Source organism: Stegodyphus dumicola, chromosome X1, assembly GCF_044657685.1.
Source record: "Stegodyphus dumicola isolate Sdum_Otavi_A_Nest chromosome X1, ASM4465768v1".
In the NCBI taxonomy this organism is placed as follows: Eukaryota; Metazoa; Arthropoda; class Arachnida; order Araneae; family Eresidae; genus Stegodyphus; species Stegodyphus dumicola.
The window spans coordinates 116,811,038-116,932,933 of record NC_140780.1 but is presented as its reverse complement, the minus strand read 5'-3'; the positions used below and the strand labels follow the sequence as shown (position 1 = coordinate 116,932,933).

At 33.4% G+C, this 121,896-nt stretch overlaps 1 protein-coding gene across 4 annotated transcripts; it reads right to left on the bottom strand.

Moving 5' to 3' along the window:
* Positions 1-378: 378 nt before the first annotated feature.
* LOC118184575 (transient receptor potential cation channel subfamily A member 1-like) lies at positions 379-63,550 on the bottom strand. 4 transcript variants are annotated; one of them, XM_035354277.2, is made up of 5 exons: positions 63,370-63,547; positions 37,799-37,898; positions 28,312-28,500; positions 17,936-18,183; positions 379-3,707 (listed from the first exon to the last, which is right to left on the bottom strand). In XM_035354277.2, the coding sequence occupies exons 2-5, from the start codon at positions 37,887-37,889 to the stop codon at positions 3,174-3,176; spliced, it is 1,062 nt and encodes a 353-aa protein (XP_035210168.2). In that variant the 5' UTR covers positions 37,890-37,898; positions 63,370-63,547; the 3' UTR covers positions 379-3,173. The 4 variants fall into 4 exon arrangements, with proteins under 4 accessions (XP_035210168.2, XP_035210167.2, XP_035210171.2 ...); XM_035354276.2 differs by lacking the exon at positions 63,370-63,547 and adding an exon at positions 62,834-63,324; XM_035354280.2 differs by lacking the exon at positions 28,312-28,500 and having other exon boundaries at positions 63,370-63,550.
* Positions 63,551-121,896: the final 58,346 nt, after the last annotated feature.

Here is a 121,896-nt window from a genome sequence, read left to right as displayed (position 1 = left end):
ATTTTAGAGCAAAATTGTAAATTCAAAAGTATCCTAAAGTCTTTTTCCCTTACGTAAAACTGTCAATCTATCTCATATTTTAATCGTTTCTTTCTTGCGCTCTCTTTAGGTATCTCTAATGAAAGACACGGTTGCCTAATAGCTTGGGAGAATCATAGTATATAAGCAAATACTTAACTGTCTCTATTATTCTGTATTATTATTCTACAATAGAAAAGGTTTTGTAAAGAAAACAAAATATATCAGTGTACAGTAATAAAATGAATGAAAAATATGACAGAATATAGATTTTTGATATCATATGCTGCAAATAATTTTCCAAAGGCTTGTATAGAGTGAAAAGTGGTTTTAAGCTAAGTATATGAAATACGCACTATATCAAGGACTATATATTTATTTGAATATTAAATACAAAAGCACTACAGAATTTTATAACGTACAGGCATTACAGAATTTTATATGGACTCTCTAAATTAAAATACAATTGACAAGCTTATACATATAAGGAAAATATATCTGTGAAAAGTTTAATATTCCTTTACTAAAAAATGTAAATTTTGAACAAAATATATTTTCTGCACTCATAGCATAATGTACCTTTACACTTTAGTTTCATTCATCTATGGAATTGTTATCTAATTAATTTTAAACAAAATGTCCCTGAAATATATAATCAGTATTACAAAGTATCATAGCTTTACAATGAATTATAGCATTTTTTTAAAAACAAAGCTCTAGAACAGCATTTTTAATTATCTCTTCATGTTACAGTTTTATAACCTAAAATATTTTATCAGATACTGATACGGATAATAGTTTTGTGTCCATATAAAGAATTATATACGCACTACAAAGGTGTACATAAGACATGTCTTATGAAAAAACTATGCATTTCCAGGAAAATGTGTTTCTTTCAAATATACTTATACATTATCTTCGTAAATATTTCTTGAGAATATTTTTAACATAAATGTAAACTGTTTAATAAATTTAGTAAATAACACATTTAGTAAATAACAAGAGTTCTATTTATTTATCATCTGAATTATAAGTATTGCTTTAAATAGTTTTTATGTAACAAAGTTATCTATTTTTCATATTTTGAAATGTGATGCAGAAAAAAAAAACTGGAAATAGAGTTCCAATTAGACATCCAAATGCTCTCAAAAAAGTGTCTAGGAAAAGGACAGCTAAAATTTTCCATATTTTTAAGAGTTTTCTCGTTCTTCCAGGCACATAGAGAAAGGGAATGATTATTTTCAAGAACTTAACTCTTTACACTCCAAAATTTCAAAATGTAATTCATGTTTCAGCCCCTTTGTTTAGTCAGATGAAATGTATTTCATTACTGCATTTTACAGTATGCTACATCTTTTATTGTGCTCTTTTTTTGTTTTAAAAAATGCTTTATTCTTTTGAAAGGAATGGAGAAAGTAGTAGGTCTGCCATAATCAAATATTTCATCACTAATCAAATAGTTTATTAATTGATTTATTGATTGTTAAACCTGTGCCTGTTAGCTCCGGAAATCGATAGAGTTTTACTTAATATCTACAACTAAACTGAGGTTGCCATTGTACTTGTACCTAAATTTAAATTTTACATTGACGTGTTTTTCTTCCAATTTAACTCCTGAAAGCTTCGAGAAAGTCTTAAGCTTCGAAAACTGCTTTTACAAGAACTTCCCAAATATCATCATAAAATCCCTAGATGAAGCCAGATTGACGAGAAAATCGTCACCAGACGCGAAAGGAGAATTTTTTTCCGATATATGTCCTTACAAACATACTAAGTAACCACATGCTCGGTTAAACAAAAACACAAGCAAAAATACACTCAATTAATAAACAAATATTTTAAAATACAAAAATACAAAAAAGCAAAAGCAGAATAAAATAAACACAAAGATTTGAATACATTTACAGCATTACATGAAAATATATAACATAGCATTAATTCATTTGCATATTTCGTTGAATTTTAGCTGTTATTATAAACAGACTAAGTAACTGCATACTTGATTTAAAAGCACAAGCAAAATGCACTCAATTTATAAAAAAATAAAAACAAATATTTAAAAATACAAAATTGCATAAAAGCAAAAGCAGAATACAAATAAAAATAAACACAAATATTTGAACACAATTTACAACATTACATGAAAATATATGCATTAATGGATGCGAGAAGGCAATTTTGATAAATGCAAAAGATTAAATTTTGAAGATGTATTTATCGACAGACTTTTGAAATACACAAACGAAGGAGAAAGTTTAATAAATTAGATTGCCAAGAATCAATCGAAAAAGTTATAAGGTATTTTACGTTAATTAACTAATTATTGTGATTTGTGATGCCAAAAAGAATGACGTGAAATGCTTTGCAAAACTAAACAAGTCTTCTAATGAAAAACGAATTGATATTAGCTGACAGTGTTAAAAATTATACAGTAGAGCGCCTTTGCAGTTGAAGAAAAATATAAAAGAATATTCCCAGAAGGAAACCTAAGTATAACTTGATTAAAAAAAAAAGTCTGCTAGAATGCTACGATAAATCAGAAGGCTTGCCAATGATGGAAAGGGAAAAATTCGATACATTCTTTTTTTTGGTGCAAATAATATTACGAGTTGGCTACGTGCCTATACTGAAGTTAGCTTGTGCTTTGTAGAACGCGAATTCTATAAGATTATGTAAATAAGATTTTTTTTTTTGAAAAAAAATTATTTATCAGTATTTTTCACAATAATCTACATAGAAATACTCGTCTTGTAATATCTTAACATTATACCTTTTCCTGAATAATATTTTTGTTATGCAAAAATGCAAAAATTTTATCTTTTAACTTGTGTAATGCCCCTGAATATGATTCCCGATTACTGGATTCGGCCAATTTTTGTCGTACAGGAGTGAAACTTTTTGTGCTTTATGTTTTATAATGAGTATACAATTTTCCTAAACATAAGTTTAGGGGCATGGATGCATTTTGTAATTTTTAAAAGGTTTACTTCTTTAAATTTAAAAATGCCATAACATGAATATATGCGTTACTTAAAAGCCTTTTGACAGCGGAAGTGTATGTCTGAGACCAACGGTTGCGAAAATGAAGGATGGGTAAAGACTTTTGTAGGCACACACAAGAAATTGCATTACCTTTAATCTTGCATTATATTTAATCAGTCTTTAAGATTTAAAAGTTTTATTATTGGTGGAGGTAAGGGGAGGCGCTCCACGTTCATAAAATTCTTCCTAATGGCAATTTCGGACATATTCTGTAAAGTTAAACACTGCATGGATTTATGAATTATAAAGCTTATCAAAGCATTTCTTTCGTCATTGTTGTCACTAGTGTAGTTCTTCCAAATGTGTGCTCGCGGATTAGCTCCGCAATTTATCAATAATTCTACAAGGATTTTATTTCCATTCATAAAAGCCTTAAATAAAGGTGTAAATTTTCTGTAATCTAGACAGTTGACCTCGCTTTTGCTAGCAATTAATTTTTTAACTAGACGTTCATCTTGTGTATTGACTGCTGCATGCAGAGCAGTTTCATTCATGTGATTAGCCGCATTGACATTAATTCCACGATTTATTAAAGTGGAACATAAATTCAAAAATTCTGCTTCTTCTTTTTCTGTTCTTACTGCCTGACCACGTTTTTCAATAGCAGTCAGAAGTGCTGTGTTTCCTTTGGAATTTTTGTGATTAATCTGTGAAAGAAAACGGACTTTATTACTTCATATACATTAAAGTACTTTGATATAATAATAAGAATACTAAAAGCAACCCACATATTTGATAAACCATCCACTCATATAAATAGTTTGGGAATAATTTCTATCCTTCATCTTCAGAAAAGCTTAAATAAGAGAAGTCTTTACAAATGCAAATATTTCAAAATTCTCCAAAAATGCTATTTATTCAATTAAATAAAATATTAACAGAAATTAAAATACACATGATCCTCTATAAGAAATTCATTTTCTTGGTTATTTAAAATAAAGTGCGTTTATTTAATGAAACGTTTTTGAAAAATTGATGAAAATATATCGTTACTGGAGTTTTCCTGTTTTCATCGAAACCCAGTCTGGACAATTCTGTTATTTCGTAAGCCTCAGCATATAAAATTTTATTTAGGATGTGCTTCCTGAATTTTCCAGTGGAACTGGTTTTCGGAAATTACGTGATAATTGTTTCGAAAATTGCAGAGGAAAACTCCTGGATATTCAAAAGTTATGAAATAATATGAAGTAAACTGTGTAGCGAAGATGGTTAGATAAGTCAAGATAGACTAAATTAAAAAAAATACTAGCAATGGTGTGTAAATAGAAATCTCTCCTGTTTGAAATTTAAAATTAAACAAAATTCGACTTTAGATTTACTTATATTATATATTTAGATATTATATGAAAAAGTATTCGATGCCTTTAGAGAAATAATAAATTGAAGTTGTCTTCTTCAAAATTTTATTCGTCTGCAAACATGGACAAACAGTATTTTGGGGAAGAAAGATATGATCTTTTTACCAATAGCAAAAACATTATAAAATGAATCTTATGTATTTCAAAATAAATAATTCAGAATATTTTGCTCCTTGGAGAAGGGGAATTTTAATATCAGCGTCCTACACCGTGAACAGAGATTTTAAATAAAACAAAAGGCAGAATTTTGTTTAATTTTAAGTATCTGTAAGATACTAATTGATACTGTTTATTGACTTTCATTCTTTCTGCGATTTTTCGGCTAATAATTCTTCTCTGATTTTATTTCCTTTACCTGCTTTAGTTTAATCTCCTGCTGTGCATTTTTTCCCGATTCACTGAACATCCCAAAGGAATTTTTTTGTTTTGAAAGCACCTAATCGTTTTCAACTCGCGGATTTCGTGTCTAGAAAAATACAAAGTTCTGCTTCATAAAGTTAATATTTGTTGCAATCACCGATATGCAAGCAATCCAATGAAACAAAAGCACAGCTATGCCTTGAGTATATAACTCTTTTTTTATTAAATAAATGCACAATTTTCTACGTGGCGTTAATTTACGATGGAAAAATATCATAACAGTTTTTCCCATACCAGTTTAAACAGTTTAAACAGCTCATTTTGAATATGAGATTTTAAGTTCTATATTTTTTAGCTTCAGGAGAACTAATTCTTAAATTAAAAGGTCTAGTGTAATGCAGGTATTTCGCCGACATCTGTACACCAGAATCAAGACCAGAATCAATCCTGTACACCAGATCAAGCAAATTCTTTTTAAATCTCATGATTTTTATAAAATATGATTTTAATTTTTATAACTTTATAGTGACTTTTTAACTTCAAAGGCTTAATATATAGTTCAAATTGAGAAAGATAAAGATTGAAATTTCGTTTAACATTTTGGAAGACTGATTACTCCATAAACTTGTAAATAAAAGATTGATTACTCCATATAGTGTAGCTTTTTATCTATAATAGTCCTCCTAGTTAAATATTTAGAAAAGTAGCATAGCATTATCAATTTTTAGAAATATTTATTTTAGGGAAATTTTTCAATAGTTTCATGATTATGCTTTTAAATTTAGTTTCGGCAATTTTAATGTACAGGGTGTCACAAAAATCTGTAAATATTTTAAAAATTCATAAAATTGAAGTAATTGGTAGAATTGAATGCTTTGCAAAAAAGGTGAAGAAAAAAAATAGTTAAACCTTTCGTCGATAGAGGGCGTTGTGGGAGAGAACATCACACATTTCAAGGAAAACTATAGTTTATTTTGCATGCAGGCAAATGTTTACAAGCATATCACTGTGTCTGCCATCACCATAAACTACAATTTGCAAGCGAGGTACAACACTGTTAACTACAGTATGTAGCATATCCGAATGGATGCAAGAGATTTTGTGACGAAAGACGTCATTTAACTGCACCAAAATAAATGGCATATTTACGGTACACTCTGGACTTGACATAACCCCCAAATCCAAAAATAAAGTGGTGTTAAGTCTGGCTAGCGAGGGGGGCCACTAGTGACGACTAATTTATTCTCTTCGGTGAAAGTTTTTTGGAACGTCTTCACTTCTATTGTGATATGAGAAGTTGCCTCGTCTTGCATGAATGTCACTGTGTCAAAGACATTACTAATAGTGCAGTAAGTGCAGTATCACTTTATCCTGCAGCAGTTGCAAGTAGCGTTTTCCAGTAATTGAGTAGGTTTTCCAGCAAACTTTTGCACAGAGCTCTTCAAAGAAAAAAGAGGCCCACAATAATAGACGCGGTGAAACCACTCCAACAGTTCAACGCTGTGAATGTAGAGGACTCCTCAGTGTAGGCATGTGGGTTCTCATTCGCCCAGATTCTATAGTTACAGGTGTTGAACTGTTTGATGCAATGAAAAATGAACCTGAAGCTTTCTCCCATCCCTTCTGGTGTCCGAAACTTTCGTAAAGCTTCAGTCGGCTATTCATGGCTGAGGTATAAAATAACTTCACTAATAGTGTCGCGAACGACGCACGCTCCGCTCTTGGGGAACGGATTGAGCCTCCAGACCGACGATAATCGAAAAAGAAAGTTTGTTTTTTGAGAACTGGCAACGATAAGTGTATGCTTTTAGAAGTGTGACGCAGTAGACTAATGACGCTGTTAGATATGTTGAACAATGATGCTAAGTAGTTAGAAGTGTTTTTTGATAGTGTAATGATTTAGATATTGTTCCTCTTTGTGTCAAATGTCAAATAAAGTGATTCATACAAAATAGTGCCAATTTTAGATGAGTTTGAAACCAAATCGGAGTCTACAAAAGCGGCGGACCAGAATCGAAGAACGCGGATCATAAAGGTAAGCAACCTTTTTTCATTTGCTTATCTAGAATTTTGAATGATCTGTTTTTTACTGAATTGAAACGATATAAATTTTTTGGCGCCCGAACAGGGACCGCCGATGTAGACTATATTGAAGTGAAAGATTTAGGAATGTTTAAAAAATATCTCCTTTTGATTTGAGAAGTTTATTTATGATTTGAGAGTACTGATTTTTAATTTGAAATATTTTCTATCTGAAATATTTAAACATGTCTACTAAAATAGAAGAATTAAAGAAAAGACGAACTGTAGTTAGGAGTATGAAAACAAAGTTGATAAATAATTGTAAAGAATACCTCCAAGAAACAGAACACGATTTGTGTATTCTTAATGAAAATATTGATTTATTAGATTCAAAACATAACAGCCTAAAAGAATTAGATAAACAAATACAAGAATTAATTGAGGCTACTGAATATGAATCGGAATTTGAAACTTGTGAAGTTTATTCCGAGAAAATAATTTCCATGAAATCAAAACTAACATTTATGTTAAAAGAGAATATGAAACCTGAAATTCCTTTTTCGAATACAATTGGTAATATTGTGAATAATGATATTTCAAATATTTCTGTATCTCATTCAAAAATTAAATTGCCTAAATTATCGATCAATAAATTTAATGGCGATCCTGTTAATTGGTTATCATTTTGGAACCAGTTTGACAATGCGATACATCAGAATAGTGATTTAACAGATACAGACAAATTTAATTATTTGATATCATTTTTATCAGGTGCTGCTTGTAATGCTGTTAGTGGTTTTGCATTATCAAGTGAAAATTATTTTGCCGCAATCGAGTTACTTAAAACACGCTTTGGTCGAACAGATTTAATTATAAATGCACATATGGGAAAACTGTTAAATTTAGAACCTGTTAGGAATGCTAACAACATATTTGCATTACGTAAGTTGTATGATGATATCGAAATACAGATAAGAAGTTTAAAATCACTTAATGTAACTTCTGGCACATATGGCACGTTATTGACACCAGTTTTATTAAAATTAATTCCGAATGAACTGAATCTTGATTTCCAAAGAAAAAGGAAATCGAAAGATAATTTCGATGTAAACGAATTATTAGAGTTCTTGAAAACGGAAATTGAGTGCCGCGAATCCATGCTACAAATTCAAGATAAAATAAACAACCATAATTCGAGCCACTTTCCTAAAGAAAAAAGAATAAATAAAATTTCTATTCCAACGGCTGCTGTGTTAAAGGTTTCAATTAACAGCTGCATATTTTGCGAGGATTCAGAAAAAGAAAAACATACTTCCGATCAGGGATAAATAGAAGGGCTAGCTCATTTCTTTGTTCGACTCCTCGCCGACGCGAGCCTAATGGGGGGACGTAACAGGCAATAATCTGACGTCACTGTGATGCCACCTGTCCTAATTTCCCGCGTTTAAAACAGCAGTTTCATTGAGCTGCGAGACGATTTTCTAGAGGTTACATATCCCAAATTAATTTTAATAACATATATATCTGTTTTCTAATAATGTATATATTTAAAATAGTTTATATATATGTAATTTTAGTCAGTTTTTATTTTAAATTCTATATTGTAAAGTATCGTTTACGTAATATGGCTTTTTGCGCTGCAGTAACGTGCCGTAGCACTTACAGAAGTATGAAAGGATGAGATATTTTATTTCATGGGACCAAAGGATCCAAATGAGAGTTTGCTTTTGACGAAAGAATACACAAATGTCAAAGAGAAGATTCTATTAATGTGAAGAGCGGAAAAATCTGCAGCGAACATTTTCTATGCAGTGTTTATGAAGATGATATGAAAAATCGCTTGTTTGGATAGCCACAAAAAGAAACTGTTGAAATGGAATGCTGTGCCGAAAGTAAATTATGATGACAATAATAAATCGAAATTGATGATGACAATAATAAATCAAATTTTAATGATTTTGAAATAAAACTGACAAATGAAAACGTAGATCATCCTGAATGTTTAAGGATAAACAAGAATGCATTGATAAGTTGAAGAACAAAATAATATCCTTAGAAAATTGTATTAAATTGTATTAAAGTATTGAAAAATAGAGAAAAGAAAAATTTTAGAATGTTTGTTCAGCGACAAAGAAGGTGGACGACATCTAGACAGAAATTGATATCAGAAATTAAAATCTCAAATAGCGAAATTTGGGGGGGGGAGCACAAATCGGAGAATTTGGAAAAATGTCTAAAGCCTATTTTTATAAAGACGCAGAGTAATGCATTACTGAAAAAGAAGAAAAAAATTAGGTGGACTAGTGAAAATATTTCACGTTGCATCATCATAAGAGCTCTGTCATCTTAAAGCTATGATTTTTGGAAAGAAAAAAAATTAAGAAAAAAATTGGAATATCTTTACCTAGTATTATCAAATTAAAGAAATGGTGTTTATTTTATTTTTTAGTGTTTTCTAAATTTTAGTGTAGTCCAAGAATTCAAAGTAATGTTCTTACTCTAAAGAAGGAAAGAGGCGAATATTTGTATTCTGTAGAAAAAATATGCGTTCTCAGTTTCGACGAAATGCATATAGATTGAAAACTCTGCTATGACTAAACTGGACTAAGTTGGTTCTTTTCAAAATGTGCAGTTTGTTTTAATCAAAGGTCTCATTTCGCGCTCTGCCTCAAATTACTGAGAAACCGCGCTTTAGATAGAGGATTTGTTTTAGAAGATGTAACTGTTTTAAATTTTTATATTATTAAAGAGGTTTTTAAATAGAGATTGAGAAGAAATCAAATTGTGTCACAAACTAAAACCAAATTATTTAATGGTCAAGGGAAACGAGAGACAAAAAGTCGCTCCAGAGAAAACATTATTTTCAAAAAGTACCGCAAAAGGTATATATACTCTACCCCACAGGAAATCAGAAAGCATCTGACTTCTATGTGTTAATCGATAATATCTTCGGTATTATGAATAGTACCAAAATAGTACCAACAAGAATAACAAGTATTTAACAAACTAATTTTGTTAAGTACTTGTTAAAGTTATTCTTATTGTATCCTTTTGTAACTAATTATTGATTAGATTTTGTGCTAGATTAGCATTCTAGATAAAATATAATAGTATAAAACATCAAAGTGATTGGCATAAAAAGACCTGCTTCCTTTACTCACACTTTTGAAAAATTAAATAATGTTTTAGGTACTCTGAATAAAGCTATTTTGTCAAAATTAAGGTAACAATCTTATATACATTTATTTAATTGTAATATAGATATAAGTATAAATTACAAAATTATTTAAAAAATATCTATTATATTGAATCGGAAAAGAATTATAACAATGTAAAATTTACAATTAGGCAAAAAATCGAACGTAGGTTAGCAGAAATGTTGCCATATATGTCATATATGTTTAAACCTATGTCTATGTAAAGTTGTTTTTTGAGTAAATTTAAATAGCTGCTATTATTAGTTATCTTAGAAGCAGTATAAAAATTCTCTCAGTTAGCATGCAAATAAATGATTAGAAATAAACGTGCATTAAATAAAAAAAAAAACCTGCAAATAAAAATAAAAAAAAAAAAACCACGGAACTTTATGTTAAAAGAGTAGCACATTTTATCTATTATTTTAAAACTGAGTAAGCATTATAAAATTTTTTAATGGTTCAGTCTAAAATGCATAAAGCAGTAACATTGCCTCTTCCAAATTATAGCTATCTTTTACACACAGCTCATTTTAAACGCTGGTTCAAAATCGCTAATTTCCAAGCTGTGAATTATATTGGCGCGCTCAGTGTCATCATGGCTACGTCATCACTTTTCACGTTCTGCTTCAGGGGGAAAAGCTCTATGAGCTAGCCCTTCTCTTCTAAGTCCTGCTTCCGATACTTGCCCGAAGTCTGTAACAGACAGAAAGGCGTCACTTCGGAAACTCGGAATGTGTTATTTATGCCTTAAAAGGGGTAACCATTTGGCAAAAAATTGCTTTTCGAAGATAAAGTGTGATTCATGTGGGTGGAAACACACCAGTTTAATCTGTGACAGAAATAGTTTAGATGAGAAAAAATCAAATAAGAAGGATCTCAATTTGACGAACAAATCATGTTTAGAGAAAGTTTTATTACAAACTTTAGTTGTAAGAGTGCGTGACAATGGTCCAGAAAAATACTGCCGCTGTTTAATTGATTCTGGGAGTCAACGAAGCTATGTATCTAAATTCTTAGCTAATGTTATGCAGTACGAATGTATTAACGAAAGCAGTGTGATTCATAGTCTGTTCGGAGGAACTGAAGTGGTTGAAACTCATAAAGGGTTCGTTGTACGTTTAAGTAGTATCAAAAACGATTATCAGTGTAACTTCAAAGCTTTTGATCAAGCGAATATTTGTTCTGATATTCCACAATTGAACATCAAGCCTTATTTAAATGAGTTAAAAACCCATAACATATTTTTGAATGATGTTGAAGGTAGGCATAAAAAATTGTTGTTCGAGCATTCTCCTTCTGAAATTCATATCCTCATAGGCGCAGACATAGCGGGAAAATTGCTTACAGGGAAAATAAAGAAGTTAGAATGTGGATTAGTTTGCATTGAAACTTATTTAGGCTGGAGTATCATGGGGAAAATTCCCGTAGAAATGGAAAATAAATATGATTGTTCTTATGCATTTTCTATGTTAGTATCAGATAGTAAAATTTCTGATTTATGGAAACTTGATACTCTTGGGATATTAGACCCTTCAGAAAGTCAAACTAAAAGGGAATTAGAAAAACAAACAATGACACATTTTCTTTCCAATGTGAAAAGAGATGAAGAAGGAAGGTTTCAAGTTTGTTTACCTTGGATTGAAAATCGTTCCCTACTTCCAAACTATCGAGAAATAGCAGAAAAGAGATTAAAGAGCACAGTGAAGAATTTAAGGGATGGGGGATTTTTAGAAGATTATAACACAATTTTTAAATCTTGGGAAGATGATAAAATAATAGAGATTGTTCCTGAGGAAGAAGTTAATAACCACTCTCATTATTTACCCCATCGTGCTGTTATTCGAATGAATTCCACCACGACAAAAATAAGACCGGTTTTCGGTGGATCCATAAGAACTAATGGATCACCTTCCGTAAATGACTGTTTGGAAAAGGGTCCAAATTTGATTGATACTGTTCCAGCTATAATAAATAGATTTCGACTGGGAAAAATTGGCGTTAGCGCTGATATTAAGAAGGCTTTTCTGCAGATAGCACTTAATCCTAAAGACAGAGATTATTTAAGATTTTTATGGTGGGAACAGGGAAATTCTGAGCGTTTGAAAATATACAGGCATAGAAGAGTGGTCTTTGGAATAACCAGCAGTCCATTTCTCTTAAATGCAACACTAACGAAATTAATGAATGAAGTACCAGAAAATTATCGTGCGAGTGCTAATAAATTAGTAGAATCCTGGTACGTTGATAATTTAGTTACAAGTGTGAATGATGAATCAGAATTAAAGAAGTTAAAAAATGATGCCACTGAAATTTTGGCAAGTGCTAAATTTGAATTACAAGAGTGGGCATATAACTATCCTCAAAATAAAAGGGATGCATTTGTTGTTGAACCCATTTTAGAACAGTCGAAGCTTGATAAATTAAATGAGAATGAGTTTTTCGATGATCCTTGTGAAGCTAAAACGGTCAACATTTTGGGACTTCTTTGGAATTTGCATGATGACACATTAAGTTGTGATATTAAGGGATTAAATGAATCAAAAAACAAACCTGTTACTAAAAGAACAATTTTGTCTGAAATTCATAAAATTTATGACCCTATTGGATTCACCTGCCCTATAATTTTAATTCCTAAAATTCTGTTACAAAACTGCTGGGAATTAAAAGTAACTTGGGATGAAGCACTTCCTGAAGAAATTCAAAGGAAATACATGAAATGGGAAAATGATGCAAATCGTTTAACAGAAATAAAAATTCCTCGACAGATGATGCTTAATATTGATTCTGAATTGAAATTATCCTTTCATATATTTTGTGATGCATCCCGAATGGCATATGCAACCTGCGTTTATTTAAGAAATGAAAATGAAGTTTCTTGTCATTTAGTTCAAGCACGATCTAGAGTTGCTCCTCTAAAACCCACATCAATTTGTAGACTAGAATTATTAGCTTGTGTTGTTGGTGCAAGATTAATGAAATCTATAAAACAAGATTTGAAGGAAGAAAATATACCTACGTTTTATTGGACAGATTCAAGGAACACATTGTACTGGGTTAAGAATGAAGAAAATTGGGGTGTATTTGTTATGAATAGAGTGAAAGAAATACGAGCTCTTACTAATCCTGATGCATGGAATTATGTTCCTGGCAACTTGAATCCTGCGGATATTCCGTCAAGAGGATGTTCTGTCGAAACTATTAAAGCCAAAAGATGGCATGAAGGTCCAGCATGGTTGAAGTTGAATCCAGACTGTTGGTCTACTTGTGATATTTCTCCTGACAAAGATATGATTGATCGAGAAAGAAGAAAAACAGTTGTATCCTCGTTAACAAATGTAGATGAAGAATTTTCGCATTTCTCACGAATTTCTTCTTTTGAGAAAATAATTAGAGTTACAGCCTGGATAAAAAGGTATATTGATAACTGAAGAGATAAAAACAGAACAACGTCAAAGAACTTAGAAATCGAAGAATTGAATGCAGCTGAAGTCCTTGTTTGGAAAATTGTGCAAAGGGTCTCCTTTGAAACAGAAAAGGATAAACACTTACGAAATTTAAAACCATTTGTTGATTCATCTGGTCTTTTAAGAGTAAAGTCAAGAATATTAATGAGACAAGACTTCGAAAATTTTAGAACACCTGTAATCCTACCTCCTGAACATCCAGTTGTCTCTAAACTGATTATGGAAAAACATGAACAACAAATGCATTGCGGAACTCAAACTTTAATGGCAATGCTACGAGAAAATTTCTGGATTTTGAAAAGTCGTAAAACTATTCGTAAAGTGTTGAAAAACTGCACTAAATGTAGAAGATTTGATTCGAGGCCCTCCACGGTACAATCCGCACCTTTGCCAAAGGACCGTGTTAAAGATTCTTCTATTTTTGAAGTGACAGGTATCGACTTAGCTGGCCCTTTGTTTTTAAAAAATGGATCGAAAACGTGGATCGTTTTATTTACATGTGCTGTATACAGGGCAATTCATCTTGAACTTTTAACGTCTTTGTCAACAGATAACTTTTTATTGGCTTTCCGACGTTTTATAGCACGCAGAGGAAGACCTGAAATTGTCTACACTGATAACGGTAGTAATTTTATTGGTACAAATTCGCTCTTAAAAATGATTGACTGGGATAAACTTATTAAAAATCATGTTGTCAACCGCATTAAGTGGAAATTTATCCCACCAGCTTCTCCCTGGTGGGGTGGATTTTGGGAAAGAATGATTGGCCTGATGAAAAACATTCTCAGAAAAGTTTTAGGTAATGCCTCACTGAAATATGAAGAACTCTATACGATCCTCTGTGATTGCGAAAATATCTTAAATTGCAGACCATTAACTTATATTTCCGAGGACTTGGAACTGGAACCCTTGACACCTGCAATGTTTTTTCGTGATCTAAAAGAAAGTGGCGTTCCAGATCTAGATATTATTGATGCCAAATACTTACAAAAAAGGTATGCATATCAGATGAAGGTTAGAGAAGATCTAAGAAAACGGTTCAGAACTGAATACTTAGGACAACTGAAAAACCATATTTTAAAAACAGAGAAATATGTTAAACTATCGGTTGGAGACATTGTGTTAATAGAAACACCTGAGAAAAGAATTAAGTGGCCTCTAGGAAAAATTATAACACTCATCCCAGGAAATGATGGTGTAGTTCGTTTAGTAAAATTACGCACCAAAAGTGGCGAAATCTTTCGACCCATACAACGAATTTATCCGTTGGAAGTCCATTTACAAACGGATAATATAGGAGACTGTTTGAGAAAGAAGCATTCTGATCAAAAATGTGTGATAAGCCTACAACTTCTATTGGATCTACAGAGTTTCGTGCCACTGACAAAGATCAGTCAAATGAACTCAATCAGAATCCCCTCAAAACAACTAGATCTGGACGAGTGATTCGAACTCCTGAACGATTAAACCTCATGAACTTTCAACCAGACTGTGGCTGAGTTTCAACTTGGTGAAACTCATCGGGGGGAGTGTGTCGCGAACGACGCACGCTCCGCTCTTGGGGAACGGATTGAGCCTCCAGACCGACGAGAATCGAAAAAGAAAGTTTGTTTTTTGAGAACTGGCAACGATAAGTGTATGGTTTTAGAAGTGTGACGCAGTAGACTAATGACGCTGTTAGATATGTAGAACAATGATGCTAAGTAGTTAGAAGTGTTTTTTGATAGTGTAATGATTTAGATATTGTTCCTCTTTGTGTCAAATGTCAAATAAAGTGATTCATACAAAATAGTGTCAATTTTAGATGAGTTTGAAACCAAATCGGAGTCTACAAAAGCGGCGGACCAGAATCGAAGAACGCGGATCATAAAGCTAAGCAACCTTTCTTCATTTGCTTATCTAGAATTTTGAATGATCTGTTTTTTACTGAATTGAAACGATAAATAGCGCTTTATTCACTAATGTCAGCAACACAATTAAAACTTTATGTACGAGCAAGTAGAAGGAAAAATAAGAAATGAGCTTTCAATCTTAAAATATACAATTTATAGGATTTTGAATTGCATATTTCTTGTTACTGTGTGTGTGAGGCGCCTTCCATCGACGAAAATTTTAACTATTTTTCCTTTACAAAAAAATCCCCCTTCACGAGAATACCTTTTTCGCAAACAGCGTTCAGTTCTACCAATTCTTTCGATTTTTATGAATTTTTAAAATATTTACAGACTTACGAGACACCCTGTATATACTGCTTGCAGAAAATAAATGAGTGGCTTCGCCGATAAGCGCTAAGAAGGAAATAACTCTGGCTTGATAAATCTCAAATACATGCATTCAAAATATATTAACAATTTAAATGCTAAAACAAAATTTAAGCACCTGAAGCTTGCAACATGGAAATATTTGTAACAGATGCTACTTTTTTTAAAATTTATAATGATTAAATTTTGGCATCCTCTTCATAGTTTCTCCCAAGTATTTGTTAGCATAGTGCTACAAGGTATCAAGAGCGTGATATGCATCTACTCCTTAAAATACAGATTTTTATTCCATTACAAATTAAAAGTAATATCGTTTTCAAGATTTAATTTTTGCAGAACTGCGAGTATCTCACTGACTAATCTGCTCTTAAAACGTACCAGATGACCAGTTGTTAACCCCAATTTAAGATTATTAATACTGTCTTAGGGTTTAAATATGATCACAAAATCATAACCACATAAATATACTCACAATCAATGAAACTAGCATAAAAAGAAAGGAGGTGTGACACGCAAATGAAAGTTAATAGACAAAGATGTAGCTCTGAAAAAAACATGATCTTAAAAGCAGAGCTATCAGAGAAAAATTTAGACATTCGACCATATTCCAGTTCTCTTCAACAAAGCGTTGCATCACCTTATACTGAGTCATAACATGGTCCGACATTAAGTCCAACAGGTATCTAGTATCTTCCTGTGATAGATAGTTCCACGCTCATTGTACGGTGAGTTCTAAATTTTGAGCATTGTTTACCCCAGACATGATCAATACAGAACAGCTTGGGTAAACGCTGAGGTCATAGAAGTGTCTGCGTCCGAACCGTACTGGCAATCGGGCATTATCGTTCTAGAATAATGCACCTGAATCTCGGCAAGGAATGGGAATACATTCAGCCATATATCTTGTCCACATATTACTAGGCAGTTTTCGTGCTGCGAAGCACTACCAGAATGGTCTGTCTAGCAAAGGATATGATTGGGGCCACAATGCTTCCCGTACAGAATTGTTCCTTACGACAACAAGCTTGGGATTTTACTTTAGTGAAAGAACTTCCACACTCAGACACATCATAATCTGATTCCATATGAAGTGCGACACATCTCTGAAAATCAGGAGTACCATTCCATGTCACTCCACATTGTTCTGATGTGTCACTAAAGGAAACGGACCCGCCGATGATACAGTATTAAAGGCAAAGCACATAAAGGGCGCGGGAATCTCAAATTTGCTTCTTGGACGCGTCTTACAATCATTAGTTTTCAAGCACACTTGAGTCGCTGCAGTTGTCCATATAACAGATGGAGTCACCAATAGATCTGAACATGCCTGGCGAACGATTCTTCGATGCTTTGCGCCGGTGATCTGCTTGGTTTTACCTAAGCCAGTCCATGTGTGTAATTCCATTCAAGTTCCCACTGTTATCAAACTGTCAGAACGATCCGTGTGAATGACTATAAGGTCACGCTGCTCTTCCCCTGCGATTTTCATTCCGATAGTAAGGACTCTCCAGAAGTCTACAAATGCACAAATCGTTGTCTCTTGCGTATAAAGAACATCATCCTTTTTTCGTATAGGCGACTGAATTAGCCAGTCTTTACGTGGTCATATGTTATTGAAGAAACGCAACTATTTAAAATCTACCAATTTGCTATTTCAGTACCACCGCAGGTAATGTGACCATGTAATGTAGCACCAAATATAAATCATTTGCATATCAACATGCACCGTGATTTTGCTATCGATGAAACCATCCGCAACAGCAAGCACACTATTTGCCTGGTTTTGCTATCGTGCATGGTTTCTTTGATGTGTGCTCATTTCCTTGCTCGTAAGTGTTTTCTCAGTGTTGCTCACAGAGGTATAAGCTTTAAATTCAAGTCTCATCCGAACAGTTTCGTTAAAGTAAAAACTAACAGCTTTATTTGTGTTTTATGAAACTGGTTTACATTGGTTCCTAGAATTTCCTCCAAAAGCAAAAATTCTGTGAAGTAGTGACATGTTTACCACAGTAGAATTATATATTTCTATGGGAAAAATATATTGTATGAATTACTAAGAAAATTGGGCTACACCTGCTCATAATGCCATATCACTTAAACATCAAGATGCGAATTCTGAACCCGGTACTAATACCCCCAAAAGACACTTATTGTATCAAAATTAACTCTAAATAGTTATCGTTTAATATACTTAACTGGATTTCATTACTTACGTTTGCACCAGCATCTAAAAGCATAGACACGATGGCTGTAGCGTATTCCATACTCATGTTCAGAATGGCGCTTATTAAAGCGCCATTTTTTCCATTTGGGGCAGTTACGCTGTAGCCTTTTGACAAAAGAAACTGCACCACTTGAGGTGTGCTATACCTACATGCCTTATCAAGTGGAGTTTCTCCATTTATATCAATCGTCTGCAGAAGGAAGCTCGGCGTTACGTCATGTATCATTTCTATCATTTCTGAAAAAGAATGCATACATCAACTTTACTTTTAAGAACAGTCCAAAGCAAGAAAATGTTTTCAGTATAAGACCTAAACAGGAATCAGAAGCACATTTTTGGAGTGGTAGAAACAAAACTCAGAAGTATTACCTAAGTAAGTAATATAATTAAAAGTATACGCTCAGAAAATTCAAAAACAGGAACTATTCTTTTGGTGTTTAGACAGAAACTATTTATGCCACATTTCTAGCAGAAAACCGTATGCATTAATCCTCAGCGCATGGTGTGAAGAAGGCATTTAAATATTTGTATATCATTCTTATTAAATGTTATCAGATGAAAAACACCGCAAATAATATGAGTACTTCACTTCGCTATCAGTGCTACAATGCTGACCTTCAAAGAAGGCTTTCAGGATTCCTTGACAATCGATAGAAACCTATCATCAAATTGTGCAAGAGTTGAAGGAATATTTCTGTGGGAGCACTGAGCACAATCCCACATTGCACAAAAACATCTTTGTCATGTCTTGAAGATACTTTTCTATCCAATAATGGGCTCTAGCCGTTTATAGACGTTGGTCACAACTAAGGCCGGAAACGGTGGTCTCATTATTATGAAGGCACATGATACGTGGGCCGTCATTGCCTCCTATGAAGGGACGAACAAATTATATGCATGCGTTCGCCGGGATTCGAACAAATTACATCCATCCGGGCCTTTCAGTACGTCAGTCAGAGTCAGTAACCACTCTCCCGTTTAGGCAGCTATCTTGAAGATACTGCTCATTGGATAAGCGCATATCCTATAATATCCCCTTAACCTCCTAAACGCATCCGAGCGCTTAATGTCACATCCCACCCTGGACATTCTCGCTGGGTTCCATGGACAAAGTACGAAATGTTATTAGGATCTGATGTCCAACTTATTACTTACTCTGGACATCCTGGACTATCCTCCCATAAGCTCCTAAACACATACTCTAAATTGCTTAATGTCACATCCCAGTACATTCTTGCTGGATCCCATGAACAGTGTACTGGATATTATCAGGATTTGAAGTCCTACCTTACACATCTGCAGCACATCCCTGAATATGCTCTTAATCTTCTTAAAAAAACTTTCCGAGCGTTTAATGTCCCATCCCAGGACCCCTTGGCTAAGTACTATCGACAGAGTACTAATGTTACTACGATCTGATGTCTTACCTGCCACATCCTTAGAATATAACGTTCTAAATATTGAACAATATTTAGAAATAACTCTTTAGCAAATGTGAATGAAATAGCAAAATATTGGAAAATTAAAGAATGCTTTAAAATCTGGAAATGTGCAGAACCAAAACTGCTGGAAGCACTGAGAATACATATTCTCATCAGAATACTCTACAACGGATACCCTAGTGAAAATGCACTACGAATATCCTCAGTATGTAAAATGACGAAGTCTTCAATACGACTGAGAATCAGTATCTTCAGGCCATCTCATATGCCGGGACATACCGACTTAAGCAAAACATCCTCAGGATGTTGAATTGCGATGTCCTTAGCAGATCTGAAAATCAGTGTACTCAGGATATCCTAAGTATATTCCGGGGCAATGCGATTTAAAGAGGACATGCTGAGGGACCAGAACATTAGCATTTTCAGAAAGTTAACGGTCACTGTTTAATAAAATAGCTTTCCACTTTTGACCGGCACAGAAAATCTGAAATCTGCACTAAGGTACAATTTATCCCTAAGAGAGTTTCTTGGACTCCTCAAAGAGGTCTAAGAGGTCAACATTTTAGTACCGAAGACTAAGTGAAGCAGGCTGTCCTATGATAGTCTAGATGCATAGAAATATCTTTCTATGATAAAACTTTCCAGGGATTAGTTAAACTGTAAAGTTGCGCGCCTCCAACCTGCACGCAACAAAGTGGTGACTGCTGAAACTGGAAATTAGACAGAGTCTTGAGAAGGGTTTAAGTCCCTTTTTATTCAACTTTAGAAGTTACAAATGCGCGCTCTTGACGCTCACAAACTACGCCGACCCGGCGGTAAAATAAAAATAAGAAACTAAAAAGAGATACTAACAAGTAACTAACTCCGAGGCTCTCTAAACGTAACTAACCTCACCGCGTTCTAAAATTACGCTGATAATTCAGCAAACTCTGAATATCACGTTGAAAGATTAACAATTTGCCGAGGCAAGGAGACAGGCCGAAACGCGTGGTTCTTCAATTTCTAACTAACTACCTCCGCGCTCGTGAAGTACGAAAAGCACACTTCGAACTCGTTTCCTTTCTATTTAACTCAGAATACTTCCGCTGATAATTTGAATCCTTGCGCGTTCTACTAAAATTTACATACTCTGGCATTGGCAGTTCCAGGGGAAAGTAAGGCTTGACAGGAAAGATAGTTTAAACTTAAAATAAATGTTAGTTAAAATAAATATAAACCCTACAAAACATTGAGGTAAATATGTAAATCGAGCACGGGAATATGTCTCCACCCATTGAAATTTTTTTTTATTTTGAAAATTATAAAGTCCCTGGTTGATTCGAAAATTTTCATAAATTGTTTTGCTTTGTTGTTATCTAATTATTTAACAAGTCCATGGGATTTTGACGTACAAAAGATTTGGTTTCAGGGACTCTAAGTTAAAAAAACGCATAACACCACGTTAAGAGTAAATTAATTATTTAAATGTATATTTAATGCACAGCGAGTCAAAAATATACAACAATTGCATACATTCCATTTGACTTGATCAACCGACGAAATTCAACTCGCTTTTTCCCATGTCTCAGAAGTGCAACTTAGAATATATATTAAATATACAAATTGCGTTGTTTTAACATATGTATTTTGACACAAAATCGGTCTTTTTCTGAAATGTTTGCATGAGTATTTTGTATAAATACAAAGTTCCATAAAAGTTCGCACGAGCACATTGTTTTAAATTAGCACTTAAAAGTTTAACTTTGTAATATTAGCTGAATTTAGTTTATACACTCACGTTTGTGAAAATTGCAACACCAAGAAGGAATCGTCATAATTGAATGCAATTTAATACACAGTTGAGTGGTAGTGGTACAAATAAATGATTAAATGTTCAAAGCAAACAAACAAGAACAAGAGATCAGAATCAGTATTTTGTGTGGCCACCACGCGCCGCAATAAGTGCTGCTACACGACGTGGCATGGAGTCAAACAAAGTTTGAATGTCTGACTGAGGAAGAGCATTCCATATCGTTTGTACGCGTACCCAAAGTTCGTCTGCAGACGCAACAGGACGAGGATCACGAGCAAGACGCCGACCAATGACATCCCACACATGTTCAATTGGCGACATATCCGGGGAACACGCAGGCCAAGGAAGAAGCTGTACCTGCTGCGCTGCAAAGAAGGATTTAACAATCCGAGCAGTACGAGGGCGGGCATTGTCCTGTTGAAATACAGCGCCTGGCAAGCTTTGAAGGAAGGGAACAGCTTCGGGCTGTAGAACTTCACGGATATACCGGTTGCTGTTCAGATTGCCCACAATTCGTAGCAATTGAGATCGTCTATGATATGCTATGGCGCCCCAGACCATAACTCCGGGTGTTCGTCCACTGTGGCGTTCGATAATGCACTCCGGAAGGTGGCGTTCACCGGCATAGCGTCTGACACGAATGCGGCCATCATGGTACCACAAATTAAAGCGGGATTCGTCAGAAAACACGACATGCTGCCAATCAGCACGCCAGTCTCTATGCTGATTGGCCCATTGTAGCCGCAGGCGGCGATGGTCGTGCGTTAGGGGGATCCTGTATAAAGGAGTCCGTGCGCGCAGTCCACACTGCAGCAGACGTCTACAAATTGATGAAGCACACAATGAGCTATTGACCTGTAGCTATTGACCACAGTGCTGCCAATTGTCTAGAGGAAGCTGTACGGTCCGTCCGCGCCATGCGGACCAGGTGTCTATCATCGCGAGCTGACGTCACATTTCGGGGTCCACTCCCGGATTTCCGAGTTGTCCGACACTCGTCCGTCCACTGCTTCCAAACGCGCATCACTGTGCTGCTGTTACGCTGCACACGAGAGGCTACTGCACGATACGACAATCCAGCTTCACGAAGGCCGATGATTCTCCCTCGTTCAAACTCTGTAAGTTGTTCAAATCTCGCTCTCTTTCGTCGACGAGGCATAAGTACAGATTGAGTTAACGTTTACCACTAGCAGATAACCACCGATAACCATACACGCCTCGCTCAGCCGTCTATTTATTCGGATCCATCAGCCGTTCAGAGGGCGCTGCTCAGCATACGCATGCGCTACGGATTTGCAATTCTAATCATTTGCATATCATGCGCTACTTTGCATTTCCTGAAAATTTCAGCTCACTCGCGTAAGTCCTTCATGGTGTTGCAATTTTCACAAACGTGAGTGTATTTGTAATACCGCTTTTCTAATCAAACTTCCTACTTTGTCCTACTTGAGACTTCTCTTATAATCGGAAACTTAATTCCAAATAAAACTCAGATATTTTCCTTATTTATTTTTTTTAAATAATTTTTTCTAATTTGTTCGAAAACATATTAAAACAACCTATTAAAATATGCAATCATCTTAAAGTAAATAATCTTAGGAAATATTTTATTTTCAAAAAAATGGAATTTTATTTTCAAAAATTTTGGTTGTATATATAAATTTAAGTATTAAAAGCATTTGGCGATGATCCCAAAATTAGCGGAGGTTTAAAACCGGTAATGATACTTAAATCTGAACCTCATTTACTTCTGCACTGTTTAAGTTCTTTTGACCTACATTTAATTTTCGTTCGTTCCGCTTTATTTTTAGGCCCGCTAGCTGGCGAGTGGTAAAGCCGTTGAGCATTAATACACTGGCGAAATAAATAAACAGAATTTGCATATTTGATCTACGATCTCCAGAACTACTGGACAGATTTTAATACAATTTGGTGTGAACATAGGTTGATATAATACAAACAAAATAAACATTCAATAGTTATAATAGACACACATGTTCGTGTGTAACACTCATGGGGAGTCTGAAGGTCTGAAACAGCGGTTGCAGAAGACACAAAAGAAATGGGTTAATAGGGGGTACGATTCCCTCTTACAGCCATACAAGCCTCGCAGCGTGATGTCATACTGGAAATAAGGTGGATCAGTGCCTGTGGCAATTGGTCCCACTCATTCAGCAACGTTGTTTTCAGTTCCTGGATGGTTCTCGGAGGGATGTTGAGAGTTGCAATTGCCCTCCCTAAAGCGTCCCAGCCATGCTCTATAGCATTGAGGTTTGGAGATCTGGCTGGCCAATCGATCCGGCAAATATCCTCACTCTCGAAAAATTCGTCGACCAGAAGAGCTCTATGTGGCCTCGCGTTATCGTCCTGTAAGATGAACTTGAGGCCAATTGCAGCCTGGAAAAGGCGAACATAGGGCTCCAAGACCTCATCCCTATACCTCACACCAGTCACAGAGCCTCTATCAAAGACGTGGAGAGGTGTGCGGCCATCCAACATGATGCCTGTCCAGACCATTGCACCGCCACTGCCATAATTGTTGGTTTCGCGGACATTGGAGAGTAGGTAGCGGGTCCCTGGCTCTCGAACGGCGAGAATCGGTGTTTAGGCTAAAACGGGACTCGTCGTTGAACAGAACGGTCGCCCAATGCTCCGTACTCCAATCACTATGCTGCCTGCACCATATTAATCTGTCCGTAGACGTTAGCGGAACGTAAACAGCCGGTCTTCTGGCAAAGAACCCTCTCTCCTTCAGTGTTTTGGTCACCCTTGTTACACGGGTTCCTGTGGCTGCATAAAGGTCCTGAGAGAGCTGAGAAGCTGTAGCCCCTCTGTTACGCCTCGCTAAAATGGACAAATAGCAATCTTATCTGGCCGTCGTGGCTCTTAGGTGACCTTACGCAAGCTTTCTCTCGACGGATCCAGTATCCTGGAATTGCTTTCATAGGTCACACACGACGCTGGGCGTTAAATTAAACTTCCAGATATACCATTAATATGGTATATCTGGACTTGCGATTGGCCTGCCTCTAGCCTCCCCACAATTCGCCACCTCATTCCATCATCGTTGATGGTTACTCATTTTTACTGTTCTGATGTGAATTTCACCTAATGTTGCGAGATAACACCAAGAAATTCTCCGAGATGTGCTAACGAACGCAATTCGTCTTACCCTCCACGCGCTTATAAAGCCTGTTTTTTCTGCTGGCTCCGCCTACAGACACGTGTACGCTTACGTATTTGAGGTACAAGATTTGAATTTTTATCTAGAAGCAGTGGTTTTTCCTTCAGTTCAGTTCTTTTCATGCAGTTCGATAAATTATGCAAATTCTCTTAATTTATTTCACCAGTGTAGTTTAACAAGCGCTCGAATCCCGGCGGAAGGGCTCATTAATTGGGCATTTTCGTGGTTTTATGCACATATACGATCTAGTTTCCCTTAGAAAGTCCCCGATAAATATGTCCTTGCCCTTAAGCGCATAGGAATCGTGTTTTGCTAAAATATTATATCATTTTACTTTTAACGAAACTTAATAAACGGATTTTAATCAGCGTATAGAGTCTCGTATTCTTTGGTAACATAAACTAAAAAGCTCTAGAAAGACTGCAGAGAGATTATTCTCTGGTCTTATGATACAGACAGTCAAAAGAAAGATGTAAATGACCGTTTATTTGATCGCAAAGAGTTTACGAACGACCCCACGTGAGTTTACATAAACCAGCACTTCTGGCTTAACTTAAATAAGTAATGTTGAACTGAAAAGAAAATGTAATTAAACTAGCTTAACGGCTCACAGGATAATTTAAACGCGCAGGTAGGCTTTGGCTCGTAGAAGCCGGCGGAACAAGCCTAATGACTAGAAGCGAAGATTTGCTTTAAATAAATTAACTATTGGTCAAAATAAATAAATAAATCCTCACACGTGTAATACTTTAAATTAAAGAAACGTCAGGTTAACCATTTTTTTGCAGAATTTTAAATTCATTGAATTTTTTAAGAATGTTATTTAATGAAAGATAATAATTGATTAAATTTCAGAACAGGAACAATATTTTGTTACATTAACATATCCTATGCATTTCACCTTCTGAGTAAGTATTTTATGTCACCGTGTTTTCACCTAAATGCATCTAATTTTTTATTTTGAATAATTGAATATTTTACACTACAAGGAAAAAAACTGGTCTAAAATTTAAAAAGAGAACTGTTGAATTTGTGTAAAATCCATAATGATTTTTACAGAAATAAACTTCAACTTTTTAAATATGTAAGAAATACTTTACTTATTACACTTTTTTCCCTCAGTTTTGCCAAATCCTCAGTTATTATTTCACTCTGCAATCTTCCAATGCAGAAGTAAATAAGGCTTAAACGTTTCATTGAAACCTTTTTTTTACTGCTATGGTGTAAATTCAAGCGCAGACAGTGTGACTTTGTCCTACGAATTCGTAAATAAAATTATGATTTTTAAAATATTTTTTCAAATATACAATCACATAAATGAAAAAAACATTCATAATTTTATGTTAAGATAAAATGTACTTAATATTTTTTTGAAAAGTAGTGAAAACATCAAGACACGTATGAACCCCCTCCCCCAGGTATATCAAACAATCTTATATAAAACCTGGTTTTCGAGTTCCCGGGATATAAACTATTCCAGGTAAAAGCTAAATATTGACTAAATTTTGCATTACCATGAAAGAATTATGAAAAGAAACTGTACTAAATTTCAAGGAATTATAAGAATTATTTTTTTTAACTTTGATTTTTATACAATATTTTCAACTACTGATTTTCAAACGGTTTTGATCTCAGAACTAGTTTTATAACATAATTATGAATGATTTAACGCTTCAATACATCAAAACTCTTTAATTTCTCCATTTAACTATAAAAATCCTATCGGTTACAAATAAAGACCGGAAACATGACACCACAATGTTTGCAATCGATGCAGCGAAATTCATGTAGAAAGAGCATTACAGCAAAACCTCTGCAGTTCCGCCGCCCAACCGGGATAGTGGTTAGCGATGCTGACTGTCGTGCCGAAGGGCTCGGATTCGAATCCCTTAGAAGGCATGGATGTTTGTAAATGTTTAATGTCTGTGCAGCATGGGGCACTCTAAATATGCGACGAACGAAAAGTTTTCTCGAGAGGTTGCTGGTAGGGAAAGAGGGGTGCTAGACCCTCGGACCCGTCTCGAGAAACCGAGAGAAAGAATGCTTAGTTTACATATGAAGGTTTGCTTAAAATTGATTCACTTACTGTTAATCTTATTTTGATTGGATAATTTAAGTATCACTTTGTGAATATGGACACCATTATTGGATGAGGCTTTGTATAAGAATCTGCATCATTAGCATTATGCAAAATCGTGTGAAGAGGATTAATTTTGATGTGACGCATTTTGAAAAGATTTATTATAAACAGTTACTATATTTAGGACAGAAAGAGAAAATAACAAAAATTAAAAGGGAAAGTTAAGGGTCTATTGAAAATTAAAGTTAGTATTTTATTTTGACAATTTTTTATCGTGTACGTATGCAAATTTAAATACAATATACGTATGCAAATTGTGTTTACGAAACTGCTTACTTGGTCTTTATTTTTTAAACCACTGGCCGTAGACATATTCTGCTGTTACGAAAATGCTTTAAATGATGCATATATTTACATTTTGGCATTTTTCATATTTAAACGAGAATAAATAAATAAATAAATAAATTTTGTAAAAATTGAGAAATCTAGCTTTTCTTATGGTATCTATACTTATATTTAAGAAAATATTATATTCATTACAAAAAATACAGTAGAAAAATGTGCGACTCCCGTACGACAAAAACTGATCGAGGCATTTAATTTAGTCATCATATACAGAGTCCTTACACAAATTTAAGAGCGCAACATTTCCTTACAAACAATTTAACTAACAATAAAATATCAGTCTAAGTAACGATTCCTGATGTTAACATTACATCAAGATGATGTTAATATTACACTAAGATAAGTGACGAGCGTTTCTATGCACATTGTCATAAAACATACTGATCAATATAATTTATTCAAAAAAGAGATCTATCGCCCAACCGGGATAAGGTTAGGGGTAACCGCCGTACCGAAGATCTCGGGTTCGAATCCCGGAGAAGGCATGGATGTAATTTGTCCGTTCCTGGTGGCCCGTCTATTAGTTGCCCTCATAATAAACAGACTGATGACTCTGACTGCTGGACCGAAGGGCTTGGGTTCGAATCCCGAAGAAAGATGGATGAGTGTAAAAGTACAGTGTCTCTGCGCCACGGGGAAACTTGAAATAGGCGGAGATCCAGAAGCCTTTTTGAGAGGTTGATGATAGGGGAAGAAGGTTGGAAGATCCTCGGACCACTCCCTAGGGATGATTTCTCTCAGAACTAGGAGCAAATGAGTTAAAGTCGTACTCTCAGTTATATGGTGCTCAAGACTCTTGCAAAGGACAGATTTTTGCCACGATAAACTTTGTAGGCTTGTGCTGACTACGTCAGACAAGTGAGATTAGCAACAACAACAAAAACGAGATCTTACCTAATTCTTGTCCCTCCCCCCCCCAAAAAAAAAAACGCTGGTAAGCCTTATTGCCAACTAGAAGCATTATTTACATAAAATAAAAAATATATTTCTAGTTTAATTAACTTTTTGCAAGATTTTTAGATTAAGATTCTAAAGTAATAAAACATCATGAGAATATTAGCAACATATTTCTTACGTTTCAAAACTTAGAAATTATTTATGTGAAAATTCTTTCGGCATACGGAATGTAACAAAATTATATAGATTGAAGAATACTGCGCTTAGTAAACTACAAAAAATATTACTGAATGTCCCATAAGGCGAAAAAAATCTGCCTTGAATTTTTCTAATTCATTTATTAACCGAACCCTCAAGGCAAGGTATAAAATGACGTTAAAAATTGCAAAATTTGGAATTAAATACCTTGTTCAGTTTTTTGCCGTACGGGAGTCAAACGTTTTATATATTGAGTACTAATTGCAATTCTAATTCAATATACTAATTGCAGTTCGAACGTACAAATTATTTAATTACATAATGGGGGAAAATGATGAAAATATTTTCAAAATATTTTTAGAGTTACCTATGCATTTTCCGCTGCAAGCAATGTGCAGCGGTAATTGCAAAAATTCATCAAGTTTGTCTACAGTAGCTCCTCTTTCAAGCAAATATTTCGTCACTTGAAGGTTGCCACACCTTACAGCAGTGTTGAACAAACTATCATCATAGGGATTACAGTAGTTCATGTACAGAACGTCAACTGATCGGTTTCCTAAAATTAAAAGTTGGTTAAATTGAAAACGTCTAGAAATTATGCAATATGAAGTCATATACGATTTATTAAAAATATTTTTAAAGTTCTCAAAGAACAGCATACAGTTATTCTAATCTCTGTATAGCTTTTTATTTTTATTTATTTATTTTGTTATTCATTAGATAAGATAAAAGTTACGAGAATATAAAATTATTAACAGACATAAAATATTAAACTTGTGTTATAAAAGTATCTATCTGAATATTTTTGCGTGCGTACGGGTTCGTAATGGATTGACTGCACAAGTCGATAAAACGTTAAAAAAATTTATTCTTATCCAAAGAAATACAACAAAATGCTGAAATTTCCTCAGAAATATTCGTACAATATCACAGCATCTCACAGTAGTTATATTTTATACTACTAAAACGTTGCACAGAACACAATACAAAGCAGAGAAAGTTAATCCGATCTCGTCGCGAATCCGCTAGAGTCAACAATAAGAACTAAGTAAACAACTGAATTGAGATGTTTTCCTCCCGCTTTTATAAGCTTTTTAATCATGCAAGTGAACATTCTGGTATTTTCTCGATTTTTCTGGATAGCAAAAGAGTACAATTACGAGATATCTATTTATTAAAATGTTAAATGCGCGTGCTCCTGTATTTTAATTTTTTCGGCGTAGCTTTCTCTTCAAATAAGTCTCGTGCTGCATTGCAAGGGAATGTAAAACAATTTTAATTACAAATTCTACTAAAAATAGCGAAATAAATACAAAAATCGTAACAATGTATAAAACACTGCAGTATGACTTATTTGCTCAAGCAAAAACTTAATCATGAACAAAGTTTTTTGAATGAAATTAGCTGAGAACAATTAATGGGAAGTTCAGTTGTTTGCATATTTAACTCCCATTTCAGCTTAAAAGTGTAGCAAAAAAAAAAAAAAAAAAAAAAAAAAAAAGTGCAAATAACAATTGTTTTATACATAAATAGAAAATATAAACAACTTGATAGGTAGATTTATTAATATTTTATGAAACATTTTGATTTTATTAAAATCAAATAATGGAATATTTGTATAACTACCGGGAAATTAATTTCCTGTTAATTATGTATCTTTTATTGTAAGTAATATTAAAATGTGTTTCATCACAAAATGGAATCAAAATTATGCGTTAATTATTAATAAGAAGTATGCAAGCATGTTACACATACAACAATTATTCGCAAAATGCATCTTATATTAGATTAGTTTTAATACAGTTAAACTTCTTTTGTCCAGTTCCTGGGTAAAAAGCCAATAAACTTATATTATTTCTTTAAAGCCTCAAAATTTATCAGCAGCTAATCCATATAATTTATTTCGTTTAAGCCGTCAGTATTTGAAAGCCAAACTCCATTTACTACGCCATTTTCAGCATGTGCTTTTCGTTTCTAAAATTAATTTTCCAAACCGTATTCACCTGAAAAGTTTAAATATATACATGACAGTGCCAAAATCTATTTCTTTTTCTTTCTTTCAGCCTCTTCCCAAAGTATCCAATAAATTCCCTAGAAAAATAATAAAATCTTTTCAATTTCTAGAAAGTCATCCTGCTCCTCCAATTCGTTGATGTTGGATGCTGTTCAGAAATTTTCAGATTTTTGCTACTTTGAATGAAATGTTAGAAATGGGACCGGAAATGGATTTGACGATGAGTGTTAGAAAAATGGACTTGGAGATGCAAATTAGCAAAGTGTAAAACGGTTTTGATGATTTTATTCCTTCTTGCTTAAACTGAGAGTATTATTAAGAACATTTACTCACTTTTTTCCCAGTATTTAATACTTTTTCTAATTCTATATAGATATTTTTATACCTATGAATGATAAAAAATCAAAGTCTAAGAAAAAGATAGGTTCATGGACAGCAGTGATGTTGATACTTCTGAAATCAGTTCCAATTTTAGTATATGTACTGCAAAAGCAAGAACACTTCTAAAATGTGTATCATCCTTAAGAAAGCCGATTTGTTGTTGCTTCCGAAAGATATATCATTGTTAAGAAAGCTCATTTTGACAAGGCAGGAAGCACACCAAGATTCAGTGTACTTCGTTTGAAGGTGTCACCATAGCAACAAATAAAGTGGTTTACTTTTTCGCTTTATCGCAACTTTTTGCAGCTTCATGATAAATATGTCATAATGAATTTTAAGCAGCCCTCAAAAACATTAGATTAAAAGTGAATTAAAATGAATTAAAGAAATTGAAAATATTTCTTTCCATCTATGATGGTTACTTGTTAAACCGGTAAATGACTGAATGATATTCCATGTGCACCCATTGATTCAAACCTGTGTTTCAAATGGCCAGATTTTTACAAAAGAAGAGGCATCATTAAGGAATATACAGTTTGAGGTCGGCAACAATCTGCTCTTTGCAGTCTCATTCCAAAAATTATGCAATCGAGCAAATCTTTAGTTAAGAAAAATCTTTCAAAAATAAAATAAACTTATCTTTCAAAAATAAAAATCTAATTTTAGAAAAGCTCATAATGATCCAAGTTTTACCGTAGTGCAGGATGAGAAAGATCGTTTGATAACCTACTGTTGCTGAGGTAAAGGTCGTCTCGGAGGTAAAATTCAGGTTAATACTTAAACCTTACTGCAGGGATTCATAACCCTATGCCCGCGGGCACGATGGCGCCCGCCGATCGTTTATCGTGTGCCCGCCGCTGTGCGATCACAATAAAAATGTTTTAGTTTTCAATAAAATTCTATGTGAAAGTTTTCTCATTTTTAATGAAATAGAAATTGCATCCAACACAGATACCAGCACAAAGCAAAATGTGACCGATCTCTTTTATGTGCATGTAATATCAACTCTATCCAACGATCAGTTCACCTTGAAAACGTAAATGGTGCTCGCCATCCAGCAGATATTCTAGAATGTGCCCTTAGGGATAAAAAAGTTGGGAACCCCTGCCTTTCTGTATCAAGTGCTCTTAAAAAAAATTAATTCATAGACGTGCGGCATTGCTGTAGCTTGATTCAATTCATACTTCACTGGTATGGGGCAGTACTGTAAATTAAATATTTTTTAATTAAATTAAAGCGAAGGTTAGGTTAAATTATTTGAATATGGCAAACCACATGTGATCTCCCTCTCTCTCTTAGAGAAGGGATTCCTTCTTAGGGGACTTTCTAAGGAAAACTGGCTCAAATTTTAAATTCATACGTATATACATACATGCATAAGGTAAAGAAAGCAGAAATTTTTAGTTCTGTAGTTTCTGCGCTTGAGCTGCAGAGGATTGAATTTTAAAGCAATTATTATAAACAAAATTTAAATGTTTTATTAAAAATATTTAGGGCATTTATATTGTCTCATGTTAATTGGTAGTGAAAGATTAAAGTTTGAAACATCCCAGAGTCACTGCACATGAATATAAATTCACATAAAAGTAAAAGGAAAACATATGTAAACTCTTTTGAAAAAAAAAATCGAAGCACCAAGAAGGACTTTTGTGATCGTGACGAAATTTAGTATACAAAAAACATCTTGATCGAACATGCAAATGATCAAAGTTTCAAAGCAAATGAACAGGAATTGCGATCATAGTGCACAATTCACAAAGTATAAAACCAGTAACAGAGGCGAAAAATTTATCTTTTTTTGTTGCTGCCATTGTAATTCCGTAAAGAAGCAACAAAAGATGCCATTACGACGATATCAAAAACCTTGTATTATAGGCTTACATGAAGCTGGGTGGTCATACCGAGCAATAGGCCAACACTTGTAGCGTACAGACATTGCTGTGCAAAGATGCGGGCAGCAATGGTTGCTACAAGGAAATTGCCGACGAAATGAAGGCTCTGGAAGGCCAAGGAGCACAAACGCGAAGCAAGATAGGATGATTGTTCGCCAGGCCTGAACCACCCCAACGGTCGACTATTCAACGCACTACAGCGACGTCTATACCTCCCGTGGTACTTTCCACCATCTCATGGCGCTTTTCTGAGGAGGGTTATTTCGGAAAATTTTTCTGCCTGGTTTGCTATTGAAAGAAAGACGTGCGATTTTTTCCTTTCTTTCCAAAAAAATTTAAAGTATTCGTTTTCAACCAATCAGTTGCTTGTTTGTAATGGGGAACCAGCTTCGAATGCTATCAGCTTGTTTGTAATGGGAAACCAGTTTGCCCTGTGTTAACCAAAAACCGATCGATGGTGATTGGCTGTTGTGACAAAGCAGAAAAATTGTTCCAAACAGTTGTTCTTCCGAAACAAATCGACGTGTGATAGCAGCCTCCGACGTTTGCCTTTGACCCCACAACATCGGCGGAGTTCTCTAGAGTGGTGTCGCAGCCGATCGTCATGGCTGCCATCAGACTGGCATCGTATAGTGTTCAGCGATGAATTCCGCTTTATTCTTGAAGCAGATGACCACCTTGTTCGTGTTTGGAGAGGACGGGGGCCAGCGGACACAATCAGCCTTTGTTTCACAAAGGCATACAGCCATAACCCCTGGTGTGATGTTGTGGGGCGCTATTTCTTATGACAACAGGGCATCTTTGGAAATCCTCCGTACATCTTTAACAGTTCAACGATATGTTGATACCATCCTGCGGCTGGTTGCATTACCTTTAATGGCACGTTATCCTGGGACCATTTTCCAACAAAATAATCCCAGGCGCTCACATTTCTCTGGACTGTCTCCGTGAAGTTGATACTCTTCCTTGGCAAGCAAGGTCACCAGACCTTCGAGCATGTCTGGGACATAGTAGGCCGCCAGATTCGAGCACCACAAAATATCGCAGATCTGGAGCGACAACTAATGAATGCCTGGCGGAATGTGTCGCAGGATGACATTAGGAACCTCTACCACACTTTGCCTCGAGGAATTCAAGTATGCATTGCCGCGAGGGGCGGTTCGACCAACTACTAATTTGAACACTTAATGGGTTATTGTGAGCCGTGAACAGGTTCTGTGACCTTAATTTTTTAATCATTTTATTATATGTGTATGAGCTATATACATATTCAATTTCATCAAAAACAACCACTTCCTTCTTGGTGTTTCGAATTTTTTCCCCAAAGAGTGTATACACACATTCATATATATATATACTATATACATACACTTTGCTTTAAATTTATATTATGTTATAACTTTCAAAATAAATTCTTGCGGGGAAAATTTAGATAAATAAAACATTAGATTTAATGCATATGATAATATGAATAAATTATAAAACACAAATATCTGTCAGATTGGAGCACAGAGCTAAGAAAGTTGCAGACAGGGTGGAAAAAATGCGTGGTATTCGAACTCACGAACCCCAAAAGACACGTCGCGCTGTCGTCACCTTTATCTCCCCCACTGTCGTCACACCGATACCATTTATAGTTTTGGCTTACATACAGATACACCGTCAAGTAAATTAATTAATAAAAACTACATTTTCTGGCCCTATTTCAGTGTGCTATCGCTTAAAATTTTCACTAGAGCTTGTTTCTGAACTTCTAGTGCTTTCTTACAAAAACATAATTTTAAAGTGGCGTTTCGATAGAAAATTAGACCTCTAAAAAATATATTCCAAATGAAAGATATGTTTACAAATATGTGTTAATCAAAAACGTATATAAATGAAGAAATACAAATTTAACATACTTTTTAATGCAGTAGAATATTTAAAAGACTAACAAGTTTAATTTCTAAATCACGTTATTAACTTTTTACCTGTTTCAAAAGAAAAAGAAAGTCTTCTATTGTTTTATCTGATTTGCTATAGCAGTTTGAAATACTCGGACGTTCACTTTTATTAAAAGTAAATGTGTATACAGTACTAGGACTAGGAAATACAATAACTGTCAGGGCATATTTTGTTATTTCATAGACTTGAATTATACATTTTATACCTGATTTTCTCGGCATTTTCCACTGCTCAATGCAAACTAGTACTGTAATTGCAGTTACCTTTTTTTTATTAACTTATTTCAGTAGATTGCTGTCTTTTCCGGTATACAGATTTATCTCTATAATGTTAATTCAGAAACAAGTATTGTTTAGCAAAACATTCCTTCCTTGATCCAGCGTTCATCGCTGCTTCTGTCGCCATTGTGTTTTGTTGATAGCGACTGAGTGCTTCTTTTTACAACGTGACCTCAACGCTTCCGCAGACCCATAAGGATGGATGTTGAACATACATGAACATGTTCCGTAGACATACGGATGGTTCAACACTATGCGATCGGTCTTCCGTCAAAGTATCACAGATGTCAAAGTCAGTTCGTACGCTGGAGAAACGCAGTTTGTGTTATATTATGTAACTTTTCCTAATTTTATGTTAGTATTATCCTCTTATGTTAAATGTAACAACTTCGAGAAAAAGGGCATACAGTCAATTCCAGTTCCTTCGATTCTGTAGTGAAGTCTGGTGCCCCATCCACTTTTACCTGTTTACCTGCCTTTATTTATTATAAATAATTTTGCTCCTTTTTGAAATAAACAATTCTGACCCTATTTATTCTTACATTAATTTATTTTTACTTTATTTTATTAAATCTTTTTGCAACGCAAAAAAATCGTCAAGGAGATATTTTAATATGTACTAACGTTGGTAATAATAATAAAACTGTAATTTTTTAGAACATAGACCTTCAAATCTCAAATACAGTTTTCATCAAATGCGAACATCAAAATAATTTGTCATTTTGATTAGTTTCTCTTAAATAATCCTCGAAGCATCCGGTTAAAGCTCATAAGTGTTATAAATTGTTGCATATTTCGAGCCTTAGCCACCTCTCCAAATCGCGGCCTTCCTTCGGTTTCCAGTTGCAACGTATACAGGGTGTATCAGTACAGCGGTGACAAACTTTCAGGAGAGATGGAGTAAACCTAGATGATAGGAAATCACATAGAAATGCATGATCGGAAACGCTTTCCTGGAGCGGTAGTGACGACACAAAACTCAACAAAGAAAGGACACGAACGGGGTGAGACAACATGCTTATTATTCGGAGTACAACAAAACAAAAACAAAAAGAAAGAAAGAAAGAAAAAACAACATAAAAAGACAACGATCATCATCAAAGAAGGTATTCGAAAATGCGACCCGGACCGTGATGCAGGAATCGTGCGTGATGCATCTTCCATGCGATCTTCCATTCGTGATGCAGATCTTCCATGCGCCAGAAAAGTGAGGCCTGCATCACAGTCCGGGGTCGTAGTTTCGAAGACCTTCTTTAATGACGATCGTTGTTTATTTTGTTCTTATTTGTAGGTTTCTGCTGTACTAAACATAATAAAACATGTTTTGTCTCACTGTTTGTGTCAATCCTTTTTTTACGCTTTGTGTCGTCACTACCGCGCCAGAAAAGCGTTTCCGACCATGCGTTCCCATGTGATTTCCCATCGTCTAGGTGTACTCTATCTCTCATGTAAGTTTGTCACCGCTGTACTAATACACCCTGTATAACTCGCATTATTTTAAATAACACTGAAGATTAAAAGCTGTATTGAAATCATTAACTGAATAAAGTTACAAAAATAAAATTTAAAGAAAATGTTTCATGAATTTTCATCTTTACTCTCTGCAAATATGCTTTTATCAGATATCATATTCAAATTTTTCAATATGTGATCTAGCAGGCAATTCTGTGTATCAAATTTTATTCACAAATAAATTAAAACCTATAAAAAAGTTTTTTTTTTTTTTTTTTTTTTTTTTTAATTCTCTTTGGCATCTTACTGTTTCAGAAATTGTAAATTAAAAAATAAATAGCATTTCTTAAATAACAAAAATATTACGATTAAACTGTGATTTTTTTAAAGTTTGGAATTTAGGCGTAATTTGAGGCATAAGATTGGAAAATTTCGGCAAGTCGTTTCAGAAAAAGTCCGACTTTGTACAAAAATATGTATGTTATTGTAATGCTGTATATACACTTTGTATGTATCCAAAGTCGCTTTGTCGAGGAATAAAAGTATACCCACCAGCGGCGCAGCCGTAAAACTGCTTAATACTGGTAGTTCGACCTGGGTTAGATTCCAGGCGAATGGGCGTTTTCATCAAAGAATGTGTGTAAAGAAGGAAAGGCTCCATAGACGTAATGTAAACCAGTTTGTCTTCTACGCTGCTAGAAAGAAGAGGGAAAATTCGCCAAGGGATTTGGCGACGGAACCTATTGGCGAGAATTTTCCCCTCTGTGATGTACTGCACCTGGCCGAGATTTTCCTCCTCCGTCACGTGTAGAGGAAATTGAAGAACACGGATTAAGGTGAATAAGAAAATTAGGTGTGAAGTTTCACTTTTACTGGCTGTTGAACTTGCATTATCCATATCGCAGTTTGATGTCTGATTTTATATCCGTCAACATGGAGAGAAGAAATGGAGTCACACAGCTTTTGAACTCTTGATAAACGTGACCGTCGAACCTGTTCGAACTTCGACATCAGCTTCGAGCTTTGGCGTTTTTTGGCAACAGATATTTTACGCATGCACAGCTGTTTCCCTTTTCGTTCGAAGGGAGCCATTCCTGCTGCTGCGAAGCTTTCCTTCTTAACAATACATATTCTTTGGTTTTCGTAGGTTTACCCTCGTGTAACGTGGATACAAGCCAGTTTGCCTAAGAAAGTTTTACACGAAGGCATCCATCCTCTTAAGCTGATAGCCCTAGCACGCTTTGCCATAATCTAATAAATTAAACCTAACTCAAGAAAACTAGGAGCAGAATTTTTCGTCGAATTGCAGTTAGAACAAGAGCTATGAAATTTCTCTTTGTCACTTTTTTTTCTTTCTTTTTTTAACCTTTCTTTCCCCCTCCCCCCCTTTTTTTATTATTAACATTCTGATTAAGAAGTGAGATTGTTATATAGTTTGCTGATAATTTTATTTTCACAAGCATTGATAAATGGAAAATTTCTGATTGGTAGATTATGCATCAATATTTGAAAGCATTTATAATTAATTTGTTATTGATATACCAATAATTAAAATAATTAAATTAATATGGAGCTGTTATTTGTTTACAACACTGGAAATAATGCCGAAAATGAAAGACACCAAATATTACAGGAAATGTACCATTTTTTTTCCATAAATTTAAACGAATGTTTTTTGAACAATTTTCGAAATACTGAAATAAAGTAAAAAAAAGGGGGGAGATTCGAGTCCTCAGATCCCGAAACTTTTCGAAGATTCGTGAAATTCGAGTATTCGAATGTCTCATTCCTATTATAAAATTTAATATAATAACAAATATAATTTAAATTTTAACGATTTAATCATAATTATTAACCATTCTAAAATTACATATTTAAAGGATTTAAAATTACTTGGATCAGAAGCTTCCAGACTTGAATTGTCCACATGAATTAAAAATTGAATAAGTGGATCTTCTGAAATTCTTGCTTGAAACGCTAGCATTTCATCTTCCTGCAAATTTTGAAATATAAATTTTGGTTAGTAAAAAGAAACAAAAAAATTATATAGGAATACAATAATAAAAAAATTAAATATTTATATAAATACCTACAACTCATAAAAAAACGTAATACAAAGTATACATAAAATACAATTAAGATGTAAAAAATAAAAAAAAATGAATATCAGTTACAAAAGAAAACTCTTATTTGTTTTAACCAAAAATGAATTTTCATCAAACCTTTGTTCAAATTTAAAATAGGAGGCTAAGAAACGTCTATTTGTACTTACATAATTCTAAAAGAATAGCTTCCAAATAAATAATTCTAAACGTCAATCAAATCTTGAACTTTATTGGCATGTATATAAAACTCGAAGAATGACAAGAAAATACGGAATTACCTAAATGCGAAATCTATCCAGAAAAAGCAAGTAATGTCACACATAATAATTAAATTCCGAAAATTAACTTCTAAAACGGAACACTTAGGAATTTACATAAAAATTTATAGAATTTCTAAGAAGAACTGGCCAGCAAATAAATATGAGCTTAACAGAAGAAAATAAGCAGTAAATTCAGATTCTATTCTGAAATTATGTAGAATTATGCTTTACAACTAAATTGTGAAAATCAGCGTCTAAAATGAAATGCTAAGAAACTTATATTTAAACTTACAGACTTCCGAAAGAAAAGCTGGCCGTCCGTGTGAAAATAAGTACGTCAGATGTATTAAAACATATGTAACTCTTCTGTAACTCTAAGCGTATTGTGAATAGAATTGTAATTATGTTACAAATATAACTGCAACTGTATCTACGTAGCTGTTGCTAATTATATGGCATACGCTGTATGGCTGAATGCCAATGTGTCATTGTTGTGTAATTAAATGACTATTATTATTTAGAAATTAAGCACTGAGTCTGTGAAGCACGAACATCAATACGAATGATATGCTGTCAGTAATTTTTTGTTTCATGCGTCGTAAATGAAGATGTAATTGTATTGATATGTACTTTCATGTGTTATTCAACAAGTGAGATTTTAAGATAAAACTGTGATTTTCCTTATCTTGAAATGAGTGTTCTATTTGGCTTTGAATATAGAATAAATTCTGCCACCAAGTGAAATCAAATTTACATGCAACAGCTTAGCTGAAACATGGAATTAATTATTACAAATTTAAAAACTACTTGATTGCAGCAGAAAAAGAAACCAAGCCGGATACAATAAAGATAGCCATTTGGTTAATCGGCTAGGTGATGAAGGCGTGAAAATATTCAACACACATCTAAAGATAAAAATAAAGAATCATTTCATGATACTATGAAAATATTTATGAACTATTTCATTCCGTGGTTTAAAAGAGGTTAAAGGGGGTTTAAAAGAGTCAAATCTTTTTTCCTAATCCCAATGAGATGGCCCCCAACTGGACAGTTCTTTACACAGTTTAAAGCATTACCCTCTACATGCAACATTCGTTAATAAGAAGGAAGGCTGATCAGAGATCGATTAGTTCTGGGCACCAGAAGAAATTCTCTATTATGAAATCAAGAAAAACAGTGGAAAATATTCAAAAAAGACAGCAAATTTTAAAAAGAACAGTGTTAAGTGATAATGTGTTTTATAAGGCTTATCCTAAGTTTTTAACAGTTATTTTAAGTTGAAATCATTTCCTGTCTCTCCTAATTTCAGCTTACAATTCTCTACCAGAATGTGTTTCTAGAATTGCGTTTAATGCAAATGAGTAAAAGTAATATTTACGTTGACTTCGAGAGAGAGCCTCAGAGTTTCTGACTAGCACGCGTTTGCCTTTTGGCCACGTCTCTCTAAGCTGTTACTACGCATGACCGTATTCCAGGCCCTTGATAGCTTCGCTAGCTTTTTCGAAATTCAGGGGCCAACTAGTTAGATTTGTGGTAGCTTCGGCTACATCTCTTTAGTTATCCATTAGTTAAGTTCTTATTTCTTATTTTTGAATTTTAAGCCCAGTGCAGGCTTTGCTGTACGCCCTGAGAAAGGGACCAAATGTTCATTCTTATTTTAAGAAATAAAGGCTAATTTACCCTTCGTGAGTTTTACGTTTCTGTTACTGAACTTAAGCGATTATTCGCTTAGCTTTTCATGAGGTTCCTCCACACTTAGTGGCTTGATAAAAGGTGGAACCCCACAGTTTCACTGAAATAAAAAATAATTTTGCAGCTATGTACAGAGCTGTGAAACGCCACCAGTTACCGTAAAGTGAACGATATTAAGAGTAATAAGCAAAATGTGGGTTTATATATTGATAGCATATCGAAACAAACAGTGAAATTTGATAATGTGCTAAGTATTAATTTATTAGATAATGCACAAATAAAATGAGTTAATGCTGAAAATAATGTAATTGAAACAGAAGCTGAAACTAATGTGTATATATAAGAACATTGAGCTCTGACCAGATAATCCGCTAACTAAAACTGGTGTAACGTTAGTGTTATATGGTAATTTTAAGTTAAAAACCAGATCATAAAATGTTATTGAACTATAGTGTTAATGATGCTTGCAATATTCCAGGAAATTTTATTATTGTAAATATTTCTTCCAAACATATCTATGGTTTAAAATCTTATTAAATATTAAGTCACATGCTGAAGATGATATCAAAAATATATATAGTGGAATTTTTAGGGATTTAGTTTAGTTTCCTTATGATCCATTGTCACTTAAAAATAATCTTAAATTTGCGTTAGATAATTTAAAATCCCGAGGAATGTTTTGAGAAGTTAATAAGCCAAAAGATTGGGTTAACAATGTCATAGTAGCCTCGTGTTGTACATATGTGGTGCACGGGGAGTCTGTATGTTCTCAAAGGAAAAAAAATGTCATAGTAGGATAAGAATGTTTAAACCAAATCAAGTTCAAAGGTTTGTTTGGATCCCAGAAATTTGAATAAAGCCGTTTTAATGTCTCATACTTCCTCCCCTATCATGTTCAAGCTGGAAATGTTAGTACCCCCCCTCAGCGGTTGATTACCGCAGGTAATGATTCACTTAGGCACTCCTTCTTGAGGCTTGGACAGTAGAGAAGTAACTGCACAATAGCCGCTGGCGTACACTTAAGAATATATGCCAAAGCTGCACTGTACAGAAGTGCACCTTGTTCCTTTAAAGACAGGCATATTAATATTAATTGTAATTAAGTTTGTAAATAATATTTCCCTCAATATATACACATCTCTTTTGTGAAAATAAATTTAATATTTGAGGAAAAGTTTTAAACTGCTTCCTTCGTTTGTGGACCAAAAGGTATACTCAAACGAACCAGCAGTTTCATTGGTATCAGAAGTGGGATTATTAGTGTAAATAGAAGAAAGTTGAAGATTTTGAAGTTTCTACAAATTAATGGTAGCAGATAAATTAATGAAGACATTAGATAAAGAAACATCAGCCCGTATAAAAATACGTCAGGAAGAAAGCTGGTTCAGTCCAATCGACTTAGCTAAAGAAAGTGATCCGCATTTTACATGGAAAGGAAAATTTCTTTCACATTCCAGAAAATAGAGCAACTAAGTTTCCCGGTCAAGAGTTTCGAATTACCATGGAGGTAAGTAAGGAAGGAGGGGCCAACTCCGCACTTCAAGTGAAGCACTGCTCGGAGGCTTCGTTCTCCAGATGGGGTGCTTTTAGTTTACAGCGCTCTGATAATATTTCGACACACGACAGCTCCATACAAATCGAAAAACGGGACACTTCCACATAAAAGAAACATTCACTGTGTGGTGGATAATAGTAATTTGTATAGTTTCATGAGAATTACGCAAAAATCACTTCTTGGTTATCTTTCGATAACTAACAACACCGATTTTGATTATGAATTTGTTTTATAAAATTCTAAGCTGTTGAACTACAAAAATATAAATGTTATGCTTAAAGAATGAAAAGTGCTTTACGGTACCTTTAAAATTATGCACGTCTTTCAATACCCTTGATACTTGATGATTCGCTACATTTATTTTATGTTTCAAACGCCAAAATGTTTTAAATAATTTTTTTTTTTTTTTTTTTTTTTTTTTTTTTTTTTTTGTCATCCGGATGTTACTGTAACATGTACCTTTTAAAAAATTTTAGAGGAGAAGCTTTATAGTTAGTTGCTCATTTCAAAGTCATCATTTTATTTTTATATAATTGAAAAATAATCACTTTGAGTTTACACTTTTTACTTATTTGGGTTAATTAAAAAATAAAACTACCATTAAATGCTGCAATTCTTTTCAAAATTAATAAATATACACAGAGATATGCCAATAAGTTAACTTTTCCTTGATTTGTAACCGCACATTTGTGTAAAATTATCTACAGTTTTACACAAATGTGTGGAACGGAAGACGGATACATTTGCGAACTCGGCGAATGAAGCAATATTATACAGAGTAAGGCAATCAAGATTGCGATCTGATGACAATGCGGTTAATGTTCAAATGCGAAATAGATAGTTATTATTTATTATATTATCAGAGAATTATAAAACTGGGTCAAATCGCTAAAAGAGGTATTGAGTGCTCTGCCAAAATTTATTTACTGGAAGTTTTGAGTTTGATAATGAATATATCCTAAAACGTGTTTTATATCAAAAGTCTGAAATTTGATGGCTAAATGTAAATATAAAAGTATGCATGTTGAAATATTTGTTATTAGGCACATAGGTCAGGTTAAGTTTTTATTAAATAGAGTAACGCATGCAAGGGCTATCTGCCTAAAAAGAGAGATGCCATCGTGGAGGAATTTTGAAAAAAAACTGACCTTTGAGTGGATATTAAAAATAATACTTATAATTTTCATTCAAATTATATTCATATATATTTTTTATGTAAAACTTTCAGGTGTATGCTAAATTAGTGTAAATTACTTTACACGAAAAATATAGTGAATGCACAGAAATTAAAGATTTGCACATGCCGGAAATGAAAAATATGAAATATGTATGGGTATTTATGCATATGCTTGCAAAAAGCATGTATCTGCCTTTAACAAAATACATAAATATTTATTAAATTTCTTATAAGTGTATTTGAAATGAAGGATTTATTCATTCATAAACTTCTGTGAAGAAATACAATTATTAAATGCATCTAAATTTAAAATGATTATAAATATTATCTAAATATATAATAACCTTAACATTGAATTGTAAACATAAATTGAAATCTTGTTGACAAATAATTTTATAAAACTATTTAAACAAGAATTGTTTATACTGGAAAGCAATCTGTTAAAAGGAACTGTAAAGCAAATTCTGTGAGATGGAATTTTGTGAGATGAGAATTTTGTGAGATGGAAGTAATAAAGAAGAGTTTTAGACTATGTATTGTTAAAATTAGAGGTTAAAAAAATCTGATAAGTATAATTAAAAGAATTATTCCCTTACATTTTATAATAACTCAGTCACAAGTTTTAAATAATATTAAAAAAGATCCTCTTTTCCTTCCCTTTCAGGAATGTTCAGAGAAAGTTAAGTATATGGAAATGAGCACCAATATTTAATGTAATCCACTATTAAAATAAAAGGGGATCTAATTTGAAATGGGCCGAAAAGAGCATTAATTATAAATTGACTTAGATTTTTCGATTTAAAAGATGCCTCAGAAGCTAAAAAAATCATGTCATATTTGAGAAAGGTATTTTAGGAAGAAGCTCTATAAAAAGAAAGGAAACAATGCATAATTTTAATATTAATAACACAATAAACTTTGATCTTAATTTTTGTAATCCTTAACCGAATAAAATCGAATTACCTTATTTTTTTTTTTCTAATGTAATTAACGAAAACTTGCGAAAATATTTCATTCAAATTAAACTGTTCTGTGAAAAGTACCACTTAAGCCGTTCAGAATGAAATGTTGTTTAAAATGTATGCTTTTCAGATATATACACAGGACTCTGAAATATAGTAGAAAAAGAAAATGTATACGTTTAAATGTATATTTACGACGTAATTACAAAATATTTACATCCGATCGATCCGTGTCGAAACCCATTGATCTTCATGGTAAAACACGCAATATTTTAGTCACCACAAAGGGATCGCCAGTGCTTCAAAGCAGCGTATGGGGAAAACCGGTCAGGGCCTCTCCTTACTTCCTATCTCAGAGGAGAGCACATCCCACAAGGGCCGTTATATAGCCAGGAACATAGCCACATCCGAAACGGAAGGCATCGTTAGCTGCAAAGGAAAGTGTGAAGTCTGTGAGATTTGTGGGAGCCATTTAGAGCGAAATTGTGAAGAGAAGATTAACAAAACAAAAAAGAATTCGCCACAAAGCAATAAAGATGATGTTACAGGAAAAGTGCAGTCTTGCAACTTTGGAAGATATTATAAGCAAGTAGAAACTTCGGAGATTGTTCAGATGTTAAGATTTACTAATAATACAAGTGGGTAAGAGGACAAATGTACTGAAGGCAAGAGGAGCTCAGAATGGCCAAAAAGACTAGAAGATGTCCCTAATGTAAAGGACGATTATGAAATCGTTACTTTTGAGTTCAACTTTCGGGGAAGAAATAAAAACGATGTTAATTAAGATTTTATGTCAATAAATAAGGAGAAGTAGTATATTAAGAACGCCCATAAAAGTGGTCGCAGCCGTAACAGTTAAAACTAAAAGGTCCAGGGTTAATACTGATGAATATAATAGAAATAATGGAGAAAAAACACTAACAACTCTTTAGTCCGATAATATCTGAAAACACTGAAAACGGACAACAAACTAGGAAAAGAAAAACGCGTAGACTCAGACATGGCCGTTTATTTAAGTCAGTAAAAATTTAGATTTAGAGGAAATTCCTTCAACAGAAAATCAAAACGACGGACTTATTATTAGCTAATATTAAAGCAAACGGTGATGAAATTAACGAATCAGCGTCACGGGCAGAGAAATCAGAAAAGGAAAAATTAAAACAGACGGAATGTGACGATTTGGTGGTGTTGTATTTAATTATGGCAAAGCACACTAGGGCTATCTACCTAAGTGGAGGGATGCCTTCGTGGAGGACATTCTAAGGGAAATTGGCTCGTATACACGTTACACATGGGGGAAACCACGAAAACACCCATGCAGCCAGCCCGTTAGCGGGATTCGAACCTCGCGACCGAACTATCAGTGTTCAGCGACTTTACCGCTCGGCCGCTGGTGGGCTGTGACGATTTGAAAAAGAAAAGAAATCTTCTTTTAACTGATTATTTAATATATTACAACAACAAAGTTTTAGGACAAAAGATATCTCAAAGATAAGTATTCGAATAAACGTGAGCTTTTAAATGATATGATAAAAAAGCTTTTGAATCAGCCGAATACTAGTGAAACATCTAGTTCTATTTTAAATTCAATTGATGTAACGTACGAATGTATTCGAACTTTGATTATTTTAAACTACAAAGTAGAAAACTTATCGGAAATAATGATAGTATATTTAACAGTGGATAAGTTTGATAAATCAATTCGATACTTGGTGGGAGAAAGAATTAAAAAAACTCGGAAGAAATTAGGTACGATTGAACAACTACTTCCCTTTTAACAAAGCCAAGCGAGAACGCTTCAATGTAGTAAAATAAAGGAGGTAAAAAGGACTAATAATTCTCAACATAAAAAAAGTTACGAGTATGATATCCTCTTCTAACACGAAGAACATAAATTTAAAGTGTATAAAGTGCCGTGGTGAAGAATTTTATTCGTTCGTGTCTAGAATATATGAATCTTTTTGTCAATGACAGGTGTGAATTCGTGAAAAAAAATAAGCTTTGCTTTAATTGTTTGAAAAACCATTCCGTTCGTCTAATTATCTAATTACGCTCATATTTCAAAGCCGGAAGTGATGGAGAGAAAGACGACAGTCAGTCTCACTCCAAATACTGAAAAATTTATGACTCTTCTTCTACCAATAAAGTATTTTACAGGTACAGCTGTAATTACTTCCGACCTCCTTACTTTGTCCAGCGCACATCGTCATGGGCCCATGGGGCATATACGTAGATCAGTGAGCAGAACACGTCGCGCGATATCCTTGCAATACCCGCATAATTGATTGATTGTACAGCTGTAAACGGAATGTGTCAGACAAAGAATATTTTGCTTTTTATTGCGAATATTTTAATAAGAGATTATTATGGTGAATTTAAAATCAGCTCGCGCTTTGTGCGATGCAGGTTTGATGATTTCATTCTTAACGATGTTTAAATGTGCTAATTCGTTAGGGATTAAAAGAGAAAAAGTATCTATTGTGGTTTCTGGATTAAATAGCACGAGAATAAATATAAATTCTAAAGTATGTGCTTCTATTTTAAATGATATTGAGTTTGACATATTTTCAAATGATATTGGAATGAGTTTAGAATTTTTGTGCGTGCCTAAAATCCCGAACTCTCTACCAATAAATAATATAGAAGTTCCGACTTAACATTTTCCTCAAAACATTAAGTTTGCTGATCCAAACTTTTACAAAAAAGAAAATGATGTATTATTAGGCGCAACAGGTGTTTTATCATAGCTTGAAATTCGGTCAAATTGAAGTGTCCAATTCAGAGCTAAGATTTCAAAATTCATTATTCGGGTTTATAGCCACTGGTAGCATTTCAAGTTCAGAGATTCAAAATACGCGACCAGTTCATTGTGGATTAATTAATAATTGTAGTGATATAGAAAATGGAATTAAAAAATTTTGCCAACTTGAGTCTATAGGAATTAAAGAGAGAAAATGAGATAGATCAATCTTTAGACACATTAGAAAAAAAAAATTCTTTTTAAAGATAACCGGTGTGAGATTCAATTAACATGGAAAAGGGATAGGGGGAGGGCTCAATAATAACTTCATCGTTGCAAAAAAGAGACTTAATTTACTTATGAGTAGACTTAAAAAAAATCCAAATCTTCATTCTCAGTATACTGAAACTTTAAAAGACTATAAAAATAAAAATGTAATAGAGAAAGTTAGATGTCCTAAAGAACCTATAGATAAGCCTGTGTTCTATTTGGCACATCAACCAGTTTTTAGAGAGGAAAGTATAACTGCAGAAATGAGAATAGTATTTGACGAAAATTCCAGGAATAACTTCAAGCATTTAAGTCTAAATGACTGTCAATGGTCAGGACCAATCCTGAATTCGAACATATTCAAAATATTTGTTAATTTCAGATTAAACAAAGTCGTCTTTACTTCAGACATAGAGAAAGCTTTACTCAGATTTTATTTGCCGAAAAGGACAGAGATGCAGTGCGTTTTCTATGGGAAGAAAATGGTAAATCGTGTTATTCTCGGTGTTACGAGCAGCCGCTTCCTTTTGACCGCAACTGGAAAAACGCTCTGAAGAATACCCGACAACAACAGAATGCTTAGAACGCTGTTGATATATGGATGATTTTATGTATCGGATGCATCTGAGATTTCCACTCAAGCTACATCAATTATGAGCCAAGATAGCCTAGCATGGTGCTATGAAAATGGACTACGAATGACAATTCTTTGATGAAGTTTTAGACACGTGAAGGTTTCGACCTACAGCCACAAGTCAACGCTATTAAAGTTTGGGAAATATCGTGGAATCCTATAGAAGATTCTGTAATAATGGGAAAGCAGAGCCTAGTGGACAGTCTGCCTAAAAACGAAAGTACCAAACGATTCTTGCTACAAACAATTGGAAAGATATTTTTATCTGCCTGTGTTGCTTTCGCCGTTAACTGTTCGTACAAAGCTCATTCTACAAGTCTTATGAACGAAAAAAAATTCTTGGGGTGAAGAAGCACCTCTAGATCTACGAAAAATATGACTTTAATGGTGCTCCGAGGTTCTTTTTCTTTCGGAGTTACGAGTTCCCAGAAATGTGCTCAATTTAACTATACAAGAGTCAACCGATATCTTAGAACTACACTGCTTCTATGATGCTTACGGTGTTGCTATTTACGCAAGAGTTGTGAAGGATAATAACCTCGAAGTGCATTTATTGGTTAGCAAGAGTCGCGTGACATCACTAAGGAAAATCACTCTTCTGAGACTAAAATTACTCGGTGCTTTGCTTGCCGCTCAATTAGCAAGCAAAGTCAAGAAAATAGTGGATTTAAAAAAGCCCCCCTAAGTGTTCTTTTGGACGCATTCAAAAATTACTCTCTATTGAATTAAAGGACCAACGAATTGATGGAAATCATTCGTTGCCAATAGAGTTAACATTTAAGTGATACCTGTGCCTGGGCGCACTGCCCTGGGAAGACCAATCCCGCAGATCTCTTCAAAAGGGCAGTTAGTGCTGCCATTTTATTGAACAGTGACATTTGGTGGCATGGACCCCGATGTTTGAGAGAAAAACCTAATGTTTCTGTAGACAATAATGACATAATTTCATTAGAAAAACCGATGATTCTAATGATTATTCTCCTATTGCTTTTACCGTTTTTAATCATAGTTCTATAGCTGCTGATATTCTTTCCTTGAGTAATAATTACTTAACTATTGTTCATGTTATGTGTTATGTATTTAGATTTATCAATGATGTTAAAACTAATGAAAAGCTTATGAGTTACCTTACACTCAGCGAGTCGAGAAGAACAGAACTCTATTTATTTAGGTCAATCCAACAAGGTGATTTTGTAGATGAAATGAAACATTTTGAGAGAGGTGCCTCAGTGCCCAGCAATACCAAGGTAAAAATATTTAAACTTTTTTTTTAGATAAAGACAATGTTCTAAGGGTTGGGAACAGACTGAAACATTCTGACCTCAGAACATATGAGAAAAATAAAATTGTTCTGCCAGATAAGCATCCATTCACTTTAATAATTGTGAGATATTATCATTTAAAGTATTTACATGTTGGTTTACATGCATTATCATATTTGACGTAAATTTTGGCTCTTAAATGGCAGAAATGTTTGTTGTAAAGTTTTTTTCCAGTGTATAACTTGTTTTAAAAACAAACCTGTTTTTGAAAGTCAGATAATGGGTGATTTGCGCAAAGAACGAATAACACCTTCTTGTCCATTTAATAATGTTGGAATTGATTTTTGCGGACCATTCCATATTAAATTTAAAAATCAGGGCAAATGAAAACTGAACAAAGTATATGTGTGCATATTTGTATGTTTAGGCACCAAAGCTATATATTTAGATTTTGTCTCTGATCTTATTTCAGATGCCCTTTATAGCTTGTTTGAAACGATTTTTTATATAGAGGTATGTGTGCAAAATGCAGAGCTATATGTGTAAAATTATTCAGTGGCAATGCAAAGAATTATCTGGGTGCAAGTATTGAGCTAAAAGAACTGCATAAATTGGTTAAACACCCAGATGAAACACTGACTAAATACTTGCTAAGTGAAAACATTGATTGGAGGTTTATCCCTCCTAAATCACCAAACTTCGGGGGCCTTTGGCAAGCCGGCGTGAAATCTTTTAAGCTTCATTTGAAACGAACTATCGGTAATGTTCATCTGTTTCTTGAAGAATTTCTCACTGTAATTTTAGAAATTGAAAGCGTATTAAATTATAGACCCCTTACTCCCATATCATCCGAATTTGATAAATTTTAAACCTTGTCCCTCAGACATTTTCTAATAGGGAGGCCTTTAACTTCGATAGCTGAACCCCAACTTACTGAGATACCGGAAAATAGGCTCTCAAAATGGCAAAAAATAACGAAATATAGTCAACAAATTTGGAAATTATGGAAGATAAACTACTTAAATAACCTTCAAGAACGTAGTAAGTGGATGTTTGCTAAACGTTAAAGTGGGTTCGCTTGTGTTAGTCAAAGATTAGCATATGCCCAGTACAAAATGGTTAACAGGTAGAATCGCAGAAATAATTTTTGGAAGGATAAAAGAGTTCGAGTGATTAACATATTATTATTAGATAGGAAAATATTAAAACGAAATAAAAGAGAGATTTGTGTTCTTCCTGTGAATTATAATTAGATTTCATGTGTTGTGTAATGTAATAGGTTTTTCCCCAGTGTTTATATTGCATTTATGATTTAAGATGCATTTTAAAATTTAATCATTCTATTGCTATTGCTTACAATTGTTTGTTATTATATTTTGCTTTAAAATAGTATGTACCAGTTGTAATATTCTTTCTGAAAACCGTAGGGTTACAAAGTTGGGAGTATGTTAAGTATTGACTAGGAGTTGCCAACATGCGGTGCTGCTAGCGAGTTTTAATCTCGAACGACTTAATCTTTATTCAGTATTCTTTTATTTTGTGTCACTCTGAAACTCGGTTTCAGTCCTGTGCCATTGCTGTAGTTCCACCTTAGGGTGCGTGCAAAATGTCCTTTTTCAGGTCTCCTGATGATGATGAACTCAGTGATTATCCCGACTCAGAGATCCCCGCTAAATCACAACCAGTACTTAATAGAGAAATGAATTCCTAAAAAGCCCTGCGTCTTCCAGGAAAGGCAAGAGCAAAAAGCCCTCAACTAAATCCATGTCAGACTCTGAACATAAGAAGCAAAGGAAGTTCAAAGCGAACAAATGGAAATTATCAGAACTAAAGGAATTAAAGAGATTTTTGTAGCACTCAAAGACAGAACGAAAGATGGACTTCAAACCTTTACTCCAAAGAAACCTAAAACTAATGACGTAGAAGAGATCCCTAAAGAAAAATCTCAAGATGAAGAATGGAAAACGCCCAGAGATCCAGCTAAAATTCTAGTAATCCCTAAGCCCATGGATGTTTCTCATGAAAATCGTTACAGAAGCTTCAAAAGAAAACCAAGATGAAAACAAGGAAGGAGGAGCTATCCAAGTTTAGACGCTTCCACCCAGTGTGATACCACAGCGCGAAGCCGATTGGCTGAAAGTAGATGAACTCTTTAGAAAATTCTGTTCCGAAGACCACGAAACTTCCATGAAATCAAACTCAATCTATGTGCACGTCAAATGCATAGATGACTTTAGAACAATGACCAAAGTATTAAATGAGACGTTTATACCTTATTATACTTATCAAGCGAAAGAAATATAAGAGCAGCATTGAAAAATATGCCAGAAACTGTCTCGGAAGAGGCAATTTTTAACGATTTGGAGCGAAGAAAACTTCCCATTGTAAAAATAAAGCAGTTTACCCGAATCAAGCAAGGAGTAGTAGAAAAAATCCCCATACTCTTTTTAGAACTTAACAAGTCGAAAGCGGGAAATTCAGTATTTCATCTTAACAATGTATTCAGTGTCAACATTAAGATAAAAAAAAATTCACAGAAGAAGCGACCAACTCAATATTTTCGCTGTCAGGCCTACGGCCACACGCAGCATCTATGCCAGAATTAAGAAGTTGTAAGTGTGGCGAACAGTACAGAACCTGTAACGGCCACAAAAAATGAAAAGCCTACGTGTATTTTCTGTGAAGAACCCCACGTCAGCAGTTACAGAGATTGTAAGGCTACCAGAAAAACTTTGCCAACCTGGAAAAGAAGATTGAAATTAAGAAGAAGCTTCCCTCAAACTTCCCCCTCAATGAACTCTGCTGATTTTCCGAGACTTCCTACTGCAGACGTCAAACCTACAGAAACCACCAAGAAACAACTTTACAATGAAAAAGCAAAGGAACTGAGAAGAGAAATACCCTGAAATTTTTAGAGAACTTCACTGAACCTATTAACTGGCTATTTGATAAAAAAAATTGCCTACTACTAGAAAATATTTTACAGATTATGACGAAAATTCAAGCATCAAAATCACCCAGCAATCAGATCTATCTCGATAACATCCTATTTTCTGGACGGCGACAATCCCCTTAGCAAAATTATTCAATTAAGGTTAAACAAGCAGACCACTTACTAAGATAATAAACACATAATTAGGCAAGGAATGGTCTATCATTTAAAACTAAACATATGCATGTTATTAATCGCTAAGAACTCAAATAAAATTTTAACAAGTTTAACGGGTTTCATAGCTTTAAACACTGTTTTAAAATAGGAAAACACTCCAAAATGTTTATACAAAATCATATTACCCCATATACAAAAAACCTTAACTCAATTCCTGTTAGTTGGTTTACCAACAACAGATTGTTATAACCAATGAGGAAAAGTATTTTAATGTTTTCCTAACTTTAGCACATTTATCCAGTTTCTTTAATTTATAAAATAAGAAACACTGGTAATAATAATAGAAACTATTTCAAAATTTAGGAAGAAATATTCAATCATTAGAGTGAAAATATACTGAACTTCATGCAAGACGTTTATCGTTTCATACCAAACATTTCACTATTTCGTAGATTCTTAGAATATATCCCAATCTTTTTCAAAGAATGTATATCATTTCCCATTAATTAGGGAGTGCCATGTGAGTTTAATTGCAGAGGTTGACTGAATGATACTAAAACTTTCAATAAAAAAATCAAATATTGTTTCATCTTCCATGAAAACTTATGAATAATAACGACATGTCATAACAGTTTGAAGACTTCACGTACTATGAAACAGCTTCAAAAATATAAAAATATTTTCAAAATCTCATTTCCCTTAGAAAATTTTAAGATATTCTCATATAAAATTATATTACTTCAGTCGAACTTGAAAACATGTTAACCAACCAGGTTTATCACATGATTTGATACATTTCTACTACCTTTCCGAAAACTGAAGTTTATATTTTCATATGCAAATTATTATATTAATTCATTGTATTACACCTGTGTTACTTAAAATTTTCTACTTTATAAAACTATTTTAAGTGTCGTATTCGAAGCTCATGTATACTCTAAATATCCAAAAAGTTCGCAAAATAGTACAGTTATACAATGCGAACTAGAAGAAAATCTGTTGAACTAGGATAGTAATGGTAGTTTAACAGACCCTCATTTTCCTAATCGCTTGTTTACCAACTTAAAATAATAAATCTACCACGTCCTACCTGAGGTGATTCATTCTGATAAGGTTGAATATATTGATATCGTCCTGGAAAACATGATGTTAGATTTCTGAAAACATGAAGTGTGTTGAATATAGGAAATATACATACAATTATATAAAATGTGATTCATTTTTGAATAGTTGAATATATTTTTTAAGTAGCTCTTAAGCATTCTAGTCTGTGTCCTGCATATAATATAGATGAACCATATTTTCTTCTAGTTCGCATTGTATAACTCTACTACTTGGAGAAATTTTTGGATATTTGAAACAAATATGAGCTTCGAATACGACACTTAAAATAGTTTTATACAGTAGAAAATGTTAAGTAATACAGGTATAATACAATGAATTAATGTAATAGTTTGCATATGACAACTGTAAACTTCTGTTTTCATGTATCAAATCATGTAATAAATCTGGTTGGTTAACATGTTTTCAAGTTCGACTGTGTAGAGACATTAGGTATTTTGGAAGCAGGAAAGATGAAAAATTAGCAACGCCTTCGCCGGGAATGGAACCGCAGACCTCTGGAATACGCACCCAGCGTGCAGACCGCCACACCACGAAGGCATGCTAGGAAGACGTGATAAATGCGTTATATGCTGCCCCTTTAAAAGGGCGATTGGGGTTTTTTTAGGGGCCCCAGTCGCCAAATCCTGGGTAGGGAGAATCATCATCCACCTCCTCCTTTTAGTTCGGGCGCCAATGTAGAGAGATTAGGTATTTTGGAAGCAAGAAAGATGAAAAATTAGCAACTCCTTCGCCGGGAAGCGAACCGCGGACCTCTGGAATACGCGCCCAGCGTGCAGAAAATCACACCACGAAAGCATGCTAGGAAGGCGGGAGAAATACCTTATAAGTAAAGTAATATAATTTTATATGAGAACATCTTAAAATTTTCTAAGGGAATTGAGATTTTGAAAATATTTTTTATATTTTTGAAGCTGTTTCATAGTACGTTAAGGAATCTCATACACCTTAAACCTTTATGATCTTCGAATATGTGACTGTTGCAAGAATTGGGATAACTTATTTATTTTAAAAGCAATTACTTCCAACTTTTTATGGCTGACTACATAATATAGCTGCTTTCTGAAATCGTAATCAGAAAGTTTGTGTTGCCCCAAATATTTTTATAATTTAATCCGCTTTGTGACAAAAATTTTCGTCATGTTTCCACCTTGCGCGCACAGTTTAAAATTATCTGTTGCATTATTTAATTCCATAGTTTATATATAGCTTTTATAACATTTGGAAACTACTGTAAACCAAAAAAACTGAGAATTCCATGTTAAATTTTTATTTTATTTGAAGTTGAGTTTATAAAATGTATTTTATTGAAAAAATCTGTAATGTTTTCGTGGATAAATTTTTTTAATACTAAAATATTCATCAGATTTTTGGTTCAGTTAGAAAGTAGTAGCCATATGAAGAATTCCGTCAAATTTTAAGTATGTACCATTAGCCATTTTTAAAATATCATGCGCGCAAGGTGGAAAAATGACGAAAAATTTTGTTACAAAGCGGATTAAATTACAAAAATATTTGTGGCAACACAAACTTTCTGGTTACTAGTTTCCAAAGCAGCTATATTATGTAGTCAGGTGTAAAAAGTCAGGTGTAAAAAATTACTTTTAAAATAAATAAAATATCTCAATTCTTGCAACAGTCACATAATTCGAAGCTCATAAGGGGTTTAAGGTGTATGCTCCCCCTTAAGTCTTCAAACTTTTATAACATGTCGTTATTATTCATAAGTTTTCATGGAAGATTAAACAGTATTTGATTTTTCTTGAAAGTTTTAGTATCATTCAGTAAACATCTGCAATTAAACTCACATGGTACTCCGTAACTAATGGGAAATAATATATGTGGTTCATGGACCCCTTGGGGGTCCATCGGTCATATTTTGGGGGTCCGCCGACTGCTCCTAATTTTTAAAATGTTTGCATCAATATTTAAAAAAAAAAAAAAAAAAAAAAATTGTCACATGCAACCTCTGTAAGCCGTCTGTCTGCCATTTCCCAATAATAGAGACCTCCACAATACGAGGAAAAATTTGAAATTTTTAGAAACACAAAGAAGCCTTTGAATTTTACTTCACTTGGAATTAAAGTGACGTTAAAATCAGTTGCACAAAGTTCTTGCAAATTTAAAAAAAAAAAAAAAATATTTGTTTTACTTTTTCATAAGTTGTAATTAAAGTATTTTTTTTCAAGTGTTTTTTTTTTTTTTTTTTTTTTTTTTTTTTTTTTTTTTTTTGTAGCCCAAAATGTCCGAAAAAAGGAAGTATGATGAAAATTATGTAAAATATGGATTCTGCTGCATGAAGGAATCGGACGGTGTTGAAAAGCCACAATGCTTTCTGTGTGGAAAAGTTTTCGCAAACGCCAGTATGAAACCGGCAAAATTGATAGAGCATCTCAAATCTCTTCATCCTGAAAATGCAAAGAAGAAAGCCCAGTTTTCGAAATCTGGAACATTAACCAAACTTGGATTTGGTATTTCATAAAAAACTTTGGTTGAGGCATCTTTCAGAGTTACATATCGTATTGCCAAAAGTAAGAAACTGCATACTATTGGAGAGACATTAATTAAGCCATGTGCGTTGGAAATGGTTGAATTAGTTTGTGGACTGGAACAGAGAAAAAAACTTGAGGCTATTCCATTGTCCAAGGATGTGATACATTCAAGAATAGTTGAAATTTCTTGCAATATCTTGAAACAGATCATCGATGAATTGAAAGCATCGCCATTTCCCTTTAGTATGCAACTGGATGAAACTATAGACATCTTGAATTTTAGTCAACTTCTTGTTTTTGTTCATTATGTGTCTGCTGATACTATCAAAGAAGAATTCTTATTTTGTGAGCCTCTTTTGCAAACTACAAAGACAGTTGATGTTTTAGCGATTTTAAATGTTTTCTTTTCCAAACACGACTTCGACTCTAAACAAAAACTTCATTCACTTTGTACGGATGGAGCACTTGCGATGCTTGGCAATAAATCTGGTTTTGCCCATTTGGTAAAAAAAGAGGACATGCACTGGCTACAAAAACTCTTCCAACCAGCTTAAAAGAAGTATTGTCAATAGTTATTAAAACTGAATTTTATTAGAAGTAGAGCTCTTAATCATCATCTTTTTAAAACACTGTGTCAAGAAATGAACGCAGAACATGAGGTACTTCTGTACCACACGAAAGTGCACTCGCTGTCACGAGGGCAGGTTTTGAAACGAATTTTCATGTCGAAGACAGAAGTATCACTTTTTTTAGGAGAAAACGATAACTCATTCTTCGAATATTTCAAGAAAAAAGATTTTACATGTAAATTGGCTTACCTGGCAGACATTTTTAACCACATGAACGATATATTTCTCTCAATTCAAGGGCCTGATACAATACTTATGGATGCCACTGAGAAACTACAGGCATTTTTATTGAAAATCTCACTTTGGAAAATTAGAATTCAAAATGGGATATATGCAAACTTTCAAACGTTGGACGAAGTGCTTTTTGAAAATGGATCTCGGAAAGATAGTTCGTTATTTAATAACTTGAAAAATGAAATCTGTGAACACCTGGAAGTACTTCAAGTTTCATTTGAAAAATATTTTAATTCGGCTGGAATAAATATAAAAGATGAGTTGTGGATTCGTAATCCTTTTCTTTGTGATATTGACTGTATCGATGACATGAACCTTGCCAAAGATGAGCTAATTGATTTGAAAACAAAGTCCTTGTTAAAAATGGATTTCGATTCAAAAACTCTTGGAGAGTTTTGGTCTTCTTTAAAAGAAGCCTACCCATTGCTTGTAAAACGAGCTATGGCAGCCATTATTCCGTTTGCTACAGTATATCTTTGCGAAGCGGGATTTTCCACACTTGTAACAATAAAAACAAAACATCGAAATAGACTGAATGTCGAACATGATATGCACGTTGCTTTGTTGAAACCCATCCCTCAATTCAATCTGTCAATCAAGGAAAAGCAGCAACAGCCTTCACATTAAAATTTTAATTTTTTGAAATTTTTTATACTATTGAAATAAAAATATTAAAATAATTAAATAACAAAACAGAATATATTTTCTAATAAATGATGTTTAAGCAATATTTTTTCACAGAGGGGTCCGTGACATATTTAAAATTTTTTAAGTGGTTCATTGTGCCAAAAAGGTTAAGAAACACTGCTCTAGGGGCTTTCAGGAACAATATTTTCTGTAAATTAAAACCAATAAGTGTGATGGTCATTCTATATAGTTTTTAATTGGTATATTACATTTTTTATTTTTTTTACACTACTAATACTTAAGATACGTAAAGCTTTCTCTTCTAATCTGTTACATTATGCTACTAATACTTGACAGATGATACTCCGAACTTTCTCTTCTAATGTAATATACATAAGACAAACATTTTGAAACACTATACAAAACATCGCGGATTCTCTTTTACACATATTACTTTTATTTAAAGGATTCACGAAATGTGTCAAAAATTGTCATATTTTTTAGTATTTAAATAACACATAAGCTCAAGATGAACCAAAAAAGTATCGGGTATGGCATATACAAACAGCAAAGATAGTTTGCAACAGCAAAGATAAAATAGTCTCCAATAGCAAAGAGAAAACAGTTTCGAAGTGTCTAAAAGACTACCTAGAGCACATTCTCAAAACGTTTCCGAAAAGACAGTGACATCACAAATACATAAATTTTATGGAACATGGCATTATTTAAAAATTTTCGTTCGAAATTTTAGTTCTGATATAGGAAAATACACATTAAGTAATGAAATGTGGGTATTCGTGTACATGTTTGTAAAGAAACAAATATATAAATATTTAGGAAAATTTTGCATGATTTCTATTTTGGTAATAATACTGGTAAGTTAAGAAAATTTTCCGTATTGAACGTATTTGTCTACGAAATTCTTTGGAAAAAGCGGAAAGTAATTAATCATTTCGATACTTCACTAGAAATAAAGTGTTATATATGAGCAACGATTTAAAAGTTAACCAAGAGCACAACGAAGTGCACATATAAAATTATTTTGCTAATCAGTTATGAAAGTTTGAGTAGAATATATCCAGAATCTTCAAAATTATTAATGAAACGTTCAGTTTAACCCTTGAGATTTTACTAAAGAAGGCTCGGTAATAACTAAAGAAGAAGAAGAAGGTTACTAAAGAAGGTGTGGTGGTGTATTTAATCACGGCAAAACACACGAGGGCTATCTGCCTAAGGAAAGGGATGCCTTCGTGGAGGACTTTCTAAGGGAAACTGACTCGTATACACGTTACACATGGGGAAAACCACGAAAACGCCCATGCAGCCAGCCCGTTCGCGGGATTCGAACCTCGGACCGAACTACCAGTGTTCAGCGACTTTACCGCTCGGCCGCTGGTGGGCCTACTGAAGAAGGCTCGGAATGCAGTTCAAATTGTACTAACAGAAGGTAACAATATGCCTTTTTTTTAAATATTCGCATGATATGTAATAAAAATGAAAGCATGGCCCCGGTTCAGTAATACAATAGAAGGTGTTCAGTAAAAAAAGTTCCTAAACTGAGTTATTGTCACACACGAAATGCATTGAAAGACCGAAAATTAGTAATATATTAGCACTGGACTAGGAGACAAATTTTCAAAGATAAATACAGTGGTACGAAAATTAATCAAAAAGTATAACATGTATAAATATTTCTTCGCAATAAGTTACGAATGTTTTCGTTTCAGTAGAATGAAGTCGGAAAGTATAAATTTGTTAATGAATCACTCATTTCAGCCTTTAAGATTTTATTAAAAGATGCAATATACACATTCACTTAAAATGTAATGCAGTAAGTGAAAATATAACTCTGGTTCATCAATACGGTATATTAGTTATGTACAGTTAATTATTCATTTCGAATATGATAAAAAAGAAACTTTTGAGTCACAGAGAAACATATTTACAAAACAATGATTCTTATTTCAATACTAATTGAAATCAAAGCGCTGATGTTTCGTATGAAGATGAGGTATTTTCTTGGACATGTTTCTTATGAAATTACTATATAAACTTCTTTTAAGAAAGAAATAGACTTCACGAGAAAACCTACGACAATGCAAGTCAGTTATCGTGGTGACTTAGAGAAAATATTCCAAGTCTGTATGAGCTGTGTTAAAAGTCTCTCTTATCTACATAGTACGAATACGTCAATGTCAGAGAAAATTAATCTATCCCTATAGAATACTAAGATGAAAATTCCATTTCTTTTCTTAATATCTGGTTGAGCGTGGTAGTGTTGTAGAAGTTAAAGCTTCCAAACGTGTAATAAAATTATTAAAACAAATAATATAACTATTTAGTTAAAATTTGTTCTCAAGACTTACGAGGCATTGTAAACAATAAATAGGAAAATATTTGAAAATTAAATGATTTGCAGTGACAGTAATGTAAAAAAGGGTAATATTCAAAGTGTTCAAAAAAAAAAAAAAAACGGTTTATGAAAACACGAACACATCACAGCCATCCGCAAATAACTTCCGTCAAAACTGAAAATTTTATACTCAAAATTTACTTTGGATGTAGGAAAAGAAACGTTAGAGGATTCAAAATGAAGATACTCATGTAACTTTCCGAAATGAAATTTGCAGTATTTCAGGAAATATTCACTTAACTTGTAACTTGTTTGTAATTTTATTAAATCATATATAATGAGCGTATGTAAGACACGAAATATATTCGTGTGCGAGAAAAATAACAAACATTTAACTATCTGGCAATGACTCAAATTTCATTGGAAATGTAATGGCATGAAAAGTAGAAAACTATATCTGAGTGGAATATCTTGATGATAACTTCTGAATGTGTTTGTTTTATTAAGGTAAAATATGTTCGCTACAGTTTCCGTTAGGATTCAAATGAAACAGTTTGCTTTTTTGAGTTGGAAAAAATTTCACTTTAATTTTTTAAGACGAAAAATCGCCACTTTTGTTTAGTCTCTGGGAAAACACATGTTAATTTAAAAATGTAATTAGAAAAATTACACTTTAAAGTTTACAAAGTCAAAAAACAAAGAATACATTTAGATTTGTTTTAGGTTGAAAATGTTTCACTTTAATTTTTTTAAGGAAGAAAATCTCCAACTTTATTTTGTCTATGGGAAAACCCATGTTAAATTCAAAATGTGAAAAAGTTACACTTTGATTTGAAAAAGTCGAAAAAAATTCATTTAGATTTTTTTTAAGTCGAAAAATTTTCACTTTAATTTTTTTTTAGGAAGAAAAATCTCCACTTTTATTTTGTCTATGGAAGAGCCCATGTTAAATTCAAAATGTAAGGGGAAAAAGTTACACTTTGATTTGAAAAAGTCGAAAAAGATTCATTTCGATTTTTTTAGGTCGAAAAATTTTCACTTTAATTTTTTGGGGAGAAAAATCTCCACTTTTATTTTGTCTATGGAAAAACCCATGTTAAATTCAAAATGTAAGGGTGAAAAGTTACACTTTGATTTTAAAAAGTCGAAAAAAATTGATTTAGATTTTTTTTGGTCGAAAAACTTTCACTTTATTTTTTTAGGAAGAAAAACATTTTTTATTGGTTACAGTATAACTTCGTTATCGTTCTAACCTTTATGCTTTGAATTGTAATATTTCTGAACCTGAATCTACAGAAAACGAAATCACTCTGATTTATCAAATTCCTTCTAAGTGTAGAATACAGTCTTCAAACAGAATATTTTAGTATAAGTAAATGCATTCTAGTAAAAAATAAGATTAAAAACACTTCATTATTTTTCATGCCCTATTCCTCAAACTGGTTAAGGTTCTTACCCCTGACTTATCCCATTCGGAACATTTTTAGAAAAAATATTCATTTCTTGTTCATGTTTTTCATACTCAGATACTAATTTTGTTGGAAATCTGACAATTTTTTTTTCCTTCTTACATGTTATATTTCACTTTTGCTCTTTGGCTTGGGAGGAAGATTTTTCATCGATAATGCATACCTCTCCTATACGTCTGCGACTCTTCTAATAAATTACATTACCAACTAGTGTAAATAATATCTATAGATATATAGATGCGTATCGTCAGTTAAATTGAATATATTAAAGTTAAGTTGTATTATTATTTGGAATTCATGCAAATGTTTCCTGTTGTGCAGAATTTTATATGCTATGTCTCATAACTTAAAAATCCTTCTCAAAAAGCTGCGTAAGAGTACAGTGTTTGTCAATTTGAAATGTATACCTTAAGTAAGAAGGAATATATTAGAAAGCTTTTAGACTTGTAAAAATAATGATCATAACTCTTTGGAAAAAATATTCCTGGCTGAGAAATTTTTATATTCTAAGTTGGGAAAAAGATGACAAAGTTTCACTTCCTTGACTGAATATTAATTCATGTGTATTATAGACATCCTTTCTTTTTAGATGTTTTACACAAATATGACTATATTTTGAATTCAAAATATTACATTACAATCTGGATATTCTTTTCTTCAGTTAAAAATTCTGTAGCTTGTTAAAAAATTAAGGCTATGTTACGTTCAATAGATATTAATGAATCCTCCTGCTCAATAAAAATGAGTGTTCTGAATATATTCATGTAAATGTCTGTAGTGTAAAATAATAAGAAATTAAATGCTGTTGGTACGTATTAGACTGGGGTATACAATAATAAGAAATTTCGTATTTTTTCATATGTATTTGAACTAAACTATCTAGAGATGTCCATATATTAGTTCAAATAGATTTTATGTCATGAAAATTTATTATTTCTGAATTATAAGATTTAAATCAAAGTCTTTTTATTTTTTTTTTAATTATTGGCCTTGAAAATGGCCCTTGTATTTTTAATTTGTGGCCCTGAAAAGGGACCTTTTTTTTTTAACTGAGGTATTCAGTTCCGCTAAGATTATAACAAGTAACAATATCGTTATTGTATTTATTAGGAAAATGCTAACGTAATTTGACAAAAATATTCGTTACGGTAATCTTAGCGGAACTGTTTTTTCAGGTTTATGAGATTTTCCAGCTTAATGAGGTTCAAAATTATACACATATGTCGAAGATGAAGCAGATACGATAGCAACTGCTTTTTTCCCATACCGGTCAGTGAATGAATGTTGTTGTTGTCTTGACCATATTACATGGAATAATGTTTGCCAGAGCCTACTCCGAAGAAAGGTTGGACTTAAGGGAGGGATGCCTTCGTGGAGGACCTTTCTAAGGGAAACTGGCTCGTATACACGTTACACATGGAGAAAACCACGAAAACGCCCATGCAGCCAGCCCGTTCCCGGGATTCGAACCTCGGACCGAACTACCAGTGTTCAGCGACGTTACGGCTGGTGGGCCAGTGAATGAATGAATGCTTTAATTGCATTTCTCTTCAAGAATGGGGTGAGGTCGAGGTTGATGGAATTTGCAGTTTCGCCAATAATACCGAAAAAAGGGGATGTCTTCCTGCTGGTCATTGAATGATTGACAAGATTTAGAAAATTTTTAAACAAAATTCTGGACGCAAAGTAATCTATCGTTTTCACATAATAATCATATTATGAAAATCAGCTTCTAAAATGAAATGCTAAGAAACAGCACACTTCTGTTCAACATTGGAGATTATTTTAAACTAAGGAATTACTATCATCCTACTACATTAAGATATTGCATAGAAGTAAATATGCGAATACCAAGAAAATATTAGTAAATGAAAACTCCAATTATCAGATTTAAAAATTAAATGTGACAAATAAATATATGGTACTCTTCAAACTCAGTAATCAATGGAATTGAATCGTAGGGAAAAAAAAAAAATTAAATCTTGTAAATATTAACTGAAATGCAAATACCAAAAGTATATGAATGTAAAGATGTTTAAAAAAGACGTCAAATGTTTAATTTTTAGGAAATGGAAAAGAAGAAAGGTTTAATCCTAGTATACGGTACACGGGATTAGGCGCCATTATGATGATCAGTTAACGAGTCATTTTGGCGTTGGCGAAAATTCTCAAAATCGCACCAAGGCCGCACCGTATAGTAGGATTTGACTGAAAAAAAAAAATAAGAAACTCTTACCATTGTTGATGTAAAGGGATCCGTTGATGATGGAATTCGATGCGACTTATATTCTGCGATTAATTCCCAGTATGGAGACGCAAGTTACTTTAGAATGAATTTCCCAACGACTAACGCGGAGACTTATTAATATAACCGAGCTATTGCGCAGAATATAACCGAGCTATTGCGCAGCGCAAAGATGCCGATTCATGAACTACAGCCCGAGGGAACATGACCTGATGAATTCTGAACGGGAAACATCCCTGAAGAGAAACAGGGGGGAAGGAAAGGGAGAGAGGTACCAAAGAGAATCAAGGTCAAAATCAAAGAGAATCAGATAAAATCTCAAGAAGTACCCAAAATGATCCGGAGGCCATGAAGGTTCAATGACAATTGTAAACAAGATTCAACATACGATAAAATAGCAAAACTTACAAGATAAAAACGCTACAATAAATACAGCACATTATCAATTAATACAAAATCAAAAGAAAATATTTCCAAACAGTTTAGAAAACAACATAGAAATCAGATAAAATGAAAGTATCACCGACCGAGGAGCTAAGTCATAAAATTCTGATTGCTGATGTGAGCTGAAGATAACGAATAATATTTGTGATTTCCAACGGGGTGGTAAGTTTGGGAAGATTATGAGCCGAATGAGAAAGAAGCCATGATCTCTATACTTCGCGACAAGCTAACCTCGAAACACAGAACACATACAAGGCTAGAACCAAAGCTGTATATATAATAAAGCGTCGTCAGCTCAATGGACGAACCTGCGCTTTGCCGCGATCGCAGCGCTCCTGGTGGTTGCGCTGTGGAAACACAATTAATTGAACTGCGCATGCTCCCGATTTACAGTTGTTTTTGAACGTAATGCCCATGCTGGTTTCAAGAGCTGCATTGATTTGACTCACGTACATTTTTCTTTGCAGTTTCTATCAAACGGATCTTTTCAAACCCAATTTCATTATTATTTTCATTTTTCTGACATAAAGTGATGGAATACATTTCTACAGATTTCCCAAGGAAGAAAAAAGGTTAGTACTAAATTATTTTATGATTTCTTTCCACTTTTGTCATAAAAAATTATTTCGTTAAATGTAATTTATTTGTATCTCATCCTGAACTTTTGCTGAAAAATTTATAAAGTACCTCAAACTCGGAAACAAAAATTGATATTTAAAAATTCGGCTTAAGTGCAGAATCGCCCATTTATTTGTTTGGCGTTTATTTGCCGGTTCAGAAACAAAAAAAGTGAAGCTTAGACCTTTTCTTCCCGCAATATTGCACATCCAGAGTTATTTATATTACAGTTCCTTTAGGTTTGGCACATTATAGCCACCTAACCCTGTTAAAAGTAATGGTGTTATTTTTGAAGCAACTTAAAAGTTGTTAATGTATTGCTTTTGTTTGTGATCTGGATAATCAAAAAGTGTTAAGAGAGAAATGTTTGAAACAAAACACATTAAAGTACTTTTACATTAACTGCATGCTAGACTAAGCTACTGGCGTGAATTATAATAATAATAAAAAAAAAAAAATGATCTTTGATTGTTAAGGTGAAATGATTGATAAAAGAACATGCTTTTAGTTTGTAAATCTATTTTTAGGAATAGTTTACCAATTATAAAGGTGTAGGCAAAATGCACTGTTTACAATAGTAAACAAAATATGGATGTCCAAATTACAGGTAAACGATTACGTAATTGGAGAATGGGTATCAATAGAATAATGAAGTTGTTTTATCCAAGTAAAGTGATAAAAAGTAAATGACTCTTACTGTGTGAACGTGATGATTCCCGTGGGCCATGAAATTTGCTGTTTTGGTTCCCTTAGATTGAAAAAAATATTGTCAAATTTATTTTTTCTATTCATTTTTGTTATTTGATATGAGAAAAAAAAATCGTATTAGTCCGTATGACATTTTCATGGAGAGGATTAGGGGCAAACCTATAATAAATTGTTCAATGAAGACACTAGTTTTGCTTTCATCTTTTCAGGAAATACAGGCTTCAATTTAAATGTAGGGGAGAGGGATAATTCACATTAATCAATATTTCATTATCTGTTATTTAAAAGTATGCTGGTGTTTCATAGATGCTTAAAAAAGTAAAATTGCTTCATGGAGAGGGGGCAGTATTAGGGTTATCTCCAGAACACTAAATTAATGCAATTTATATTATACATTAAACTAATGCAGTTAATATGTATAGTTATTTATTTTCCATCTTTTTTTGTTTTAGATGTCAAGCTTGGGTCGAGGCTTCGCAGAATGAAAAACTTGTGGGTGTTCCTGCCTCTGACCTACACAAAAGAGCCTATCTATGTATGGTACATTTTGAAGACTGGTGCTTCGTTAATATCACTACTAAACATCGTTTAGTACACAATGCAGTACCATGTTCTACAAAACTCCAGGTGACAAAGGGTTTGGTTCCACATAAAGTGCCTGAGTTAAGTCACATGACAGTGCCAAATTCTGTGACAAATGGTTCAGTTCGAGATAAAATGTCCGAGATAAATCATATCACAGTGCCAAGTTCTGAACATCATCAGTCAGATTTTCAACAGGAATTAATATCCAATGTTCAAGGACCCAATAATCTTTATCAAAATGTCTGCTCCACTGAACTTTCAACTTGTAACGCATCTTTAATGTCTCTTATTCCACAGCAGTCATTTTCAACACCAGTGAGCTGTAGCACACCGAAGTCACATTATTCTGGGAAAAAATACACACCCAGAAAATCACAATTGTCAAAAAAAGTTTAAAAATATCGTGACATGGCAAGACGGCTGAAATTAAAATTTGTGTCATCTAAGAAGAAATTTTCTACAGCTCATTCTCTTGAAAAAACCCTTTCCAGTCAAGGAGTTAGTAAAAAATTATCTTCTTTTATTCAACGCCAGGTAACATTGAATACCCAGAAAACAAAAAGAAGACGTTTTACGCATTCAGATAAAATCGATGCCTACCGCATCTACAGCAAAAGTAGGGCAGCTTATCGTGTTTTGAAAGAGTTCCTTGAACTTCCAGCTGAACGAACTCTTCAACATTTTGTCTCATCAAAATTGTCATGTACAGGAATCAGTGCAGATATCATATCAGCACTAAAACAAGTTTTACAAAATAAGGAAAATCACGAAAGAATGTTTGCATTAATCTTTGATGAGATGTCATTGAAACCCTGTTTAGTGCATGATAAACAAAATGATCGCATAGTTGGGTTTGAGGACTTAGGTGGTTTTCCCGGTGATTCAATTGCAAATCATGTACTAGTATTAATGCTGAGAAGTTTAACCAGCAAGAAGAAACTTCCACTTGGATTTTACTTCTCCAACCATGCAATAAATGCAGAAAGACTGAGAGAAATACTCACAGAAGCTTTAACAAAATTATCGGATGCTAATGCCGTAGTTAAAGCTCTGGTTTGTGACCAGGGGGGAAATAATAGTAGGTTGTTTAGAATTTTAGGAGTGGATTCTCTTAAACCATTTTTTGATTTTAATGGACAGACTATTTATTGTTTGTTTGATCCACCACATCTTTTGAAAAATTTGAGGAGGAATCTTATGAAGTAAGGCCTGCAGACAAGTAAAGGATTCGTATCTTTCAAATACATTCAAGACTTCCATGAAGTAGATAAAACACTGCTTATTCGCTGTGCACCGAAAATGACTGATGCACACTTAAATACAATGGGATTAAACTCCATGAAAGTTGCTCTTGCTGCACAAGTGTTCAGCCACACAGTAGCAGCAGGAATGAACCTGTGTATTTTCTCTGGACTGATAGAAGCAAGTGCTGCTCCAACAGTAGAGTTCATTCTAAAGATTGACAATTTGTTTGACTCCATGAATGGAACTCGAAAGAATACTTTAAGAGGAAAACAGCTCCATTGTGCAGTGAAAGAAGGTTCTGCACATATTAATTTTTGGAAAGAGATGATAGCATATGTTGAATCATGGGTTTTTTTGCAACCGCTTGCACAAAACCAAGATGGTCAAAGAAAGCATGCTTCAGGACCACGTAGCAGAATAGGCTGGTTGCAAACTCTCAGAGCAATACTAAAACTTTCTGAAGAAATGTTACATGAACGGGAATATTTTATGACAAAGAGGTGCAATCAGGATTGTCTTGAAAATTTTTTCAGTCGTATCCGAGGGAGTGGGGGCAATCGCACAAATCCATCTGCTTATGAATTTTCTTCACTTTTCAAGATTGCATGTGTAAATTCTTTCTGTAACACAAATAAGTTTTCAAATTGTGAGCCAGATGGGGATAAATTTATGTTTTTCATTTTGTCTGCAGTACCATCAACTACAATTGAGGAAAATGAAGTACAGGAGGAGGTGAAAGAAGGACAAATTACAAGTAATGATGATTTTGATTCCCCTTGTCAGGATGCATGTTTTGAAAGACTTGATAATTTGTCACAAAATGTTGTTGCTTATCTGAGTGGATATTTATCCAGAAAGGTATTATATTCCTTGAATCTTAATGAGTGTGATATATGCAGTATTTCACTGACAGACAGAACAAAGCCAATGCTGCAGCATACTCTATTTTTATACCTTAAAGAATATAAAAATCAGGATATAACGGAAGGAGGATTGACACATCCGTCAGAAAGCATGACAAAATGCATTGCTGAACTTCTTCAGAAAGCAAATAATTTTTTCTCCCACCACTTGCCAATATGTAACATTTTGCAAAATCTGAAAAATGTATTATCACAGTTACCAGTGTTTCAGTTTTTGTGCTGTGAACTTCATTCAAATGATGTTAAAAAGAAGATTGTATCTTTTGCCTCTGCTTTTTTTTTTTTTAAATTCATCTTCGGGAAAAAAATAGAAAAATTAGTAAATATAACACAGATCTGAAAAAACTACAAAAGGGGAAACATTAATAGAAATGTAATTAACTAAATTAAAAGCAAAGGGTGTATGTGCTACTTTGTGTGAATTGCTGAGGGGTTTTTTTTTCATATTATTATGTATTCATGGTTAGTATGCTACAATAATGTGTGAAATATATATTCTTTCTGTTGTAAACATTGTGTGCATATTCCTCATGGATATTTCTTTTCATTTAACCTACTGCTTAAACCATTATACTATTTTATTATTCATATTGTATATTACTATTGTAAAGCTGTCATTTTTTATGCTCTATATTGCAAACAACGTAATTTAATGTATTGATAAAAATAAAAAATTAATTAATTATTAACTTGTCAACAGTTATTTCGAAATAATGTTCAACTTGTTATTTCGTAAATGGAAATGAAGATATTGCTTTTTCCATTTTCACTTTGGATATTCTAAATTGCTCTAATGCGTACAGCATTGAATTATGTCCATTTTAAGGTAAATTTGCAGAAGATAATTTCTTATGAGTTTCCAAACATCTTTTCAAAAATGGGCTTTCTTATTTCCAAAGTGAATTGTGTGTCAATACAAATCATTTGAACCAATTATGGCATGACATCTAATTATCACTTTGGTATTCATGCTTGTTTCAGTATTTTATGGTGGCAATTATTTTGTTATTTATTTTTTAAGTGTTTTAATGCATTATTGAAAATATTTGTTACATATACATTTACAAAACTTTGAATTTTTAACAGAGATATAAAAGTGAAGCAGCTTATGTTTCCACTTCTCAACTTTGTTTATATAAGGGAATAATAATAATTATTGATTAAGATAAAAAATTGATACTTCTTAATTTATAAGCAGTGTAAAGACAGGAAATCTGAGATCATTAATTTCTGAGACATAAATAGCTTTCCAAGATGCAAATAAAACAGCAATGATCGTAAATATTAATGCTCCTAAAATATATCTGCTTTTCCTAACTGATTTTTGCTTTTTGATCCAAAACTTGTTTCATACAACTTTATTTTAACTAATTATGAAGAAACTTTATACTTGTTTCCTAAACAAGTATTTATGTGTTTGTTAAGTGAAAACAGGTTGATGTGTACATGGTTAAAGTGAAGGGAATGTGCAATGCCAAGTTTGTGCAATTCTCTGATTTTTTTGAAGTGAAAATAGGTCATTGTGTACATGGATACCAAGTTAAAATTTAAAAAAAAAAATGCCTTTGCTTCGTTAAAACAAAATGGCGTCGAAAAACAAACTCGCAGGGTTGGTCGCCAAAAAATCGCCGAGTTACCTTGAAGTAAAGATTCACTAAGGTCATTTTCAATAATAAAAATATATTCAAGAAACACTATGACACAAGATTGGGTGTTAATAAATCTATCACTATTGAGCGTTGAAGCTGAAATGGATGTTCAAGTATTGATAAATAATTTTGCAGAAATGAAGGTTAGACACAAATTTTAGTAAAGAAGGATTTTTGTCTTTATGATGAATTTTGACCACCAGTGTTATAATTACACTTATTGAGACGGGGAGGAATTAGAGATGAAGAGCAAGCAGTACAGGATGAGGAAAATTAAAAGGAAACAGAAAAAAACTTTAGCATTCATATTTTTTTATAAAAATAATGTATTCAAGTAGTTGAGTGTACCGAAAGTTTTTTTAAAAGGACAGAAAAAAACTTTACCATACATATTTTCTACAAAAATTATATATTCAAATAGTTTTATTTATGAAGTTTATGAAATTTAACAAATGTATCATTTACATTATAAAAATTCTTATTTATTACTTGTATATTATTTCATAAATCATGTTCGTAAGCTGAGTGAATCACAGAGTACTATATATTAATGTAATATCTTTTCTGTACATTTATCAATTATTTTGTTTGTCAGTTTATAATATAACTAATTATTTATAAGTTTGCTAAATTAAAGTCTTAAATAATTAAAATCATCTGGCGTCAAATACCGAGACCAAAGCAAATTTGCATTTCAACAGCTGGTTAAGGGAAAATATTTTCCTTTTTATTCTTTCTTCATGTACCTTTTAACTGGTTCCCTAAGAAGGTGCTTTTATTTTTTAACAATTAATCCAGATGTGATAAAAATAATCATGAAAACATTGGCTTCAGGAATCCTTGATGTTATTATATTTTTAAGCACATTAAATTTATTGGGAGAGGTGGCCCAGGAAATGTTTTTGCATAGGGGCCCAAGAGTTCTATTTACGCCACTGTCTGGAACATCTAATCAAGAAGTTGCTGAAAAGTGTAGTAATGCTTCATAATTATTTTATGCTAATTCCTCATTTGTTTTTTAAAAAATTAAAGGTGTTATGGCTACAATTTTGTGTGGTGATATAAAGAGTTAAGTAAGTTGGTTTTCAAGCCAGGTTATTATCATCTAGCAATAAATCCAAAAATAATATTTATTTGTATTAAAATCAACAGTTTTTCTGACTGTATGTATACATTAATATTTTATTTAAAAAAAGACTGTAGTTTGGTGTAAAAGAATTTTAAGTACATTTTGTTAGTTTTATTTGTATTATTACTAGTAATAATAATTTTTTTTGTATTTTCTACTCATTGCCTGTTTCTTGAAATTATTTAATAAAATTACTCATATATAAAAACATTGGTTCTATAAATTTTTTGCTGTAAAATAAATTATATACATATGTAGTTGTTACATCATTATTATAAAAAATCATCTGGTGCAAAGTAAGAATATTTGAATATTTAGAAATTTATTTTATTCTTATTTTACCTTCTTTTTAAATTATATTATTTTTATAAATTTTTTATATTACTGGATTTTTTTCAACCAAAACGACGTAATTTGCAATTTAAATGTTGTTTTACTTTAAATAAACTAAATTTTTAAACAAAACCAGAAGTTTCCTTATAATAGCGGTGCTAAAACGCAAGTTGCAATTGCAGTTCTGTTTACGAGTGACGGGGGGGAGGAAAAGACGTGGGAAGGGTTTCAACTCACAGCGCAACCGCTGCACTGAATTAGCGCTGCAGTCAACCTATCTGGCGGCAGCTAGTATTAGGGGAGTGACGACGCTTCTTTTGAAACAGCTTTGGCTAGAACGACCTTTTTACAGCTTTTTTCCCTGTTCTTCAAGTTATCCATACGCAGTAAACTGCCCGCGGATATTCAATTCCTCCAATTTGCTACACATTTGGCGACTTCTTGCCAAATCCAGCGTATTTAAATAACAATCTTTTTATGCAGTGAAGCTGCAGTTGAAATTGATAGTTCATCATAGTGTAAAATGTAGGGCATGTTATTCATTGTCTTAATTTATCTGAAATATTTCACTATTATCTAAATGTGACGAATACTAATTTGATGATATTTAAAACTTGATACCGGAAGAGCTAACAATTTATTCCTTGCAGTTTGCAGTTTGGGTCAATTTTTCCCCCAGGACCGTTTGCTTAGTTAAAAGTAAAATGTATAAATTTGGAAAATCTGGTAGTAAGTTATTTTCTTTTAATTTTTAAGAGTTTATGCGGTTTGTTGCTACCAAAACAGTGAACGAGGAGAAATTTTTTTATTTTCTTTTTTAAGACGTTAATTTAATTTCAATTTGCGATTGTTTAATAAACTCTGACAATATTTTATAACAGACATTATGAGAATTATATTCTGTATTAATTGTCTCCTAAGACACATGCATTTCCAGTCAGTCTTAGAAAATCACCCTCCTACAGTACGTTTTATCCTATCTTTCTGATTACTGTTTAAAATCAAAAATAAAATGAATAAAAAGACTGGAAATTGAGATCTTCAGATTGCAGGCTACTAAAGAGCTTACCATTAAAAATTTCAAGGTATTAGAAAATTATTAAAGCTTTAAAATTGCGAAACAAACATAAAAATTAAGAATCAAGTGATCTTATACCAATTAATTAATCATATACCAATTAATTCCACTAATTAATTAAAATTATAACATTAGAAATGTCTTATATTAGTTACAACAAAACACAAATATTCATAAGAACTAAAAAAGTATTAAAAAAGACAGTTTGCTTGTATTTTAAAATTAAAATTTTTATCCTTTGACGAATGAAACGTCTATGCGTGACGGGGCGTGAAAGGTGGGTATTTTGCTTCGCGTAAAGGAATATATTGCTTTTATATATTGCTTATTCGGGCAAAGGAATATAGATATGAAAATTATTTTAGAAGTGGATTTTGCTTTAATGAATGGGAAAAGAATCACTTCCAGTGACCGATTTACCAAATCGGAGACCGGGCGTTCTCATCAAGGTCACCTTCTAATTTTTTAAACATAGTTGATGCCAGTGATGTAAATTATATTTCAGGGGTGGCCAAAGAGCGGCTCGCGAGCCTGATACGGCTCTCGCAGGCAATTTGTGCGGCTCATGCATATAAAATATATTATGTATGAAATATGGTAAACTAAAAACCTCAATTAATAAAAAGCAGACTGATTCAGCTCATTGAGAATCTGCGAATTATAAGTTAGGCAAAAACCATACATTTCCTTTGAGGTATAAAAACAACAAGCATATCATATGAAAAAAATCTGTGTATTCCTTTCCTTAGATGGAATCATATGCAAGTCAAGCGCATTAATGATAGAAGTTGCTTAAGCCGTGAAACACTGGTAGTATGCAGCGAATTCGTTTGTAATGACTTTTGTAAGCTCTGAACTGCACATAAGTGCCTCAGTGTGTTGTATAAAAAACATCCTTTACCCTTATAAATTCCCCACGAAGCCATCTCTTCCTTTGGACAGAAATCCTTGTTCCTTCTACCATAGTTAATTTAATTGACCATTACTTCCGCATTGGTTAGGTTAGGTGATTTGAATATAGCAAAGCACACAAGAGATATCCGACTAAGGGGTGAGATGCATTTCGTGGAAGTCTTTCTAAAGGAAACAAGTTCCTATTCACATTACACATGGGAAAACCACCAAAACGGACCATCAATACAGCCCGTTTGCTTCCGCTCAAACGATTCAAGCATTGGGCTACTGGTGCGACATTTCCATATTATATTTTCTAAGAGATTCGTTAGCTTGTATTTATAATGTTATTTATAACTGTTTATAGGTCTGCCTTTTCTTTGGCCCTGAAAACGGCTGTTGTATTTTTAATTTTTGGCATTGGAAAGGGCTTTTTTTTTTAACTGGGGTATTCAGTCCCGCAAATATTATAACAAGTAACAATATCGTTAGCGTATTTATTAGGAAAATGCCCTCCCGTAACTGACAAAAGCATTCATTACGATAATCTTAGTGGTACTAGTAGGTAGAAAATGTCACTTTGGAGCCACAGGGCGCTGGGGCGCTAGGAGAGGGGGATCTACCGAGGAGCACGCGATGTTGCTACGTCATCAACCCCGTGGCTCAAGCACGGACACACTGCTTCTTGTTCGTGACGTCATCATGCTTTATCAGCTCGGATTATCTTACTATTGCTACGTCAGCCACATGTTTCATCCTGTTTGTGTTGTAATCCGGTTTCATGTCCGCGCTTATCGATTAACGAAAATCCGCCACGATAGAACATGCAACATGATAGAAGTTTCTAGTGCATTCTTTTTAGTTCAGCAACGACCGCTAGAGGGCAGTAGTCTTACCCATAGTGCATTCTAATTGGTACTCGTGGATCCTGACGAAGTTATTAACCATTATTTTTAATTGATTATACTATTTAACTTAATAATTAATATATTTAATGAAAAAAGTCCATATATTTACATGTAAATTTCATGAATTTGGCCATCTATAGCATGGGAAACTTGGACGATAACACAAAAGCCGTGCTTTTTTGAATCCTATTATTTGATTATTATTTGATCGTATCTATCCTCTTTGTTCATCTTTGTGCAGCGGAAACCAGCATGAGGCTGATGGATTGCATATAGACAAATCTGTTCCAGCTTGCTCAGACCTTTGTACGTCCTCGATAATGAATGAAGTCATGACTTTAAATTTATTTTGTTTCATTTTAGATTGATATATTTTAAATTTCTCATTTCTTTATCTTACAAGCAAAATTTACGTAATTTTCTTTTCTTCTCGCCGTTAAATTAAATGTACTAATTTTCACACCATATTTTTTATATACAAACATAAGATTTTCTTTTCTTTTTTCCCACATTTTAAAGTTTTACATTCTTTTCCTCTAGGCTTAACTTGCAAAAGTAATAGATTTTATAAAAGTAATACGTTTTCACAATTTAAATTTTTTTTTTCTCTTTTTATTTTACAAAAGGTTTTTTGCCTTCAGTTTAATCTTTCCTTTTTGTGTTTTACATTTTTCACTTTATTTGTTTTACAAAAGCTGTACTTATTTTCATACGGTTTTTTTATTTCTTTCTTTTTTACGAACTCTGTCTTTTTTCGTATATTTTACTTCAAGAAGTAATTTTTAATTTTTTCTTTTATATAAAAGTATTTTTTTAATTATATGAAGAATTTTCTTCTCTCATTTCTTTTTTCTTTCTTTTATTTTCCTATTAAGGTTCTTCTTAATGTTTTAAATACTTATTGATGTTACACCTCCATTTCTCGAAGCGTAAAGTTACTCTGTCTATGAAATTTAAGCTGGAACTTACACGCATATAATTTCCCTCTAGAGGCTTTCATGGATAATATTTTCTGCAAATTTAAACCAATAATTACGATGTTCCTTCTATATAGCTTACTTAGCATATTATATTTCTTCTTATTTTTTTACGCTACTAATACGTAAGATATACAAAACTTTCTCTTCTAACGTATTATACTAACTTTTTGAAACACTGTACTAAAACGTCGCGGATTCTCTTTTACAGATCTCATTCTTGTTCAAAGGATTCACGAAATGTGTCAAAAAATGTAAATTTTTAACTTTCTATTTTCCATTTAGACATTTTGCCTTACATTTAACCTTTATCATGTTTTTAAAACATATCCCTGTTAATATTTCTGATTCTTTTTTTTTTTTCCCCTAAAAATAAATACAGTCTTATACGGACTTTTAAAGGTCTACTGACTTTGAATTAAAACTTCTAATTCAGAAATAATAAATTTTCGCAACATAAAATCTACTTGAACTAATATATGGACATCTCTAGTCAGTTTAGTTCAAATACATACGAAACAATACAAAATTCTTATTATTGTCTACCCAAGTTTAATACGTACCAACAGCATTTCATTTCTTATTATTTTACACTACAGACATTTACATGAATATATTCAGAACACTCCTTTTTATTGAGCAGGAGGTTTCAGATATATTACTAACACAGATTGACTCTTTGAAATATTTTACAAAAGTATCTTGGATTTTCTTGTATACATTGTATTTAAATCACCGAACATACGTTAAATTTTGATTTCTATCACGTGAAAACTTCACTCGGATTCTTAATGTGATCCCACCATTTACCGCAGACCTTCATAAACACTGCTATATTTGAACTTAACACAGCCATAATTTTTTAACAAGCTACAGAATTTTTAACTACAGAGAAGAATATCCACATTGTAATGTAATATTTTAAATTCACTATCGAGCCATATTTGTGTAAAACATCTAAAAAGAAAGGATGTCTGGACATGGAATTAATGTTAATTCACGCAAGTGAAACTTTGTCATCTTTTTCCCTACTTAGAATATAAAAATTCCTCACCTAAGAATATATATATTTTTTTCAAATAGTATGATCATTAATTTTACAAGTCTCATGAAAAAGCGAAAATCAGCAATATATTAGCACAGGACTAGGAAACAAATTTTCAAAAATAATCAAGTGGTATGAAAATTATTCAAAAAGCACAACATGTACAAATGTTTCTTCGCAATAACTTATGAATCTTTCCGTTTCAGTAAAATGAAGTCGGAAAGTACAAATTTGGTAATGAAACACTCATTTCAGCCTTTGAGATTTTATCAAAAAGTGGAATAAACACATGTATGCGTTAGTAAAATTCTACTTGAAAAATCAGCATTTAGGAGAAAATATGACTTTCTTCTCATAGTCACTTAATATGTAAAACAATAAGTTAAAATATAACACTGGTTCATCAGTACACTTATGTACGGTTAGTTGTTCATTTAGAATATAAGAAAGAAGAAACTTTTGAGTCAAAGAGAAACATATTTACAAAGCAATGGTTCTTAGTTTCCTAGTCATTTAAATCAAGATGCTGATGTTTCTCATGAATGTCAGATATTTTCTTAGACATGTTTCTAATGAAATTAGTATATAAACTTCTTTTAAGAAAGAAGTAGACTTCATGAGAAAAATCTATGACAGTGCAAGTAAGTGATTCTTAGTAACTTCGAGAAAATATTCTGTATGAGCTGAGTTGACAGTCTCTATTCCCATAGTATACTAAGATGAAAAATTACATTTCTTTTCTTAATTTTCTGATTCAGCGTGGTAGTGTTATTGAAGTTAAATCTTCCAAACGTGCAAAACGTTATTAAATCAAACAATATAACTATTTAATAAAAAATTATTCCCAAATCTTTACAAGGCAATGTTAAAGATAAATAAGAAAATATTTGAAAATTCAATGATTTGCAGTGGCTGTAACGTTAAAAATTGGTAATACTCAAAGTTTTCAAAAGGCTTAGGGAAACATAAACACATTACAGCCATCCGCAAATAACTTCCGTCAAAACTGAAAATTTATACTCAAAATTTACTTTGGATGTAGGAAAAGAAGATAGTCATGTAACTTTCAGAAACAGTATTTCAGGAAATATTCACTTAACTTCTAACTTGGTTGTAATGAGCATATGTGAGACACGAAATGCATTCGGATGCGAAAAAAATAACAAACATTTAACTATCTGGCAATGAATCAAAATTCATTGAAACTGTAATGGCATGAAAAGCAGAAAAATATATCTGAGTAGAATATCTTGATGATAATATCTGAATGTATTTGTTTTTTAAGGCGAAAAATGTTCACTACAGTTTCCGTTAGGGCTCAAATGAAACAGTTTGCTTTTCTGAGTTGGAAAAATTTCACTTTAATTTTTTAAGACAAAACATCGCCACTGTTATTTCGTCTGTGGTAAAACCCATGTTAATTTTAAAATGTAAGGGGGGAAAAGTTACACTTTAATTTTAAAAAGTCGAAAAACCCATCTTAAATTCGAAATGTGAGGGGAGAAAGTTACACTTTGATTTTAAAAAGCCGAAAAAAATTCATTTAGATTTTTTTAGGTCGAAAAATTTTCACTTTAAGTTTTTTTAGGAGAAAAATCTCTGATTTTGAAAAGTCGAAAAAATTCATTTAGATTATTTTGATGGAAAAAGTTTCACTTTAATTTTTTTAGGAAGAAAAAATTTTTTTATTGGTTACGGTCTATTTCATTCTCGCTCCAACCTTTTTTCTTTTGAGTTGTAATAAAACGAAATCATTCTGATTTATCAAAATCCTTCTAAGTGTAGAATATAGTCTTGAAACAGAATATTTGAGTATAAATAAATGCATTATAGACAAAAATAAGATTAAAAATACTATTATTTTTCAAGCCCTATTCCTGAAACTGTTATCCCATTCGGGACATTTTCAGAAAAAGTATTCATTCCTTGTTCATGTTTTCCATACTTAAACATTTTTTCCCCTTCTTATATGTTATATTTCACTATTGCTCTTTCGCTTGGTAGAAAGTTTTTTTCATGGATATTGCACACCTCTCCTATACGTCGGCGACTTCTCTAATAAATTACATTACCAAGTAATGTAAATAATATCTCTAGATATATAGGTATTCTCTTGAATGTTTGCTTAATATGTGAATTTGTGAAGCATTTCTGTTTGAATACTTGCATTTGAATTTTTCTTTTTACAATTAATGGATACTAAAATGTATTAAAGGTTCATTTAAGTTACCAATGTTGGACCATAATATGGAGTTCATGTCAATATTATATGTTTTGTATGGTATTTATGCAAAAATGTTTCTCATATCTGTGAAAAATTAAATATCGGATGTACTCAAAGAACTGTAAGAACTCTAAGTAAACTAATGTCAGTTTGAAATGCGTATCTTCAGTTAAATTGAATATATTGAAGTTACGTTGTATTATTATTTGGAAATTCATGTCAATATTTCCTGTTATGTAGGATTTTATTTGCTATGTATTATAACTTAAAAATCATTCTCAAAAAGCTGTAAGAGTTCAGTGTTTGTCAATTTGAAATGCATATCTTAAGTTAAAAGGAATATATTAAAAAGCTTTGAGACTTGTAAAATTAATGATCATACTATTTGAAAAAAATATATATATTCCTAGGTGAGGAATTTTATATTCTAAGTAGGGAAAAAGATGACAAAGTTTCACTTGCGTGACTTAACATTAATTCCATGTCCAGACATCCTTTCTTTTTAGATGTTTTACACAAATATGGCTCTATAGTGAATTTAATATATTACATTACAATGTGGATATTCTTCTCTGTAGTTAAAAATTCTGTAGCTTGTTAAAAAATTATGGCTGTGTTAAGTTCAAATATAGCAGTGTTTATGAAGGTCTGCGGTAAATGGTGGGATCACATTAAGAATCCGACTGAAGTTTTTATGTGATAGAAATCAAAATTTAACGTATGTTCGGTGATTTAAATACAATGTATACAAGAAAATCCAAGATACTTTTGTAAAATATTTCAAAGAGTCAATCTGTGTTAGTAATATATCTGAAACCTCCTGCTCAATAAAAAGGAGTGTTCTGAATATATTCATGTAAATGTCTGTAGTGTAAAATAATAAGAAATGAAATGCTGTTGGTACGTATTAAACTTGGGTAGACAATAATAAGAATTTCGTATTGTTTCGTATGTATTTGAACCAAACTGACTAGAGATGTCCATATATTAGTTCAAGTAGATTTTATGTTGCAAAAATTTATTATTTCTGAATTAGAAGGTTTAATTCAAAGTCAGTAGACCTTTAAAAGTCCGTATAAGACTGTATTTATTTTTAGGGGGAAAAAAAAAAGAATCAGAAATATTAACAGGGATATGTTTTAAAAACATGATAAAGGTTAAATGTAAGGCAAAATATCTAAATGGAAAATAGAAAGTTAAAAATTTACATTTTTTGACACATTTCGTGAATCCTTTGAACAAGAATGAGATCTGTAAAAGAGAATCCGCGACGTTTTAGTACAGTGTTTCAAAAAGTTAGTATAATACGTTAGAAGAGAAAGTTTTGTATATCTTACGTATTAGTAGCGTAAAAAAGTAAGAAGAAATATAATATGCTAAGTAAGCTATATGGAAGGAACATCGTACTTATTGGTTTAAATTTGCAGAAAATATTATCCATGAAAGCCTCTAGAGGGAAATTATATGCGTGTAAGTTCCAGCTTAAATTTCATAGACAGAGTAACTTTACGCTTCGAGAAACGGAGGTGTAACATCAATAAGTATTTAAAACATTAAGAAGAACCTTAATAGGAAAATAAAAGAAAGAAAAAAGAAATGAGAGAAGAAAATTCTTCATATAATTAAAAAAATACTTTTATATAAAAGAAAAAATTAAAAATTACTTCTTGAAGTAAAATATACGAAAAAAGACAGAGTTCGTAAAAAAGAAAGAAATAAAAAAACCGTATGAAAATAAGTACAGCTTTTGTAAAACAAATAAAGTGAAAAATGTAAAACACAAAAAGGAAAGATTAAACTGAAGGCAAAAAACCTTTTGTAAAATAAAAAGAGAAAAAAAAAAATTTAAATTGTGAAAACGTATTACTTTTATAAAATCTATTACTTTTGCAAGTTAAGCGTAGAGGAAAAGAATGTAAAACTTTAAAATGTGGGAAAAAAGAAAAGAAAATCTTATGTTTGTATATAAAAAATATGGTGTGAAAATTAGTACATTTAATTTAACGGCGAGAAGGAAAGAAAATTACGTAAATTTTGCTTGTAAGATAAAGAAATGAGAAATCTAAAATATCTCAATCTAAAATAGAAACAAAATACATTTAAAGTCATGAATTCATTCATTATCGAGGACGTACAAAGGTCTGAGCAAGCTGGAACAGAATTGTCTATATGCAATCCATCAGCCTCATGCTGGTTTCCGCTGCACAAAGATGAACAAAGAGGATAGATACGATCAAATAATAATCAAATAATATGATTCAAAAAAGCACAGCTTTTGTGTTATCGTCCAAGTTTCCCATGCTATAGATGGCCAAATTCATGAAATTTACATGTAAATATATGGACTTTTTTCATTAAATATATTAATTATTAAGTTAAATAGTATAATCAATTAAAAATAATGGTTAATAACTTCGTCAGGATCCACGAGTACCAATTAGAATGCACTATGGGTAAGACTACTGCCCTCTAGCGGTCGTTGCTGAACTAAAAAGAATGCACTAGAAACTTCTATCATGTTGCATGTTCTATCGTGGCGGATTTTCGTTAATCGATAAGCGCGGACATGAAACCGGATTACAACACAAACAGGATGAAACATGTGGCTGACGTAGCAATAGTAAGATAATCCGAGCTGATAAAGCATGATGACGTCACGAACAAGAAGCAGTGTGTCCGTTCTCGAGCAACACCTCCTTATAGAAGGAAGCCGGGACACTGAAGCGAGGGGAAGCTCTGACGTCACAGGTAGTCGTCTCTGACTCACCTCGCTCCTTCAAACAAAATCAAAGCCCCGTAGTTGAGCCAAGAGCGACGAACGTGGAGTGGTTATTTGCGTTAGCGACAGAGTTTTTATATTGTCTCGTGCTTTTTTTATATATTGTCTCGTGCTTTTATAATTTCATACGATGCCTCATAAATGTGCTGTAGCCGCATGTCGTGGTAATTATAAAAACGGACCAAAAGTGGCTGTATTCAAGTTTCCAAATGAGACTGAACTCCGGATGAAATGGATAAGGAGTCTACGAAGAAAAGATGGCTTTCAACCTACTAAACATACCAGAGTAAGTTCAATTTTACTGCATTTTTTATGTTTTGTATCTTTACATTTTTTTATTATTTATTGATAGGTATGCGATGTTTATGCTTACGATATTAGACTTTGATCTGTGGGTAAGAAGATTTATGTTTGAAAGATTTTAATCTTGTGTTGTGTAGCGAATTTAATTTAATTAAGTGATTCATAAAAATCAAAATTTTTATTTGTAATTATTCAAAATTTGAGCTACACAAGTTTGGTTATATTCTTTTTGGGCCTATTAATTCTAGTGTAATATATTTTGGCTTTCCGAGTTTACGCGAACTGCGTCTTCAATCTTGTACACGCAAACAATGGATAAGTATTTTTGTTTCTACGTAATAAACTCAGTTTTTCATGTCAAAAATTAATTTGATTTCTTAGTATTTAATATCATTAGTTGCAGAAAAATTAGCTCTTTAATTTGGCATAACTTTCATTTTTCTAACTTTAATTGCATTTCAGTTATGAGCTTTAATGAGTAGATTTTCTTCGTTTCGCTTGTTATTTAGTTAAAGGGGGATGAAATGCCTTCTTTCCGGTTGAAAAGTCACTTTTTGCGAGTTTTCAGCGTTCTTTCGTTGGGACCCTTGCAGGGTTGTTGAAATTCCTAATCTCCCCCGGTCGCAGGTGGTGGTTATTTGGCGAGGGTTTGGCGACATAGATTTTCCGTTGAGGTTTCAAAATAGTGGTTTTGGCGAGTTTGATAACATGAGGGTATGCTGTGGTTGCAACTATTTCAACTTTCGGCGAAAAATGGGTTGCGCCAACTTGGCAGTCCGGCGCTCTCCCTTTTAACGGGTTGTTTTAGGGGACGAGCTCACTTTTTTTTTACACTTTTTTGCACTTTCTACTTACCATCTGACGCTGTCTCGTTGGCAGCAGAATTTCATCTCGGAAAATGCATTTTTCCGCCTTTGGATCTACGGGCCTCTTGCCCTGGAGTTTTGAACGAGGGACTTAGTTGCACGCATTATGACCTCGACTAAATTATAGGCTCCTCATTGCCGTGCCTTAATATGTAAGTTACTCAAAGATAATTAAAATAGGAAAATGCAAAGAAGAGTGATGCCTAGTTCTAGCGCCGTTAAGAAGAAATTTCAGTCTCTCCTCCATGAATAGAGTATCATCCACATCGATAATCCAAATCTTTAAGAATTAATTGCCGCCATCAAGAGTCTTCTGCATCGCTAGCTCCGGTGTCCCACGACCAAAAATGCTAACTTCAATATTGGATTGGACATCAAAGAGAACCTCCGTAGTGCTTCTTAAATCAAAAATAATTGCCGGACTTTTTGGAAAACTATCCACCCACGAACTCTTCTCATTTCTACTACGCTCAGCAGCCGTCCTCCTTGGCATCTTGATAATTTTTAAATATGAGGGCATTTCTCCTCCTCCTGTTCATCTGCAGCTTGTATTTCATAAGCTAAGTTCCTTTTATTTGTTTTCTTTTATTTGTTGGTCGGATATTTAATAAAAAAAAGAAAAAATTTATAATAGGCAATTCTTATAGTAAAGTTTACTAGACATTTCTAATAAGTAATTCTAACAACTAAAATAGTTAATAGTGATTGAAATAACTTAATTAGTTGAATTAAAACTTTTGTAGTTGAGTAAACTAACCTAATTCTAATGAAATCATTTTGTTGTCCATAAAGTAAATTATTAGATTGGCCAAGGAAATATATCATTATTTAAATTAGTTAATTGAAACTGTGAATGTAAATTAGTCAGATTGGTTAAGGAAATTATTCTTCATTAAATTATTTAATTGAACTTGTGAATTTCTTTCTTGGTGAAGATTGATTGGTAAAGGTGTCATTAGTTGAGCTTCTTTGCTCCTCTTAGGGATTAAATTGCTTGTAGGATGTAATAGCTGATTTAATTAACATATTACCCGGTTAAATCATTCTTTTGAAAATAGAAAGTTACTATGTGCAATAACCTGAATTACATTGGTATTGATTATTCTGAGTTAAATTGCTTGTAGGATGTAATAGCCTGATTTAATTAACATATTACCCGGTTAAATCATTCTTTTGAAAATAGAAAGTTACTATGTGCAATAACCAGAATTACATTGGTATTGATTACTCTGTGTGAAATGTTTTTTTTTTTGGAATGTATAACTAGTTAATTATTCTTTTTTTTTCCTCCCCGGGGAGGGTATTGTTAATTTATCCAAAGCTTTATCTGATCATATTTATCTGAATGTACTAGCCATAATAGTTTGATATTATTGAGTCTAAGATAGAAGTAATATTACTCTGTAGAGGTATGCATTTTGTAGAAAGCAATATTTTACAGTTCAGCTTGAATATGATTTGCTTACTAAGTTAATTCTGCACTGTGTAAAAATCAATATGTTAACAGTACTGATTGAATATTAATTGCTTACAAATTACTGGACTAAGTAACTCTTAAAAATTTTAATAAATAGGCTCACTTTTCTAGATCAGTCAATGTTTAATTATTTCGTTTTTTGTGTGTGCTCAATGATTTTCACCCGTCTCATTCTCCAATTGATTTCAGGGTTAATCCGAAAACACAACGCAAATGTACAGGGCTTATTGATGTTAGTATATTACTGTTAAAAAAATAATCTTAAGTGTTATGTGAACAGAGTAGGAAACCTTATTGGTACCGTGATTATTTCACCATAACATTATTCGTGCCATTGGGTTTGTCACATAACATATTGGTGCCGTGAACTTTCGAACCAAATTTTTAGCACTTAACAATTTTTGTTGTGCTGTTTATTTTTGCATCATTTTTGGCTTGCGCTTATAGTGGAACTTAATTTTGACTTGAGACTGGTGATTGTCATGTGCACTATTGCATATTTATGTGAAAGTTTTCTTCCACATGTCTAGGCTTTTTACTGAAACCCTACTCGTTAGTTAGTTACAGTGACAGGCCTATACAGTGGTCGTATTACTGTGCTTATTTTATACTTATTGTTTGAGGTTGCATACCAGATATGTACTACTGATACACATTTGGACTTTAAAACTATTGTATCCAACACAAACATTTTCACGCAGTACCTGTTTAGTTAAGTATTTTGTTTTGTGCAAAATTTTGTATTGCGTGTTTACATATTGATTTTGAGGATTACTGTTTCACACTTTTGCAACTGTATGTTTGCAACATAAGGCTAAAAGGCACGCGTGTTAATCACACATTGGGATACATGCCTACTTTATGTGCTGGAAATTGCTGATCGCAGTTTAAAATGCCAAAGAAAGTGTCAAAACGAGCAGCCAGAGCGGCTAGTAATAGTGCAATAGACTGGGAGGAGAGTCAAGAAGTAATGGCTCTATCAGTTTTTGGTTCTGATCCCCTAGATTCTGTTCCTATGTTCTCAGGTGCAGACAAGGGAATTAGTCTGAATGACTTTGTTATGAATTAGTTCACAAAAAAAGGTAAGTGGACTGTAATATATCACTTGTTTATTTTACATAACACTTTGAAATAGAAGGAATGCCGTCCATGTGACGACACAGCTCACATCACTCCATGCACAGTAGCAATTAATAAAACAAAAAAGAATAGAATACAAATCACATAAATTATGAGTTGAAAGTTCGTTACCTTAGCAATCAGAATTGAATCATCAGGCGGCAACGCCATCTAATGTTGCAAAGACACACTAGTAATTCGTTTGGTACGAAAAATACTAAACATAGCCCCCGGCCTTGAAGCCTTCTAAGGGTTCAAAAAAGACAAATAGTTAAAGCATACATAATAACATTAACAAAAAAAAATTAATTGAAAATATAACTAAAATTAAAGTTCAATAATATGAAAAAAGTCAATAGTTCATAGTTCATATTAGTCATGATTGGGGATAAGACACAATTTAGTAACAGCTCGTTTGAAATCACCAGCGGCTGTATGGATTGTAGCCACTCGAACTTTTTTATCACTACCTGGATGAATTAAGGCAATTCTTCCAATTTTCCATTGGTTTGGAGGCAGTTGTTCGTTTTTAATCAGAACTAAATCACCACATTTTAGATTTGGAGACGCACGAAACCACTTAGCACGTTGTTGAAGTGTTGTTAAATATTCTGCACACCATCGTTTCCAAAAATGTTGCACAGTCTGTTGAACTAGAGACCAACGTTTAAGTCGTGAAGATTTCACATCACTCAAGTCAGATTCCGGAACGGCAAGCAAAGGGGCTCCATTTAGAAAATGACCTGGAGTCAATGCACTAAAGTCGTTTGGATCACTAGACATCGCACAAAGAGGACGGGAATTCATACACGCTTCCACTTGTGTAAGCACTGTTAAAAATTCCTCGTAAGTTAGAAGTTTGGATCCTAATACTCGTTTAAGATGAAATTTCATGGATTTCACATTAGATTCCCACAAGCCACCGTAGTGAGGAGATGTCGGAGGATTAAATAACCAAGTTATACCTTCTGAGGTAATGTAGTCACATAATTCACTGCTTTTCTCAATGCGAGCTGCATTTTTATAAATCTCCTTCAGTTCCTTACTAGCACCTTTGAAGTTAGTAGCACAGTCACTCGAAATTTTAGATGGTTTGCCTCGTCGGGCGATAAATCTTTTTAGAGCTGCTAAAAACGTTGAAGTTGATAAATCACTGACTAACTCCAAGTGTACAGCTTTTGTTGAGAAACACACAAAAATGGATATGTAACACTTGAAAGTTTTTGTTCTTCTCCCAACTTGGGACTTAATAGAATATGGACCAGCATAGTCAACACCGGTGACTGCAAAAGGTCTTGATGGTTGAACTCTGGGCGAGGGTAAATCACCCATTATCTGGGTCACAGTCTTGCCTCGATTTCTAATACAAAGAATACATCTGTGAATAATCTTTCTCACTACGCTTCTCACCGCAAGAATCCAAAACTGCATTCGTAAAGTGCTTATTAATAACTCTTGACTAGCATGCAAATAATTGACATGGTAATGAGTTACGATGAGATTAGTGACATGTCCTTCCTTTGGAAGCAAAATAGGATGTTTGCTATTTTCAGGAATGTTTGCATTTTTTAAGCGACCACCTACTCGAATGACGCCTTCTTCATCAAGGAAGGGAGTTAATTGTATTACTCGGCTGCTCACACCTTTTAATTCTCTCGATGTTTTTAAATAAGAGAGCTCTTGAGGAAAATATGATGCTTGGACATTTTTTTATCACTGTTTTTGTAGCTAATCGAAGCTCATCGGTTGTCAGAAAACCTCTCAAACGATTTTCGGAGAAGTTTCGACAGTTGTAAATAAATCTTAGGCATAATGCAACTATACGACGTAATTTTGTCCAAGATGAATACCGTTTAAAAATGTCATTTTCCTTTACCGCACAAGATACTGAAATGCAAGTTTTTCTTTCTTCTCTACGAACTCCTTCATAATCTACATCAGAAAGATGTTCACTGTCAGGACATGGTTCGAAATCTTGTGAATATAACCAAGTAGGTCCAATGAACCATCGTTCACACTTCAGAAATTCTGCTGGAAACATTCCTCTTGTACCTGAATCAGCTGGGTTCCGCTTTCCATTGATATGGTTCCACCTTACATTAGGAATTGTATTCTGTATTTTAGCAACGCGGTTTGCAACAAAGGGAACCCAACGGTATGGTTCTGCAGAAATCCAGGACAGTACAACAGTTGAATTTGTCCAGGCCAAAACTTTACGTATAGGAAACTCTAAATGTTCTAACACTGACTTAAGCAAATTCACTAACAAACTGCGGCGCATAACTCTAATCGAGGTAATGATTGCACTTTCAGAGGAGCAACTCTTGTTTTTGATGTTAAGAGTGTTACTTTGATGTCCAAATTACGTGACACTGAACGCAAATAAATTGCTGCACAGTAGCCTTTCTCGGAGGCATCACAAAAAGCACAGATATCAATATAGTTCACATCAGGAATCAAAACAAATCTCGGTATTTTTAATTGTTGAATAAGATGTAAATCATTTCGGAAAGTCTTTCTTTTGTTAGCAATCTCATAACTAACAGGTTCATCCCACGATAAATGGAGTTTCCACATCTCTTGTATCAAGATTTTGACATAAATAATACAAGGAGCAAGCCAACCCAATGGGTCAAATATTTTCGCTAAATCAGAAAGGATATCTCTTTTAGAGTATTTAAGCTTTTCACCAGAAATGGATACGGAAAAGTTAAAGTAGTCTTCACGGGGGTTCCAATTAATTCCTAAAACTTTGATTGAGCTATCGTCTTGAATTTTCATAGCCTCAGAATCATTTCTCAACTCCTGGGGTATATTCTCTAACACTGACAAGTCATTGGATGACCATTTACGCAGAAGAAATCCTCCACGTTCCAACATTTGCAAGAGTTGATTTACTAGATTTTTGCACTCTTCAGTGTTTTGAGCACCTACCAAACAATCATCTACAAAAAAGTTTTGAAGTACAGCCTTCGAAGCTAAAGGATAGTTATTCTGCTCATCGTAGGCAAGTTGGTATAAAGCACGAGTAGCCAAATATGGAGCCGAGGCAGTGCCGTATGTGACAGTATTAAGTCGAAATTCTTGAATAGGATCACTTGGACGGTCCCGCCAAAATATCCTTTGAAAGTTTCTATCCTCTTCATTAACTAGAATTTGTCTAAACATTTTCATGATATCAGCTGTGACAACTACTGGGTAACATCTGAATTTGACCAAAACTGGAAACAGCTCTTGTTGTATTCTGGGACCTGTCATCAATATGTCGTTAAGAGACAGTCCTGATGAAGACTTACTAGTAGCATTAAATACCACACGTATTTTAGTCGTAGAGCTAGATTCCTTAATTACTGCATGATGTGGCATGTAGTATGCCTGACTTGAGGACTCTGAACTACGGACTGGTTCCATGTGCCCGACATCCAAGTATTCCTTCATGAAATGTTTATACATATCATATGTATCAGGAGATCTTAAGAGATTTCTCTCTAAAGATTTAAATCTTTGTAAAGCGAGATCTTTAGAATTACCCAACCTTGAAGGGTTATCTTTAAATGGAAGTTTCACTACATAACGACCATATTGATCACGGAAGTGTGTTGTTTTAAAGAACTCTTCACATTTTTTATCTTCACTTGAAATACGTTTGACTTCCGGAATGGAGTCTAAAGACCAAAATCTTTCAACTAATTCGTTTGTATTCAACTGAAGATTATTCACTGTAAAAGTGTTAGTTAGATTCGAATCATCAGTAATAGTGTTCCCGGAAATGATCCAACCCAACTGAGAACAAATTGCAAAGGGTAATGATTCTCCTCTCTTTATGATGTCTCCCTTAAGCATAGTAAAAAATACATTTACACCTAACAAAATATCTATTGGTTTTCTTTCATAGAACTTAGGATCAGCTAAGACTAGATCGTCAAAATGATTCGCAATTTTAGAAGGAAGCGACACGTTAGGCACATCTGAAGTTATCCTTGGAATCACGAATGCATATGTTCGAAATTTGGAATTTGACTCAAAGTGCGGGGTAAAGATTAATTCCACTTCTCCACTTGTTACAGTGTTGAACGAACCAAGGCACGATACTTCAATTTTTTTGTTAAATCTGCCTAACTTTAGTTTACTGACACACTCTTCACTTATAAAGCTGGCTTCACTGCCACAGTCTAGTAAAGCCCTGCAAGGGATGGCTTTACCATTGAAATCACTAACTTTAATGAGAGCAGTACACAGTAATACACGTTTTGATTCACCTTTAGAATAACTAAATTGTCCTGTACATGTTGTGGCATTTGTAACGACTTCATTCTTTGGTAAGAACACTTCGGCTTTGGGGGAGAGTGAGGACGTTTGTTTTGGTTTCTCATTTTCACTAGTTTTGATATTTCGATCAAAATGAAGAACAGTATGATGAGGTAACTTACACGTCATACATTTATGTAAACTACGACAGTTTTTCACTAAATGAGGCTGAGAAGATAAACAATTAAAACAATGTTTGTGTTTCTTAACAAATTCTATTCTTTTTTGGACACTTAAGTTTAAAAACTTAGCACATTTGTGAAGAGAATGATCTTCCTTGCACATTATACAACTATTTTTACTCGACACTAAAGAAGTTAATTTGGAATTAGAAAATTTCCTAAAATCTTTAGATTGGTTTCTACTATTCTGCAGGGTTCTAGCGTGGTCTTTTAGAAACTCGAGTAAATTATCTAAAGTACCTAATTCATCTTTTTTCAAAGTTCTTTCCCACCAAAATTTTATGTTTTTATCTAATTTCTCAGTTATCAGATAAACAAAAAGAACATCAGAAAGATCAGAAACTTCTAGCTTAAGAGTTTTCAAAGAGCGTATACATTCATTCACTACATCAACACAATGTAAAATAGCTTGAGCTGAATCAGAAACATTTGGCAAATTAAACATTTTACGGATTAATGCATTAGTTAATTCTCTTTTATTTGAATAACGTTCCTGTAAAAGTTACAACGCTATATCATAATTAGCATCAGAAATAGGAATTGACTCAATAATAGACAGAGCCTTTTTTTTTACAAGAAGCTTTTAAATATTGAAACTTCTGACATTTAGAAATATTCGGATTGTTATCTACACTAGCCTTAAAAAGATCATAGAAACTAATCCACTCATCTATATTTTCCCCTGTAAAGGTAGAAAGTTCTAATTTTGGTAATCGAACGTCAGACGTATTTACTTTTGCTGCACTACTTGTTTCGATAACAGAGTCACTGGAAAGTTTCTGTAACTTTTTATTTATAGTTATCCATAATTCATCTAAAGTTTCTTGTATTGTTTGTTGTTCCGTAATGAATGTATCACAATCTTTTTCAGGACACAACAAAAATATTTCCTCATAAATAGAACGAAGCTCACTGTTAAAAGCATTTAGTTTCGTTTCGAACAACTTTACCTCTAAAATTTCTGCTTGTTCTAAATTCGAATTTACCTTGCCTTTAAATGTTGTTATATTGCTTTTTAGAACCTTCTTTTTAGTTAAAACTGGTTTCAAATCAGCCATTATGAATAACAATAAATATTATACTAACAACTCTAGCAAAAGAAGATGAAATATTGGAACGTACTCACCCCAATGTTGAGGTTTCTACGCTACACCATGCCACGGGAATATTCCACAAATCGAATCGAAAGAACACTAAGCTGTTTATTAATCCACAAATCGAAAGTGATTTAACTTACTAATATTTGAATAAATCACATCATATCCAAAGATCACTAACTCTTCTCTCCGGTCGCTAGGACCAGAAATGTTATGAATTAGTTCACAAAAAAAGGTAAGTGGACTGTAATATATCACTTGTTTATTTTACATAACACTTTGAAATAGAAGGAATGCCGTCCATGTGACGACACAGCTCACATCACTCCATGCACAGTAGCAATTAATAAAACAAAAAAGAATAGAATACAAATCACATAAATTATGAGTTGAAAGTTCGTTACCATAGCAACCAGAATTGAATCATCAGGCGGCAACGCCATCTAATGTTGCAAAGACACACTAGTAATTCGTTTGGTACGAAAAATACTAAACAGACTTCTTAGATAGGATTGATCTCATTGCCACTCATGTGGGTTGGTCAGATGAAGATAAGTTAACAGTGATCAGAGTCAAGGTGGCAGGTGAGGCGGCAGAATTAATTAGGAATAATCCTAGGTTAAAGAAAGAAGCCAGTCTTGACTATGTTGTGAAAGCGTTGAAAGAGAGGTTCAGTTCAGTGCACAATTTGCACTCTAACATCCGTGCTCTTATTCAGGCTTTTCAGAAACCACACGAGTCAGTGCGACAATTTGCAGCACGCATAGAGGCTCTTTCGTACAAAACTGTACCAGTGGAAAGAAGCAGTGATCCTGCAGCAGAAGCACAGAGACAGGATTTACTTCTGTCAGTGTTTATCGAAGGATTGCAGTTGCATTTGCGACGCTTGTTGCTGCCACAGAATCACAAAACTTTTGCATCTGCTAAACAGCATGCAATTATTGAGGAAGACATGTGGGCTAAGAGCCATGCTAGTAGTGATTTTGCAACAGCTGAGGTTAGAGCAGTGAATGCTGCTAAGCCAGCAGTCGAGAAGGCAGTTACACCGCCATCGGTAACCAACTCAGAGCTCACTACAGCTATTAAGATGCAGCAGGAAAATATAGCTCAGCTTACAAAAATGATGGGCTCTCTCCAAACACAGGTGCAGAGTTTAATATCACGAGGTACTCGTTCAAGACCCAGACAGCCTCGTTGTTACAGATGCAACAGAATAGGGCATGTTAGCAGGGACTGCTATGCGAATATAGTGCCTAATCAGCACTCTAGACAGGGTCAACAGAGATTTCGAAATAACCAAACAGCCAGGAGACATTCTAATAACACCACACCAGCTGTTTCGGGTGCTCCAAATACCACAAGTGTGGCTACAAATGCTTTGAATCCCCAAGCACCAAGTTTTAATTTAAACTAATTCAGGGTGGGGAGAAACCAGTCTCCGTTTCGTCTCCTAAATCCCTTTTGGAGGTGCCATCGGTTTTTACAGTATCCACTAGTGAGGCGTCTTTGCCTATTGTTGAGGGATCTATTTTGGGGAATAAAGTAAAGTTTTTATTGGACTCAGGGGCAACTGTAAACATCATAGAAGCTAAATACATTCAATGTTTTGGAAATAAAATCTCATTGGATTCATGTAACATATATTTAAAGGGTATTGCTGCAGAAAAAGTAAAAATAAATAAAAAATGAATTTAACAATAGAATTTCAACAACAATATTTTGAAACAGAATTTTTAATTACTGACACACCTCTTTCATCTCAGTATGGTGCTTTATTAGGAACTAAATTTCTTGCAGACCACAATATGCATTTGGATTTCTCCACTTCTCAACTCTTAGGATCAAATGTAATTCTTAAATGGAATCTAAGTCAGCCTAGTGCTATGAGTAATAAGGTTTTCTCAACTTCAGTTTCTCAGTCATTTTGTTACTCTGTAACCAAACATAAATTACCACCTTTTTTCTGAAAATATCATTAAGCTCACTGCTCGTTCTGTAAATTTCACTACTGATACTGTCTTAATAGAACATGCTCAAAGTCAATTTTCCATAGCCAGGTCAGTTAATCAGACTTCTTCATCTAACGAATTTTATGTCAAAATTGCAAATTTTTCACCGAATACATTACATCTCAATAAAGGAATGAAATTGGCCAGTGCCCAACCTGTGAATGTCATCACACATAACTCTGAACTTGTAAACAACACCACCATAGAAACAGGGGAGGATTTCGAGTCTTGGGGTGGTGAATTTGATCTTACACATTTACCTGAGCAGCAACAACAACATTTATCACACCTTCTCAATCAGTATAGTAACATCTTTGCTGCCTCAGTCACTAAGTTAACAGGGTGTGACACCATCTTACACAACATCAACTTGCGTGATAATATTCCGGTTAGGCAAAAGCCTTACAAGGTACCTTACCATCTCAGGGATGAATTAGATAGACAGGTAGCAGAGCTGCTTGAAGCCAACATCATTCAAGAAAGTGACAGCCCTTACAGTGCTCCTGTTTTATTTGTGTTAAGAAAGCGGATAACACCTACCGTTTAGTCACTGACTTCCGCAAGTTGAATGAGAAAACGATAGAAGACAGTTTTCCTCTGCCTTCCATGATTGAATTGATAGAACAGTTAGGAGATTCAAATTATTTTTCCACACTTGATTTAACTTCAGGGTTTTTCCAGATGAAAATTCATCCTGATGACACCTTCAAAAGTGGTTTCTCGACTCCTTCTGGGCACTATGAGTGGTTACGAACACCTTTTGGCATGCGAAATGCTCCTAGTTCCTTTCAAAGGTTGATGTCTATAGTTTTGGCCAATCTTTCACCATTAAAAATAGGGATTTACATTGATGATATTGTCATTGCTTCTAAAACTTTTGATGAACATTTGGAAAAATTGAAGTTAGTTTTTGATAGACTAAAACAGCATAATTTAAAACTTAAACCTTCTAAATGTCATTTTCTGAAAGAACAAATTACGTATTTGGGATATAAAGTTACCAAGGGTATTATACAGCCTGATGATAAAAATTTAAAGACCATTCAGAGTTTTATTGCACCTAAAAATAGGAAAGAAGTTAGGCGATTTTTAGGCCTTATTGGCTTTTACAGAAGGTTCATTCCAAATTTTGCCCAAAAGGCACTTCCTTTAACTCAGCTCACTAAAGATAAAGTTCCATTTTATTGGTCACATGAAGCTCAGCATGCTTTTGATATTCTAAAAGCTGAACTTCTGAATGAACCCATTTTGGCTTTACCTAATTTTCTTAAACCTTTTTCCTTTTGTACAGATGCTTCTAATTATGCATTGGGTGCTGTCTTGTGTCAAGAAGATTCTAACGGTTTCCAACATCCAATTTGTTATGCTAGTAGAAAATTAAAAGGTCCTGAAACACGTTATAGTACTGTAGAGAGGGAAATTTTGGCAGTTGTTTGGGCCACAGCACATTTTAGACAATATCTTCTTGGTAAACCATTTACTGTATATTCTGATCAAGCTTCATTATCTCATGTTTTAAAACTTAAAGATCCCACTTCTCGAATTGCACGTTGGATTATGGGTTTATCCCAGTTTGATTATAAGATTGTTCACAAACCAGGTAGATTAAATTTAACAGCAGACTATTTATCTAGAGCAGTAAATGTTACACAGTTAATTCAAACTTCCATTACTCCTGAATTGTTGGATTTATTCAAAAAAGAACAAGCTTCTGATCCTTCTTGCCAACAGATTGTAACTGATCTTAAGAATAATAAGTCTCCTACACCTAATTCTCAGATATTTTTTGTAAAGGAAGATGTTTTGTATTGCAAATACAAGAAACCCAAGTCACGTTGGCAGAAACAAGATAGACTAGTTGTTCCTAAAACACTAGTATTAAGAATTTTGCAGGAGCATCATGATTCTCTTACTGCTGCACACTCAGGCTATCACAGAACACTTCATAGAGTTCAAAAGTCTTTTTTCTGGAAGGGTATGCATAAACAGGTGCACAATTACATTAAGTCCTGCCACTCCTGTATCCAGAGGAGGGGTCATAGACCTGCTCATAAGGCTCCCCTTATGAGAATGCCTATGGCTACCCGTCCCATTGAGCGAATTGCGATGGATATAGTGGGTCCCCTTCCAGTTACTACGGCAGGCAACAGATATATTTTGGTTGTAACTGACTATTTTTCACGATGGCCTGAAGCTTATCCTTTGCAGGACACTACATCCATATCCATAATTGAGAAATTAGAACAATTTATTTCAACTCATGGTATACCTCAGCACATTGTTACAGATAAAGGTACTAATTTTATTTCTCAAGCTATAATGGAAGTTTATAAGAAATTGGGGATTACTAAACATACTACTACGAGTTATCACCCACAGTCTGATGGTGTAGTAGAAAGATTAAATGCCACCTTAATTAATTCACTTAGCCACTTAGTTTCTCAAACTCAGGAGGATTGGGATAGACATCTGCCTTTTGCCTTATTGGCACACAGAACTGGTCGTCATAGTGCACTTCAGGAATGTCCAGCTTTTATTTTATATGGCAGGGATTTGTGCTTACCAATTGATTTATTATTGCAAACCAATTTTAGAACTTATGATGACACAAACAATTATTCTAAAGATTTGGTTTTGAGATTACAAAAGGCTTTTAAATTAGTCAATCAGAATTTAACAGAGGCTGCTGATAAGCAAGAAAATTTACGTGGAAAGAATTCTCATGATAAGGACATAAAAGTGGGAGATTTGGTGTATTTATACACTCCGGTAGTTCAGCCAGGTATGGCTAGAAAACTCTCTAAATTGAATCAGGGACCTTTCAGAGTTATTGAGAAACTGACTAAAGTTAACTATAAAATTTCTTCAATTACAAATCCTGATCGGATTCAGACGATACACGTGGACAGACTCACGAAGGTACCAGAGAGAATTATTTTTCCCACACTTCAAAAGGATGACTCAATTTTGACAGATAATGTAAAGAACTCATCACACGATTCACCTTACCATCTAAGGCCTAGAGATACACATGGTTTTGTGTCGGAAAAGTGAAATGAAATATTTTGAGAAATAGTGTGTTTTGTATACAATTTTGGTTAAATTATTATTTGTTTCTGGTAATTGTATTCTTGTAGTCAAATTTTATAATCAATTAGTATAGTTGTTGTAGTCTTCTTGGCTTATCATTGGTCGAGTGTTGCATTTGGATTTTACATGTTTGGCATGTGAGGTTGTGATCAAGTTGTCTTGGCTGGGAACTTTCTAGTCTCAATAGCCCAGGTTTGTTTTTTTTGGAGGTTTTGCTGGGCTGGTCCCCGCTTTTCTCATTTTCTTATGTTCAAAATTTTTTTTTCTCTCTCTCTTGAAATCCCTTAGCCATGGTAGTAGGGATTTGTTTCGATTAGAATTTTTGACTAGATAGTTTTCCAGCCAACTCTTCGTGGTGATTGCCTTCTGTTCTTCTTAGTGCAACTCGTTTTTAGTTTTCTTATGCCAAGAATTTATTAGTAGTTTAGTCGGCGCTGTACAGTCGCGGTGTTTACTCATTTGCCCTCTCGTATTGGTGGGGTGTCAGTTCTTAAGGAAATGAAACTCTGTGTGTTAGGGAAACTTAGAATTTATACGGTACACTTTTTCCTTAAACGTACTTTTGAGTTGATATTGTCACTTCAATGGGTGATTGCAAGAACTAGTTTGTTTACATTTTGTGTCAAGCGCCAGTAGCTCTTGAATTGTTTTGCTTTAAACACTCGTATACTCAGTGGTGTTTGTTTATTTACATATATTTTGTTTTTACACACTTTTCACTTGATTTGCCTTTGGCGGGGGTTCGTGATTTTACATTTTACTTTTCACATTTTATTTTAGGGCGTGTCACGTGTTGTTTGACAACATTTTTATTTTGTTTGATGTATGCTTGTTGTGTGCCAGGGACATTTCTTGACCCTCTTACTCGGTTCACTAATGGATTTGCTAACCATACAATTATGGTAGGATTGGATTTGCTAACCATACAATTATGGTAGGATTGGATTTGCTAACCATACAATTATGGTAGGATTTGGATTTGCTAACCATACAATTATGGTAGGATTTGGATTTGCTAACCATTGTTTTGGTAGGATTTATATTTGCTAAACATGATTTATGGTAGGATTAATTATAAATAGGTATGTGTGTCCTTCTTTGTGATTAACATGTGGTACCATTATGTACTGTTTTTTTTCCCTCTTCGTATTTAGTAACTTATGTAAAACTTTTCCATTGTCTGTGGGTCCTAAAATTTTTTTGGCTTCGCCAAAAAAATTTTTTTCACGATCATCGGAGGGATGTTGTGTAGCGAATTTAATTTAATTAAGTGATTCATAAAAATCAAAATTTTTATTTGTAATTATTCAAAATTTGAGCTACACAAGTTTGGTTATATTCTTTTTGGGCCTATTAATTCTAGTGTAATATATTTTGGCTTTCCGAGTTTACGCGAACTGCGTCTTCAATCTTGTACACGCAAACAATGGATAAGTATTTTTGTTTCTACGTAATAAACTCAGTTTTTCATGTCAAAAATTAATTTGATTTCTTAGTATTTAATATCATTAGTTGCAGAAAAATTAGCTCTTTAATTTGGCATAACTTTCATTTTTCTAACTTTAATTGCATTTCAGTTATGAGCTTTAATGAGTAGATTTTCTTCGTTTCGCTTGTTATTTAGTTAAAGGGGGATGAAATGCCTTCTTTCCGGTTGAAAAGTCACTTTTTGCGAGTTTTCAGCGTTCTTTCGTTGGGACCCTTGCAGGGTTGTTGAAATTCCTAATCTCCCCCGGTCGCAGGTGGTGGTTATTTGGCGAGGGTTTGGCGACATAGATTTTCCGTTGAGGTTTCAAAATAGTGGTTTTGGCGAGTTTGATAACATGAGGGTATGCTGTGGTTGCAACTATTTCAACTTTCGGCGAAAAATGGGTTGCGCCAACTTGGCAGTCCGGCGCTCTCCCTTTTAACGGGTTGTTTTAGGGGACGAGCTCACTTTTTTTTACACTTTTTTGCACTTTCTACTTACCATCTGACGCTGTCTCGTTGGCAGCAGAATTTCATCTCGGAAAATGCATTTTTCCGCCTTTGGATCTACGGGCCTCTTGCCCTGGAGTTTTGAACGAGGGACTTAGTTGCACGCATTATGACCTCGACTAAATTATAGGCTCCTCATTGCCGTGCCTTAATATGTAAGTTACTCAAAGATAATTAAAATAGGAAAATGCAAAGAAGAGTGATGCCTAGTTCTAGCGCCGTTAAGAAGAAATTTCAGTCTCTCCTCCATGAATAGAGTATCATCCACATCGATAATCCAAATCTTTAAGAATTAATTGCCGCCATCAAGAGTCTTCTGCATCGCTAGCTCCGGTGTCCCACGACCAAAAATGCTAACTTCAATATTGGATTGGACATCAGAGAGAACCTCCGTAGTGCTTCTTAAATCAAAAATAATTGCCGGACTTTTTGGAAAACTATCCACCCACGAACTCTTCTCATTTCTACTACGCTCAGCAGCCGTCCTCCTTGGCATCTTGATAATTTTTAAATATGAGGGCATTTCTCCTCCTCCTGTTCATCTGCAGCTTGTATTTCATAAGCTAAGTTCCTTTTATTTGTTTTCTTTTATTTGTTGGTCGGATATTTAATAAAAAAAAGAAAAAATTTATAATAGGCAATTCTTATAGTAAAGTTTACTAGACATTTCTAATAAGTAATTCTAACAACTAAAATAGTTAATAGTGATTGAAATAACTTAATTAGTTGAATTAAAACTTTTGTAGTTGAGTAAACTAACCTAATTCTAATGAAATCATTTTGTTGTCCATAAAGTAAATTATTAGATTGGCCAAGGAAATATATCATTATTTAAATTAGTTAATTGAAACTGTGAATGTAAATTAGTCAGATTGGTTAAGGAAATTATTCTTCATTAAATTATTTAATTGAACTTGTGAATTTCTTTCTTGGTGAAGATTGATTGGTAAAGGTGTCATTAGTTGAGCTTCTTTGCTCCTCTTAGGGATTAAATTGCTTGTAGGATGTAATAGCTGATTTAATTAACATATTACCCGGTTAAATCATTCTTTTGAAAATAGAAAGTTACTATGTGCAATAACCTGAATTACATTGGTATTGATTATTCTGAGTTAAATTGCTTGTAGGATGTAATAGCCTGATTTAATTAACATATTACCCGGTTAAATCATTCTTTTGAAAATAGAAAGTTACTATGTGCAATAACCAGAATTACATTGGTATTGATTACTCTGTGTGAAATGTTTTTTTTTTTGGAATGTATAACTTGTTAATTATTCTTTTTTTTTCTCCCCGGGGAGGGTATTGTTAATTTATCCAAAGTTTTATCTGATCATATTTATCTGAATGTACTAGCCATAATAGTTTGATATTATTGAGTCTAAGATAGAAGTAATATTACTCTGTAGAGGTATGCATTTTGTAGAAAGCAATATTTTACAGTTCAGCTTGAATATGATTTGCTTACTAAGTTAATTCTGCACTGTGTAAAAATCAATATGTTAACAGTACTGATTGAATATTAATTGCTTACAAATTACTGGACTAAGTAACTCTTAAAAATTTTAATAAATAGGCTCACTTTTCTAGATCAGTCAATGTTTAATTATTTCGTTTTGTGTGTGTGCTCAATGATTTTCACCCGTCTCATTCTCAAATTGATTTCAGGGTTAATCCGAAAACACAACGCAAATGTACAGGGCTTATTGATGTTAGTATATTACTGTTAAAAAAAAAATCTTAAGTGTTATGTGAACAGAGTAGGAAACCTTATTGGTACCGTGATTTTTTCTCTATAACATATTGGTGCCATGACGTTTTCTCCATAATACTTGCCTGTTTTAATCATTTCAAAAAAATATTTTCCTTCAAAGTTTTATGAATGAAATAAAGTTCCATATAACAGGAATAATTCTAAATTTAGTAGTTACATAAATGCCAATAATTTGTAAATGCTTTTTAGTATACTGTGCAGGCAGATTCTGTAGTTATTCCAAATTTATCATAATTTATATGACAAGGAACTACTAAGTAATCGTAATAGGTTTCATTATAAAATTTTTGTAATGATATATGAAAGTTTGGTATGATGTATTCAAGGTAATTATTTGTATTTGGTAACCAGTGTTTGTTGTAAACAATTATCTCAAATATATAATTTTCTTTAAATGTAAATAAAGCTGTAATCATTATGATGAGCATTCCAGATTTTACAAATTACTTAAATTATACACGTAATTAAAATGATATTACTGGTTTTTTAATTCGTATTTATGTATCAAATTATTTATTTAAATCATAGGGCTTATTGACTTCTGTTACTAAATATTAACATGCATCTAACTTTTGTACTCACAACAAGTTGATTTTTGAATATTTTCTTTTATAGGTATGTGAATTACATTTTCGATCAGATGAAATAATACGAGAAATCGAAATGTATGATGAGAAATCAGCGAAGTTAATTAAAGCCCCAATTTCTAGGCCACGTTTGAAAAAAGGATGCATACCTTCTCAGTTCCCTGATGGCCCATCCTACATGTCATCAAATTCTGTATCGAGAATGTCACCAGAAAAGAAGAAAGCTCGTTTAGAAGAGAAATACCTGGAGAAAGCGATAGAAGAAAGTTTGAAAATGAAAGAACGGTATGATAATGAACGATCATTTGAAAGTTTAATTGAATTCAATAATTGCCTAGAACATCAGATTTTAGAAACATTTTGGACAACTGTACATACTGAAAATTCAACTATGTTACTTGATATTTTAAGTGACACAGCTCCAGAAATTCAGAAATCGGTAGTAATAAATGAGGATTTAACAGTATGTGTTTATATTAAAAACATCGCTATAAAATCTATTGGTAAATTTGTTTTCCCTCTAAAAATTAGTAATGTAAATATGTTTCTAGAAGTACTAAAGGAAGTTGAAAGTCTGTCTCATAACTTACAAAATGAAGAATATATTAAGAATTCTATACAAATTGTGGATGATATGCTTTCAGAATTGAAAAGAGTGTTACCTGAAAAAGAAACTGAACTGAACTTCCTTTCAGAGCAAGTAAATAAACTAAATGTAAAGAAAGAGAAGTATCGATATACTCCAGATTTACTTATTTTTTGCAGTTTGTTAAACTCGATCTCACCGCATGCATACAAGTTTTTACGACATTCAGGTTACATTTCTATTCCCCATCCACGTACTATTCGTAGAATTTGTTCAATGTTTTCTCTTAATCCTATTACTGAGCAATTTAATGATGACTTTTTAGGATATGTTAAACAAAGATGCAAGGATTTAGAAGAAAATGATAAAACTGTAATTATTATGATGGATGAAGTGCATTTAAATTCATGTTTCGATTTTAAAGGAGGAAATTTGTGTGGCATGGCCTACAACTGTGAAAAAGCTGCTACAAGTGCTTATGTTTTTATGATACGTAGCTTATTATCACCTTTCAAGGATGTGGCACATATATTACCAGTTAAATCATTAAATGCTGAGGATCTGTATCAATATCTTAAGAAAATTATAATTGGTTTAGAAAATATAGGTTATAGAATTGTGGCAGTTGTCTCTGACAATAATTCAATAAATAAAAAAAGACATGTCATTATTTTGTATGCCTCCAAAAATTAGTGTATAAAAACCCTGCAGACTTATCTCGGCCACTATTTTTTGTTATTGACTCAGTGCACATCTTGAAGTGTGTCAGGAACAACTGGATAAATCAAAAAACTTCTGGGCAATGTTTATTTTATCCAAATTTTGAAAATTTTTCCAAGGTCGAAACAGCGGCATTTGCATGCATAAAAAGTCTCCATTCATTAGAGGCAGGCAGAATTGTAAAATATAGTTATGGTTTGACTCTGAAAGCTCTGTATCCAACCAATTTGGAAAGACAAAATGTCAAGCTAGCATTACAAATATTTGACAGTCGTCTTGCAGAGGCAATAATGGTTATTGGTAAAGAAAATAGTATTTTAAATTACGAAACAACAGCTGAATTTATTAAAATTATATCTACATGGTGGTCAATAGTCAATGTCAAAAGTATCTTTAAAGGACACCATAAGATGAATGAGTATCAAAAGCCGTTAACTGTGCAAAATGATGATGTTAGATATATTTATTTAAATAAGTTACTTGAGTGGTTAGATCAGTGGAAACTTTTAGGCTGTTCTAGTGGTGGACTAACTAAGGAAACACATTTTGCATTAACACATACTAGCTATTCGTTGCTCGAAATGGCAAGGTATTGCATTGAGGAGCTAAAATTTACTTACTTTTTACCAGGAAAAGTTCAGACAGATCTCCTAGAGAATAGATTCGGAAAATATAGACAGCTGGCTGGTTCACAACATAATATTTCTATAAGGCAAGTATATGAAACTGAAGCAAAATTAAGATTACAAAGTCTTCTGCCAACTGTTATTAAATCATCAAAGTATGGAGGAATTCCTATTTATCTAAATTGTAAAAACCTGTGTATTGAATCTCTGGAGCAAGAAAATATTGGATGCACTTTCTCAGGAAGAATAACTATTACAAATGAAGATATACAAAATGTTCAAAATGACATACCAATTTTAATGTATATAGCTGGTTACTGTAGTTATAAAGTTGTGAAACTATTAAGCTGTGATATTTGTAAAGGCAATCTAACTATTGATAAAGAATTAATTGTAGAAAATGAAGGACAGTCTTGGATAAAAAGATTTGATAGAGGACTTCTATATCCTCATCCTGATGTACTAAATTCAGTAATATATAATTATGTTGTTATTCAAAAACTTGTATCTGAAGAATTTGAGAATGAATTTTTATTTTCTGCAAATCAGAGGGATATAGCATGTAACTTAACTCTAGACATACTGATAGAAAATGACATTTTTTTAAATCTAGATGATTGCCCTAAAGCTCATGAGTCACAGAAAGTGTTAAAGCAGATTCTTTGGTCATCACACATTTTTAAATAATTATTGCAAATTAAAGAATGATACACTAAACCAGAAAAGCATTGCAAAAGAGCGCAAATTAAAAACTTTAAAGCATAAACAAAAATATAATGGGTGTTTAGCAATTAAACATTTAAAAAATGTAGGTTTTAATTCAAATGATGCTGTATTTCATAGACTAGTAAGTTTAGTAACTTTAATGCATGTAACAAGACACAAAAAATTAATTGAGCAAAGCCTAGTGATGTTAGTTCAGATTTATTTCTGTTGAAAAAATATTTTCTCATCTAACAGTTACTGTTACACATTATTGTGAATTCCTTATTATTTTTTTTCTACTCATGTATGCTGTCTGTTTAACCTTGAGATCACATGAAAAGTAATAGTAACGAAAAATTCATTTCTATGCATCTATGTAAATAAGTGTCTGGGTTGTATTTTAGGTGGTCCTTATTATTAATGTGGATATCAAATTAGTGTTAACATATGGTAAGATTCTTTATCATTATAATTGACTTGAAATATTGAAAAATTCATTTCCTTGCCCTTAATTTGTTGTGTAAAAAAGTGTCTGCGTTATGTTTTTATGTGGCCACTACTTTTATCATTTGGGTATAATTTTGGTGTTAACATGATAAAATACTTTATCAAAGTAACAGTTATATGTTTCAAAATGCTTACAAAATGTTATGTATATAATAACTGCCACTGTTATACTGGTAATGGGTCATTATACTTTTGTTGATATGGACAGATATTGACTGTTTTACATTCAGATGACTTGAAATATTGAAGAAGGCATGTCCTTTTTTTAATTTCTCATCGCGTAAAAAAGTGTCTCGGTTTGTGTTTTAGTGCGGCCACTACTTTTATCATTTGGGTATAAGTTTGGTGTTGACATATGGTAAAATGCTTTCTCCTGATAAAAGTGATATGTTTCAGCATGGGTACAAAATGATATGTATATAATAACTGCCACTGTTATACTGGTAATGGGTCATTATACTTTTGTTGATATGGACAGATACTGACTGTTTAACATTCAGATGACTTGAAATATTGAAGAAGGCATTTCCTTGCCTTTAAATTGTCATTGCGTAAAAAGGTGTCTCGGTTTGTGTTTTAGCGCAGCCACTACTTTTATCATTTGGGTATAAGTTTGGTGTTGACATATGGTAAAATGCTTTCTCCTGATAAAAGTTATGTTTCAGCATGCTTACCGAATGATATGTGTTGCATAATCGAGAAAATATTGTTAAGAATTTTATTATTACTATTTTTTATTATTATTGTCTATTTTTCAAAAGTGTGTTTTTGTTTTATTATTGTGGGAAGCTGTAACTATATGTCTTTTCTTGTGTGGCAACAACGCTTCTGTAATTCTTCAATTTGAACTTTTGGATGTGTGCCAAGTTTGATGGCGTAATGCTCTGGTGAGAGCGTCGATTGATTTTGTAGATTAAACATGTTGTTTCAGAACGTTATTTCTTTAAAATATGTAAAATAAATGTTTTGTTTTCTGAACTCGGATTATGCAAACGTTATTTAGTTTCAACATAAAAGTTTGGCGTCCTTTTGACAGGACGTTTGTGTGATTTCGAGTAGTTTTGATTTAGGCGTTTTGTTAAAATGGAGTTGTTAAAGGCAAAACGTAAAAGTGAACGTACTTCGTTTACGTTAACTACGAAGATTGTGGAAGAAGAATTGCCTGCTTGTACGGATCCTGAGAGATTGCAAGTGTTGTTGGGGCAACTAATTGACAAATTTGAACGCTTGGACAGTACTCAAAGCAGTGTTTTAGAACAAACCAAGGAAGCGGATTTCGAGAATGAATTTAATACGGCTGAAGGATACAGAGATTCCTTTATAGCTTTAAAGGTGAAACTTCAGAATAAAATTGGACAATTGAATTCGATGAATGTTACTACAGATATTGCTTCACTTTCGATTTCGGATCCTAAAGAAAATAAAAACAGGAAGTTCAAACTTCCTAAACTTGAACTGAAAAAATTTTCTGGAGATGCAAGAGAATTTTTAGGCTTTTGGAGCCAATTCTCCAAAATTCATGAAGATGCGGATATTGTGCCGGAAGATAAATTTTTGTACTTAGTGCAAAGTGCAGTACCTGGCTCAAAGGCAGCTCAACTTTTGAACAGTTTTCCTGTTACCGCCGCGAATTATCCTAAAGCTATCGAGCAGCTGAAAGAAAGATTTGGTAGAGACCTTCTGGTGCAGATCTATGTAAGAGATTTGCTTGGGCTTGTTACAAAGAATGCTACAACAGGCAGAACGGCGTCGGACTTAGGAGTACTTTATGATAGTATAGAAAGTAAATTACGAGCGCTGGAAAGCTTAGGACGCACCAAGGAAAAGTTTGCTGATTTCTTGGGACCTTTAGTGGAGTCGTGCCTACCTGAGAATATTCTACGTGCCTGGGAGCGGAGTCGAACTTCTGAACAGGGACAGGAAAAGAGTTCTGAAAGAACGCTTGAAAAACTAATGTGTTTTTTAAGGCATGAAGTAGAATCGGAAGAAATGATTAGATTAGCACAATCAGGATTTACTCATTCTGTTAAGCGTCTTAATAAAAATGTTATTTCAGGTAATTCAGATTTAGCAACAGCTGCCGCGCTGGTAAGTACAAATAAAACCAGTAAAGGTAAGCAAAATGTTTGTATATTTTGTGGTAAGCCTCATATGAGTGCTAAGTGTTTTAAAGCTGAAAATATGAGCTTAAATGAAAAGAGGCAACTTGTACAAAAGAAAGGTGTTTGTTTTTCATGTTTAAGAATTGGCCATTTAAAAAACCAATGTAAAGCCAATATTAAATGCCCCATTTGCAGTTGTGATCATATAAAATTTATGTGTCCTCAGAATGTTAGTTCTGTAAAACAAAATGACTCTAAGTTGGATGTTTCCCTTTCTAATAACAGTAAGAGCGAGAAAGTTTATTTGCAAACTTTATGTGTTCTAATTAAAGTTAAAGATCGAGAGAGAAAAATTAGAATTCTCTTGGATTCGGGATCCCAACGATCATACGTTGGGGAGAAAATTATGAAGCGAATGAAGGCTGATCCTATTCGACAGGAGAAAGTCATTCATGGTTTGTTTGGGGGGAGGGAAACTGCGCCTGTAACCCATTCTGTTTTTGCTATTGACATAAGCAGTTTAGATAACACTTTTAGGTGTTGTTTTGAAGCTTTTTCTGAAAAAAAGATATGTGGATTTGTTCCAACAGTCAAGAATGCTCAGATTATAGAGGAATTGAAAAGCAGGAAAATTGAGGTCAGTGACACATTTTGCGAGGAAAGTGAAATTGATTTATTGATAGGTGCAGATGTCATTGGTAAACTGTTAACTGACGAATACCTAGAATTACCCTCTGGTTTAACTGCAGTCAAAACAAAACTGGGTTGGACGGTTATGGGTAAAGAAAATGATACTGTCAGGGATAATGCCCTAATAAGTCTTTCCTTGCATGTAAATAATGCTTCTTTGAAATCTTTATGGGAGCTTGAAGTTTTGGGTATTTCCGACCCGACGGAAAATAGTAAAACGAAAAATCTTCATTGCGACTACGAGATTGATTTTCAGAATAAATTATCTATTCGGCCCGATGGTAGATATGAATTAGAATTACCCTGGAAATGCGAATCTACCAATTTATCAGATAATAAAAGCATTGCTTTGACACGTCATCAAAAAATGATAAAGAAGGCAAAAGAAAATAATTCTTTGAAGGAATATCAAGAAGTGTTTAGAGAGTGGGAAAATTTAAATATTATAGAAAAGGTTCCGGAAAAGGAATTAAACAATAAATGCCACTTTTTACCACACAAACCGGTTATTAAGATGAATAGTGAAAGCACTAAGGTAAGACCCGTTTTTGATGCTTCATCTTGTGAAAAGGGAAAACCATCTTTGAATCAGTGTTTATTGAAAGGACCTAATTTAATAGAATTAGTCCCTGATATTTTAGACAGAATGAGATTTTTTCCTATTGGTCTGAGTGCAGACATAGAGAAAGCATTCTTGCAGTTAGGAATTTCTCCGAAGGATAGAGATTACTTGCGATTTTTCTATCCAAGTGATGAGGGAGAAATAGTGTATAGGCACTGCAGAGTAGTTTTTGGGGTTTCCTGCAGCCCTTATCTACTAGGTGCGTCTATTAAATATCTCTTGAATAATTGTCCATCTGACTTTTTAGATGTGGCTGACAAATTAAAAAATTCGTTCTATGTAGATAATTGTATTACGGGTGTTTACAATATTGAGAAACAAGAGGATTTAATTCAAAGGGCCAAAAGTCTTATGTCGAGAGGCAGATTTAATTTAAGGGGATGGGAGAGCAATGTTGCTTCCAAATATATTACAAAACATTCTGGGGACACACCTCTTTTAGGAATATTGTGGAATTTAGACAATGATACTTTAAGGTGTAATATAAATGTAAATATGATAACTTGTGATACTAAGGTAACTAAGAGACTGATTCTGTCTATTGTACAATCAATTTTTGATCCAATTGGAATACTTGCACCAATAACTTTGCTTCCAAAACTTTTGTTACAAGAAACATGGAAGTTGAAATTTTCTTGGGACGAGGTATTGCCTCATGATTTTGTAAGTAAATTTTTTGTGTGGTTATCTGATATACTTTTGTTGAAAAATGTGGCAATACCCCGATTCATTGGAACCTTTGCAACAGTTGAATTGCATGTATTTGTCGATGCCTGCAAATATGCTTATGCAGGATGTATTTTCGCGAGAAGTGTTGATTCATGCAGTGTAAAAATTACTCTCTTAAGAGCAAAATCTAGAGTAGCTCCTATTAAGAATTTGACGATTCCTAGATTGGAATTAATGTCCTGTTGCATTGGATCCCGATTATTATATTCTGTTTGTAAAGCTCTTAATGATTTTGATATAAATGTAATTTTATGGTGTGATTCCACAGTCGCATTATGGTGGATCAGAAATCCTGGTAATTGGTCAAACTTTGTAAGCAATCGTGTTAAAGAAATTACTAAGTTGACAAAACCTGGATCATGGAGGCATGTGCCTGGTAATATGAACCCAGCAGATGTGTTATCTCGAGGTTGCTCTGCTAAACAAATGATTAACTCGGAGTGGTTTAAGGGACCTCTCTGGCTAAGAGAAAGCCCTGAATTTTGGCCTACCAATATTGTTTGTCAGCCGAGCGAAGCTGACTTGGAAAAGAGGAAGGTAATACTTATTAATGTTAACTTTTCAGAGGATACCACTCCTTGGTATGAAAAAAGAGTTTCTGATTATGAAAAAATGATTCGTGTAACCGGTTGGGTGTTACGTTTTATTTCTAACTGTAGGAAGAAGTCAAATTTGTGTAAAGAATCTAAACTAACTGTTGCTGAAATCATAAATTCCGAAAAAGTTTTGATTCGGTTGGTTCAAAGCTCAAATTTCCCTGACATTGGAGCTCTTAATCCACTTGATGTATTCATTGATAATGAAAAAATTATAAGAGTTAAAACTAGAATATTGGAACGCAAAGACAATTCTGAATTTTTAACACCAATTTTGTTACCGAGTAAATGTATCTTTACTACATTGTTAATTGAGTCAGTTCATAAGAAACATTGTCATGCTGGAACTCAAATGCTTCAATCTATTTTAAGAGAAAGATTCTGGATACTAAAACAACGTAAAACTGTGCGTAATGTGTTAAAAGGGTGTGTAATATGTCAACGATATAAAGCGAAACCGATGTCTTGCGAAGTGACTCCTCTTCCTGAAGATCGCGTAGGAGATTATAGGGCTTTTGAAATTTTGGGAGTAGATTTAGCTGGCCCATTGTTTTTGAAAAACGGTAAGAAGGTTTGGATGGCACTCTTCACATGCGCTGTGTACAGGGCAATCCATCTAGAACTGGTGACTTCGTTATCAACAGAATCTTTTCTTTTGGCTTTAAGACGATTCATAGCCAGACGTGGCAGACCACGAACCATTTATTCTGACAATGGGACTAACTTCCGAGGAATGTATAACGAAATGTCTAAACTTAACTGGGACATAATAGAGAATGAGGCAAAAATAAAGAGAATGGTATGGAAATTCAATCCACCAACAGCCTCCTGGTGGGGAGGTTGGTGGGAACGGCTAGTTCGCATGGTTAAAGAACTTTTAAGACGTTCTTTGGGAAAATCGGTTTTATCTTATGAAGAACTGGAAACCTTAATTTGCGATTGTGAGTCGGTAATTAATTCTCGACCTTTAACATATATTTCGGAGAACTCTGAAGATGCTATCCCTTTAACTCCGTCAATGTTTTTAATTGAAAATTGTACTTCGAATGTAGCAGATATAGATAAAATTGACTCTCAGCATTTTTTGAGAAGAATTAAATACCGCACAAAACTTCTTAAAGATTTAAGGAACCGCTTCCGAAAAGAATATTTGGGGCAATTAATAATGAAACAACCACAAAATAAAGTAACCCGGTTGCCTAAAATTGGGGAGATAGTCTTAATAGGCGATGATTTCAAAAAACGCTTGTATTGGCCTTTGGGTAAAATTATAGAGAAAATTCCTGGTCGGGATGGCAAAGTTCGAACAGTTAAACTAAAAACTCAGAATGGGATTTTCATAAGGCCCGTTCAGCGTATTTATCCACTAGAGATACAACTAAGTGAAAATTATTTAGTTGAAGAGCCTAACGTTAACGATGATAAGAAAAACGATCAGACTGACGTACAGCATATAAAACAGAAATTTACGTCGTCAGGACGGCTTGTTAAGAAGCCTAATGTACTAGACCTTTTTAATAGGATAACATATGTTTTTGAGTCGTTTGCCACTGACTCAAAAAGGGGGGAGGATGTTGCATAATCGAGAAAATATTGTTAAGAATTTTATTATTACTATTTTTTATTATTATTGTCTATTTTTCAAAAGTGTGTTTTTGTTTTATTATTGTGGGAAGCTGTAACTATATCTCTTTTCTTGTGTGGCAACAACGCTTCTGTAATTCTTCAATTTGAACTTTTGGATGTGTGCCAAGTTTGATGGCGTAATGCTCTGGTGAGAGCGTCGATTGATTTTGTAGATGAAACATGTTGTTTCAGAACGTTATTTCTTTAAAATATGTAAAATAAATGTTTTGTTTTCTGAACTCGGATTATGCAAACGTTATTTAGTTTCAACAATATGTATATAATAACTGCCACTGTTATACTGGTAATGGGTCATTATAATTTTGTTGATATGAACATATACTGACTGTTTTATATTTAGATGACTTGAAATATTGAAGAAGGCATGTCCTTTTTTTAATTTGTCATCGCGTAAAAAAGTATCTCGGTTTGTGTTTTAGTGCGGCCACTACTTTTATCATTTGGGTATAAGTTTGGTGTTGACATATGGTAAAATGCTTTCTCCTGATAAAAGTGACATGTTTCAGCATGGGTACAAAATGATATGTATATAATAACTGCCACTGTTATACTGGTAATGGGTCATTATACTTTTGTTGATATGGACAGATACTGACTGTTTAACATTCAGATGACTTGAAATATTGAAGAAGGCATTTCCTTGCCTTTAAATTGTCATTGCGTAAAAAGGTGTCTCGGTTTGTGTTTTAGCGCAGCCACTACTTTTATCATTTGGGTATAAGTTTGGTGTTGACATATGGTAAAATGCTTTCTCCTGATAAAAGTTATGTTTCAGCATGCTTACCGAATGATATGTATATAATAACTGCCACTGTTATACTGGTAATGGGTCATTATAATTTTGTTGATATGAACATATACTGACTGTTTAACGTTCAGATGACTTGAAATATTGAAGAAGGCATTTCCTTACCTTTAAATTGTCATTGCGTAAAAAGGTGTCTCGGTTTGTGTTTTAGCGCAGCCACTACTTTTATCATTTGGGTATAAGTTTGGTGTTGACATATGGTAAAATGCTTTCTCCTGATAAAAGTTATGTTTCAGCATGCTTACCGAATGATATGTATATAATAACTGCCACTGTTATACTGGTAATGGGTCATTATAATTTTGTTGATATGAACATATACTGACTGTTTTATATTTAGATGACTTGAAATATTGAAGAAGGCATGTCCTTTTTACTTCCTTGTACGAAGTAAAAAGGAAGTATTGTAATCGCGAAAAGTTTCAGGCAGCATATTTCACCGAAAATATCCATTTTGACCGCTATCGAATGCAATTTAACGATGTTTTTGCACCATATCTGTACGTAAGGAGAGAATAAAATACTCTTTTCCTTCAAAAAAATTATAAAACTGCTTAAAAAAACTGAAACTAAAATTAATTCTGAAGAGAATTTTTCGTGGCTTCTGTACGAACGTATGTACGTACGTTCGTGCGTACGTACATATCTCACATAACTCAAAAACGAGTAACCTCAGAACGTTGAAATTTTGTATATAGGACTGCTATAACATGTATATGTGCACCTCGTATTTTGGTTGCAATCGGCCACACCAAACGTATATAAATATATTTATATATATATCCACTCTATGACTTGAAATATTGAAGAAGGAATTTCCTTGCCTTTAATTTGTCATCGCATAAAAATGTGTGTGGGTTATGTTTTAAGTGGCCACTACTCTTATCATTTTGATATAATTTTTGTGTTAACATATGGTAAAATGTTTTATCGAGGTAACAGTTATATGTTTCCAGCATGATTAGAAAATTGTATGTTTATAATAGCTGCTGCTATTATACTGGGAATGGGTCATTATAATTTTGTTCATATGGACATGCACTGACTGTTTTATATTCAGAGCACTTGAAAGATGATAATATTGAAAAATTCATTTTCGTGCTGTTGAGTGTTTGCTGCATAAAATGGTATCTGGGTTGTATTTAAATGGCTACCACTTAATGTTTAGTAAGTGGTTATCATTTGGTGTTAACATACTGTAAAATGCTTTCTCATGATAAAAGTTGTGTTTCAGCATGCTTACAAGATGACAAGTTTATGGTAACTGCTGCTTTTATACTGAGAATGGGTCATTATAATTTATATTTTTATATGGGCATGTACTGACTGTTTTACACTTAAAAATATTGAAAAATTCATTTCCTTGTCTTTAATTTGTTGTTGTGTAAAAAAGGGTCTATGTTGTGTCTTTAAGTGGCGATTACTTATATCATTTGAGTATAATTTTCATGTTACCATATGATAAATTACTTTATCAAGATAACAGTTATGTGTTTCAGCATGGTGACAAAATAACAGGTTTGTAATAACTCCTACTATTATTCTGGGAATTGGCTGAATAAAGGGTGTCTCTGATTAGGAGCACTCATTTCACAAACCTGTGATTTTCATGTGCATTTTGAAATTCCCGGTGTCCCATAATTAAGACTGGTGGCTTTCTGGACAAATCATTTTGATATATTCTTTGCTTAAATTAAACAAGCCTGATAGCGAGTAACTTAGAAGATCACGATTTTAGCTTGGAAAAATTACAACAAAATTGTGTTGCATGTAGTGACCAGATACTTTCAAATTGGATACTGGTGCATAGGTAAAACATTTTTATTATTTTCTATATTTGAAACATTAACTGATAATCACTTCCTTTACACAACATCAATAAATGTTTTTACATATACTGGTGATGCTGACATCCATTTGCTGTTGAATGTATCTTTATATGCTTCATAAATAATAATAGCCATCGTATAAAATTTAATATCATTTGTGCACCTGAAGTGTTTTAAATGGTAATGGACGGTCTTCTCAAGTGTTTGCCTGATATTTATCCATATTATGGCAGTATCGTAATACATTTTGAAACTATTAATTGGCTGTTGTAAAAAGTTAATAACGGTGTTTGTAATTGCCAGACAAAATGGGTTGAAATTTAACGAATAGAAACTTGAACTTGCAGTATCAAAATTTAAATATTAAGGTCACATAGTCTCATCTTATTGTTTCTGATGAGACCCAATTAATATAGAAGCAGTTTTGAAATTTTCACACCTGTTAATAAATAAGAATTGATGAGATTTCTTAGTATGGCAATATGCTTAATGAGATTTCTGCTTCAATTTTTACAAGAAAGTTTGAATATTTTATTGATAAAAAGAGATCAGCTGGTTTTAACTTATTTGTATGTTATAACTTAGGTGTTGTGTTGTTATGCTGACTGCTTGCATAAAATTGTAAATAAATTTTTTTTATTTTTCACTTGTGAATCTTTATTTTCAAGTTCAGCTATATAACTAACACAATACAGTTAAGTACATATACAACTAATATTATTGGTTCTACAGATTTAAGCAATAAATTTAAATTGCACATTGAATTATTTGCTAAGCAAACCTCTGATATACTAATTTATTTGAAACTTGCAAGACACATAGCATATTATAGACAAAATTTAGTGCATTTTTATACCATTTTCTTTTAAAGACAAATTACTGATTGGAAGAAAAATGAAATGATAAGTAATAGTTTATAGTTTGTATGCAGATAATTTGGGTTTTTTTCATAAATATTAGAAAAATATAAAGCAATATTAAATTATGAGGGAAAAGTCAGAAATTCCTTTTTTGAGTTAGTATGGCTGATTTTTAACTTTTTAAATGCTGCTGTGAAACCTACAAGGAAGTATAATTCATTAAAGTCAAGAAATAAGAAACAAAAAATTCTTAAATTTATGTCAAATTTTATTGTGTTAAATTTTGAAGTAATTAAATTATTCATTATATATAATTGAATCTCTGAATAAAATCCCACCCAAGTATCTATATCAAATAGAGAAATCAACGTTAAGTACGGCACTAGCGCGCAGCCTGTTTTGTTTTGTTGCTCTCTCGGGGTTTCGACATAGACGACTACGCGTGACGTCACAATCCAGTGTCCCGGCTTCCTTCTATAAGGAGGTGTTGGCTTGAGCTACGGAGTTGATGACGTAGCAACATCGCGTGCTCCCAACACCTCCTAGAACTAACTCAAGGCCACGGCGCGTTTGCCAGGAGGAGGTGTGACGTCAGTGTCACTACGGTTTGTATTTCATTTAACTCTCCCCACCCAGGACTGTGGTGGGTGGATTTCCGGAGTTTTGACGGTCACTTGGTGAGAAATCGTCCATAAGAACAGTCGGCATTTTCTTTCTTTTTTCAGATATTTCAATAAGTATTCCACTTTATTATTTGTTTTTCAAATTTTTGATATGGTTTAGACATGCTGTGTACCTAACTGTAAAGGGAACTATCCAAATGGTCCAAAAGTACAGGTTTTCTCTTTTCCGAAAGAGAAAGAATTCTTAAATAAATGGATAAAGGCGATTCATAGAAGCAATTTCAAGCCAACAAAATTTTCGAAGGTAAGTTGCGGTTTTTTTTTTTTTTTTTTTTTTTTTTTTTAATGAATAAGTTTATACTTCAAAACCGTGAAAAACAACCTTATATTTAGCGTAGGTATAATGAAACACTCAATCGATTTCGAGGGCAGCTAAAGGTCCCTCCTCATCAGGAGAAAGAAATACATAGAAAGAAGAAAATAGGAATCACAGAAACACGTGGTGCTTATCAGCACTGCACGTCGTTATAACTAGATTTTTAATCAGAGTTGCACTGGCCGCCTACTTTTACTGAGCCAGGCTGTCTGATCAAGCATAAAGAAATATTAGCGAAGTTAAAATAGGGAGCGAGGGGCAAATGCACATTACGCTCAAAATCTGAACTTCAAATAATGGAAAGCAACCACTGAACGGATTTTTATACCCTCTGGTAGTACCAAGTGCGAGGAGGTAACGCCATCTATCGGCAAAAATAATTGAATTAAGACAGTAGAATTTTAAAGGCATTAGGAAGGACTGGATTGGACTTCAAATCATTAACTAAACTTTCTAAATCTTTGTGAATGTGAAAAGCCTCAAGAAAATCCAATTCGCCTATGGAAGAAGCCTTTTGGATGATTTTTGCAGACCCAAAATCAAAATTATGGTTAAAAGTCCAGCTATGATACGCTATTGAAGACTTGTTAATTTCCCCTTTTTTGACATAAGATTCATGTTCCTTGATACGAAACTTCAACGCTCTTTTTGTTTGGCCAATATATCTTAAACCACACTGACATGATATACTATAAATTCCCCAAGAATTCAAGACAGAAACGCAATCTTTTAGAATCGAAGGGTGAATTTTATTAATAGGGGAGAAACCGACTTGAAAATTGAATTTCTGGAGAATCCGTGCAATTTTATAGCTAACAGAAGGATAAAATGGAAGCACGACAAGGTCATTGATATTATTTCTAACAGTGGAATGTCTTCTTTGATGGGAATCTGAAAATTTTTTGACGGCTTTATCAATAATCACGGGAGAAAATCCACGGTCAATCGCAACTGCTCTCAAATAATTAAGTTCATTGGTAAGCAAAGATTCAGAGGAACAAACTTTTAGCGCGCGGAAAACATAATAGTAAAAAGAAGCCATTTTTTGCTTAACAGGGTGGCATGACTTGGCATGGGGTGGTAAACAAACTGCAAAGGGTTTACGGTACGCAGTGGTGCTAAAATCGGTTTCATTGCGGATTATAAGAATATCGAGGAAGGGGAGGGAATTGTTGGATTCAATTTCAAGAGTGAATTGGATGGCTGGATCAATTGAATTCATAATAGATAGAATCTCGGATAAATCCTCTTTATAACCGTCAAAACGTGCGAAAGTGTCGTCAACATACCGAATCCAAAGACGAAAAGATAATTTATCAAATAATTTCATCTCAAAATAGTGCATATAAATGTCAGCAAGTACCGGACTGAGAGGATTACCCATAGCCAATCCTTCAACTTGACGAAAATATGCATTTTGGAAAACAAAGTGGGTTTGACTTAGAGAAACTTTAGTAAGCGAAACCAACTCATTAATTTCAGTATGTGTGAAGTGAAATTCCCGAAGCCTAGTTTCAAGACAATTTAGTGCTCCTTCGACCGGAACATTAGTAAACAATGATTTGACATCAAATGAAACCATAATGGAACGAAGTGGGGAAATATTTTTAAGTTTATCAAAGACTTCAACAGAATTTTTTACAGTGTGAATATTGTTATCAAGTAGAGGAGAAAATCTGGAAACTAAATATTTGGCCAAAGGATATGAAGCAGTACCTATGTTGGAAACAATTGGTCGAAAAGGAATACCGGTTTTGTGGACTTTTGGAAGAGCATAAAGTCTAGCGCAATTAGTAATAGGCGGAATAAGTGATTTCTTCAACTGAGTTGGCAGAATGTGGGAAGATTTAATAGCACTTTTTACTTTCATGAGGTCCGAAGTTGAAGGATCTTTAGGGATCGAGCAGTATGGGCCTTCATTTATCAATTTAGAGACTCCAGTAATATATGTGTGTTTGTCCATAACAACGATCTGTCCGCCCTTATCAGCTTTAGAGATAATGATATTAGTATCAGAATTAATTTCACGTAAGATCTCATTTTCCTTTTTGCTAAGATTAGAACCCAAAGATTTATTGTTAAAATTAACGTTATGAGTAATTAGGTGGCGGATTGTATCCTTCTGCGTTTCCGAAATTTTGGAGAATTTAAAGGCTTTCTCTATAGGGGCGATGATTTGAGGAATTGAAGGTTTAGATGTCTTTGAAAAGTTGAAATTATATTTTAATACTTTTAACTGATCCTCCGAAAGATTCCTATTGGAGATATTAATTTTCAAGAATTCAATTTTCAAGTCGGTTTCTCCCCTATTAATAAAATTCACCCTTCGATTCTAAAAGATTGCGTTTCTGTCTTGAATTCTTGGGGAATTTATAGTATATCATGTCAGTGTGGTTTAAGATATATTGGCCAAACAAAAAGAGCGTTGAAGTTTCGTATCAAGGAACATGAATCTTATGTCAAAAAAGGGGAAATTAACAAGTCTTCAATAGCGTATCATAGCTGGACTTTTAACCATAATTTTGATTTTGGGTCTGCAAAAATCATCCAAAAGGCTTCTTCCATAGGCGAATTGGATTTTCTTGAGGCTTTTCACATTCACAAAGATTTAGAAAGTTTAGTTAATGATTTGAAGTCCAATCCAGTCCTTCCTAATGCCTTTAAAATTCTACTGTCTTAATTCAATTATTTTTGCCGATAGATGGCGTTACCTCCTCGCACTTGGTACTACCAGAGGGTATAAAAATCCGTTCAGTGGTTGCTTTCCATTATTTGAAGTTCAGATTTTGAGCGTAATGTGCATTTGCCCCTCGCTCCCTATTTTAACTTCGCTAATATTTCTTTATGCTTGATCAGACAGCCTGGCTCAGTAAAAGTAGGCGGCCAGTGCAACTCTGATTAAAAATCTAGTTATAACGACGTGCAGTGCTGATAAGCACCACGTGTTTCTGTGATTCCTATTTTCTTCTTTCTATGTATTTCTTTCTCCTGATGAGGAGGGACCTTTAGCTGCCCTCGAAATCGATTGAGTGTTTCATTATACCTACGCTAAATATAAGGTTGTTTTTCACGGTTTTGATTGTCACATTAGCGTGTTTCTCTTCTAGTCAAGTTTATACTTATCTGTGCTTTAAAAAGTGCTTCTGTGTTAAGTATGTTATAATTATCATAAACTAAAGCGAGTACATACATTTATAGAAAGTAAACATATTTAATCTTATTGTAAGTCTAATAGTGATTATATAAGTATGATGACTTAATCATACTATTAATTTAATTTATAGCAGATAGTACTGTTTATCATCATGCTAATCGTTCAATCTATAGCAGATGGCATTCTTTATCGTCATGCTAGTCAATTTGTAGTAAATAGCATCATTTACCAAGTTAAGTAAATTAAACAAATGTGTGACTTAAAAGTAGGATTAATAAAAATTCAAAATTGTAAATACTGTTACGAATTTGGTATTTAAAAAGCTAATGTTAGTTCAATTATAAATTAAATGGTTTTATTTCTCGCGCAGTGCAGCGCGTGACGAATATTAAAAGAAAGCTAAGCCGGAAAAATTAAAAATACAAGAGCGCGTGCGTTAAATAAATAAATATCTCTTTTTGATTTCGAGAAAGTGCTGGAAAATTCTAGCGCGTGATTTTAAAATGTTATAAAAGGAGGAAAACATCTCAGTTCGTAGTAGTTGCTTAGTTTGTTGTTGTTTAGAAAACTACTGTTGTTGATTGTAGCGAATTCGCGGATTAGCGTTCTTTAGCTGTTTTGAATTACGTTCTATTGGACATTTGAGTAGTTAAAAGAAAACTACTGTGAGATATTGTAATACTGCGTGATAATTTGAGAAAATTTAAGCATTTTTGTTGTGATAATAATAAATTTTTGTTCATTTTTCATCGGACTTGTGCATTCATTTAGTAACGAATCCGTACGCACGCAACAATATTGTATTTTGCAATAAATAATAATTTGTATTTCAATGTCTTGTGTTTTTTTTTTAGTTATCACTATCATAATGACTTCGAATTATGTCCTATACATACAAATGTTTGTAAAATACTTTAAGGGACATACATAAATTCTTATTACTTTTATTTCAGAGAGAAGAATTTGCATTTGTAGGAAACTCTAAAATTGTTTTGCAACTCAGGTTCTCTACTTTTGAACTCGACTAATTTAACAGAATTTCACTTCGCATTGCAGTTTGTGATTTTATCAAAATCAAGAAATATTACTATAAAGTTGTTGTCATTGTGAAAGATGTACAATAGTAAGCGCAATTTTGCTACTATTATTGCTCTATCGTTATTCAAATCTTCTGTAATTTTTCATGCCTGAATTCGCTTTATAAGTATTATAAAATCTATCAGTCCTTTCTTTTTCTTATATTATTTTGCATTCATCATCTTATTGTCTATTTTTTATTCCACTGTTATTATCTTTACAATCCTTTTTATTTTCATTATTATTTAATTTTCTGTATCATTATCATCATCTATTATGTTATCGTCTATTATTATACTTTTGCTATTAATAATTGTATTATAACATACAGAGTGTATTTTAATTCTGCATATTTTTGGCTGTTAATTTAGTAAATTCTTATTATTGCATCATAATTATTGCTGTCATTGTATTACTGTAAGATTAAAGAAAATATTGTTCTTATTATATTTCTATAAGATTTAACAAAAGATAAGTCTTCTTAGCTGGATAAATTAGCCCTTGAAACTTCAAAAATATATTGCAGAACATTATGAAATATACGTGAAGTTCTAAAAGTCATCAGAAATAAAGAAATATTCTATATATTTATGATAAATTTCAAAGACCTAGGATAAAAGATATAGAACATATTTTTAGAGAAAAGAATTTACGTAATCGAATAACACCTTATGAAAGTGATTTCTACTTAATTTTCTTGCAAGCGGTTATAAACACTGGCACGCAGAAACCTTGGATTTAACGTAAGGTTGTAAAGACCTTATTTTGTATTAATCAATTATTTTTATTTTAAGAAACTTTCTTTTCCCTTCTGATTTTAATTTCCAGCCAGAATGCAAATTTAAATGACGTTTATGCAATTCTCAATAAGTTCAGAAATAGTATTTAGGTACCACAATTGAAGAGTTCGCAGTAGAAGAGTTAGTTACGAGTAGAGCGGGTTACGCCAGCATCTTCCAGATAGCTTCTAGTTAGATTCTTCGAGACGGTGTTGGTTAAGCCGAGAACGAGGTTATGCCGCGTGCTTGCAAGTAGCTCTGTAGCTGAATATTTGTGCTAGCCACTTAATTTAGATTATATTGATATGCTAGACTCGGCTTTGCTGTGTGCAGCCGATAAAGCGGATTTAGATTGTACTAGGAGCCAGTCGCGTAGTTAAAATTTAATTCACTCTGATTGTACCATACTATTTTGTGTTTAAGCTTACTAAGCCACAAGTGGTGGTTCGTTGTAAGCACCGAGTGTGTGCATGTTCTGTTCAGTTTAGTTAAAATAAAAAAGGTTGTTATAACCGTCGTCGGCAGTCATCTGTTTTTTCAAGACAGCGAGAATTCGCTGTCTCGTCTAATTTTAAAATCTTATAAAAGGAGGAAAACATCCCAGTTTGTAGTAGTTGCTTAGTTTGTTGTTGTTTAGAAAACTACTGTTGTTGATTGTAGCGGATTAGCGTTCTTTAGCTGTTTTGAATTACGTTCTATTGGACATTTGAGCAGTTAAAAGATAACTACTGTGAGATATTGTAATACTGCATGATAATTTGAGAAAATTTAAGCATTTTTGTTGTGATAATAATAAATTTTTGTTCATTTTTCATCGGACTTGTGCATTCATTTCATAACGAACCCGTACGCACGCAACAATACATTTTGTATGTTGCAAAATGCTTGCATTTAAATATCTCGATACATTTGTCACAGGAACAGCGTATTTATTAAAATCCGAAGACCTTGAAAAATCTTGATAATATCTCTGTAACCAATACCAATTTTGTTTCTGATGTTAATGCGAAAAAATACGCTATTTAAATTTTTGTGAGTTCATGCCTGATATTCTTAAAATTCACTTGATATAACATAAATAATTAAATATGAAGTTTTACAAAATCTTGTATTTAATTCTAGTTTAGATAATTAAATCCGATTATAACAATCTTTGCATGCAAGTGTTTCGTATTTTTTGTAAGTAAATAATTAAATTTATGCAACACTTTATTTGACAAAAGATTTTTCTATCTAATTAGACATTATTCTTCAAAACTAGTACCTGTTTCACTTTATACAATTAATAGACAAGTATGATTTTCTTTCTATTAGTCGTGAATAAACATTAACTTAAATTATTTTAGTGGCCGACCAGCGGCCGAGCGGTTGAGTCGCTGAACACTGGTAGTTCGGTCCGAGGTTCGAATCCCGCCAATGGGCTGGCTGCATGGGTGTTTTCCCCACGTATAACGTATGTACGAGCCAGTTTCCCTTAGAAAGTCCTCCACGAAGGCATCCCTCCCCTTAGGCAGATAGCCCTCGAGGCTTTGCCATAATTAAAATAACCTAACCTGTGTTATTTTATGCTACAAATTTTAATGAAATTTAATAATGTATGCTCAGTTTAAAGCCGAAAAACTTAATGTATAAAAATTCTTGCTGATAGGTTTGTGCCCTTCATTTTCACCCTGAGGACATTTCAAAATGTACAGAATTCGTTGATGAAAGGACTGGGAGGAAGGTGACTGCTCCCTTGTAGGGTTTATATTTATTTTAAGTTTAAACTATCTTTCCTGTCAAGCCTTATTTCCCCTGAAACTGCCAATGCCAGAATATGTAAATTTGAGTAGAACGCGCAAGGATTCAAATTATCAGCGGAGGTATTCTGATTTAAATAGAAGGAAACAAGTTCGGAGAGATTCTCTTACTTAGCGAGCGCGGAGGTAGTTAGCGAGAATTGAAGAACCCCGCGTTGCGGCCTATGTGCTTGGCGGGAAGTAGTAGTCATCGTTCCAGTGAGCTTCAAGTCTGCTGAATTAGCAGCGGTATTGTAAAACGCGGTGAGTTAGTTATTTTAGAGAGCCTCGTAGTTAGAATCTTGTCTTTATTTTCTTTTCAGGTTATTATTTTTATTTGACTGCCAAGTTGGCACCGTCTGTAAGCGTCAAGAGAACGCAATTGTAATTTATTACGTTGAATAAAAAGGGACTTAAACCCTTCACAAGCTTCTATCTTTTATACAAGTTTCCACAGTCACCTCTTGGTTGCGTGCAAGTTGGAGGCGCGCAACGTTATATTGGCGCCCGAAGACTTATCGAACTGAAATGGCCGAAAACTGGATGGAAGCCGCTGGACAACACCAAGAAATGACAACGCAGTTAGAAGGATTTGGATACCTGGTCCAGACTTTGAGAGCATCAATCAAGCCAAACGTCTATTTCGACGGAAAAAATTCGGTGTCCGTATTTTTAGAAGGTATAGAAAACCACTTTCAGCTCTACCCTGTGCCTGAAAGACAAAAAGTTGCCATCGCCACATCAGCACTAAGAGGACAGGCCGCGCTATGGTGGAAAAATATAGGCAAATTTCTTCTAGGTGAATTTGGAAGCCCGACGTATACATTTGAAAATTTCAAAAAATCGTTAGTAAAGGCCTTCCCCATAGTGAAAGATCGCGCACGGCTGGAAGCCGAACTATATAGTTTCTACCAACGGGATACAGCAGAATTGACGGACTTTATTCTACGAAAAATCAAGCTAACGGATATGCTGTATGGGAAAAAACCCGATGCGGAGATAATTGAAATAATATTACCAAGATTGTTACCCGCTGTCCAAGACTACTTTGAAATTAGAAACCCAAGCACATTGCAGGAACTTTTCGAATTGGCGGTGAAGTTTCAAAATCGCAGAATAGCGGAAAAAGCGAGAGGGGAAACATATTCTCAACATACCCGAAGGAAGGAAGAAACCAGAAATGGAAATCGCTCATATGGGGGAAAGAACTATCAAGCTAACGCATCGAAACTCGAAGGTCAAGGCCCAAAAAGAAAATTTGAAAATAAGCATCCGCGTACCCAGAAGACACAGATTGAAAGGAAAGCTTTAAACGACTAGAGGGGCCTGTGAAAGGGAGGGTCCAGACCCCGGAAGTTTTAAAAAAACCCTCAAATAGACATTTAAATACAGTCATCGTAAAAAACTCACAGCTACCAATTATACAAGTCCTGGTTGGCGATGTACCAGTAGAAGCCCTCATCGATACAGGAGCAGAAGGAAATTTCATGAGTGAAAAGTTCTTCAAAAAGAATTTTTATCGGATACGACTATTTAAAACCAGAAATACGGAAATTATAGCGGCGCAAGGAAAAACATGTCACTGCATCGGGAAAGTATCATTAAACGTACAGGTAAAAGAGGAAAATCTCAAAGTATTAATTTTTGAAATTTGAACAAAGTGTGAAACACCTGCAACACTCTCTTATTTTAGGTATGGACTTTCTAAGGGCTGCGAGGGCCAAATTAAATTTTCAAGATAGTTCCGTGGTGTTGGAGATGGACCGGAGGGTGGTGGAACCTGTGGAGACACCTGAATTGGACCTTAGCCATCTGAATAACCAGGAAAGTAAAGCAATACAGCAAGTGGTGAGTAATTTTTCTCATTTATTTTCAGAAAAACCAGGAAACTGTCAAATCGTGACTCACAAGA

Bases quoted from the DNA above. Each gene is read 5' to 3' on its own strand.
- LOC118184575 (XM_035354276.2), bottom strand. The intron at 18,184-28,311 runs GTAACTCTAAAA...ATTCTTTTTCAG, and splicing joins TTGCAGCGGAAAATGCATAG to AAATGATAGAAATGATACAT. The intron at 3,708-17,935 runs GTAAGTAATGAA...TTTCTTTCACAG, and splicing joins TTTTAGATGCTGGTGCAAAC to ATTAATCACAAAAATTCCAA.